A 144,179-nucleotide genomic window follows, 5' to 3' on the forward strand; every position below is an offset into this window, starting at 1 on the left:
AGGCAAAAATCTGGACATTCTGCGGAAATCTGTACAGTTGAGAGGTATGTCTGCTGCTCTCTCCTGGAGCTTTTCGGACAGGCAGTTCTTATCCATCGTCATTACCTACTTCTCCTAGAATTTCATAGTTGTAATCTTCCCCTTTCCTTGACTAAAATTTTGACATCTGGAAGGGTTGTGCTGTCCTCAGGCATCAAGCTGCTGTTTACTATCTAAGAACTGAAGATGGTGCTGACAGATGGCCCCTTATTCCCTGACATTCGGATGTTGGCCATCAGATATATGTCGGATAAGGATGGTGAAAAGACTCTGGGAGTCGGGCTGGTTGAAGGCTTCTGCATGTCAGGAAGACCCAAGAATCAGTGCTGCAATATTGATATACTCAAACATCTGTAATTATGGTAAGTGACACACAACCGTACTTGTTTCTAATTGTGTAGAATTTGACTAAGGCCTCCCAATTAGCTAATATGTCACTTCCTTTTACAAATCCATCTGACGTCTCTGTTATAATATAGGAAGGTATTCTTCCAGTCTGTATTTTGGTGAAAAAATTCATATCTACATTTATATAAGAGATTGGTATAAAGTCCACCCTGCATGCCATGGCATACATTTCATACTTTCTTGTGGTGCCTGTTTGAGTAGGCACATGGTATCAGGAATTTTCAAATTTGAGCTGTCTTGCTGAACCATACTCTGTTGATTCCAGGGATGTCCCCCGGACTGGGATGAGTAGACCCCTTTTGGATACCTCTCTGGCAGCTACTCTTCAGAAAGCATCCCCTGGTGGCTGAGTGAAACTTATTTGGTTATGCTGTCCCCCCCCCCCCCCCAAGATCTGGACAGGGTTGATCATAGACATCTGTGCCCCCTTGTCATTCAATTACATGTGTTATGTCTTTAACTTTATCCCTCCAATGGTAAAACCATAAACAACTATGTATTGACAGTTGTACATAAAAATCACTAGGAAAAATTAACACTAATCTTTTAATTTTGTTTAATAAATGAATCTTTATACAAATAAAATGTCCTTTGTGGCATAAAGTCTTACCTTGACTTTGACTTTCACTTTTCAGAGTTTAGTGCATCTTGTGTAACTTCCGTTGAGTCAGTTATCCCTGTGTAAACAACGCAGTATGGCAATCCATTATTAGTTGTATAAAACAAAAAAATTAAAATAGGGGGACAGACCCACCACTAGTACAGAAATCATTTTGCAGTCAACCATCTTCATTGCTTCTGTCTAATGATTCTAATCTTTTTGTCGACCATCAGTGCTCATCTGCTGAATCCAAGGATCCTGACCACAGTTTTCTATTGGATGTGCTCAACTTTTCTGGTGGTACCAGAAAATCTAATACCTTACAACTCTGTCTGGATGTTAACTGTCGCAATTTGGTGCTCCTTCTGGTCATGTTTTCCGCTTCCTGCTTCTTTCCAGTTCTTTCTCCTTTATCTTTGCCAGCCATAACTTTGGAGATGTTCTTCATTCCACATTGCTGCAGTCCTAACTATTGGGGTAGTCCGCTGTCCAGTCGGCCCGAATACCAAAGTATATGGCTGACGTCGGTCAGGGCGCATTAGACTGACGTCAGAACGTCAGGGTACTAATGCGCATGACCGACGTCATATCCTCAGTCTTTTTTGCCGCATGGTCCGATGCAGAAGCAATTTTGCGAGTGCAGGTTGGCGTTCTGAAAGTTTCTGAAGCCAGAGTTTCAGACCGAATCAAAGTTGGCTAAGTACCCCGTTGGGGAATATTTTGGTTTTTCTTGCCTCAGTATTTAACCGGATGTCAGAAAAGTGAATAACTGTATTTCTTGTGGGAAACAGATACCTCATAAGGATTACCATACTTTGTGTATACCTTGTTTAGGGCCTGAGCACGACGTTGTTGGATGCCGCTCTTGTGCTAGATTTAACAAACGCACTATTAAGAGAAGGTTAGACTGTGCCAGGTTAGTGTTTGGGAAGCGTTGTAATTATAAAATGCCGCCGGATGCTCCGGCCGCTTCGCTAAAAAACGCAAGGACAAAACAGCAAAGCCTAGAGTGGAAGAACCGACAGTCCCAGACGCCGGTTCTTTAGAGGGCTCAGTGGAGCCGGAGGTTTTGCCAGGTGTTTCTTTGGAGTCTCAGGGAGAGACTTTACTGTTACAGGATGTTTCCTCTCAGGAAGTAGGCCAGGCTGAGGGGCTTCTCAGGTGGCTGTTCTTCCCTGTCTTCCTAAGGTGGTCAGAGCCTCCCCTTCTGTTTCCAAGGCTTCTTTGAGGGGCAGGCCGAGTTTTGCTTCAGTGGGGTTTCTCCTAGTACTTCAGGGTCTTTGCCTAAGAAACATATGCTTAAAATGGCAGAGGATTTGATTACTATGATAAGGGGTTCTATGCCCCCTCCTGATAAGAGGCCTAGGGTGGAGTCTGAGTTTGAGAGTTTTGAGCAATGCTCGAGGCTTCTGAGTCTTGACTGAAGACTTGCAGGAGTACCTCCTTATTCTGATTCTGATGTGGATGATTCTACTCCTTCAGCTTCCCCTCCTGAGGATTTTTCATTTTCAGAGACTCTGCATTCCATGAGGGAGCATTTTAAATGGGAAGGTCAAGATTTCTCTGATTCCAGGAAAAGGCTTAGGGAATTCTTGTTTTACACCAGCACAGGCCTTTAGCTATACCTCCTGTTTTGAATGTAGTGGAAGATGTTTTTGCAGAGGCTTCCCTGAATCCTGATTCTTTGCCTCCTGCCCCAGTTAAACCGGATAGGTATTATAGGGTGCCTGAAGCTCATAAGTATCTTTTAAGAGTCCTAGGGCAGACCTGGAAACTGTCTCTCAGGGGCCTAAAGGTGTGAAGGCCTCAGTTGTTAAAAATCCTGTCCCTCCTGATAAAGAGGCAAGGGCTTTGGATAGATGGGGAAAGAAAGTGTATACTTCTTCCACTTTAGCCATGAGGGCTTGAATTGTCAGTTTCACATGTTAAAATATCAGAATTATCTTCTTTCACAGTTGAAATCTAAGGTGGATGCTCTGGCGGAAGGTATTGAGTGTAAAGAGTTGCAGGATTTAGTTCATGTGTCTGAACAAGTGGGTAAACATTCCTTGCAATGTGGTTTTGATGCTGTGCAGGCCTCCTCCAGGGTGGCTGCCACTGGTTCTGTTCTTCGTAGGCACGCCTGGTTGAGAGATCAGAACTTAGCTGAGCATGTTAAGACAAGGATTTTGGATGCTCCTTTACAGTCTGATGTGTTGTTTGGTTCGCCTGTGGAAGCAGTTTTAAAGAAGATGGAGGACAAGGCTAAGTCTATGCAAACTGTTAAGGATTTTTGCAGGTGCAGCCTCCAGTTTAGTAGAAATTGGCCTGCTAAGGGATGGACTTATCCTGCTTATGATTCCCAGTCTAGGGGTAGGTCTAGACGTGGTAGGGGCAGAGCTCAAGGTGCTTTTAGGCCTAGGGCAGGGAGTTCACCTGCTCAGACTTCTGGTGAGGGCAGGGGTCAGTCCTTTCGTAAGCAGACCCAATGACCTGCCTTTTCAGCTGCCAGTACCTTCTGCCTGGCGGCACCTCTAGGAGGAAGACTGTCTCTTTTCAAAGAAAATTGGGATTTAATTACCCAAGACAAATGGGTTCTGGATATCATTCACCACGGTTACAGGTTTTATTTCCATACCTTGCCTCCTTTCAAAGGCATGCCAGGCATTCCTCCTCTACAAAGACAAGAGGCTCGCAAGCAAATTTCTCAGTTACTCCAAATAGGGGCCATTCAGCCGGTTCCTGTGCCAGAAAGGGGCCTAGGATTTTATTCTCGCCTGTTCCTAGTACCGAAGAAGGGGAACACGTGGAGACCAATTTTGGATTTATCTATCCTCAACACTTATCTGGACATTCCCAAGTTCAAAATGTTGACGTTACAACAGCTTTTACCTCTGCTGGGCAAGGATCACTGGATGGTAACTTTAGATCTCAAGGAAGCTTACCTTCATGTGCCTATAAGACTGAGTTGCAGAAAGTATCTGCGTTTTCGAGCTGGAAATTCTCATTATCAGTTCTCTGCATTGCCCTTTGGCTTATCTACTGCCCAGAGTATTCACAAAGGTTCTGGCTCCAGTGATAGCTTACTTCAGGCTAAAAGGAATTCAAATCTATCCTTACTTGGACGATTGCCTGATTCTGGCTCAAGAAAAGGAAGACCTTCTACAGCATTTGGAATATGTCATAGCAGTGCTAAGATGCCTAGGGTATTCTGTGAACGAAATAAAGTCCAGTCTAGTACCCTCTCAAGACATGTGCTTTCTGGGTGTGAGACTGAATACAGCAGCCCAGATGGCCTTTTTAACCCCGGACAAACAAAAGAATCTTTCCAGTTACTTCCATCAACTATCTCTTCAGTCCGGGCTGACTGCAAGGACAGTCCTTCAAGCCTTAGGGTTCATGGCATCTTGTATTCTGGTGCTTCCCAATGCCAAACTGCATATGAGGAAGCTACAATGGTATCTCAAAAATGTATGGACACAGCACTGCCAGGATTTGGACACTGTCATTCAAATAATACCTTGCATTCAACTGGAATTTTTGTGGTGGGCTCAGGAATGTCACCTAAACAAGGGACTCTCTGTGACCCAGCCAGAGGCGAGTCAAATTCTAACGACAGATGCCTCAGACATTGCTTGGGGAGCTCATCTAAATGGAAAGTGGATACAAGACAAGTGGCCTGCCAGACTACAGCATCTACATATCAACATGAAGGAGATGTTAGCAGTCCAGTTTGCATTAATGGCTTTCAAGGAGTTACTTCTTCCAGGGCAGGTGTTGATTCTAACAGACAACACAACTGTCATGTGGTACATCAACAAACAAGGGGAACACATTCTTACCCATTGTGCAGGCAAGCAATGATTTTATGGGAGACTGCAGCTTGCAACTAACTCTTCAGGCAAGGTTTCTGCCGGGAGCACAGAACTCCTTAGCAGATGTGTTAAGCAGACAAATCATGGATCCCCACGAGTGGAAACTGGATCTTCATGTATTTCAAAAGTTGACAGTGTCCTGGGGAACTCCAGACATAGATCTGTTCGCTTCTCCACTAAACCACCAGCTGCCAAAGTTTTGCACAAAGAGGTTTCATCACACAGCTTGGAAAGTGGATGCTCTTTCTTTCAGTTGGAAAAATCTTCATGTGTATGCGTTTCCACCTCTGCCTCTTCTTCCAAAGGTGCTTCTAAAGGTCAGACAAGACAAGCCAAGGATGATTTTAATAGCTCCAGATTGGCCTCGGCAGCACTGGTACCCATTACTGAGGAGTCTGGTAAAGAAGCCTCCATGGCCTTTACCCTTGATTCCACATCTGTTGTCCCAGGAGGACGGTCGTCTGCTCAATGTCAAGCTTCACTCTCTTCATCTAACAGCCTGGCATATTCTGTTTTGAAAGACAGCAGGTCTCAACTTCCTCAACAAGTTTTAAATGTGATTATGGAAGCCAGAAGGCCTAGTACAAGGAAAGTGTACGCAGAAAAATGGAAGAGATTTTTATTTTGGACTGCAGCAAAGAATTTGGAGATTTCAGAGCCTAATTTGAGTGTGGCTCTTCAATATCTTACTGAGTTATTGGACAAAGGTTTGTCTTTCTCTTCCATTAAGATTCATGCTGCAGCAATTTCAGCTCACTATGATTGTGACCCACCATTGTTTTCACATCCTTTGTTCAAGCAATTTCTTAGAGGGGCAAAGAATATAAGATCCCCACGTAGAGCTCCTACTCCTGCTTGGGATCTCAATTTTGTGTTGGAGAAACTTACTCTACAACCTTTTGAGCCTGCAGCTACTGCTGAGCTGAAATACTTGTCATGGAAGACTGCTTTTTTGTTGGCCATTACTTCTGCAAGAAGGGTTTCTGAGTTACAGGCCCTTATGGCGGTTGAGCCTTTTGATTTTTCATAAGGATAGGTATCATTACGCACTAATCCTTCCTTTATGCCTAAAGTGGTTTCTAGTGTGGCTTTAAACCAAACTATTCATTTGCCTACGTTTTATGCAGATCCCCAAAATAAAGGGGAAAAGATTTTGCACACTTTAGATGTACACAGGCAATTGCTATTATTTGAGCAGGACTAAGGATTTTAGGCAGTCTCAGCAGTTTTGTTTCTTTTGCTTTGAGTTCTCAGGGCAAGCCTGTGTCAAAACAAACTATTTCTAGGTGGATTGGGTTTTGCATTGCATTTTGTTATTCCCATCATGGCAAGGAGATTCCAGCTGGGATTAGGCCTCATTCCACTAGGGCTACTGCCACTTCAACAGCTTTTACGGGGTGGCAACTAAGGATATTTTGGAGGCAGCTACTTGGAGTTCAGTGCATACTTTCTCTAAGCATTACCACCTTCCTCTCTACTCTAAGTCTAGGGCTGGTTTTGCCACAGCTATTTTGCAAGGCATGTTATCAGCTCCTGCTTCCTTATGATTTGCCAGCCTCCCTTACCTCTGCTTTGGGATTCTACCCAATAGTTAGGACTGCAGCAATGTGGAATGAAGAACATAGTACAGTTTTGTACCTACCATAAATGTAGATGTTCGAGGATCCACATTGCTGCAGTCCAATTTACCCTCCCTCCTTCCCCTCTGTGTTTAGGGGTGGTTGTGTAGGTGAGGTTATATTCTGCTAATTTTGTATATTTTGTATATATATATATATTTTGGTGCAGATATGTTGGGAGTTTTTGGTTTTTGGCCTTATCTTTTCGGGGTCTTCTGACATCTGGGGCAAGAAAAGACTGAGGATATGACGTCGGTCATGCGCATTAGTACCCTGACGTTCTGACGTCAGTCTAATGCGCCCTGACCGACGTCAGCCATATACTTTGGTATTCGGGCCGACTGGACAGCGGACTACCCCAATAGTTAGGACTGCAGCAATGTGGATCCTCGAACATCTACATTTATGGTAGGTACAAAACTGTACTTTTACTGTCTCCTTGTCAGCCCAAAAATTAATCTGGTGGTTCCCATTGCTTCCACAATTTCTCTGGCTTTTGCTTCCTGAATCTTCCAGTCTCATTAGTGAGGCCTTTCTTTTATTTTGCATTATGGGAGTGAAGGACAGTGTAGGTTTGTTGTGCTTGCTTCGCACCATTTCCCACGCTCTCTTTATGACCATCCATTATTCTCTTTATCCACTTCCAATACTTCTGATTGCTCCTTTACACTGTCAAAAGATCTACAAGCTCCTGCCATATCCTGTAGCAAATCCCTTGCTCCCTCCTTTTCCATCACCAAGAGAGCTGGATAAGTTATTGTGACCCAGTAGCCATAAACTTGCAGCTGTCTCTTATAAAGTAACATAGCCAGCCTCAAATAATGCAGTCTTTTGACTAGTCCGTTGCAATCAGCATTATGTGCTTCTCCCGTCTAATCACATTATTGTTCCTGCTACATTGCATAAAACAGTCTCTTGTTCTGACAGTGCATTGCCATCAGTGTGTGTCTTCTGAAGTGTTGGCTCTTTATACTGTTCAAGCTTGTACACACTTTCCACGTTCATATTTAAGTATTTAAGCATGCTTATTTACCTGACTGCTCAAAAAATGAATGGAAGCAGTCTCATGATTCTGGAGTGCCTTTTACTCTGACATTTATTCACCTGGAGCAATTCTCCATATTAAGTTTGGTCCCTTGATACATTAGTTTTTCCAGCACCTCTCAAATCTCCTATTTTGAGAGGTTCACTGATGTTCGTGTTTCACTGTTGCAGTCATTACTTTTGGGTTATCCTGCTGGTAGGCTACCTGCAGTCGGCCTGAATTCCAAAGTCTTGGTCCGGCATCGGTTGCTGTCGCCTCTTCCCTGACGTCGGTGCGCCAGGGGTATAAAAGATGCAGCCAACGCCATTTTCTTCAGTCTTTCTTGCCGCATGGTGTCCGAAGCAAAAGCAGTTCACAAGTGCCGGTCGGCCGACTCTTGAGATTTTCGAAATTGAATTTCAGATCCAAAGTCTTCAATAAAGCTAAGTACCCCATTGGGGAAACTTTTTTCTTGCTCCAGACCGATGTCAGAAAAAGTTAACAATTGTATTTCTTGTGGGAAGCAAATACCTCATAATGATTTTCATTCTTACTGTATTCCTTACCTAGGCCCTGACCACGACATTGCTAGTTGTCGGTTTTGTGCTAGATTTAACCAACGCACTATTAAGTGTCGGTACGATTTTGCATTTCATTACTTTGGCCGAAGGTTTAACTATATAATGCCGTCGGAACAGCCAATAACCGGAGTGCATAAAAAGCGCAAGGAAAAAGAAAAGGACAGGCATCTGAGGTCCAAAACCGACTACGAAGCCTCTTGGGCCAGTCGCCGGTTCTCAGTGAGGCGCTTTCGCAGCCCCTGACACCCGCTACCTCAGAGCAACAGGTCACCTCTGACTCCCACAACTAGGCCTCTGGATACTCAAGGTATTGGGCCTTCGGAAACTAATCCCTCAGATGGGTCCAGAGCCGCTGAGCAGGCATCTGCTTCTGAGGATGTTTTCAGACCTTACACAGCTTTATATCAAGCCAACTTCAGCATCCAAGACAAAGACTAAAACAGCTTTAAAGACAAGGAAACAAGTACAGCATTCTCCAAGACAAACTTCCACACCTAAGAAACAGATGCTCAAAATGGCCGAAGACCTAATTACTTTGATCAGGGGTTCCCATCCCCCTCCTGTTAAGAGGCCTAGGCAAGCCACTGAATATGATTCCTCTGATCAGGTTTCAATTTCCTCTGACTCCTCTTCAGAACAGGGATACTCTCTTCCTCCCTATGAGGATTCTGATGCTGAAGAATCTATTCCTTCAGCTTCTCCTCCTGAGGATTATTCCTTTGGGGAAACCTTGCATACCATGAGGGAGCATTTCCACTGGGAGAGCCAAGATTACTCAGAATCTAAGAAAAGGCTCAGAGACTTTCTTCTACTACCTCAGCACAGACCTCTTGCTATTCCACCTGTTCTAGACATTGTAGATGATGTATATTCAGAGTCCGGAATGTTTCCCGACTCTTTACCCTCCTGCACCTGTTAAGCCAGACAGATACTACAGGGTTCCAGATTCTCATAAATTTCTATATAAAAACCCTGCTGCTGACCCAGAAACTATATCTCAGGGTCCCAAAGGGGTCAAGGCCTCTACTGCAAAAAAACCTGTCGCCTCAGATAGGGATTCAAGGGCACTGGACAGATGGGGGGAAAAAGTTTACATTTCTGCTACCTTTGCTGTAAGGGCTTTAAATTGTCAGTTTCATATGCTTAAATATCAGCAATACTTAATGTCACTGCTAAAACAGAAAATGTTGACAAATTCTGAATGTTCTGAGAACAAGGAAATGCAAGATTTATTGCATGCAGCTGAACAAGTGGGAAAGCATACTTTGCAATGTGGTATTGATTCACTGGAGGCCTCTTGCAGGGCTGCTGTTACAGGTTCTGTCATTAGAAAGCATGCTTGGTTAAAGGAACATAATCTGCCTGATCATGTTAAAGCAAAATTATTGGATGCTCCATTACAGCATGATACTTTGGTGTTAAGGCAGAAGAGGTGTTGAAGAAAATAGAGGATAAAGCTAAATCTATGCAGACAGACAGTAAAGGATTTCTTACAGGTACAGCCACCCAGATTTAGCAGGAACTGGCCTTCTAAAAATTGGTCCTTTCCAGTGTCAGACAGGCCACAAAGAGGCAGATATAGACGCCCTAGAGGCAGACAACAGCCCCGGGGCTCATACAGGCCTAAACAATGGGGTGCTTCTACCTCCAAAAGCGGAGAAGACAAATCACAGCCATGTAGGAAACAGTCCCAATGACTTCCCTCTGCCAATGCCAAGCACTTATCTTTTGGCAGCACCCTTAGGGGGAAGCTAGCACTTTTTCACAAAATTGGCACATGATCATACAGGACAAATGGGTGTTAAACATAGTCTGTCAGGGCTACAGGTTCCACTTTCACACTCTTCCAAAGGAAAAAGGAATGCCAGACCTGCCACACAATCAATGGGCAGAGGCACAAACACAAGTTTCATCTCTCATGGACTTGAGGGCTATTCAGCCAGTACCACAACAAGAGCAGGGACAAGTATTTTACTCAAGACTTTTCTTAGTACCAAAAAATGACAAAGCCTGGAGACCAGTTCTGGACCTGTCTGTTCTAAATACTTTTCTGGACGTTCCAAAATTCAAAATGTTGACTCTGCAGCAGCTTCTGCCCATGCTGGGCAAGAAGGCTTGGCTTGTAACTTTGGACCTCAAAGAGGCATACCTGCATGTCCCAATCAGACAATATTGCAGAAGATACCTCAGATTCATAGCTGGCTCAATGCACTACCAATTCTCTGCACTTCCCTTTGGCTTATCTACTGCACCCAGGGTCTTCACGAAATGCCTGGCACCAGTAATTGCATTTTGCAGACAGAGGAATTCAAATATATCCCTACTTGGACGACTGTCTTATTCAAGCAGAGACCAAAGATATTCTACTAAAGCATCTGGCGTTTGTAAAAAGATTACTAATTTGCCTAGGGTACACAGTAAACAAAAAGAAATCAAAACTAGTACCCTCTCAAGAGATAATATTCTTGGGTGCAAGCTTAAATACCACTGCCCAGATGCCTTATCTCATGCCAGACAAAGGCAACTGACTTCTCACTTCAAAATGTTGGCAACAAAGACCCAATTATTTGCAAGAAAAATTCTGCAGGCTTGGGCTACATGGCATCCTGCATTCTGCTAATTCCATATGCAAGACTGCATATGAGGAAGCTACAATGGTATCTAGAAAGTGTTTGGACTCAACATTGCTACAGCCTGGAATCATTAATTTCACTCATTCCCTGTCTGCCACAGGAGTTTCGATGGTGGGCACAGGCCTGTCACCACAACAAGGGACAGCCTTTCACTTTACCCACAGTCAAGCAAACACGAACAACAGATGCATCAGATTATGCCTGGGGGGCCCACATGGCAGAAAAATGTATTCAGGGCACATGGCCTGCAAGCCAAAGGCATCTTCACATCAATCAAAAAGAGATGCTAGCTGTACAAAATGCCCTGACAGCCTTCAAGGACCTACTTCATCCAGGACAGCTGCTGATAAAGACAGACAATATTACAGTCATGTGGTACATAAACAAGCAGGGAGGCACACATTCTTACCCCTTCTGCAGACAAGCCATGATTTTGTGGAACACAGCATTGACTTACCAAGTACACCTGCAAGCACAATTCCTGCCAGGAAAAACAAATGCACTGGCAGACGAACTAAGCAGAAACCTCATGGATCCTCACGAGTGGAAACTAGATCCACAAATCTTCAACATGAGGTACTCCTAAAGGTCAGACAAGAGAAGCCACAAATGATACTGATTGCCCCGGATTGGCTACGCCAGCACTGGTACCCAATCCTAAGGAGCTTGTGTCAAGGCCCAGCCTGGACATTGCCTCAAATTCCTCATTTACTGATCCAACAAAACAATCAGATCCTGCACAGCCAACTCAGAACCATAAATCTGGCTGCATGGCGGATAGTGTAACCATTCAGAATACACCTCTCTCTAAAACTGTTATGGATGTTATTTTGGAGGCCAGGAGGCCCAGCACCAGAAAATCTTATGCAGAAAAATGGAAGAGATTCTGTGCTTGGAACCAGGCACAAGGAATTGACACGCTTGTACCAAATATTCCTCAGATTTTACAATACCTAACTGAGATGCTGGACAGAGGCCTATCCTTCTCATCAATTAAGATCCATGGCTCTGCCATTTCAGCTCATTACAATACGGACCCACCTATTTTTTCACATCCATTGCTTAGACAGTACCTCAGAGGGGCCAAAAACATAAGACCTCCAAGGAGAGCTCCAATACCTGCATGGGACCTCAATTTTGTCTTGGAAAAACTCACACTGCCTCCTTTTGAGCCAGCCAATACAGCTGAGATAAAATTCTTATCATGGAAAACAGCTCTGCTCCTAGCAATAAACTTCAGCAAGAAGAGTCTCAGAGTTACAGGCATTAATGGCTGTGGAACCTTTTATTATCTTCCATCCGGACAGGGTTTCTCTAAGGACAAACCCAACATTTATGCCTAAGGTGTAGTGTCCAGTGTGGCTCTTAACCAAACCATTCATTTGCCTACTTTTTATCCAAACCCACAGAATAAAGGGGAGAGACTTCTGCATTCTTTGGACATACACAGACAGCTGTGCTTCTACTTGGACAAAACTAAAGCTTTCAGAAAGACTGAGCAACTTATAGTGGCATATGCTGCAGGATCACAAGGAAAGGCTATCTCAAAGCAGACTATTTCAAAATGGATAGGACACTGCATTCATTTCTGCTGCTCACAACATGGCAAATCAGTGCCTAAGGGCATTAGACCACATTCGACTAGGGCAGCAGTCACCTCAGCAGCCTTCCTCAGAGGAGTACCAACCAAGGATATTTTGGAGGCTGCAACTTGGACTTCACTGCACACTTTTACTAAGCACCACCACTTACCTCTTTACTCTAAATCCAGAGCAGGCTTTGCCACTGCAGTTCTGCAAGGCCTCATAGCCACTCCTAATCCTATTTAGCCCAACCACCCATCAGTAATGACTGCAACAGTGAAACACGATGAACATAGTACAGTTGTGTACTTATCATAAATGTAGTTGATCAAGTGTATTCACTGTTGCAGTCCAGGTTACCCTCCCACCATCCCCCTTTCACTTGCTGGGTCTTATCTTTACTTCTCTATTCTATACAACCTATGTGGTGTATTTGCTTGTAGATGAAGGAAATGTTTACTTTAGTGCATGCATGTTTATTGGCATACTCTATTTAGCCTACCCTTTTGGGTGGCACCTGACATCTGGGGCAAGAAAAACTGAAGAAAATGGCATTGGCTGCATCTTTTATACCCCTGGCGCACTGACATCAGGGAAGAGGTGACAGCAACCGACGCCGGACCAAGACTTTGGAATTCAGGCAGACTGCGGGTAGCCTGCCAGCAGGATAACCCAAGAGTAATGACTGCAACAGTGAATACACTCTAACATCTACATTTGTGGTAGGTACACAACTTGTACTTTCCTTGTAGACTATGTAAGCCACTTTGTACTGACTCTAAATTCCTTCCCATTCTCTTCATTTGGTTTGTTGCTTGGTTGCAGAAGAATGGTAGGTAGGCATCCAACTCCTAGAATATTCATGAAAGCTGTTCAAACAGAATAACGTAGCGTTTGTCTGATGGGGCTGTCTTAAATTTCTCTAAGTGCACCCCTTTATCTTTATTTGTCATTGCTTTTTCTGCCATCTTAAGTTTGTATTAAGGGGATCAGTGTCACTGACCACTGGTTTTTATTTACCCTGATCTGCAGGAGAGATGAAATATACATCAGTCTTGTTTTGAGCCAACCTTGTGATCCCCACCCCCATGAACACAGCTTTTTAACACATCCACGCACTGTGGAGTTATGTTTTTATACTCAATAAAGCAGTTACATAGTTTACAAAATAAAGTGATCTCTCTCTCACTCCCTTGAATGTGATGAGTTTTACTTGGGGGGGTTAAAATAAGTGCAGCTGATGAATGAAATGCTAAAATGTTCAGGAGGACTTGTATACCTAGGCACTGAGGTGTGTGACAGTGAAGTATATCCAAAAGAATAATTTGATGTGTGTGCTTGAAAAACTAAAACACATTGACCACTGATGATAAAAATAAGTGTCACTTCAGCAACTTTGTAAAAAAAAAAAAATGTGAAATGGTTGATGTTGCAGTAGCCTAGGCTGTTTAGGTTATATCCTAAGGGGTATAACAAAACCAATCAACTTTTCAAGGTTTAGGGATACTTTTCATGCACCCTAATTGCCAGGAGCTCAGGTAGTGCTCCATAAGAAAAGGCAGTGAGTGTGCCCAAAAGCACAGGACCTTTTTGTCACAAAAGTGCACTGTCAGCTAGTGATGCTTAAAGGTTGGGCAGACAAGTTCCCTGCAGGTGAAAACCTTCCACTAATTTGTTTTTCTACGGAAAATTGTGCTTTTCTTGTATGAAATGTTTAAATTTATGCTAGAAAAATCATTTTCATTTGTGGATGATTTTGTACTTGTGAAGGCTTTTGTAAACAAACTTTGTGAAAATCTGTTTTTTGGAATGTGTTTCTTGTTTGCTATAGAATTTGTATGTCTTAGGAGCAGGTCTTTCTGCCTTTGGGGGATTGTCCATATTTTTTCTTACTGCAAAACCACATTTATGCTGTTGTAAGGTGCAATGACTGTTAGACTCTCCAACCCATCTTTTTTGGATGAACCCATGGAGCACTTACTAGTCTTCTCGTTTTTTTTTTCTTCCCCAGTCCAAAAGTTAGTAGGCAGTGTTTGGATATCAGACCAGTTCCTGTTTTGCCTCAGCTGCCAATGGACAACTATGCTGTGTCTGGACTTGGTTCTTGGACTAGTCATTGTTTTCTCCTGGTCCCTGTACTGAAGCATGAACAGCCACTAAGAACCAGGAGTTAGACATTTCATCTGCAGCTGTAGGGATGTCCCTAGTGGGCATGGGAGAAACCCTTGTCAGTCTTGGGGAGGGGGTGAGGGAAGTTCCCACATAGCTGGGAAAGGGTGCCTGATCCCCAGGTTAGTGTGCCTGTATTAGATCAGTCTTTTTCCAGGGACTTCCGTGGAAAAAAAAAATAAATAAAATATAAGAATATAGTTTCTCTTGTGTTAATGCCTATGGACAGAGAAGTTTTACTGAGTGTTCCAAATAAAGTAATTACTGTTTTTAATTCCACTAACTCCTCTGGCAGAAAAAGAGAAAGATTTACCTCTCTATCTCATCTTGACTTTCAGTTAGAAGACCGGGGATTGGAGAATGTTTTTCTTCAGTGTTTTCTTCAGAAGCTGAATATTCTGGTTCTGAGAAAAGTGGTGCTTCGGATTTCCCTCCAGAAGACCTATGCTTTTCCGAGACTTAAATGAAATTAAAGGTATTTTAGTGGCCACAAAATAAAATTCCTGTTTGTCAGTAAATGTATTATGTTTATCACAGATGGATATTCCACAACCCGCAGCAGTCCCTCCTGTTTTATCTGCCAGCTTGCAGTTTACCTGTCAGTCAACCTCTTGTCTGTAAAATGTTTGACAGGTTATATAAGGTACCTTAGACCTACAAGTACCTGTTTTAGTAACACTAAAGCAGACCCTTCAATAAGTCCAACAACAGCACCATGTATGAGGCGACCAGGCTCACTTAAATTATCCAGATTACTCAGTGTATAAAAGCAAAGATCTTTTATTCACATAAATCCAACAGGTTAGCATTCTCACATATTGCTTCCTCAGACCTTGAAAATTCAAATGCTACAGTTGCAATCTTTAAATACTGCAACAGTCAAGGGCAAGCCCTTCACTTAACCATTTAAAGGGAAACAACTTCATTTCCTACCTGCTGCCAGATAACCCAATATAAAACAACAAATATACATACTTTATCCCTGAACATTGATACTAAAAACTGTCATTATAACAGACATAACAATAAATAATCAAAACCTTAAATCAAACACTGCAAATGTTGTCATTGAGCATACATTCAGAATTAAAACTATTGTACCTAAAACATCCATAGTGAATCAGCTCACATATTAGCCATTCTACTTGTATATAAAAAATAAATGTAAAATTTCAGAGCAATCAAAGGATATATACATCCTACAAAACAAATTCTAGATGGAACATAAATGTACATATTTAACTATCCATAAATGTCATGGACACAAACTCATATCTCATCATATCTAAAAAACCAAGGCTGCATTCATTTCCAACCTCACTTCTGCATTAAAACATTATTATGTTGCCCTAATCATATATAATATCACAAATCTATATATATGACAAAGGTGAAAAAGGCAAGACACCCCCTCAGTGTATTTATAAGGCTAATGTTAGACAACCAAACTCCTAGATCTCAAAATAGGTTTGATAGAGGCTCTCTCATTAAGGCCATAGCCTTTATCAGCTCTCAGCCTTACTATCCCATTGGTTTCTTTCCTCTCCATATTTTCTGATGTTACCCTCCCTAATTATAGGCTGCACATAGTCTATGACCATAAATTTAAAGTGATGTTCTTGCCCAAATGCCAGAGCATGTTTTGCTAATGCATTTTGCATGTACTTAACCCTAATGGCATACAGATGCTCCCTCATCCTATGCCAGAACAGTCTATCTGTCTTACCGACATAGAATGAGGGGCAACCTTGGCACACTGCCAAATATACTACATGCGAACTATTGCAATTAGCTGACACCCTGAACCTATACATCTGTCCAGTGGCTGGTTGTATGAACCTGTCAGTACTCATAACATATTCACAAAAGTTAGTGGCCACAAGACATAGTCCCCATACAAACACCTAAACCTGGTCTATGATGATGTTGACATAACTGTTAAAGATTAGATTTATTCTTGAATCTAAACATCGGAGTGTCCTGTACAATTTCTCTGATGACTGAATCTGTAGTTAGGACAAGCCAATGACTATTGATAATATCTATGATGGCACCATTGTCCATTATGTAGTACATTGGTATCCTGATACCACACTTTTTCTCTATTGGTTCTAGCATTACTGCTATTACCAGAAAAGTATGGGGCAGCTCTCTTGTCTATAGATGTCCATGTCCTTAAGGCCTACCTTAATCTCTTTCTCCTTGTACCCACGTACTCGCAATCTGTCCCTGAACATATCCAACTCAGATTTAAAGCCATCACATGTGGCATTAAGGCAAGAGATCCTCATCCCTTGACCTTTTATGATAATTTTAAAAATATACTGTAACTATAGAGGAGTGTGTTCTTATAACATTCCTTCCTGAAGACACCAGTATTTATGAGTGCGCCCATAACCCTTTCTACGTAAGCATCCAAATATATCTAAAGAGAAGGTTGATAATATCAAGTATGGGGTTTACATGGCAGTAACTGGTTTAGTTAACAGTCATTTAATATCGCCAGATATGGATAAATTTCTGGAAGTTGAACATCCAATGATTCCAGTTATTCCAGGCCTGCCAAAAATTCACAAGAATTGTGTAAACCCCCCCATTTGACAAATAGTCTCTGGGAGAGGTTGGTCCACAGAACCATTTTCTCTATATGTAGAGAAGCATCTAAGACCAATAGTTAATTGTAGTAAAACTATACTTAAAGATATTAAGCAGTTATTGGCAGATCTTTATGAGTTTAATAGCATGTATGAGTTGAAACCTTATATGCTTTTTGTGACACTAGATGTTCAGTCGTTGTTCACCATTATTCCCAATAATGTAGGTATTGAATCAGTCAAGAAATATCTGGCAAAACATAGTGACTATGGAGAACATAAGATAGATCTTTTATGTCTGTTTCTAGAAGTCATCCTGGAAAATAATGTATTTGTATTTGAGGACAAGTTCTTCATACAGCGTGATGGCGTGGCTATGGGCACCTCGTGTGCCAGTAGCTACGCCAACATGTTTTTAGCTGCTTGGGAGGAAGACATGTTATTTGTTGAGAACTGGTTCAAGAGGTGGGTACCTTTTTATCGTTGTTTTGTGGGCGATGTGTTCCTTATTTGGGATGGACCCACAGATGAACTAAGTGTATAAGTTGGCTGAACAATATGACTGAATATTTAAGATTCACTTTGAAATACTCATCCCATAGGCTGGAATATTTGGATGTTTATGTAGAAAGGGTTATGGGCACACACATAAATACTGGTGTCTTCAGGAAGGAATGTTATAAGAACACACTCCTCCATAGACACAGTATGCACCCACAGTATATTTTTAAAATATCATAAAAGGTCAAGGGATGAGGATCTCTCACCTTAATGCCACAGATGATGGCTTTAAATCTGAGTTGGATATGTTTAGGGACAGATTGCGAGTACGTGGGTAGAAGGAGGAAGAGAATAAGGTAGGCCTTAAGGACATGGAAATCTATAGACAAGAGAGATCTGCCCCATACTTTTCTGGTAATAACAGTAATGCTAGAACCAATGGAGAAAAAAAGTCTGGTATCAGGATACTGATGTATTACACAATGGACAGAGGTGCCATCATAGATATTATCAGCCGTCATTGGCATGTCCTAACTACAGATTCCGTCATCAGAGAAATTGTACAGGACACTCCGATGTTTAGATTCAAGAATAAATCTAATCTTTAACAGTTATGTCAACATCATCATAGACCAGGTTTAGGTGTTTGTATGGGGAATACATCTTGTCGCCACTGTAACTTTTGTGAATATGTTATGAGTACTGACACATTCATACATCCAGACACTGGACAGATGTAAAGGTTCAGGGTGTCAGCTAATTGCAATAGTTCACATGTAGTATATTTGGCAGTGTGCCAAGGTTGCCCCTCATTCTATGTCGGTAAGACTGATAGATTCTTCCGACATAGGATGAGGGAGTATCTGTATGTCTTTAGGGTTAAGTACATGCAAAAATGCATTAGCAAAACATGCTCTAGCATTTGGGCAAGAACATCACTTTAAATTTATGGTCATAGACTATGTGCAGCCGATAATTAGGGAGGGTAACATCAGAAAGAATACGGAGAGGAAAGAAACCAACTGGATAGTAAGGCTGAGAGCTGATAAAGGCTATGGCCTTAATGAGAGAGCCTCTATCAAACCTATTTTGAGATCTAGGAGTTTGGTTGTCTCACATTAGCCTTATAAATACAGTGAGGAGGTGTCTTGCCTTTTTCACCTTTGTCATATATATAGATTTGTGATGTATATGATTAGGGCAACATAATGTTTTAATGCAGAAGTGAGGTTGGAAATGAATGCAGCTTTGGTTTTTTTTAGATAGGATGAGATATAATGAGTTTGTATCCATGTCTCCTTTTTGAGTCCATGACATTTATGGATAGTGAAATATGTACATTTGTGTTCCGTCTAGAATTTGTTTTGTAGGATGTATATATCCTTTGATTGCTCTGAAATTTTACATTTTTTTATACATAGGTAGAATGGCTAATATGTGAGCTGGTTCACTATGGATGTTTTAGGTAGAATAGTTTTAATTCTGAATGTATGCTCAACGACAACATTTGCAATGATTATTTATTGTTTTGTCTGTTATAATGACAGTTTTTTAGTGTCAATGTTCAGGGATAAAGTATGTATATTTGTTGTTTTATATTGGGTTATATGGCAGCAGGTAGAAAATTAAGTTGTTTCCCTTTAAATGGTTAAGTGAAGGGCTTGCCCTTGACTGTTGCAGTATTTAAAGATTGCAACTGTAGCATTTGAATTTTCAAGGTCTGAGGAAGCAATACGTGAAAGCGCCAACCTGTTGGATTTATGTGAATAAAATATCTTTGCTTTTATACACTTTCTGAGTAATCTGGATAATTTAAGTGAGCCTGGCCGCCTCATACATGGTGCTGTTGTTGGACTTACTTTCTTCATTTTCCTTGGTGAGGCGTTAACTCTTTTGGGAGTACTTTGTTGTTGTTAGACCCTTCAATAGTTTACTTATCTAAAACTCCATCTGCTAAAGAGATTGCTAATGCTAATCCCATTCATTCTGTCAAGGATGTGAAAGTTTTTGACAAATTTGGGAAGAAAGATTTAATGTTAATCATTCTCCCAGCTGCAGTAGCCTTTAGGCTATATGGGATGTATCCTGCCCAGGAAATAATAGTCTAGCTTCACAAAGCTGCATCTCCCTCCCACACCTTCATTCTGACTGCCAACTGTCAGCCCAGTGCAGGGAAATCAGCAGTAAGAGTGAAGATGTCCTCAGTACTTTCTTGCTCCCTTGAGGAGAAGCAGCACTGAGGCTTCACGGGAGCAGCATTCAGCTTCAGGCTTTGTTTCTGGCAGATAAGACCCCTTGGGGAGCCCTTCCACACTTTATTTGTTGCCTGTTTTAAAAATGTATTTTTAATTTCAGGCTTTAAGCAGTATTTTCCCTTTAAGAAATTTTCTTGTCAGGGGTAACTATTTTTAGCATTTTGTTAATGTATTTGGGGACTATTTTTGTGTGAATATGTACTACTAATGTAAACTTTATGAATTTCTTGTGAAAGTTTAACATTGACAAGTATTTTAAATGAGTAGGATACATTACTGCTTGTGGTACACCATGTCAACCTAGCTGCCATTTTTTTTCTGTCAGTGTGATTTTACTTGGTTTCTTACAGAATTTTAATGTGTTGCTTGTGCATTTCTTTAAACGAGGACTGTACATTTGTGTGCATGCTACTTGTGAACACTTTTGGACAGTTTAACTAAGACCCCTCTCCTTAGTTACAGCTTGTCCTGCTGTTTCTTCTGCTGCTGTACAGAAAAAGTAGCTTACCAAAGAGCCTTTACCAACACCTTGGGCTATGCCATCTCCTCAGCAGATGGCAGGCATACTTGCAATGGCTATTTGTTATTCCTCAGATCACTTTTTTCTCCAGCTTCCTCTGGTGTAGTCATTTCTGCCACCATGAGTATAGGGTCATCCATGTCATTTTCGCCTGTACAAGTGTCTTATCTGGGCATAAGACAATCATGTTCTCAGAGTCAGGGAGACACTGTGGGAGATGCTTCCCTGGTAACCTGGGAGAGAGACCCCATAGATAGGGCAGAAGTGCCTTATGAGTCAGTCCTCAGCCAAGGCTTTACATTTAAAGGAAAAAAAAAGTAAAAGGTTAAATATTGTCCATGTTGAAGTCATGGTGTCTGTTGGAAAAGATGACTTTTTTTTTTTTTTTTTTTACCTTAGCCAGGCAATTATTACAGGCTGTTAATCCTGGTGTTCCTAAATCTTTTCCTGGAGGCAATGTCAGTAAAGAAATTCATTAGGAAAATTTGTCCATGGATTCTGACAAACAGGGTGGCTTCTCCTACAGATTTCTAAACCCAAATCTCTGACTCTGATGAAACTTTGCCCTCGCCACCACCCTTGAAGGAATTTAACTTTTCTCACGCAATAGGCAAAATGAACTTTGAGAACAAGTGGATGCTGAGGAGATGATATGACATATTACAAGTGGATATACTTAATTTCACTCCCATTCCCCCTATTTTTACAGCTTTGGAGGATGTATTTAATGGTGCGTATAATCTATCTGAAGTAGTTTACTTTGTTCTTCAACCTGTGGGATACCGGATCCGTATTGATCCACAGTGGCAACTTTACTACCTTCCAACCCCCAGATCTCATTTGCAGCGAATAGCTTATGCATTGTGATCTCTAGAGCTCATTGTTTTTCAGTGGGTAAATCTTTAAAAAAAAAATCTCTCTTTTTTTTCTTTAAAAATACAGATAGTGCTAGAGTAGGTTCCCCTTTCTCCTCACCTCGCTTGGTGCATCAAGTTTTGTAGTTTTAGGGTAGTTAGCTTAGTTAGAGTGGTTGTGTGTATTTTTGCTTCCCCTCCCCCCCTCAGTGTGTTGTGTGTGGTGAGTGGGTGTTCTCAGCAAGAAAGAATAACATTTTCTTTTTTAGTTATTCTTTCTTCTGACCTTATGGCTGACAAGCCAATTTTCAAAAGATGCACCGAGTGTGGCCATAAGTTATCCCTTGCGGATGGCCACACACTGTGTGTTATGTGCTTGGGTGTGGCCCATCTGAGCACAGACTGCACTATATGCACGGGGTTCAACCCACGTGCCATTAAAGATAGGAAGGCCAAGTTGGCCCTGAAAAGCCCTCTTCCCCTTCTGAGACTGTTGCCTCGTCTTTGGCTTTGGTCACAGCGGCTGCCTCTCCTCCTCCAGCTTCCCCTCCCTCCCAGGCTGGAACTCAACCTTCTATGCAAAAGCCTGTGGAAGCGGAGCGGAAAAAGAGCAGAGAGAAGGAGAGAGAGTCGAAGTCGAGGGAAAAGTGCAAGAGGTCTCCAGACATCCCTTCACCAGTCAAAATGTTATGGATCCGTGACTCCCCTCAGCTCTGATCTCCGAGGTTCTTCCCAAAGCCGGAGGAGACACATTCAGCTTCTAGCTCCTCGGTACCCTGACCAACAAGGTCGGAGTCCGTGGCCTTGTCGAGGTCCACCCGGTCTTTGTCTGAGTTTGATGTGGATAAAATGATAAGAAGCTTCATCCATACTCAGATCCATATGGGGGTCTTGCCAGTCCCCTCTCCCTCAAGAGGGTTCCTTTTTTCCAGCCAATATCTCCTTCTCCAATCCATCTATCAGGTTCGGTTTATTCGGATTCGAGGATGGCTTTAGTCAGGGGGTCGACGCTGATGGTACCTACTTCCTCGATGCCAACAGCTGCCTGGAGCTTGTCTGATCTGACTAGCTCAGATCTAAGCCACTCTCAGAGCCGGAGCTTGGGTGTCAGATCCGAGGCAGTGGAACTTTTTTCATCGGCTCCACCTTTGTCGGGCCAAGTTTCCTCCCTCAGAGCTCCATACACTTCGGGCCCAGCTCTGATTCTGTCGGACCCAGGAAGACCAGCCTCCTTATTGGTTTCTCAGGAGGTTTGCTCTCCTTCAGCATTCAACATGGTAGAAAGGGTTCTCACCACTGGTTTGAGACCACTGACTGCCCCCTCAGCTCTTTCTACGGTCCCCATCATTTTACCAGAGGGACAGGCCATGCTCAAGGAGCCCCAGATGGTTCCCCCTGAGGAATAAGTGGCTTGCGAGTTCCCCTGGGAGAGCCCCACAGGAGAGGTGCCTCGCAAGCATACATGAAAGAGGAGGCACTTGGACTCCCCCGAGTTCCTCACTGAGGATACGGACATGGATGATTGAGAAGATTTCCCTAGATCACCTCCCAAGGAGGTCTCCTTTGGAGACATCATGGAAATCCTGCGCCAGTGGGAAGGTTGGTCTGCCTCCAAACCTCCTTCTGACGAGTCTGTGTTCCTGGTGGCTTTCGGCATGGGCCCATCTACTTCCTGGGTGTCCCCTCCCATGGATCCTTTGGTGGACCTGATCACCTCGTGGCCATGGAAGGAGCTGGACACCATGGAACCAATTCCAAAAAGACCCAACAAAATTTTGAGACCCTATCCCAGACAGACCAGCATGGAACAAGGGCTCCCCCGTAGACACTATGGTGGTAGCAGCAGCCACAAAGAAGGAATTTGCCCAGGAGAGTTCCTCGGTTCATCCTCCTGATGAGAGTTGTGGATGATGGACCGCCTAGGGAAGCGGGTGTACGCTTCAGCTACCTTTTCAGTTAGGGTGCTGAGCTACCTGGCCCATATCACTAGACTCCAATGCAACCTGGTAAAGGAGGAGTCTTCCCCTAAGTCTATGTCGCAGGAGGACAGGGTCTCATTCTCCGCGAGGATGGCCACTTTGAAAGTAGTCTCCAACACGTCCATGCGACTCCTTTCACATGCTACTGAAGGAGCAGCTAGGGCAGCTGGGTCTGGCATATCCATGAGGTGCAACGCCTTGCTCAGATTGTCAATTTTCGGAACCTTTCAAGGTGTCCTTTGCCAGTGCCCCTTATGACGGCTCTACTCTTTTTGGTGAGACCATCAAAGAGACATTAGTCCAGAGTGAGACACTGTCTGCCATCGGGATCTGCTTCTCGAACCCTCAAAGGTCCTTCTCCCAGAACCAGAGGGCAAAAGAAGATGTGGTTCCAGAAGTCACAGTATTCCTGGGACACTCAGGGCTTTTCATCCCCCAGAGGTGGAGGGGGACAGAATGGACGCTGGCCTAGAGGCAGAGGGGGTCCGAGGAATTTTGGGTCTCGAGAACCTTTCTCGGACAGACCCGGGTAGCAACCCTGAGGGTTGGCCTGACTGCTCTACTCTGGAGGCCATTGGGGAACGATTGTCCTTGCACTTAGCAGTATGGAAGTCCATAACATCAGACCGTTGGGTGCTTCAGATCATATCCAGAGGACACTCTAACCCCTTTGTGTGTCCCCCCAAGTCTCCCAAACACCTCTCGGATGTACCACCCACGCAAAGGGAGGCAGCAACACAGGAAATTTCCAGGCTGCTAGAAAAACAAGCCATCAAAACCATCCCCCCGGATCAGTCTGGATTGGGCTTCTACTCTAGGTTCTTTTTGGTGCCAAAGAAAATGGGAGACTTGTGACCCATTCTGGACCTTTCTACCCTGAGCCTGTCAGTTGCCAAAGAGAAGTTCTGGATGGTCACACTACAGTCCATCATGCCATACATGCAAGAGAGCGACTGGATGTGCTTGTTAGACCTCCAGGATGCTTACTATCACATAAAGATACACAGAAGCTCCAGGAGGTTCCTCCACTTCTGGCTTGGAGTCATTACCAATTTCGATCCCTACCCTTTGGTCTCACCACAGCCCCTAGAGTGATGGTGGTGGTAGCGGCTCACCTGAGGCTTCAGGGGATTTGGGTCTATCCGTACCCGGATGACTGGCTCCCACCAGGCGTCTACTCTCCCAAACCAGGGATTACTTCCTGATTCTTGCCCTGCATTTGGGGATCACAATCAGTGCATCCAAATCACTCCTAGATCCTGTACAAGTGATAGACGACATTGGTGCCAGGATAGATGCTCTACAGTGAAAAATTTCCTGACCTCGGAGAGAGTACAAAATCTGAGGATGCATGACTCCCTGATCTACCACTCTCATCTCCCAAAGGTGGAATTGGTGTTGAGGGCCTTAGTCTCGATGGCGGTGACTATATCACTTATCCTGTGTGCGCCCGGTTACACACTACCTGTACAATGGTCCCTGTTGGAACTGCCATTGGCATATCCAGTTCAACTCAGTTGAGTCTGTCTGTCGTCCTTCATATGGTTGATGTGTTCTCCGGACATTTTGGAGGGACAACCCTTTGTTCCAGGCCTGGCCTAAGCCACAGTGACTACGGACGCCTCCCAACTCTGGAGGGGAGGGCATTGTTCGGGCAGGACAGTCCAAAGCCTGTGGTCCCCTGTAGAGACCATCTTGCGCATAAATATCCTAGAGATGAGGGTGGTCCTTCTAGCGTTGCAGGCCCTTCATGCCTTTCTTCCTCTGGAAAGGATTGCAATTCAGTCAGACAATATGTCAGTGGTCTGGTATATCAACAAACTGGGCGGGACCAGATCTTACCCCCTTTGTCGTGAGGCCATGAGAGTGTGGGAATGGGTGATCTCCACCGGTCGCTTTCTCATTGCAATGCACATTCTTTCCTAGCGGACAGGCTAAGTTGGACTATTCTGATGCCTTACGAGTGGTCTCTGAATCTTTCAGTAGTGGAACAGATCTTCTGAGAGTGGGGTCAACCTTTCTACAACCTCTTCGCATCTTCTTCCAATGCGAAGTGCAGTGAGATTTTTGCTCTGAACCCCCTGCCGGGGGAGTCCCCCAGAGATGCTCTAGTTCATGCTTGGCCTCCCCGTCTTCTGGATGCTTACCCGCCAGTATCTCTTATTCTGAGGTTTCTACAGAAAGCTCGTCAACTGGGGAGCAAAGTGATCCTCATTGCACCATTTTGGCCTCACCAGGTGTGGTTTCCCTTCCTTTGGTCTCATCTTCTGGCTCTGCCTTGGATCCTGGATCCCGTTCAGGACCTGGTTTCACACCCTTCGGGGGTGCCTCATCCGAATCTGGACAGTTTGAAACTCACAGCTTGGCTGCTCCAGTTGCTCTGATTACTAGGACTCCTGGACTATTCTCCTCAGTTAGATCTATTTTGGTGGCTGCTCATAAGTCTTCGACCAGGAAGGTTTATCACAGCAAGTGGAAACTTTTTTCCTTTTGGGCCTCTCAAAGGAGTTTAGACCCCTTCATGGCTCCTATTTCCACCATTCTTGATTTTCTAGCTGATATTTTTCAACATGGAGCTAGTTCTTCTGCGGTCAAGGTTCAGTTGACTGCCATTTCTCATTTTCATGTGGGTGAGAATTCTGCCTCTCTAGCCTCCTCCAGACTGTGTAAAGCCTTTATTAAAGGCACCTTTTTGTTACGGCCCCCCCCGGTCAAGGATCCTGTTCCCCCTTGGGACCTTACTATGGTTCTTCAAGCTCTGGTCGCTCTGCCTTTTGAGCCTGCTGCAACAGTAGATCTGAAATTTTTATCTTGGAAAACAGCTTTTCTGGTGGCTATTACCTCTGCCAAAAGGGTCTCAGATCTGCAGGCCTTGTCCATCAAAGTTCCTTATAAGATTTTCCATAAAGATAGGATTTCCCTTCAGACTAATCCATCCTTTCTTCCTAAGGTGGCATCACCAGTCAGTATCAATCAGACCATCAATTTGCCTGTGTTCTTTCGTAATTGTACTAACAAGATGGAGTACAAACTTCACTTGCTGGATGTTCATAGACAGTTACAATTCTATTTACACAGGACAAAATTGTTTGTATCCTTCTATAAACCCTTTTTAGGGAAACCTGTCTCCAATGTGTCTATTGCTAGATGGATTTCTTCATGTATCCTTCAGGTCTATAAGGACAGAGACATGTCTCCTCCGGGTCAGGTGAGAGCTCATTCCACTAGATCGATGGCTACGTCTGCAGCTTTTTGGTCTAGAGTGTCTTTGGATGATATTTGTTCTGCAGCTATTTGGTCCTCATCTCATAAATTTATTTCTCACTACAAATTGGATATGATTTCCAGAAGGAGAGCATCCTTTGGTTTTGCGATGCTCCAGAATATCCTTCCATGAGGGCATCCCAGGAGTTGAGTAGCTGGGGACTTTGTCCCACAGGTTGAAGACCAAATGAAGTAAACTACTTCAGATAAAGAAGTTATGTATTCACCATAACATTCCATCTGAGTAGTTCTACTTCATTTGTCTTCAGCCGTCCCTCCCTCCTTCCTCCGGACCTTGGCATATGAACAGCCTACGGGCTGCAGTTGTAGGTCACAAGTATTTTTCAGGTCGGGTTGTCAGTATAAGGTTCAGCAAACTTGATCTGGGGGTTGGAATATCGTGAGGTGTATTATGGGTAAGGGGAGGAGCTTGGAGCAGATGCTAGTAAAGTTGCTGGCTCGGCTCCGATACAGATCCGGTATCCCACAGGTTGAAGACAAATGAAGTACTCAGATTGAACGTTATGGTGAGTACATAACTTCTTTTTATTCTCGGCCTTCAGTTGCCAAAAAGGCAGATAGACTTTAAAATTCCTCAAACTGACACATTTTTGTACGCTCACCTGTAAGATCCATCTGGGAGTAAACTAATAGTTTCCAACAATCCTTCCCCAGTGGACAAAGAAGTGAAGGAATTGGACAGATTTGGTAAGAGAATATTTTCATGTTTATCACTATGATCACTGCTGCATTAGCCTAAGCTGTATGAATTTTTATATCCTGCTAAGGATGTAACAGCCAGCCAGACAGCTTCCAAAGCTTCAGGGCAGATTCCATGCAACCTAAGCATTAGTCATCTTGAGCCTGGCTGACTAAATGGTTTGGGAACCAATCCCTTAGGAACTTTCCTGCTTCTGAGAAGAGTGTTCCACTGTGAACTTTTGAGGATTTAGTCTGCTAATGCTGTTCCATTGTTAGGCAGATAAGTTCCCTTCATGGGAAAAAAAACTTCTTTACTTTTTTTTCTTATTAACTAAAGAAATCATTTTCATAAAACAGCTATTTTTAAGCTAGGAAAAAGCATTTTGGATGACTGTTTCATGACTTTTATGTACTTTTAAATGGGATTGCAGTTTTTTTTCTCTTGTGGTTAAACGTTATTTACTAAAACTACTTTCTTTGAAGAAAATGTTATTTTACTTTTTGAGGTTGGGGAAATTTCTTACTTGTGTGTGTGTGTGTGTGTGTGTGTGTGTGTGTGTGTGTTTTCTGGGGAAAGTTACTTTTTGCTACTTTCTTTTTCTGATTATCACTCCTAAGTTTCCCAGAAAAACAAGCACCGTTTTGGCTTGATTATGAAACAAAGTAACAGTTCCTTGGTTGGACCTTCTTCCACCAACAGATTATTAAGCAGTCTTTGCCACCACAGCAAGCTAGTAATTTGCCTGTGCCACAGGTGGATGATGCTGCTGTGGCCAAAGCTGGTTCCTCAGACTACTCATCTTTTTCTTCGCATGCCTCTGGTGTACTTGACACAGACACCATGGAACAGGATTAGAAATGCCCTCTGCAGCTGTAGGGGTCTCATTAAGGGGGGCAAGGGAGAACCGTTCTTGTTAGTACTTGAAGGGGCAGGGAATCTACCTGTACTTAGCCAGAATTTTTGTCCATCCTTTGGGAAGTTGCTGGCATTAGTGGGTTTTTCCCCCCACATATTCTTGTCAAAGAGACACAGAAAGCTAAAACAAATATAGTCTGCGTAAGTTAGTCTGGATAGGAGTAATTTATTGAGCTTGGGTCAAGGTTTGTGCAGGCTCTTGACCCTTGTTATAAGGCTGTTTCTAGTAAAAGAAAATGGGAATTCCTCTTTCCCTGAAGAGGTTCAAGAATTGGAATCTGTAGGGGAATATGAAAGGACATGCATTTTTTTCCCTCTCAATTTCTGATTCTCCCTGTAAGGAATTCTATTTCTCTTGAGACTATTTCGAGGAGCAGTCAATCTTTTCAGTGGAAGAATACAGCGATGTCCTTCCATATCACTGTTGCAGTATTCATCACCTCCGAGAACTCTTGCCAAGGATAGCCCAATATCCAACCAGTATACCAAATTTTTTATTGGCTAGGGAGGGACTTGCTTCAAACATATGCTGCGAGTGCAGGGTAACATACGCACGCTCCCAACTCAGAACTTCCTTGCCGGCAGTCTGAACACCATTGTTATCAGTCACTTGGAACATCCTTCAATGTGCTGGTTTTACAGAGCCTACATTTTTCAGATAAGTACCCCATTGCAGTTCTTTTTTCTTTTCTTTTCTTTGTATAGTTTACTGGCTTATATGTCATTCAAAAAAGGGAAATATGTGGGTGGCAGATTTCCAATCAAGACTGCCACGATAGGTGCTTGTTTTGCTTAGGTGTGTCCCCACATCCACATGCAGTGTTCCATCTGTCAGGCTTTTGTTCCCAAAACTTTGAGTAATTGCCTTTCTTCCCTCATCTCAAGCTTTTGGCCCAAGGCACCATGGAAGAATCTGCTGTCCCCAAGGTCCGGCCACCACTTAAGAAGGCCAGGAAGTCTAGGCCTGAGTCTGCAGCTGTCCAGTCTCCACCAGCCATCTCTGAAGGTTAGTGAGTACCCAGAGAACAGTCCGGGCGCTACCTTCTCTTTCCTCTGCCTTGAACTTCTTGGAGGCCAGAATGGAACCTGCTTCTGTAACATCCTTGGTGGCCTTGCAAACTTCTGCTGCAGACATTGAGGGGGAACCATGGCTGGTTGTTTCTGAGGGCCTAAGGAGATTCCTTAAATCCGTATATGGGAGGAGGTGCAGGGTTTCTTGATTAAATCTAGGCAGAAGACTAAACATGTGGTGTAACTACTTCATGGGATCCACAAAACAAATAGCAAGACTTTACTCAAGGCTTGTTCAGTGCCTTGATGGCACTGAAGCCTTCTCAGGGGGTTTCAGTTCCTGCCCCTCCTTGGTCTTCTACCCCCTAAGAGGGCTAGGGACCCGGAGTCTTCGGGGAGGATTTCTGAGGCTGACTCCTTGCCCTATTCCTCTCAATTTCTCCACCTTTAGATTATGGTTCTGAGGAGGAATCTGTCAGTCCTGATCCTCCTTTGGAGAACCTTTCCTTTGGTGACACAGTCTTGCCCATGATTGAACATTTCAAATGGGTTTGTTCCCAGGTTTCACATGTGCAAAAGAGATATCAGTTGTTACAAATGAACACTCCTAAACATTTGTCTGTCCCTCCTCTGTTGGTTGCTGCATCTCTGACACCAGATTCTCATCCTTCAGCTTCTAAGAAACCTGATTGATTCTATAAGATACCAGATGCCTGCAAGTTCCTGTATGAATGCCCTTCCTCTGACCTTGCTGTGACTTTTGCTTCTACTGATACTGTTGCCTTCTTCCAAGCCCTTTCCTTCAGATAAAGACAGTAGCGCCATGGAGAGGATTGGTAACACAATACCCAATTCTGCTACCTTAGCCTTCAGGACCATCAATTACCAGTCTTACGACAAGGTACATATTGTCTCTTCTTTCCCCAGGTTGGGAAGCTTTTTTCTGATATGCCTGACTCTGAGGGTAAAGCCTTGACTCTCTCCTTGCTCAGTTCCACTTTTCAGGTGCCATTCACTGTATTACATGCAGCTATGATGCAACAGATGCATCTTCCAGGGGTGCTGCTTCTGGCTGTGTGATGAGGCACTACTCCTGGCTTTGCCAGATTATATCGAAGCGAAATGTTTGGATGATCCCTGGATAACTAGAATTTTTGTGCTGCTGTGGCTGACTTTTTCCAAGACCTTATGGGATCAAAGTAAGGTTATGAAAGTTTTGAAGCAGATCTTTTTCTTCCCTATTCCCAGGTTTCAGAGGAACTACTCTAGTAAGACATTTTTTTGGGGGGGGAGTAATCTACCTAGACAGTCTACCAAAGGTAAAAAGGCTCCTAGGCAAGTTTTCTCTGACAAACCTACTCAAATGCCCATGCCCTAAAAGCAGTTCCTTCCTGACAAGTCTACAGCTATTTGACTGTCTGTTTTCCCTTCCTCTTGCCCAGGTTGCTTTGTCCCTCAGGCTCGCTCTTTCACAGTTTGGCAGCTAATCACCACAGACTCCTGGGTTCTCTCCATTGTACAGCAGAGTTACTTTATGACCTAGAAGGCTGTAGCCTCCTTTTCTGACAATCCCTGACAAAACAGCTTCTATATTTTCATAGGTTCATAGGTTGGTACTAGGCTATCAGCCCTAGGGCCTATACAAGCCTAGCCATAATACAATTCCCTGGCTATTTCTTCCCACACTATTTACTTCCCTGGACCCCTGTCTAGCAGAGCGACTGACGTGATCCCCTGGGTGAATTTCCTTTCTCCCATCCAATCTCCAATCGTCAATGTTCTTTTTGAAAAGAGCCAAAGCCTGGGTCAGGAACCTATCCCTCCAGCATGTTTTGTTTATTGTGATGACAAGGTTTAGATGCCTGGAACGTGTGGCTCTGAGGAATTGAGATTTCTTTAAGTGAAGCATGTCCAACAGCCCTGGGTTTGACATGGCCTTGTATGTTAAGCAGAGATCGCCTCTGAGTAGACGATATGCGACAGAGTATAGCTGGAGTTTTTTAAGGTGGTCAGCATAGGGCATCTGCTTTAGGCCTGTGATTCTTTTAGTGAGGTATTTCTGCGGCCTTTCCAGTTGTTGCAGATGTCTTGAGAGGTACATGCCAAACAGGGCATTGTATTCTATAATGGGTCTAATGAGGGATGAGTACAGTGGGACAATGACCTCCTTTTTTCTGGATGAAAAGCCCTTAGTGATGTGTGCCACATAGAAGGATTTCCTGACTGTTGTGGCGATGTGGTTATCGAAGGTGAGACCACTGTCCACCTGTGTCCCTAAGTCTCTTATCACACTTTCGGTGTTTGGTGTACTGCCACCTATATGGTAATTCATAGATGCATGTTTTTTCCCAAAGGGGATAACTATACATTTCTTGGCATTGAGCTTGAGCCCATGGTTCTGGCACCAAGCATCTGTTTCTGTAAGGCCCTTTTGTAGAGTATCCACATAATTTGGGGATTCAGTAATGGCTCCCAGTTTGCAGTCATCTGCAAACTTTGTTAGCCAGAGTCCCTTAGTGTTGGCCTGTACTTCAGAGAAGTAGATGCCAAACGAGCGGTCCCAGGATTGAACCCTGAGGTACTCCACTTGTCACTTGTCTGGAGCTGGATATGGAGTTGGCTACTTTTACAGTGTGGGTTCTATCAGTAAGCCAGTTAGAAACCCATTGGGTGACGTAGGGATTAATGCCCAGCTTTGTAGGTTTATCTATGATTCCAGAGTGGGGGGATGGTGTCAAAGGCCTTGGCAAGGTCTAGATGGGCTGTGTGGACCACCTTATCCTTGTCCATGGCTCTGGAGACTGATTAGAAGAAGTCAATCAGGTTCAGGAGATAAGATCGGCCCTTCACGAAACCAAACTGGGTGGGGTCCAGTGTTTGAAGGTTGCCAATGTCTTTGTTTATAAGTTCCATGATAATATGCTCCATGGCCTTGCAGATAGGGCTTGTCAGACTGATGGGACGGTAGTTTTCGGGATCCAAGGTGGATCCCGCCTTGTGGAGTGGGATAACTGTAGCTCTGCGCCACTCAGTGGGCATGAAACCTGAGGTGAGGCTATGATTAAGCATGACACTTAGGTGAGGTGCGAGTTCATATTGTAGTTCATAGCCCGGGATGTCATCTGGTCCCATGGATGCTGTATTCTTAGCTTTGGAGAGTGCGTTTTTTACCTGTGTGACCGTTATTACCGGAATTTGGCAATCTTCCGGTATTGAGATAGGCCATTTAGGGGGTGAAGGGGGGTGAAGTTGGCACTGAATCGATCTGCCAGAATATTGGCAATATCCTTGGGATCAGTATATTTAATGCCATTCTGTTTTAGCTCAGAGCAGATCTGAGCATTGCCATTTAGATTCTTGACATAGTTATAGAATGCCTTGTGGTTGTCTTTGGAATCTTTGGCAATTTTATTTTCGTAACCAGCTTTGGAGAATTTTATGAGGGATCTCACTTTCTTACTAAGGTTGGTAAGGGAGTTTTTTGCATCCCGGAATTTTCCTCTTTTCTGCAACAGTTTCTTCCTTTTGTTGTAAAGTTTGTTTATGGCAGAGGACCACCAGATTGGCTTCCTTTTTTTGGATGAGAGCATCTTGGTTCTATCTGGGATGGCACGATTCATGCATGAGTGGATGTGCTTGTACAGTGCCTTAGTGTAGGATTCAGCATTTGAACTTTCAGTTCCCGTCTACATGGGTGTCATGAAGTTTGCCACTTCTGACTTGAGTAGCATGAAGTTGGCTTTGGAGAAGTTTTTTATGGAGGTTTCCTTACTGTGGGGTGGGGGTGGGATGTGGATGTTAAGGGTGATTAGCTTATGGTCAGACCTAACGAGGGGGTGACCATTGGTGTGGAGCATCGATTTCCCATGTTGGTAATGACCAGGTCTAGGATATTGGAGTCCCTGGTGAGACTATGGATTAGTTGATCTAGGGCATTGGAATTTATGAATTCCAAGAACCGTTGGGCAAAGGTGTTGGTACATGAGTAGTTTTCCCAGTTAATGGCAGGATAGTTAAAATCACTCAGTATTAGGGTGTTTGGTTCTATCTTAATATTTTCCAGTATGTTTAGAAAGGTGTAGTGAGAATCTTGGGGTATGGTGGGGGATCTATAGCAAGCTACAGTTTGGATTGCAGTCTTACCTAGTGTTAGTTGCACCTGGAGAATTTCCAATGCATTGTGTTGGGCAACTAGCCTGGTGGTATGAATATCCCTGGTGAATATTGACACTCCTCCACCTTTAGTGTTTCGCTCCTGGTTTGGTGGCTGAAAGGTGTGGTAAGAGTTGTAGCCTGGTATTGCAGGGGTGCTCTCTGGAGCCTAGAACCAGGTCTCAGTTACTGCACAGATATCGATGTTCTCCATTTTTAGGAGTGCCTCGAGAGAGTGCATTTTGAGGTTTAGACTTCTAGCATTGAGTAGCATTACCTTCAGATTTTGCATGCTTGTACCTGTTACGGTGGTGGTTTTGTCCTTTGAACTTTGCCTAAAAACGGCACTATAGGGGTGGCAAGCGCCTTAGCCAGTAACCTGAATCCCAGGGGCAACAGGTGCAGACCATCTCTGGCAAAGCATCATGGTCTGTCAATCATGTCATCCCAGGCAGACAGATACTGGATCCCCTTTGAATGACACCAGAAGCTTAGCCAATTGTTGAAGTCATTCATTTTGTCCTTATATTGTGGTATCATTCTGGGCAAAGGCAGGATGCTACTCAGGGCTAGGGTCATACCTGCATGGGCCACATGATCCGAGAGCTCTTCCATGTCTCTTTTCATGTAGTCCGGAGAGGTACATCTCAAGTCATTCACTCCAACATAGACAATGACAGAGTCATATTTGTACTTGTTGTGGAGTGACTTGAGTGAATGCATTATGTGGCAGATCCTGGCACCCGACAGGCAGCTGACTGTAATCTTCTCCTTGTTCAACCTGGTGAGAGGGACATCAGTGTGCCGGACTATAGTCACCTTTGACTAAAGTGTTAGGTACATTGTCTTGCCGTAGGGGCTGTTGCTGGGTAGCACACTGGTGTTGTGAACTATACGACACTTTGGTTGTGATTGGTGTTTGTTTGCTTTTTAGCTTCAGAGGTCCTTGTTGCTTGGGCAGGTTACAGTTAAGGGCCTCTGCATATGTGGATTTAGTGTTGCTATATGTGGGTGTTGGTGGTGTGGGTTTAGAAGGGCTGTATGTTGCTTGAGGTGTAGTGTGGGTGTTAACCTTCTCCTCTTGACTGTCTAGCACAATCTTGGATGGAGAGAGCTTTGCTTCCATTTTGGCTATGTAAGTGCGTCTCTCACAGGTTGTAGGGTTGGGATATTACAGGGTCTGCTGGAACAGAATGCCATTCAACCATTTCCACAGAGAAGAGGGGTTTGGGGTTTTACTCCAGGATGTTTCTAGTCCCTAGGAAAGAGACATCTTGGAGACCTGTCATGGATCTTTCCTTTCTGAACCCCTTTCTCATAGTGCCATCCTTCTGACTCTCTCCCCAAACCTTTCTGGTTTCTGTGGATCTGAAGGATGCTACCCTTTGCATTCCCATCCACCCTCTATTCAGAAGATATTTGTGTTTCTCTGTTTCTTCATCTCATTTTCAGTTCACTTCTTTGCCCTTTGGACTTTCTGCAACTCCAAGGGTGTTCAATAAATGTCTAGTCTTTGTAGCCACCTTTTGCAGGCTTTATCGGGAATTCATATTTTTCCTTATCAGGATGGCCTCTTGCTGCAGGATTCATGACTTCCAAGCTGTTGTGGGATCTTCATTTTACCCAGCTTCTTTTACGCAGCCTGGGTCCACTGTCAGCATGTTGACTCCATCTCAGGATCACGTTTTCTTAGGCTCCAGGTTCCAGACTGTTCCAATGCTGGCATTTCATCCTGCCTCCAAGGTTGTGTCCCTCACAAATTTTCGGTCTCTGCTTCCCCTGTCCTCTCTTCCAGCCAGGGAATTTCTCAGAGCTCTGAAATTCAGGACCTCCACTATCCTCACGCTTCCCTGGGCAAGGCTTCATGAGGAAGTTTCAGTGGTACCTAAAATCAGTGTGGTTTCAAAACCTCCATCCACTGTACCATCTCATTCTTCTAGTCCCCTGTCTCAAAGTGAAACTTCAGTGGTAGATTCAGCAGCTATCTTTCAATCTTGGCATTCCTTTACACCACCCTCAGCCATCTCAGGGACTATTTACAGATGCAGCAGAGCTGGGATGGGGAGCTGCATCAGGCACATTGATGGTGCAGGGCATTTGGTCCCATCAGCAGAGGATGTATCACATCAACATCAAGGAAATGCAGGTTCTCATTCTGGCCCTTCAGGCTTTCCATGTACTGTGGGTCCTGGGTCCCCTTGAAGACTTATACAGGCAATACCTTCTTTTATGCCCAAGAAACAAGGGGGCCTTCTGTGCAGGTTACCCCTTCAGGCATGGGAAATAGCCATCAATCTACAGGCAGCCTATATACTTTGAGTGCAATCTTGTGGCAGATTTTCTCAGCAGGTCCAAGACACAGTGTCATAAATGAATGTTTCACAGGGATGTGTTTCGGACATAGTGCATTGGTGGAGTACTCCTGAAGTCGATCTCTTTACATCCTCTCTGAACATGCAACTCCCTTAGTTCTGTACATCCTCTCTGAACATGCAACTCCCTCCGTTCTGTACAGAGTCCCAAGCCCTTTGATGCCATGTCTTTCATTTGCAAGGGAATGTTCTTGTATGCCATTCCTCCTCTTCCAAGGGTCCTTCACAAAATTGAGGAGACTCATAAAATCTTGTTGGTGACTCCCTTTTGGCCCAGACACTACTGGTTCCCCTTCTTATTCCATCAGGCCAGGAGCAGTCATCAAAAGTCACCTCACCACATGGATGTTCTCACACAGGACAAAGGAACTCTCCTTCATCCTCATCTGGCCAATCTTCAACTTACGCCTTGAGTGATAGGGTTTTGATTCCTTTCCAGCACCAGTTTTCTGAAGATGTGTTTAGGGGTCTGCAGGATGCCAGGAAACCCAATACCAGAAAATCATACATTTCCACATGGAAGAGATTTTCTATTTGGTGTCTTAAACATCACCAGGAACCCTTCGTACTTTCTTGCATGTGTGAACTGCTACATGCTGGCTTGGCATATTCTTCAGTGAAAGTTCACTTTTCCGTTTCTGCTAGTCTGCCACTTACCCCTCTTTTGGCCTCTAGGTTTAAGGTCAGACAGTTTCTTAAAGGAGTCCTTAATATTAGACCCTCATGAACACCCATTCCTCCTCGAGTTCTTAGTTTTGTCCTTGAAAAGCAGACTCAGGCTTCATTTGTGAGACTGCCTTTGGTGCTTCCTTGCAACATAGCACCAGGAAGACTGTTTTCTTGTTTACTTTAACCTCTGCCAGAAGGGAATCTGAACTACAGGCCCTGATGGCCCTTCCCTTTTTTTTTTCCATCCAAATAATTTTTTTATGCCCAAGTTGGTTAATAAGCTGTCCTTTAATCAGTCAATCCAGCTTTGATCTTTTTCCCTTCTCCACAATCTACTAGTGAGTAGGTTCTTCATACTTTGGATTTGCACAGACAGCTCAGATATTATTTAGACAAAACAAAGACCTATCATAAATCTGATCAACCTTTTTTTTCTTCTTTTCATACCAGGGCATTGTGTTTGTCAGTTTGTAAAAAAAAGTCATTTCCTCCAGGATTTCTAAGGCCATTTCTTTTTCTTGTTTTCATGGCAAGCAGTTGTTTGCTTTTGGGAGGGTTCATTCTGCTTAGAGCAGTAGGTTCCTCAGGGACTTTCTTCAAAGCCTTAGACACCAACTCATCCTTGAAGCTGCTACTTCATGTTTGATTCACAAATTTACAAAACATTACAAATTGGATTTCATTTCCAGGATCAGGGCAAGTTTTGCCAAGACTATTCTGCATGGGGCTGTGGAGGGCTGCTCTTTGCCTTCCTCCTCACTGCCTTCACTGTAGTTTTTGTACTCTCCCAGAGGTGAAGAATACTGTAACAGTGATATGGAAGGACATGGTACAGATGTGCAAAATCTTGCCATAACAGTAAATGTCCTTTTTACTGCTGCAGTATTCACTTCCTCCCCCCAACCCCTTGTCTTCCTTTTGCATGGGTAATATTTTTGTACTGGCCAAAAGGTTTCTCTCTTTCTCTACATTTGTTTTTCTGGGTGTACATGTCCTCCTTTCCACTGGGGGTCCTAGCTCTCCTGGGTTACTTCAGTTCTACGTTGGGAGCATACGCATATCACCTTTATGCCCAGAACCTTCACCTATCCCACCAGTTTTGTCAGCTTTGGAGGATGTTTTAGTCACAGCCTGCAATCTCCCTGGCAGTCGGCCTGCTGCCCCTAAAAAAGTACATAGAATGTATAAAACTCTTCAGTATTTCAAGTTTTTGTATACCAATCCCAGACCTGACCCAGCAGTTATAGTCTTAGTAAATCCAGTAAATGTAAATAGTAAATGCTGCTAAACATTTTGTTAATTCTAATCCCTCTCATTGTGAGAAAACTGTTGGACAAAGAGGTTCAGGCATCTGCAGCTTCTATTTTTGAATTCTTAACTGTCAGTCTCATATGTTGATGTTAATCCTGACTGATTGTAAAAGTATGAGGAATGTTTTGGCATCTGCACTATGTAATTTAGTTTTATCTGTTTCTTATTCATCATTTTACATGTGTTTTGGTTTCTTTCATTACTACTTCCAGGGCTGCTGCCACTGACATTCCTTTAGGGAGTTTAGCCTGGCTGCATTCTCGCAATCCCCCAAATTATGTCAAAAATGAAATTTTGAATTCTCCCTTGAATATAGATATAGTTTTTGGACCTTCTGCTGCAGCAGTTATCAAAAAGTGTGATTAGATTGAAAAGCGGATTTGGAGACTCAGTTTTCAGCCCCCTGATATTTTCCAAGGGAGTTTCTGATTCCTTGCCTAATTTCAGCAAAAAAAAAAATATATAGTCTCAGCAGGAGGAAGGTAAGCAGATGTTTAAAAAGCGATGGTAGGGTGGCAACAAAAAAGAAAACAGGAACAACCCAGAATAAAGGACAGTAAAATAAGCCAGAATTACTGTATGAGGAACCTTGGCCCTTTATCCTTCCAGAAAGTCTAAATATACATGTCTCTGTCTGAAAACAGATTGTTTCAATCATATGGTTCCTGAATATGATCCACCTAGGCTTCATCCCTTATCCACCACCATACTCTTCATGGATTCTTGCAGATCTTCATCTGAGATGGTGCTTTGCATCTGGTGTTGTATCAATGGGGAATCTGTTTGTAACTCCCCCTCCTTGAGCTTTGGTGGCCAAGAATGTGTTCTCCGGGGGGGGGGGGGCATTATGAATGGAGGCTAGTCCAAATTCAGTGGTCAGACTTAGTGGCTTCCATTCACATAAATGTTCTGGAATTGAAAGTGGACATCCTAGTGTTGTGGGAACGTGAAGCAGGTTCTATCCACTATGTCTGAAAGCAGTGAGGGTATGGCAATGGAAGATGGCCTCCAACCACTTTGTTTCTGCAACACACAAATCCCTGGAGTTAGTTGTCTAGCTGCAGGATCATCAGGTCTCTACTTACGCCTCAATGAGTAGTCCCACAGTCAGATGATAACCAGACAAATATTTCATCATTTGTCAGCTTTGGAGGATGTTTTAGTCACAGCCTGCAATCTCCCTGGCAGTCAGCCTGCTGCTCCTAAAAAAGTACATAGAATGTATAAAACTCTTCAGTATTTCAAGTTTTTGTATACCAATCCCAGACCTGACCCAGCAGTTATAGCCTAAGTAAATCCAGTTTGAACTTTTCTTGTCTATCCCCAGAATGCTAAACGAAATGTTTTTTTCTGTCTTGCTTACAAGGCTACTTTACACCTCTCTTTCTCCCTCTGACTCCAGGCTTCTTCCAGAAAGTAATAAGGTGCAAGGCAACTGTCATCCTCATAGCTCCCATCTGGCCAAAGATAAATCTGGTTCCCTCTTTTGAAGCCACCCAGGGTCTGGTCACTCACCTGGACTTCCAGTACAGATCCCATCCCTGACCAATCACTTGATTTCAAGTTCTAATGATGACCAGCGATCATAATCTCGTTGATGAAGTGGTTAAGATTCTTATGGATTCTCAGAAGGTTTCCACACAGAGAATCTGTCACAGTAAATGGAAGCACTTTGCTATCTAGCCAAATAGTCAAGATATTGATCCTTTTTGTGCATGCTACCTGACAGTCTTCGATTTTTAGCCTGTTTTCAGGCAGGTTCCAGTGTTTTCCACTGTAAAGTTACAACTAGTGGATGTTCTTCGTGTTTCACTGTTGCAGTCATTACATTTGGGTAATCTGCTGGCAGGTTGCCCTCAGTCAGCCTGAATTCCAAAGTCTTGGGCTGTTGCTGTCGGTTGCTGTCTTCTGTTCCATGACGTCAGGGGTATAAAGCATGCAGCCAACGCCATTTTCTTCAGTCTTTCTTGCCGCACGGTGCCTGAAGCAGAAGCATTTTGCAAGTGCCAGTTGGCCGACTACTGAAATATTCGTGTTTCAGTTTCAGAACCGAAGTCTTCAATAAAGCTAAATACCCCGTTGGGGAAACTTTTTTCTTGCTTTTTACCGATGTCAGAAAAAGTTAATAATTGTATTACTTGTGGGAAGCAAATACCTCATAAGGATTTCCATTTATACTGCATTTCTTGCCTAGGCCCTGATCACAACATGCCTGGCTGTCGGTTTTGTGCTAGATTTAACCAACGCACTATTAAGCGTCTGTATATTTTTGCATCTAAGTATTTTGGAAACAGATTTAACTACCCAGAGATGTCTGATACCAATCCGACTACCGGAGTACATAAAACATGCAAAGAAAAGGACAGAGAAAGGCAGTCGAGATCCAAAACCGACAAAGCTTCTAAGCCAGTCACCAGTTCACCGGTACTCAGTGAGGCGCTTTCGCAGCCCCTGATATCCGCTACCTTCGAGTTGCAGGCCTCTACCGCACCCATGTGGAGCCTGGCATGCCGCAAGATACTCAAGGTATTGGACCAACTGATGTATCTCCCTCGGATGGGTCCAGAGCCGCTGAGCAGGCACCGGCTTCTGAAGGTGTATTCAGATCTCAACATTTTTATATCAAACCGACGAAAGCTGCAAAACCAAAGGCAAAGACACCTTCTAAAACTAAAAACCGCCTGAGCCACATGCACAGACCTCTATGCCTAAAAAACAGATGATCAAAATGGCTGAAGTCCTTATTACCTTGATCAGGGATACCCATCCCCCTCCAGATAAGAGGCCTAGGCAAGACACTGACTATGAATCTTCAGATCAGGTTTCTATTTCTTCTGATTCCTCTTCTGATCAGGAATTATCTTTACCCTCCCTATGAGGATTCTGATGCTGAGGAGTCTATTCCATCTGCATCTCCTCCTGAGGATTATTCATTTGGAGAAATCTTGCTTACTTTGAGGGAGCATTTTCACTGCGAGAGTCAAGACTTCTCAGAATCAAAAAAGAGGCTCGGGGATTTCCTCCTTCTCCCTCAGCACAAGCCTTTAGCCATTTACCCTGTATTAGACATTGTGGATGATGTTTTTTCGGAGTCAAACCTGACTCTCTACCTCTAGCTCTCCCAGTAAGCCTGACAGGTATTACAGGGTCCCTGACTCTCATAAATTTTTATTTAGAAACCCTGCTGCTGATCCTGAAACTATTTCACAGGGTCCAAAGGGAGTTAAGGCCTCAACAGTACAAAAACCTACCCCCTCTGACAGAGATTAGAGGGTGCTGGACAGATGGGGAAAAAGGTTTATACATCTGCAACCTTGGCAATTAGGGCCTTAAACTGTCAATTTCATATGCTTAAGTACCAACAACATGTTATGGGATTGCTGAAACAGAAAATTATGTTGATTTCAGAATGTGCAGAAAATAAGGAATTGCAGGAATTATTGCATGCAGCTGAACAAGTTGGAAAGCATACTTTGCAATGTGGTTTTGATTCTTTAGAGGCCTCCTGCAGGTCCACAGTTACTGGATCTGTGATTAGGAGGCATGCCTGGTTAAAGGAACAAAATTTGCTTGATCATGTTAAAGCTAAATTGCTAGATGCACCTTTACTGCATGATTCTCTGTTTGGTATTAAGGCAGAAGAGGTTTTAAAGAAAATGGAAGACAAAGCTAAGTCTATGCAAACTGTTAAAGATTTCTTACAAGTACAGCCACCTAGATTCAGTAGAAACTGGCCTACAAAGAATTGGTCCTTTCCTGTATCAGACAGAGCTCAAAGGGGCAAATCCAGATGCCCTAAGGGTTCCAGGTACCAGGCTCAAGATCATACAGGTCAAAGCAATGAGGCGCATCCACCTTCAAATCTGGAGGAGATAAAGTGCAAACCTACAGAAAGCAATCCCAATGATTTCCCTCTGTCTACATCAAGCACTTATCTTTTGGCAGCACCCATAGGGGGAAAATTAGCACTTTTTGCTCAAAATTGGCTGTTAATAACCCAGGACAAGTGGGTACTGAACATCGTATCACAGGAATACAGATTCCATTTCCACACTCTGCCAATGACAAATGGGTGGCCAGACCTGCCAAAAAAACAATGGGCAGAGGCACAGAAACAGGTTACGTCCCTCATGAATATATGGGGCCATTCAGACGGTACCAGAACAGGAAAAAGGACAAGTTTTTACTCAACTGTTCTTGGTACCCAGAAAGGACAAGGCCTGGTGGCCAATACTGGATTTATCGATTTTGAACACATACCTGGACATTCCAAAATTCAAAATGCTCACTTTGCAACAGCTTCTGCCCATGCTGGGCAAGAATGCTTGGCTGGTGACTTTAGACTTAAAAGAGGCATACCTGCATGTCCCAATAAGACAGTCGTGCAGAAGATACCTCAGATTCAAGGCTGGCTTAATGCATTACCAATTCTCTGCACTGCCCTTTGGCTTATCTACTGCGCCCAGGGTCTTTACAAAGTGCCTGGCACCAGTAATTGCATTTTGCAGACAAAGACGTATTCAAATATATCCTTACTTGGACGACTGTCTCATTCAAGCAGAGAACAAGGACACTCTTCTACGACACCTGGTATTTGTGAAAAGGCTTCTAGCATGCCTAGGGTACACAATAAATGAAAAGGAATCACAACTGGTACCCTCTCAAAAGATAACATTCCTGGGTGCAAGCAACTGCCCAGACGGCTTACCTCATGCCAGAAAAACAAAGGCAATTAACTACTTACTTCAAACTGATGGCAATAAAAACCCAGTCTTCTTCAAGGCAAATTCTGCAGGCTCTGGGCTTCATGTTATCCTGCATCCTACTAATTCCATATGCAAGACTGCATATGAGGAAACTTCAGTGGTACCTAAAAAGTTTATGGAGTCAACATTCACACAGTCTGGAAACAATGATTCCTCTCATCCCCTGCCTGCAACAGGAGTTTCTATGATGGGCAAAGGCCTGTCATCAAAACATGGGACAGCCCTTCACTCTACCCCCTGCCAGCCAAACCTTAGCAACAGATGCATCAGATTATGCCTGGGGGGCCCACATGGCAGGAAGATGCATTCAGAGCATATGGGCACCAAATCAAATGCATCTACATATCAACCAGAAAGAGATGCTAGCTCTTCAAAATGCCCTAACAGCCTTCAAGGACTTACTTCATCCAGGACAACTACTGATAAAGATGGACAACACCACAGTCATGTGGTATATGAACAAGCAAGGGGGCACACACTCATAATCCCTTTGCAGATTAGCCATGGCACTGTGGGACACAGCTTTGACCTTCCTAATAAATCTTCAAGCTCAATTCCTGCCAAGAAAACAGAACACACTGGCAGACGATTTAAGCAGAAACCTTATGAATCCTCATGAGTGGAAACTAAATTCACAAGTATTCAGCATGATAACAGAGAAATGGGGGAGCCCAGACATAGATCTATTTGCCTCTCCTCAAAATTATCAATTGAAAAGATTCTGCACACGGACTTATCACAGACAAGCATGGAAAGTGGGCGCCCTATCCTTCAGTTGGAAAATCCTGTCAGTTTACGCCTTTCCTCCTCTGCCTCTTCTACCCAAAGTCCTCCTAAAAATCAGACAAGAGAAACCAAAGATTATATTAATTGCCTCGGACTGGCCCCGCCAATACTGGTACCCAATCCTAAGGAACGTGTCTCAATACCCAGCTTGGACCTTGCCTCAAAGACCACAACTACTGTCCCAGCAAAACAATCCGATCCTGCACAATCAACCACAGACTCTGAACCTGGCAGCACGGCTAATCATGTGAACGGCACCTCTCAGTAAAGCTGTGATGGATGTCATTTTGGAAGCCAGAAGGCCTAGTACTAGAAAATCTTATGCTGACAAATGGAAGAGATTCTGTGCTTGGAATCAAGCACAAGGAACTGATACAGCAGAACCACATATTCCTCAGATATTACAATACTTAACTGAGATGCTTGACAAAGGCCTATCTTTCTCATCAATCAAAATCCATGCCTCTGCCATTTCGGCTTATTACAGTACAGAGCCACCGATCTTTTCTTATCCTTTACTAAAGCAGTATCTTAGAGGAGCCAAAAACCTAAGGCCTCATAGAAGATCACCGTTACCTGCATGGGACCTCAATTATGTCTTGGAAAAGCTTACCCTGCCTCCATTTGAACTAGCCACTACCGCTGATATAAAGTTCTTATCATGGAAGACAGCTCTGCTACTAGCAATTACTTCAGCAAGAAGAGTTTCAGAGCTACAGGCCCTCATGGCTGTAGAGCCTTTTGTCATATTTTACCCAGACAGGGTGTCTCTGAGGACAAATCCTACTTTTATGCCTAAGGTGGTTTCCAGTGTGGCTCTTAACCAAACAATTCATCTGCCAACTTTTTATCCAAATCCACAGAACAAAGGGGAGAGAATTCTGCATTCCTTGGACGTACACAGACAGCTAAGATTCTACCTGAGCAGGACAAAAGCTCTAAGAAAAACTGAGCAATTACTAGTGTTATATGCTGCAGGATCAGAAGGAAATGCTATCTCAAAGCAGACAGTTTCAAAGTGGATAAGCCACTTCATCCATTTCTGCTACTTACACCATGGTAAACCTGTGCCCCAAGGGCATTAGGTCTCATTCCACCAGAGCTGCAGCTACTTTGGCAGCCTTTCTCAGAGGAGTACCAACCAAAGACATTCTAGAGGCTGCTACTTGGAGTTCTGTTCACACCTTTACAAAGCATTACCATTTGCCTCTCTACTCTAAGTCCAGGGCAGGCTTTGCCACTGCAGTGCTGCAGGACCTTATTGCCGCACCTAATGCCATTTAGCTCCAGCCTCCCAACCATAGCTTTGGGATTCTACCCAAATGTATTGACTGCAACAGTGAAACACGAAGAACATAGTACAGTTGTGTACACTTACCATAAATGTAGATGTTCGAGTGTATTCACTGTTGCAGTCCAGGTTACCCTCCCGCCATCCCCCTGTCATTCTTCAGTTTATCTTTCCTTCTCTATCTTCTACAACCTATGTGGTGTATTTGCTTGTAGATGAAGGTAAAGTTTATATTGATGCATGTATATATATATATATATATATATATATATATATATATATATATATATATATATATATATATATATATATATATATATATATATATATATAAAATATTGTACCTGACATTGGGGGCAAGAAAAACTAAAGAAAATGGCGTCGGCTGCATGCTTTATACCCCTGATGACCTGACGTCATGGAAGAGAAGACAGCAACCGACGCAGAGCCCAAGACTTTGGAATTCAGGCTGACTGAGGGCAACCTGCCAGCAGATTACCCAAATGTAATGACTGTAACAGTGAATACACTCGAACATCTACATTTATGGTAAGTGTACACAATTGTACTTTGTTTCAAGCTTTCATGTTGGGTCCAAGGACCATTCTTTATCTTGTCACAAATTATGTAAGGCATTCTGTAAAGGGATATTTCTCCTTAGGCCTCCTATCAAAAACCATGTGCCACTATGAGATCTGAATTTGGTATTGGAAGCTCTAACCAAAGCTCCTTTCAAACTGGCTTTCATGGCACAAGTAAAATTTCTGTCCTGGAAAAACCTGTTGGTGGCAATTACTGTAGCCACAATACTGGAGCTCCAGGCTTCCTCTTCCACTTCTCCCTGCATTATTTTTTGTAAAGGCAGAGTGATTGTTACTACAAACACTTCCTTTATGAGTTCATAAGTTAAGTACTAAGCTAGCTGCTCTTGCAGACCATTTTAAGCTTGGTCATTTTCCCTTATTGTGTTTGTAATAGCCTTTCCCATTTGGTTATAGATTGGCCTTACTCATCCCTTAGTCGATAATTATATATTAGCCCTAATGGGAATAACTAGGATCATATCATAAGTAACCTGCAGGGACTTATGCATTGGATAAAGCGTTTAGGAGCTGCATCTGTCCATTAGTAGTATAGAGGGCAGTCCTAGGGTAAAATTTCTCTCTTCCATCAATAGATCTAAGTTGCAGGCTGTTTTATTCTAAAAATAGCTACAGAGTCAAACTTGTGTCAACCTATTCATTTACTGTTTTCTTTACAAATCACTCAACTAAGGGTGAATACATTTTGTGTACCCCAGATGTGCATAGTTACTGTTACATTCACAGAAATAAAACATTTAGAAAAGATGCTCAGTTCTTCATTTCTTTTTCCTGTAGTAGATTAACTCAAAAGGTATCTAAGGTCTCCCTTTGAGGTGGTTATTGGATTGTGTTTCCTTCATCAATCTACCTTGCCAAGTAAACCCAAGGCCTACTCCACCAGGGCCGTAGCTACATCTATGGCCTTCTTAGATCCTCTTGGATTGCTGATATCTGGGATACTGCTGCTTGATCCTCCATGCTTGCTTTTATTAACCATTATAAGTTGGACTGCCTATCCAGAACCCAAGCTTCCTTTGGCTCTACCATTCTAAAAAGTCTCCTGTCATGAGGGCACTGAGGAAGACTTGTAGCTGGGGATTCTAACCCATAGGTCTGATCAGATAGGCTGAATGCATAAGTTACAGATGTTATGTACTTTACATAATGTTAGAGCCTTTCATTCATATCTACTTGATATGACTAACCCTCACACTAATCCCCCATGCTTCCCTTGCAAGAACTGAAGGATTGTCATTTTTCTGCAGAGGTATTCCTAAGTTAAATTGTTGTTACTCTAGCATTAATCGTGATCTGATGTAGCTTAGGAGACTGATGTTTTATCGGAGGGGAAAAGCTTGAGGCAGTAGCACTGAAGTTGCCAGATTGGATATGACCTGTGGCACTGAGGACCTATATGTCGTATCAGACATACATGAATGAAAGAATCATTTCTTATGGTAAGTGCTTACCTTCACAAGAAATGAAGTGGAAGTTAAAAAAGGACAACCTGTATGAAACCACACTATTTCCAAATCTTTGTCTCAGGCTATAACCTTTTGTTACTCCCACCACATAGGCAAGGCCAGCTCTACCAGGACCTTGGCTTCATCTATGGCTTTTTGGAAAGGATTGGACTTATGTTTTCTAAAAGCAGCAACTTGGTCCTCTATGCATACAAAGCACTATCAACTAAATTCCTTCTCCAGGTCTCAGGCCTTGCTAGGGTCATTCTCCTGGGGTTCATGGACTCTTCCTTCTACCAGTTATTTTAAAGTATGATAGATTAGGCTACTGCAACAGTGATCATAATGAACATACCACAGTTGTGTAAGTAAACTTATTGTAACAATAGCTGTACGAATGATCATGTCTACAGTAGCTGTTCCCTCCACCTCCCTTGTTTTGTGTCTTCATGCCAGGGATTGGATATGTATTTTCTTTTCTAGCCATACCCCCGTGGGGCTTAGCATTTTCTCCATTGGCATGAAAGCTTTGAAGGGCTTGGAGCCCAAACATGACTTTGTGAGCTCAACTTGAGATGACTAATGGTTATGTGGAAGGTGCACTAAAGCTTTGGAAACTATCTGGCTGTTGTATCCTAAGTAGGATATAAACTATATAGCTTAGGCTACTGCAGCAGTTATCAACATCTACTGTTAAGGTAAGTTCATTTACACAATGTACTTTCTTCCACTTATTCCTGTGGAAGCATGGAGGTGTTTAGGTGAAATGGCAGTGGAGTTTTTAACTAGATTGTTTAATGAAATCTTGGAAAGTGACAGGATGCCTGAGGAATGGAGAAAGTGTTTTGGTACCGATGTTTAAGAATAAGGGAGATGTGTAGAGCTGTAGTAACTACAGAGGAATTAAACTGATCAGTCCTAGCATGAAGTTATGAGAAAGAGTAGTGGAAGCTAGGTTAAGAAGGGAGGTGAAGATTAGTGATCAGCAGTATGGTTTCATGCCAGGAAAGAGCACTACAGATGAAATGTTTGCTCTGAGAGTGTTGATGGAGAAGTACAGAGAAGGTCAGAAGCAGTTGCATTTTGCCTTTGTGGATTTAGAGAAAGCATATGACAGGGTGCCTAGAGAGGAGTTGTGGTATTGTATGAGTAAGTCGGGAGTGTCAGAGAAGTATGTAAGAGTGGTACAGGATATGTACGAGGGTAGTGCAACAGTGGTGAGGTCTGCGGTGGGAGTGACGGATACGTTTAAGGTGGAGGTGGGATTACATCAAGGATCAGCTCTGAGCCCTTTTTTATTTGTAATGGTGATGGACATGTTGGCAGACGAGATCAGACAGGAGTCCCCGTGGACTATGTTGTTTGCAGATGACATTGTGATCTGTAGTGAGAGTAGGGAACAGGTGGAGGAGACCCTGGAGAGGTGGAGATGTGCTCTAGAGAAGATGAATGAAGGTCAGCAGGACTAAGACAGGATACATGTGTGTGAATGAGAGGGAGGATAGAGGAATGGTGAGGATGCAGGAAGTAGAGGTGGCAAAGGTGGATGAGTTTAAGTACTTGGGATCAACAGTTCAGAGTAATGGTGAGTGTGGAAGAGAGGTGAAGAGAGTACAAGCAGGATGGAGTGGTTGGAGAAGAGTGTCAGGAGTGATTTGTGACAGACGAGTACCAGTAAGAGTGAAAGGGAAGGTCTGCAAGAGGGTAGTGAGACCAGCTATGTTATATGGGTTAGAGACAGTGGCACTGACAAAAAGGCAGGAGTCAGAGTTTGACGTGGCAGAGTTGAAGATGTTAAGATTTGCACTGGGTCTGACGAGGATGGACAGGATTAGGAATAAGTATATTAGAGGGTCAGCCCAGGTTGGAAGGTTTGGAGACAAAGCCAGAGAGGCAAGATTACGTTGGTTTGGACATGTGCTGAGGGGGGATGCAGAGTATATTGGGAAAAAGATGCTAAGGATGAAGCTGCCAGGTAACAGGAAAAGAGGGAGGCCTAAGATAAGGTTTATGGATGTGGGTGAGAGAGGACATGCAGGTGTTTGGTGTGACAAAGCAAGATGCAGAGGACAGGAAGAAGTGGAAACAGTTGCTCTGCTGTGGCGACCCCTAATGGGAGCAGCCGAAAGAAGGTGGCTTTTTTCCACTTTGGTATACATAATTCTTAACTATCAGGCACATATGTGTTAGTATATTCTGTGTTGTACAGACATTTTAAGGAAATTACCCACCACACTTCCTTCAGCAGGTGGTTCAAAACATGCTTTGAAGAGTTTGTATGATTGTGCAGATACCGTGTTGCAGGCTACTGCTTCTGTGTTGAGGAGATGCGCCTGGGTACTTAACAAAAAATTTACTGATTAAGTATAAATTTTAAATTCAGCTTTTGGAGTGATTGCTACTCAGATCTGCAAATAATTTGATGAAAGAGGGAAGTTACCAAGTCCCTATTTGTAAATCTCCCAAATCCTCTTCTTTTAAAAAGCAGAAAAACAATGCCCGCCTTCTCCGTCCAAACAGGGAACTAAAGAGATGGTAGGCGAGGAATAACAAAAAAAGGTCCTTTTTTCAGAAAAGGGACAGTCTAATACTTCATATTTACCATGTCAGCATTCTATTCCCCTCCTGTCATCTTCCTGTCTCTCAAAATGTGTCCCATGACTGTTTACATCCTCCCTTGGAAACAGATTTTATAAGACTCTTTGGTGTTAAAAGAGGTGCAGGAGGGTTATATTTGACACTGGATACAAATGCCTCCTTCCAGTAGAATTCCTCCCCACCCATGGAAGCAAACAAAATTTTCATCCTAGGAGCCATAGAGCCAATCCCTTTAGATCAAAGGGGCAAATGTTTCTATTCTACAGTGCATCAGGTTCCAAAGAAAGAGCTTCTTTGGAGACCAGTTCTAGAGTTGTCCTTAATGTATTTGTGAAAGAACCAAGATTCAGTATGTTGACCCTTCAGATTCTGTTACCTCTCAACCCTTGCAAGTTTTGTGGTAACATTAGATTTAAAAGATGATTATCACATTCCTTATCTCCACAGGCTTCAGGAAATGTCTCAGATTCTGTGTCTGGGTGACATTATCAATTCTCTGCATTACACTTTGGATTTATCTACAGCTCCAATAGTGTTTACAAAGCATCCATCTCCAGTAATAGCTTATTACAAACTTAATTTGTTAGGCCAGAAAATAATTTTTGGTAATAGTTAAAAACAGATTTTGTGTGGGAAAATAAAAGATCCAGGGTACAATGAAAAAGAAGAGATGTTCTTTATGTTTCACTGTTGTAGTCATCACCTGTGGGTTATCCCTGCTGTGGTAGCCCTCGGCCGGCCCGAATACCATAGTCAATGTTTTTCTGCGTCGGCTGCAGTCACCTGTAGTCTGACATCAGGTCATCAGTGCTATAAAGCAAGGCAGCCGATGTCATTACATCAGTCTTTCTTGCTGTGGAGCCCGTAGCAGAAGCAGTTCGCATGAGTGCTAGTTGGTCGCTACCAGAGTTTGAATTTCAGCTGAAAACGTCTGAAACTAAGTAACCCATTGGGGACCCTTTTTTCTTGCACTAACCGATGTCTGAAAAAGTTAACAACTGTCATGAATGTGGAAAGCAGATCCCATGCAAAGACTCCCATTCTTACTGCATCACTTGTTTAGGCCCAGACCACGACGTCCCCCATTGTTGGTTCTGTTCCCTCTTTAATGTGAGAACCATTCACCGTAGAGATCTTTTTGTAGACGGTTATTTTTCATGTTCCGTCTTTGCATTCTGATATGGCGCCCGTTAGCCAACAATCCATGGACATTCCAAAAAATGCAGAGATAAAGATAGAAGACCACACAAGGCTAAGCCTTCCAATGATGCTACTGCTAAGCAGGTTGTCAGTTCTCTGGAATTTAGTGAGGTGCTTTCGCAGCCCCTGATGCCCGATTTGATATCTACACAGGCCTCTACTGAGACCCTTTCAGAGTCTGGTATGCCACAGAAATATACTTCGTCTTCCGAGCCTTTGCCTGTCTCTGCCTCAGTTGGATCCGGAGCTGCGACGCAGGCACCAGATTTTGAGGAGGCCTTTTGCACTACTGTATCTAGACAAAAAACGATGTCTTCTCATCCGACTACCATTTCTCTCAGACAAACGGATTCTCTCAGGCCTAGAAGCCAGGCCACTTCTAGAAAATCTGCTTCTAGCCACCATCTTGCTCCTGCTCCACCACCCCAAAGATAAATGCTTAAAATGGTGGGGGGTCTCATCTCCCTTATCCGAGGTAGTCAGGCCACAACTTTTAAAAGGAAAAGGCACCCTTCTCCAGAAATTGACAGAACAGGATTCTCAGGAATCTGATTATTCAGATTTTGAAGAGGAACAGCAACATCGGACTGCTTATGAGGATTCAGATGCAGAGGCATCCATCCCTTCCGCCTCCCATCCAGTTCCTTTGGAGAAACCCTTCACACCCTCAGGAAACATTTCCATTGGAAATTTCAGGACCCCCCCCCCCCCCCCCCAGTCTAAGAAAAGACTTGGAGAGTCTGTGGACCTGCCCCAGCACAGACCCCTGGCCACCCCGCCTATTTTAGAAGTGGTGGATGATGTTTTCCATGAATCCAGCTTAGCCCCTGATGCCCTCCCACCTGCTCACAGTAAACCTGACAGGTATTGCAGAGTACCAGATTCTCACAAATACCTGTACAGAAATCCTGCTGCAGACCCAGAGGTCATTACACAGGGACCTAAAGGAGCTAAGACTAGTTCTGCCAAGAATCCTATTCCTTCTGACAAAGGACTCCTGAGCTCTGGACAGATGGTGTAAAAAAATTATACACCTCTGCAACCTTAGCTATCAGAGCACTTAGTTGTCAGTTTCATATGTTAAAATATCAGTTTCATATGTTAAAATATCAGCAACACACTTTGAAACTATTAAAACAAAAGGTTTTTGCCTTTCTTGACTGTGCCAATTCAAAAGTGTTAGCAGATTTAATGCACTCTGCTTGTCAAGTGGCCAAACACTCATTACACTGTGGATATGATGCCATAGAAGCTTCTAGCAGGGCAGCAGTGACAGGATATGTTATTAGGAGACACGCATGGTTGAAGGAACAACCTCTCCCTGATCATGTCAACTCTAAACTTATTGATGCACCCCTAGATAAGGAGCGCTTGTTTGGAGTAAAAGCAGAAGAGGTGCTTAAAAAGATGGAAGACAAAGCAAAATCTATGCAAACAGTAAAATATTTCTTTCAGGTTCAATCGGAACTTTCCCTCTAAGCACTGGTCCTTGCCTGCACCTAGCAGACAGGGCCAAGGTAAGCCCCGCAGGGGAAGACCATCCAGGCTCCTGTCCCAGGGCCAGCAGAGAAGCAAACAGTGGATCACTTCAGTCCCAAAGGCAGGGGGTTCTAAGCAACCCTTCTATGGCAAAAACTCACAATGACTCCCCCTCCCCCCCTCTGCCTCCCTTCACTCATCAAAAACTAGGAGGAAGGCCCTCCCTCTTCAAAGAAAATTGGCTTTCTGTAACAAGGGACCAATGGGTCTTAAAGATAATTTTTCAGGGATACAAATTCTCTTTCAGCGAACTCCCAATTCCAATAGTGTACCCAGGCTTACCTCCAAATCAGTGGGCAGAGGCATTGATACAGGTCCAAACTCTCATATCTCAGGGGCAGTAGAACCTGTCCCCTCAGATCAAACAGGCAAAGGCTTTTATTCCAGACTATTCCATGTTCCCAGAAAAGAGGGCACTTGGCACCCCATCCTGGATCTATTGATTCTGAACACCTCCCTGGTGGTCCCCAGATTCAAAATGCCAGCTTTGCAGCAGCTGCTGCCTATGTTAACAAAAAATGCCTGGCTAGTGACCCTAGATCTAAAAGATGCCTACCTCCACATCCTCATAAGGGAATCCTGCAGGAAATTCCTGCGCTTCAGAGCAGAATCACAACACTTTCAGTTCTTTGCGCTGCCCTTTGGCTTATCTACTGCACCCAAAGTATTCACCAAATGCTCAGCCCTGGTCATAGCATTTTGCAGACAGAGAAATATACAGATTTACCCTTACCTGGATGACTGCCTCATACAGGCAGAGTGCAAAGAAAAGCTGCTCCAGGACCTTCTCTTTGTCAAATCCCTCCTGACCTCCCTAGGGTTCACCATCAACAAGAAGAGATCAAAGCAAACTCCCACCAGGAAGATCATTTTCTTGGGAGCTCTGCTAGACACAGCATCCCAAATCACGCAGAGCTTCCTGCCTCTCTAGTTTACCCAGCTGGCTTCCAGAAGTCACCTCACCACGAGGAAGATGTTCTTTGTGTCTCACTGTTGCAGTCTTCACATTTGGGTTATCCCTGCCAGGGTAGCCCTCGGCCAGCCCGAATACCAGAGACGCTTAGTATTTTTGCGTCGGTTGCTGTCGATCTTCCAAAAAAATGTAAAGATAAAGACAGACCGCACAGGTCCAAACCTACTGATGACGCTCCCGTTAAGCTAGTCAGCAGTTCTCTGGTCCTTAGTGAGGCATTTTTGCAGCCCCTGATGCCCGCTTCTGTGGATTCGCAGGCTGCTACCAAGACCCTTTCGGAGTCTGGTATGCCGCAAAACTCTTCTTCGACTAAGGATCCTGCTGTCATCTCTACCTTAGATGGGTCCGGAGCCACTGAGCAGGCACCGGCTTCCAAGGAAGTCCTTCGCACTACCAATTCTCAACACAAACTGTCTTCTTTCACGACTACCATTATTTCAAAAACGACCAAGTTTCTTAGGCCCAGGGTACAAACCACACCCAAGAAACTGACAACCCAATCTCAGGCACCTGCTTCCTTGCCTCAATCTCAAATGCTTAAAATGGTGGAAGGCCTTATCATTCTGATCAGGAGAAGCCAACTACCCTCTCCAAAAGGAAAATAGATCTGTTCCCTGTAGCTTTGAACAAGAGTCAGATAACACTGATGCTTCTGAATATGAAGACATGCAACCCCTCTCTACTTATGAGAATTCAGTCCTTTGGGGAAACCCTTCATACCTTAAGGGAGCATTTTCAATGGGAGAGTCAGGATTGCCCTCAGTCTAAAAAGAGGCTCAGGGAATTCTTACATCTTCCACAGCACAGACTTGTGGCCATCCCTGGATGTTGTGGAGGATGTTTTCCTGGAATACAGCTTAACTCCTGACACCCTCACTCCTGCACCCAGAAAACCAGACAGGTACTACAGAGTCCCTGACTCACACAAATGTATTTTTAAAAATCCTACAGCTGACCCTGAGGTAATTTCTCAAGGGCCTAAAGGAATCAAAGCAACCTCTACTAAGAATCCCACCCCCTCAGATAGGGATTCCCAAGCACTAGACAGATGGGGTAAAAAAAGTGTACACCTCAGCTACTCTTGCTATCAGAGCACTAAATTGTCAGTTCCATATTCTAAAATTTCAGCAACATACACTGGAACTCTTCAAACAAAAAATGTCTTCCCTTCCTGCTTGTGCAGTATCTAAAGAGTTAATGCATTCTGCATGTCAAGTAACTAAACACACCTTGAACTGTGGTTTTGATGCCCTAGAAGTTTCTTGCAGGGCAGAAGTCACCGGGTCTGCCCTTAGAAGACATGCATGATGGCATAAGGAACAGCCCTTGCCAGAGCATGTCAAATCTAAATTGTTGGATGCCCCCTTGCACAAAGACAACTTTTTTGGCACTAAGGCAGAAGAGGTCTTAAAAAAGATGGAAGAAAAAGCAAAATCTATGCAGACAGTTAAGGATTTCTTACAGGTCCAGCCACCCAGGTTCAGCAGGCATTGTCCCACAAAGCACTGGTCCTTTCCTGCTCCCACTAGGCCAGTTCAGCCCTGACCCCAGGGAATCAGAACCCCCAGACAGCAGTCACATGGAATGCAGAGATCTAAGCAGTGGACTATTTCCACTTCAAAACCAGGGAGTTCTAAGCCACCCACCTATGGTAAGAACTCACAATGACTCACCTCCTTCACCCCCTCCTTGTGCCCACTTTCACTTTCCCCAGGAGGAAAACTCCTTTCACTCAAGCACCTGGGCCACCATTACCAACAACTGCTGGGTTCTCAACATACTGTCCCAGGAATACAAATTTTCCTTCCACACACTTCCAACTCCAAAAGGGTTCCCAGATCTACCTTCAAACCAGTGGGCAGAGGTGCAAAAGCAAGTCCTTTCCCTGCTCTCTATGAGGGGAGTAGAGCACGTTCCTGCAGAACAGAAAGGACAGGGTTTCTTCTCCAGACTTTTTCTGGTGCCCCATCCTCAATCTATCCATTCTAAACTATTTCCTGGTGATCCTAAAATTCAAAAATGCTCACCCTCTAGCAGCTGCTACCCATGCTCTCCAAGGATATTTGGCTAGTGACCCTAGACCTAAAAGAGGCCAACCTCCATATTCCTATCTGGAAATCATGCAGAAAATATCTCCGTTTCAGGGCAGGATCTCAGCACTTTCAGTTTTCTGTGCTTCCCTTTGGCTTATCTGCTGCTCCCAGAGTTTTCACAAAATGTCTGGCTCTGGCCATTACCTTTTGTAGACAACGGAATATCCAGATTTACCCATACCTAGATGACTGCCTAATTCAGGCAGGCAACCAGGAAAAGCTGCTCTAGCACCTGGCCTTTGTAAAGTCCCTACTAACCTCCCTAGGGTACACAATCAATGAAAAGAAATCCAAACAGGTGCCCACCCAAAGGATTATATTCCTGTGAGCAAGCCTGGACACAGCATCCCAGATGGCATTCCTTACACCAACAAAGCAAACTTTCCTAACAGCCTACTTCTCTCAACTAGCCACCAGACCTCAGCTATCTGCAAGGAAAATCCTGCAAGCTCTGGGGTTCATGGCATCTTGCATACTACTCATTCCATATGCCAGACTGCATATGAGGAAACTTCAGTGGTACCCAAAATGCCTTTAGTGTAAACAGTCTCAAGACATGGAGACTCTTATACCTTGCCTCAGAAAATATTTTCTTTGGTGGGAAACAGCATGCTCCCACAACAAGGGACTACCTTTCTTACCACCCCTCGCTGCCCAGACCCTCACCACAGATGCATCAGACTATGCCTGGGGTGCACACCTGGATGGCAGGTGCATATAGGGCCAATGGAGCCCACAGCAAATCCATCTGCACATCAACCAAAAATAGATGATGGCTGTCCAGCATGCCTTGATAGCTTTCAAGCCCCTTCTCTCCTCAGGGGCTCTCCTGATGAAAACAGACACCACTGTGATGTGGTATATCAACAAGCAGGGAGGGACTCACTCCTACCCTCTATGCAGGCTGGCCATGACCCTTTGGCATACAGCCTCTGCCATGCAACTCCACCTGTTAGCACAATTCCTACCAGGTTCTCTCAACTCTCTGCAGACCACTTAAGCAGAAATCTTCTGGACTCACAGAAGTGACAGCTCAACAGAAGAACCTTCACCCTAATAACTCAGAAATGGGGCATCCTGAGGGTCGACCTCTCTGCCTCCCACACCAACCATCAGCTCAGCAAATGCTGCACCAGGAGGCATCACTGCATGGCTTGGAAAGTGGATGCCCTGTCCTTCCCCTGGGTCAATCTATCAGTCTATGCCTTTCCTCCACTACCTCTCATCCCCAGGGTACTGCTCAAAATAAAGAAGGAAAAACCAAGGACAATTCTTATAGCTCCAGACTGGCCTCGCCAGCACTGGTACCCCTTGCTGTGCAGCCTGTCCCCACTGCCACCATGGCAGCTTCCTCAGATTCCAAACCTCCTGACCCACAGGGGAAAGGGAATTCATGCATCCCCAATTGTAGACACTCAGTTTGGCAGCTTGGCTTATACCCTAACCCCCCAATTAATCTGCCAACCTCAGTAAACAGGTTCTAGATGTTATATGTGAGGCCAAACACACCCTAGCACTAGAAAGTCTTATGCTGACAAATGGCAAAGGTTCTGCACCTGGATTTAGGCTAAGGGAGCCAATACGGCATAGCCCTCCCTTCCTCTCATCCTGGATTACTTAGCTGACCTGCTACACAGTGGCCTCTCTTTTTTGTCTTAAAATTCATGCCCTTGCTATCTATGCTCATTTTCCTAGTGAGCAGCCCCTTTTCTCACTCCCTTTGATCAAACAGTTCCTAAGAGGAGCTAGCAACTTTAGGCCACACAGAAGAGCACCAACACCATCTTGGAACCTTAACTTTGTGTTGGAAAAGCTCACACTGCCCCCCTTTGAACCAGCTTCTTCGACAAAGCTAAAATTTCTATCCTGGAAGACAGCTTTCCTTCTGGCCATCACTTCAGCCAGAAGGGTCTCCGAGCTGCAAGCACTGGCTGTGGAACCCCTCATCATCTTCCATGCTGACAGGGTATCCCTCAGGACTAACCCATCCTTCATGTCCAGTGTGGCTCTCAACCTATCCATTCATTTGCCCACCTTTTTTCCTAATCCACAGAAAAAGGGGAGAAAGGATCCTGCACTTTCTAGATGTGCACAAACAGCTCAGATTCTGTCTAGACAGGACTAAATCCTTCAGAAAGTCTGATCAGTTGCTGGTTAGCTTTGCTACAGGGGCAGATGGCAAAGCCATCTCCAAACCATTTCCAAATGGGTAGCACACTGCATCCGTTTCTGCTACAAACAACATGGAAAGCCTCCCCCCAAGGAGGTCAGGACTCTCTCTCCACCAGAGCAGCCTTCCTCAGAGGAGTCCCCACCAGGGACATCCTGGAGGCTGCCAACTGGACATCTGTTCACACCTTTACCAAACATTGCCACCTGCCCCTCTCCTCCAAATCCAGGGTAGGGTTTGCCTCTGCAGTCTTAGAGTCCTAGCCAGCCCCTGGTTTCCTTGACTGCCTCCACCCATTTCCTCAGCTTTGGGAATCAACCCAAATGTGATGACTGCAGCAGTGAAACATGAAGAACATAGTACAGTTGTGTACACTTACCATAAATGTAGATGTTTGAGTGTATTCACTGTTGCAGTCCTGGTTTCCCTCCCTCCATCCCCCTTTTTTATCTTCTCTTTCCTTACAAGGGACATATTGGTATTTACTTTCTACTGGTGGGGTTCTTCCACCAGAACCTGGCTCCTACTTGGGGGTTCCTGACAGGTTAGGGCAAGAAAAACTGATGTAATGGTGTTGGCTGCCTTACTTTATATTACTAATGACCTGACATCAGTCCTGAAGCGACAGCAACTGATGCAGAAATACTAAGCCTCTGGTATTTAGGCCAGCCGAGGGCTACCCTGGCAGGGATAACCCAAATGTGATGACTGCAACAGTGAATACATTCGAACATCTACATTTATGGTAAGTGTATACAACTGTACTTTTCTGCAAGCCTTGGGATACATGGAATCTTGCATCCTTTTAATTCCTCTGGCCAGGCTTCACATGAGAAAACTTAATTGGTATCTAAAGAACCTTTGGTGCCAGCACTCTGTCTCTAGAGACCTCTCTCCCTCTGATCCCATGTATAAGGGCCGAATTTCTCAGGTGGGCAGAGGCCTGTGCCAAGAACAAGGGTCTTCCCTTCATTCTCCAACCTACCAGCCAGACCATCACCACCGGCTCCTCAGACATTGCTTGGGGCACTCACCTAGCAGGCAGGTGCACCCAAGGTCTTTGGGATGCCCAGCACCTTCACTTACACATCAATCAGAAATAATTGATGGCAGTACAAAAGGCTCTGGCAACCTTCAAACCCCATCTCAGGCCAGGGGTTCTCCTTATAAAAACAGGCAACACCACAGTAATGTGGTATATCAACAAACGGGGCAGGACCCTATCTTACTCCTCTGTGCAGGCTAGCCATGAGTCTCTGGCTGACAGCCACCTCCTTGGGTCTACACCTAATTGCCCAATACCTACCAGGAGTAAACAACACCCTGGCAGACCACTTAAGCAGAAACTTATTGGACCCCCACGAATGGCAGCTCCACAGGGAAATCTGTCTGAAAATCACTCGGGAGTGGGGGACTCCGGAGGTGGATCTTTTTGCCTCGCATCTCAACCATAAACTGCAAAAGTTGTGGGAGTATCACCTCCTAGCGTGGAAGGTGGATGTTTTGACCTTCCCCTGGAACTCCCTCTTTGTATACGCATTTCCTCCTCTTCCCCCTTATTCCCAAGGTACTAATAAAAATAAGGGAGGAGAGACCAAAGGCCATCCTCATTGCTCCAGATTGGCCCAGACAGCATTGGTACCCCTTACTGCACAGCCTGACCTTATAGCCCCCCAAGCAGCTTCCCCTGATCTCAGACCTCTTGACCCAGGTGAGGGGGAAGATACTGCACCCAGACTTGCAGACTCAATCTCTCAGCATGGCTTATACCTTAAAAGCTAACAAGGAGTCCCTGTTAAGCAAACGGGTCCTAGACATTCTCACAGAGGCCAGAAGGCCCAGCACCAGAAAATCTTACTCAGGGAATTGGAAAAGATTCTGTTGCTGGAGCCATTCCAGAGGGGCCAGTACCTCTAATCCTTCCATCCCTCTTATCTTGGATTACCTAGCCGAGTTGCTCAAAGTGGCCTATCTGTCTCCTATTAAAATCCATGCCTCAGCCACATCAGCCCATTATGATTCAGACCTACCCCTCTTCTCTCATCCTTTGATTAAACAATTCCTCAGAGGGGCTTCTAATATCAGACCTCCCAGAAGGCCACCCATGCCAGCCTGGGACCTGAATTATGTTTTAGAAAAACTAACCTTAACACTTTTTGAACCTGTTGCTTCAACAGAATTGAAATACCTCTCCTGGAAGACTGCCTTCCTACTAGCTATCACCTCAGCCAGAAGGGTTTCAGCACTTTAGGCACTCATGGCTGTTGAGCCCTTCATCATTTTCCATGCAGACAGGGTCTCCTTAAGGACTAACCCCTCCTTTATGCCCAAGATGGTATCTGATGTGACCCTCAACCAGGCCATACAACCTACCCACCTTCTTTCCTAACCCTCAAAACAAGGGTGAAATAATTCTGCACTCACTAGACATACACAGACAACTCAGACACTATCTGGACTGTACTAAATGCTTCAGAAAAACAGACCAGCTGCTTGTCAGCTTTGCGGCAGGGGCAGAGGGGAAGCCCATTTCCAAGAAAACCATTTCCAAATGGATATCACACTGTATCCATTTCTGCTACAGACTACATGGGAACACCCCCCCCCAAGTCTGTTTGTACCCATTCCACTAGGGCAGCCTCCACTTCCACAGCCTTCCTCAGAGGTGTCCCCACCAGGGACATCGTGGAAGTTGCCACCTGGACCTCTGTCCATACCTTTACAAAGCATTACCACCTACCTCTTTTTTCTAAGTCTAGGGCAGGGTTTGCCTCTGCAGTTTTGCAGGGCATGCTGACCCATGCCTAGGGCTCTAACCTATCCTTCCACCCCTCTCCTCAGCTTTGAGAATCCTCCCACAGGTGATGACTGCAACAGTGAAACATGAAGAACATAGTACAGTTGAGTACACTTACCAATAATGTAGATGTTTGAGTGTATTCACTGTTGAGTCATGGATGTTCTTCGTGTTTCACTGTTGCAGTCATCACATTTGGGTTATCTGCGTGCAGTAGCCCTCAGTCAGCCTGATTATCAAAGTCTTGGGTCCTGCGTCAGTTGCTGACTCATCTTCCATGATGTCAGGTAGTTAGGGGGATAAAGCATGCAGCCGACGCCATTACATCAGTCTTTCTTGCCATGCGGTGCCCAAAGCAGATGCAGTTCGCAAGTGCTGGTCGTTTTCGAGTTTCAGAACCGAAGTCTTCAACTAAAGCTAAGTACCTTGTTGGGAAAACGTTTTCTTGCTCTAAACCGATGTCAGTAAAAGTCAATAATTGTATTTCTTGTGGAAAGCAAATACCTCGTAAAGATTTTCATTCATACTGTATTCCTTACCTAGGCCCTGACCACGGCATACCTCGCTGTCAGTTTTGTGCCTTATTTAAACCACGAATTATTTGTCGTTGGTACATTTTCGCTTCTAAATATTTTGGTACTCAGTTCAATTATCCAGATATGTCTTCAGTAAGCCACCTGACTACCGACATTCCGAAAATACGCAAAGATAAAGACAGAGACATGCCGCCTAGGTCCAAAGCTGCCAACAATGCTTCTCCTAAGCTAGTCACCAGTTCCCCGATACTCAGTGAGGTGCTTTTGCAGCCCCTGATACCCGCTACTTCAGATTCGCAGGGCTCTACTGAGACCAATTCGGAGTCCGGTATGCTGCAAGATGCTTCAACTGTGGAACCTGCAGATGTCTCTACCTTGGATGGGTCCAGAGCCGCTGTGCAGGCACCGGCTTCTGAGGGTGTATTCAGGCCTACTGACTTACATATTAAACCGACACCATCTTCTTCTAGGTGTAAAACTCAAACCATGCCTAGGAAATCGATGCCCAGACCGCATGGTCAGGCGTCTATGCCTAAAAAACAAATGATAAGAATGGCTGAAGACCTTATTACTTTAATCAGGGGAAGCTAACCTTCCCCCTCTAAGAGACCTAGGACTGAATTTGCTTATGATACTTCTGACCAGGATTCTGAAATTTCTGTCTCCTCTGATGACCAGGATTTACCCTTATCTACCTATGTAGATTCTGATGCAGAGGACTCTATTCCCTCTGCTTCCCCCCAGAGGATTTTTCTTTTGGTGAAACCTTGCAAACTCTTAAGGAGCATTTTCACTGGGAAAGCCAGGATTACTCTGATTCTAAAAAGAGGCTTAGAGATTTCTTACTCCTGCCCCAACACAGGCCTTTAGCTATCCCTCCTGTGCTGGACATTGTTGATGATGCCTTTTCGGAATCTAGCTTGGCCCCTGACTCTTTACCTCCTGCTCCCAGAAAATATGATAGATATTACAGGGTTCCTGATTCTCACAAGTTCCTTTTTAAAAATCCTACTGCGGATCCTGAGACCATTTCACAGGGACCCAAAGGCATTAAGGCTACTACTGCCAAAAATCCTTCCCCCTCTGATAGAGATTCCAGGGCCCCGGATAGATGGGGTAAGAAGATATACACCTCTGCAACCTTGGCCACCAGGGCCTTAAATTGCCAGTTTCATATGTTAAAGTATCAGCAGCATATTGTTGGAGTGCTTAAACAGAAAATTATGTTGATTCCTGATTGTGCTGAAAATAAGGATTTACAGGATTTAATGCATTCTGCTGAACAGGTTGGAAAACATACTTTGCAATGTGGTTTTGATTCACTAGAGGCATCTTGCAGGGCTGCCGTCACTGGCTCTGTACTTAGAAGGCATGCTTGGCTTAAGGAGCAATCTTTGCCAGATCATGTTAAAAGTAAATGGCTGGATGCTCCCTTAAATCAGGACCGCCTGTTTGGTGGCAAAGCAGAAGTTCTTAAAAAGATGGAGGAAAAACCTAAATCTATACAAACTGTTAAAGATTTCTTACAAGTGCAGCCTCCTAGATTTAGTAGGCATTGGCCCTCAAAAAAATTGGTTCTTTCCTGCCTGTTCCAGGCCTTCTCAGTTCAAACCCAGAACCAGCAGAACACCCAGGCTTCAGTCCCAGGGTACGCACAGGACTAAGTAATGGGGGGCTCCCACTTCCAAATCAGGGAGTAGTAAGACACCCCCCCCCCCCATGGTAAGCTTTCTCAATTACTTAACTTTAAAACTTCCAAGCACTTCTCAACTGACTGCTCCTTTATGGGGAAAGATTGCTCTGCAAGCAAAAAAATGGGAACTCATTACCCAGGACAAATGGGTTTTAAAATATAGTTTCCCAAGGATACAGATTTCACTTATTGAATCAGTGGGCAGATACTCAAAAGCAAGTACTCTCTCTCAAGATTAAAGGCTATTCAGACTGTACCAGAAGAGGAAAAGGGACAAGGTTTCTACTCAAGACTTTTCCTGGTACCCAAAAAAGGCAACTCATGGTGCCCTATCCTGGACCTGTCTATCCTAAACACCTTTTTGGTGATTCCAAAATTCAAGATGCTAACTCTTCACCAGTTGCTTCCCATGATAGGCAAAGATGCCTGGTTGGCAACACTGGATTTAAAGGAAGCCTTACCTGCACATCCCAATCAGGGAATCTTGCAGAAAATACCTACGCTTCAAAGCAGGCTGCACGCACTATCAGTTCTCTGCATTGCCCTTTGGCTTATCTACTGTGCTCAGGGTATTCACAAAGTGCCTAGCTCCAGTCATTGCATTTTGCAGGCAAAGAAATATTCAAATATACCCATACCTGGACGATTGTCTAATTCAGGCAGAAAGCCAGTACATACTTCTGAGTCATCTGGCATTTGTACAAAAGGTGTTAACTTGTCTGGGGTACACCATAAATGAAAAGAAATCACATCTGGTACCCTGTCAACAAATTGTATTCCTGGGAGCAAGCTTGAACACAACTTCCCAGATGGCTTTCCTCACGCCAGAGAACCAAATTCATTTGACAACTTACTTCAAACTAGTGGCCACAAAAACCCTGCTATCTGCAAGGTAAATACTGCAAGCCTTGGGGTTCATGGCCTCGTGCATTCTACTAATTCCATATGCAAGACTGCATATGAGGAAACTACAATGGTATCTAAAAAGCCTATGATGTCAACATTCTCAGGATCTAGAAGCAATGATTCCTATCATACCATGCCTATGGTTAGAATTCCTTTGGTGGGCAGAGACCTGCCACCAAAACAAGGCACTACCATTCACTCTACCCCTGCCTCCCAAACCCTAACAACAGACGCATCAGACTATGCATGGGGGGCTCACCTGGCAGGGAAGTGCATTCAGAGCAAATGGAACCCAAGTCAAATGCACCTGCATATCAATCAAAAAGAAATGTTAGCTGTACAGAATGCTCTGACAGCCTTCAAGGACCACATTTTTCCAGGCCAATTAATGGTAAAGACGGACAACACCACTGTTGTGTGGTACATAAACAAGCAGGGGGGGTACCCATTCTTACCCCCTCTGCAGACTAGCCATGGCTCTGTGGAACACAGCCTTGAGCTATCAAGTGCATCTACAGGCTCAATTCCTGCCAGGAAAACTAAATACACTGGTAGATGAACTAAGCAGAAATCTCATGGACCCACACGAGTGGAAACTGGAACCAAAGATTTTCAACATGTTGATCAACAAATGGGGGATCCCAGATGTAGAACTGTTTGCCTCCCCCCAGAACTACCAATTGGACAAATTCTGCACAAGGACTCCCCACAAACAAGCTTGTAAAGTGGATGCTCTGTCCTTCAGCTGGAAAAATCTATCAGTTTATGCCTTTCCTCTTCTGCCTCTCCTCTCCAAAGTACTACTAAAGATCAAACAGGACAAACCAAGGATGATACTGATTGCACCAGACTAGCCACGTCAACACTGGTATCCCCTCTTGTGCAGTGCATCACAGCTGTCCCCATGGCACCCACCTCAAACCCCTACCCTGCTGTCTCAGCAGGAGAGCCAGATTCTGCACCCCCAGCTTCAAACCTTGAACCTGGCAGCCTGGCTAATTACCTAATCTCTCCGTTACCATACCTCAGTAAACAAGCGTTGGATGTCATTTTGGAGGCAAGTAAGCCTAGTACTAGAAAGCCTTATGCTGAAAGAGGGAAAATATTCTGTGTCTGGAACCAAATTCAAGGGATGGCCACTGCAGAGTCCAATTTACCTCAGATTCAATACTTAACTTGAGATGCTTCACAAGGGCCTTTCCTTTTCCTCCATCAAAATTCACGCCTCAGCCATTTCAGCTCATTACAAAACAGAACCACCCCTCTCTTCTCACCCACTGCTCAAGCAGTTCCTCAGAGGGGACAAAAAACTTAAGACCACCCAGAAGAGCCCCAACTCCAGTCTGGGACCTTAATTTTGTATTGGAAAAACTCACTCTTCCTCCTTTTGAGCCAGCTGCAGAGTTAAAATTCCTTTCTTAGAAAACAGCTTTCCTTTTAGCAATCACTTCAGCAAGAACGGTATCTGAATTACAGGCCCTTGTAGCAGTGGAGCCTTTCATCATCTTTCATACGGACAGGGTGTCTCTCAGGACCAATCCGTCTTTTATGCCTGAGGTGGTATCCAGTGTGGCTCTTAATCAGTCCATTCATTTGCCAACCTTCTTTTCTAATCCACAGAACAAAAGGGAACGGATACTGCACTCCTTAGATGTGCACAGACAACTTAGGTTTTACGTGGACGGACTAAACCTCAAAGGAAATCTGAACAACTGCTGGTGGCATTTGCTGCAGAGGCAGAGGGGAAGGCTATTTCAAAGCAAACCATTTCTAAATGGATAGGCCATTGCATTAATTTCTGCTATAAGCACCATGGAAAACCTATCCCACAGGGGATTAGACCCCATTCAACCAGGGCTGCATCTATCTCTACAGCCTTTTTCAGTGGTGTCCCTACCAGAGACATCCTAGAAGCTGCTACCTGGAGTTCTGTACATACTTTCACCAAGCATTACCATTTGCCAATTTTCTCTAAATCCAGAGCTGGCTTTGCCACTGCAGTCTTGCACGGCCTTATAGCTGGTCCTAATGCTATATAAATTCCTCCTCCCATCCTTAGGTTTGGGAATCTACCCAAATGTGATGACTGCAACAGTGAAACACGAAGAACATAGTACAGTTGTGTACACTTACCATAAATGTGGATGTTCGAGTGTATTCACTGTTGCAGTCCTGGTTACCCTCCCTCCAGCCCCCTGACTTCTTTTGGCTACACCTCTATTCTCCTTTACTATACTTAAAAGCTTTTTGGTGTATTTGCTTTTTTTGCTGGAGGTATAACCTTGTATGTATATGTATATATATATATATATATATATGATGCGTTTAAGGTGGAGGTGGGGTTACATCAAGGATCAGTTCTGAGCCCTTTCTTATTTGCAATGGTGACGGACAGGTTGACAGACGAGATCAGACAGGAGTCCCCGTGGACTATGATGTTTGCAGATGACATTGTGATCTGTAGTGAGAGTAGGGAACAGGTGGAGGAGACCCTGGAGAGATGGAGATATGTTCTAGAGAGAAGAGGAATGGAGGTCAGCAGGACTAAGACAGAATATATGTGTGTGAATGAGAGGGAGGATAGAGGAATGGTGAGGATGCAAGGTGTAGAGGTGGCAAAGGTGGATGAGTTTAAATACTTGGGGTCAATAGTTCAGAGTAACAGTGAGTGTGGAAGAGAGGTGAAGAAGAGAGTACAGGCAGGGTGGAGAAGAGTGTCAGGAGTGATTTGTGACAGACGAGTACCTGTAAGAGTGAAAGGGAAGGTCTACAAGAGGGCAGTGAGACCAGCTATATGGGTTGGAGACAGTGGCATTGACAAAAGGCAGAGGTTTGAGCTGGATGTGGCAGAATTAAAGATGTTAAGATTTGCACTGGGTGTGACGAGGGTGGACAGGATTAGGAATAAGTATATTAGAGGGTCAGCCCAGGTTGGAAGGTTTGGAGACAAAGCCAGAGAGGCACGATTACATTGGTTTGGACATTTGCTGAGGAGGGATGCTGAGTATATTGGGAAAAAGATGCTAAGAATAAAGCTACCACGTAACAGGAAAAGAGGAAGGCCTAAGATCAGGTTTATGGATGTGGTGAGAGAGGACATAGGTGGTTGGTGTGACAGAGCAAGATGCAAAGGACAGAAAGAAATGGAAACAGGTGATCTGCTGTGGTGACCCCTAACGGGAACAGCCAAAAGAAGATGATGATGATGATGATATATTTAATTGCTTCCCATTAAGGGGGGCACCTGACATCTGGGGCAAGAAAAACTGATGTAATGGCGTCGGCTGCATGCTTTATACCCCTGACTACCTGACGTCATGGAAGATGAGACAGCAACCGACGCAGGACCCAAGACTTTGATAATCAGGCCGACTGAGGGCTATTGCAAGCAGATAACCCAAATGTGATGACTGCAACAGTGAATACACTCGAACATCTACATTTATGGTAAGTGTACACAACTGTACTTTTTCCTCCCTCCATCCCCCTTATATCCTCTTCCTCTAGGGGGAGCTTCCCATGGTGGCTTTTAGCCACCAGGACCTCTTTACCTTATTTCCTTGTGCTTCTGATGAGTTAGGGCAAGAAAAACTGATGTAATGTTGTTGGCTGCCTTGTTTTATAGCACTGATGACCTGACGTCAGACTACAGGCGACTGCAGCCGACTCAGAAAAACATTGCCTCTGGTATTCAGGCTGGCTATGGGCTACCACAGCAGGTATTACCCACAGGTGAATACACTCGAACATCTACATTTATGGTAAGTGTACACAACTGTACTTTCTCCCAGAATATTAGAGGGTTAAGATTGCCAGAACTTGACATTTATTTTATAGCTAATCAAATAACACTAGTCTGTGGGATGCAAAATAAGAAGTCCAACCCAAAATGGAAACAAATGATATTAAGACAAGGGGAAAGACAGGAAAAGGATAAGTTTTTGGATGCAAGAAGAGGAAGGGGAAACAAACATACATGGAACACTTTATATAGACTTGATAATGACCATCATGAAAAGCTGAAGGATGCAAAAATAGATAAAAGAATTATCCCCAGTAGGTCTAAAGTAAATACAAATGGGGAGAGGATAAAGAGAAAGTGGCAAGAGATGGTGAATAATAAAAGGACCCAGATTTTAGGAACAGGTTAGCATCAGAGGGGGAACTGGTGGAATGGGCTAAAGATAAGGATGAGTTTGGTTTACCAGTATGTAGAGTTGTATCTATATGTGAGAAGAAAATATAAGCAAGAATAAATGAGAATAGGAGAGAAGAAAGTGAGATTAGGGCAGACTGAGCTATTGTTGACAGCCAAGACATCAGTTACTTCAAACAATAAATTGCCAAGTACAACCTACAAAGCATTCTTAGGCAATTATAAAGTGTAATCTGAGAAACTAAGACAGGGTTGGAGTGAGAGATTAGAAAAACAGATTGCATTGGAACAATGGAGGGATATATGTTTGGCTCCTTGATATGCAACTGAATTCAGTAGATTCATATTTCATGTGGAAGAGTCTTAAAGATACTTTTATACACCTAATCTGCTACTGAGAAAGTTTCTGTAAGTAGAAGGGACATTTTGAAGATGTAGCATAGGGGAGAGAGAGCTGATAACACTTGCAGAACTAAAAAAAAGACTTGCAAGAGATATTCAAACAAGTTTTTTTTTGTTTTTTTTTAGGGAATTAGTATTATTGAGCTGGGTTTCAGAAGTAGAACTAGAACATGGCAGGATATTGGTAACACTTATAATGACAGTAGTCAAAAATCTATCAGAAAATGGACAGAAGACAAAAAAATGAAAATAGGTAATAGAAATTGTACAGAATATACAGAGAACAGTGCAAATAATGAATAGAAACATTAATAACATGCTTTTAAGAAAGTGGGAACTATAAACATATGTCAAAGTTGGGATTAACAGCATTATGCAATAATGATGACTTTCTGTTATCAGCAAGTTGAGCTGATCCAGATTATATTAGATAAAAAGCAAATAAATTAGAAAGATACTGTATGGTGAAAGCATAAAAAATGCACCATGCATGTGGCTTTCATAATCTGTATGAACTATTTATGCCACTGAAGTAAAAAAGGCTTCTTGGATTAAAAAATACCTATGTGAAGACTAACAGGGAGGGCTCTGCAGTTAAAAATACTCTAAAGGACATGCAAATAGAAACTGGGAAAGTGATAGATGAATCTCACCCTGAAGAGAAAGGAGAACTTAAGCTTCTCTTTATTACAGAAAAGCACAACACCAAACAGAAACAGAAGCAGGACTCTCTAAGGGTAAAGAAAGTAAGATAATTGCAGAAGAAGAGAGAGAGAGAAATTGCCAGTATCCCGATGGAAGAAAATTATTTTAATGAATTAACCTTGTCAAAGCTATTTATTTATTTTACATTTGTTAACTGGATTAGTCTGACTGAGCCTTTGGCTCATTTTCAGCAGAGACCTGGGGAGAAAAGCTCCTCAGTGAATAACATTTAACAAAGTTCCATTACAGTCAGCAAAAAAGTTACTATCAGGTTACAATAGGACAAGAAATTATTAAAGAGCAACACAATTGGTTTTAGGTATAGACAACATATATGCAATAGTTGGTTGGAGAGAGTCTTTGTAGTTCAATAAAATTTAACAAAGAATCAGTTACAGTCAGCAAAATTTACAGTTGGATTATAATGGCATAGGAAATTAACATACCTGAGTTATTGTTGATAGGTTTAGAGAAGTTGTATACAGAAGTAGGAATGTAGATATAGGGTAGTAAAGAGGTGATGTCCAAGATGACAGACCGGTGGAAGTAGAAGATTTAATGGGAAACAGTGTGAATATAGTTTAGATGAGGTAGACAGGGAAGAAATGTAGGAGAGGGAGGGAAAAAAGAGTAGACAGAAGGAAGGAAGTGGAGGGAGCACAGTGTTAGAAGTAAACTTGGGGAGAGAAGGAGTATAGGTGTAAGGGTAGTAATTTTAGGGGGATGACAAAATTGACAGGACCATTTTATTGTTAGGTATTTTTGGGTGGCTAATTTTAATTGCTTGATATGGTCTAGGGACTTTATTTCAAGGGGTAGTTGGTTCCAGGAAGTGGCTGGGTTGTAGTTATAGAGTAGACATCCTATTTTAGTTTTGGGTTTATAAATCTGTAATAGTCCTTGATCTAAGCTACGGAGTGACCTAGCTGGGGAGTATTTAGATATAATAGTAGAGAGGCTGGGGTAGATACAGGATGGAGTGGATAATTTGCAGCTAATAAAGTAGTAGAAGGTGAGGAAATTCAAGCCAGTCCAGTTGTTTAAGTGATAAGCAGTTATGATACTTGTAGGATTGCTTGGATGTGAATATGGCCACCTTATTATAGGTAGATAATGTTTTAGCAAAAGTCAAAACACCACACCACCTTCAGGTGCACTTTCAGCAGATTCACCAAGAGTTAAATATTTTCAAATTCAATACGCCAAACCCACCCTACAATTAAAAATGTTTTAGTGATTGATGACGTTATAGTGACATGCACTTGATTCACCAGTCTCTAGACTGCCTAAAGACAAGGGTGATGGTAAGTTGTCTTTCAGGTGCCAGGAACTCTAATGTCTCAAGAGCCCTTCACCTAGCAAATATGATTATGATGTGGTGGTCCTTGTGGGGATAAACAATGTGGGGGCACAAAACTCTCACCATGCATGTCAAAAATTCAAGCAAGACTCATGATTCCCTGGTGCAAAGAAACCATAATTGTATTCAGTAATTGCCTAAGTTGTTGGTGCCATTGCAGGGGGGAAGATCCAGCATGGAGCAAGATGCTCGACAGTCTTACTTGATTTGCAAAGGATGGCCTGCACCTCTTGTTCCAAGGCTTCCGTATACTGGCTGAAGCTTTTGCTGCTCATTTTAGTGCCTTTTATTTGGCAGAGTCTGGCTAATGGGGATTACAGTATGACTAATATCAAATCCCAAACACGATCACATTAAGGCAGCTCTGCTCAGTTCCATAAGTCTCAAAACTGCCTGTCCTTGCAGGCATTCCAATGTAACTAACATCAAATCTCAAACAGGATCATATAAAGGTGGCTCCACTCAGTTATAGAAGTGTGAAAACCAAACTGCCTGCCCCTGAGACACTTATCTTCAGACCCAATGACAACTGTGAAGGTGTCTTCATGTTTGTTGAGGACCACATCACCTCTAGACAGATTCCCAGAAGCCAAAATATTGAACTCATTGAGTCCCAAATCATACAAAATAGCAGCAGCTATTAGTTTATAGCCTGTTACAGGGCACCTTCTATGTCTCCTAAAGTCATATAAGGTTCCTAAGTGTAGTTGATCCCTAAAAACAAAAACTCCAGTAATTTGGTAGATTTCAATTACCCATCAAATAATTAGAGCACATATATGTCCAATGTAGTATATGCCCAAAATTTCTTAGATCAGTTTGTTAGCAAATCCACTGGAGGCTGTAATCTCAATTCACTTCCAAAATATCTTAATATCTCAGGATTTCAAATGTACTAATCTCATCAAATTCTATGATGAAGTTCCAAAATTCACATATAGCAGCATAACAGCATCACCCCAGATATTGCTGTGACAAAAGGAGATACTGCCAGCCCAGCTAGTTGGAATTTTGTAAATAATTATGTCATTGGTGAATATTGAAATAATTTGTGTAAGATGATTGTGTTACACCTGCATCAGAACTGTATGTTATGTGTATATCAAACTGCTGGTACAGAAGTGTGTGTTGAAAAGGGTTTGTAAAGTACTGAGCTTAAAAATGTAACCACAGTGTGCCCGACTGAAAAAGAACAGAAATGTACATAAACTATTGCAACTGTTTAAATGTATATATTTTAACAGGACAAACTAAATACGAGATGTTAACTTCAGAAAACTAACAGAAATAACTGAATTTAAATTACTTTATGGCTACACAATAAAACTATGGTATCTTTCAGTTTCAGTGCAGCAACAAACACAATGTCTGTGCTTAGAAGTTTTCTGTATTGTCAGAAGTGTTTTGTTTTATAACTTCCAGGATCTGCAAAGATCTGAGGGAAAGCCCTTGTGTATGCATTTTCACAGGTATATGCTAAATATTGCTAGCTTTCAGCAGTGGTAGTTTTACCTGGGATAGAGTCAGATGACAAGAAATTATGTCATTCTGGAAGCTATCCCAGGACTACTATTTGAGATATTAATTTAAGAAGACACAGAGAGACTGAGCATTCTGTATTCTGTCTTTGACCTGACAACTTCAGCTAGAGGATCTATTCACCACATCTGCCTTGCTGCTCTAATTAATTGCACTAGGGTACAGTATAATTGTTTTAGATATAGTTAGGAATATAGCAAAGCTTAATTTAGATTTTTTATTTGAGACTGTCCTGCAGTGTTTAAATGTTTCCTGTGATTTTGAACTCTGTTACTGCAAATGCATGTTTAGTATTGTTTTGTTCTTTTATTATTAATTATATTTAAAACTTTCATTGTGGCTGGTCTGTCTAGACATATTTAAGCTCCAAGAGTACATGCATATTTATTTGGTGACACACTGTAAGCCACTCCTAATAGCCTTGCACTTGGTCAAACTACCATTTGTATTGATAGCAATATTACACAGTAAGATTGGACACCCTTTGTTAAGAGCCTTAAAGTAGCTGATAAGGAGCTGGTTGGTGGCAGTAATACCTACCTTATAGTCTGGACAGAAGGGGGCTTAGCTAGTAAACCTGTGCCAGCCTTTCCCGTGTATGTGTGTGTGTGTGTGTGTGTGTGTATGTGTGTGTGTGTGTGTGTAAAACAAATCTCCAAGACTGTGTGCATGTCAGCTACTTGGCTAAGGACAAGATGCACTGGTTGGGCAGAGAGAGTGTTGGAGGTCTTGGCTTGGCCATTCAGCTGAGATCTCAAATCTATAGCTGTGCCAGCTGGGAGTCTTATTGAGGATCTGGAGAAAGAGGGAGGAACCAGCCCCAGACTGACTGTGGTCTCTGTGTGCTCTTAAGGGAAATTGCACTTGATGCAGAGAGCTGCATCTGGAAATAATGTGTTGATTACTGGACCAGTGGTGGGGTGTCACAGTTGCCATAGCAGATAAATTCACCAAGGTGTTATATTCTACTTAAATGTATAGAACTATCAGTTCCAGTCAGATCTAAATGTAAAGGGAAGTGTAAAAACAAACCACCTTGGTGGTCCATCAGCATAAACTCTGCAGTAAAAGGGAAGAAAACTTAAAGTATACAACATATCAAAAGACCTACGTATCAAGGATAACATCAGGAATTTGACTAAAATGTGTACTATTAGATCTATGAAAGCAGCTTATGAACTTAGGTTAGCAACAGGACAACTATAAATCAATCTTTAGCTACATTAGAAAACTAAGAAATAACACCCAACATTGTTCGGAACTTACTCATAATGGCACCACGTACTGTGACCCAATAGTTATTGTCAACATACAAAGAAATATATTGCAGAAATTATCCCAAAGCTGAACATCCACAGCCTACCTACACCTGAATCTCTCACGACACCTCAGTCATGTACTGATGATACTCTCCAATATTAAAAATACTTCCTCCATGTTACTTAGTAAGTTACCTTGGTTATTTAATAAATGGTACCAAATAAATCCAGACAGAACCATGCTTGAAACTGTTCAACTCAAGTTTAACCACTGGTTTTGTCCCAGTGGTTTGGCATGTGGCAGAAGTGATGCAACTCTACAAGAGTGGCCCCACCACTGACCCTGTGAATTATATGGCCTTCATCCTGTTGATTTTTGTTTGAAAAGCAATGGAACATATTGCAACTAGCCATATAAACTGTTATATTAAAACTCTCATCAGGTTAGGCATGCAGCAGTTTCACTTTGTCAAGGGTAGATCCTGTCTAATTAATCTTATTAACTTCTTTGAAAGGGTAACGCAAGCTGTTAACAGCAGTCATACTGTCCACATGATATAACTTGACCAAGCCAAGGCATTTGACATCATCCCCATTACTACTATAGTTAGTAAACTTAATGCATTCCAGATAGATATCATGTGGTAAGACGGATAGCAAATTAGCAAAAAGAGCTCAAACACTGAACTTAGCAGATGCCTCATCAGAAAGTATGAAAGTGACTGTTGGTGTCCTGAAGGGCTCAATGCTGGGACCTCTGTTGTCAGCATTCACTTTTCTTCTTTCTATAACACAAGCCAAGACTTCTGGCTAACCATGTTTGCAGATGACTGCAAGCAGGGTGTCATTGGAAAGTCTCCATCTAATGCCAAAGCCCTTCTGCATGATCTTACACTTGCAAATATCTGGTGTACTAGTAATGGTCTCAGAAGAAATGTTATAAAATATATTTCTGTCACATGTGGTAGACAACCCCTCCCCCCAAGCTTACAGCATAGATAACACCCTACTCCAAAATAAGGATAATGATAAAAACCTTGCAATTTAGGTCAGAAATTCCCTGTCCTTCTACATAGCCTAGCTAATTGCCTAAGGAATATCATCCAGATCTGAAGAGATTATTGTCCTCTTACTATCATCATTGAATAGGCCTATTATTGAATATTATGCCCCAGCTGAGCTATACCTCACTAGACACCTAAAACTAAAAAGATTTGGAGGTTCCTAACTAAAAAGATTACTGGCTTAAAAACGCTAAACTTCCAGAAAAGATTAGAAGCATTTCCCTTTATTCAGTATCTTAGAATCCTGACTGGAGGTCTCTACCTTCTTGCCTTCTGTGCCTTCCTCCACTCCGGCACCTCCTCAACTCTAAGTTAAGGAGCAGCAAAAAAAACAAAAAACAAAAAAAAACTCCCCTTCTCGGACATTTTGTCCAGCATTTCAGAAAAAAATATTCTACTTTTAAACAGCTTCTGTACTTTATACTCCATATTGAGCACTACAGTGCTTCAGTGCTGAATGCAAATGCAGTACCAGCACTTAAATACTGGTATGCACTGAAGATCAATCAGAATCTGCCAATTGTGCCCCTAACACCTTGTGCCTGGGGGGAGGGGGGCTGTTTGCCCCATCCTAGCTTATAAGAGAACTGAATGATTGGAATGGGTATTCACAAGGAGGTACTGTTTTAGGAACTCGCAAGGGGTAAATGGTCAGTTGACTCCATTGCCTTGTATTTCCTATTAACCTGTTTTTTAGAAGAGCAGCTAGAAGAGGGGAAACTTACTTGTATTTATAGCAGAAGAGGCCACAGTCTACTTCAGTCCAGAACATTGATAAAAATGCACGGTCTTTACTGACCTTTAGATTAAGACATTGTTAATTTAAAAAAAGGAGCAGTGGGAAGATGAAGTAGAGCTAGAAAGATTCTAGCAAGAGTAGACGAGGAAATGGAGAACAACATCCTCACTTCATGCTCATGCTTTGAGCTAAGATGCAGCCTACTGTACAGGTCAGCACAGACAGAAACAGGTACTGAACCAGTTATTAATGTCATGGCATTTTACAGCACTCGTGATGAAGTTATTACATAGCCATATTTGGGTGGCCACTTAGATTTCAAGCTAGATTTTATTGGTCTGCTGCTATGAAGGACTTTGAAAGTTAATGCACCTTTGCTGCCTATAGCACAATAAACATAGGAGGAAGAAAATGCACTCTTTAAAAGCAAGATAGAGCATTTTACATACCTGCAGGATTGGTTAAGAACTATATTGCCTATGTTAAGAGTACATAATGGAGAGAGAGAGAGAGAGCACAAGACATTAACAAAAGATGCTTATCTCAGAGAACTAAAACCAGGATAAAAAGTGCTTTTTAGTAATTCCAGCCTATGTCCCAAAGACATGCAGTAGGTGGATTGGACACTCTAAATTGACCCTAGGTGTGAGTGTGTGCGTGTGTGTGCCTTCTGTGGAAGGTTGGGCGCCGGGCTGGCAACTCGACACCGTAAAACTCAACTGCCAATCATGAGCGGACAGATGATCCGCTGTGGCGACCCCTAACCTGGAAAAGCTGAAAGAAGATTTTAGTAATTCCAGCCTGAAAAAGTTCCTCACAAAGTGGCAAAGATATTTTGAAAATGAAAAAAGCAAACAAACAATTTATAGGATAAGACAGTTGGGAAGAAGGAAAGCAGAGCATTTATACCTTGTAGATGTTATGAAGCCTTGGAAGGAAGCTATGCCTTCTGCACTAAGTAGGTTTGCAAAGGACATTAAGGCAAATACAGCATGTCTTGAAAGAATAGATGAGGTATTTTCAGTTTCTCAGAAACAAGAAGTAGAGAATTTGTACTTGAGGATAAGGACATATTTTTTTTAGAGTTGCCTGGCAGAGTCAGTTTGATCCAGCACAACATAGAAATCATGCATGATGAGAAAGTAAATTTAAAACTGTGCTGAATCCCAGAATCCTAATCCCATGCAGTGAAGAAAGATATACAGCAAATACTCAATCATGGGGTTATAGAAGAATTGCAAATTGAGTGGAATAGCCTGATTGTCCTGGCCCAGGGCCTCAACAGTTTAAACTATTTTGTAACAACTTGAGACAGTTAAATAGCATATCTTACATTTCATTCATATATCATGCCCTAAGTGGATGAACTGATTGGGCAAGGTCAGGTTTTTTGTCTACTTTGAACCTATCCCAAGGCTATTGGCATGTTCCAGTATCCCAATAAACTAAGGAAAAATAGCATTTCCCTCTGTACAGAGGATTATCTGAATTTTGTATATCGTATCTGTCATAACTACGAGTGGGCAGTGTGTGGGATCCTTTATCAGGTCTTCCTTGCCATATTATTATTGTGCAATGCTGAGGATGCCAGTGTTTGAAAGTTAATTTGGTTTATCACGTGTTTAATTTTGTGTTGCTGAATGCTGATAAAGAATTAATATAAATGGGTGTAAAGAGAAATTACGGAAATAAACCTGGACAGAAGTTGTTCTGTTTCATGATGCATTGCAGCAAATACATTGCTTGCTACAGCTGGCAGGTGTTTCTTCCCATGACAAGGCACATCAGCTAAAAGAACCTTAAAACTTTCCTAACATAAAAGAGCCAAAATGGTAGCCACTCTTAGACAGCTAATCCCCATTGCAGAGCCTTGTTATTATTCTGGACCTTGTATTGTTGGGAGTTATCTTCCTTTAAATTCCATAATGGAAAACTTTGTTCTCTGGGAACCTTTTGCTTTGACTTGTTGGGAAGCTATGGAACAACAGCTTCCACTGCTGGCAGGAGTACCTTTTCACATGAAGCTAAAGTTTTTCTGTCTCCCTATAAGAGCAGTCTCCCACCCACAATAATGGACATAGCATCTCTCCTTTTGGTAAACCAGAGTAGACAAGTCCTTTGCCTGTATTCCATCCTAATGCCCAAGTCCTCTTTCTTACATCTAATTAAGTTCCCTTCTTGTGCCCTATTCTCAGTCCATAGCAGGTGCATCCTTTATGTGCTTCATTCCAGTCTCAGAACAAGTAATCCTTCTGTCTGTGTCCCATTCTTATTCCAGACCAGGTAGGCCCTTTGTGTCCCATTCTCACACCAGAGCAAACAAGTCCACTGCCTGTGTCCCTTTCCCTTTCAGAGCAAGTAGGTCCTCTCCCTGTCCCAAAGTCCCACTCCCTAAAAGTGAGAGACAATAAGAGTTCTTTACAGGCAGCAGCAGCAGAGTGGACTTGCAAACATCAGCAGCCCACATACCCCTGTTTCTGGATCTCAGACTAGAGCAAAGGCTGGTCATGAAGTATTGTAGATTAAGTAATGATGTCTTCAGTTTTGATACTTTCCTCAATGTTCTACATTTCACATTTTAAGCTCAGTTCTTCTCAGGCTAGGTTTCTACTTCCTTCTTCCTAAACAGGTGAAGACAGCTTTCATTTGACTATCAGTTTTCCATGTAGTCAGGCTCTTGGGCCAGTCACTGGGTCTATTGCTATGTTCTTGTAGCTCTACTGTCTCCACTATACTTTTTTCATCCAGTTTCCTCCATGTCCACTTTCACAGACATGTATCCTGTAATCAAAAGATAAGTCAATTTCTGTTCAGAATCAAGAAGCTAGAGTAATGCTTCCCTTTTGTTTCAAAAGTATCAGGCTGACAAGTCAATTTGCTTTCCTATGTTATCTCACCAAAGAAAACTGTTTACAGATGCACTATTCTGTGTGCTAAAAGTAGATCTGATGATGTCAATTTTCATTCTATCCTCAACTGTTGGGTTCAGATCCGACTCTGCCATTACTAAAGCTTGTGGTAACCAAAAAAAGCTCTCAAGCTTCTCCCTTACTCATAATGCACCAACCCCTAACATACCTCAGATCTCATTTGCCATGTTTTATGAAAGGACATTGTCAGCCATAGCTCTTGAGCTTCATTGTTTTTTTCAGATAAGCTAGCATTTGCCTTCATATATTGTATATAAAAATATATATTTTTTTTGCTTTATCTTCTAAATTTTTTTTAGTTTACTGTTTTTTTCCCCTACCTTTGTACTCCTTGTTCTTTAAATACCATCGTTGGTATCTATCCCTTACTAGTTCTTACATGATAGTGTATTTTTAATTACCATTGTTGGTGATGCCTTTCCTTTCTTTCTATATAAAAAAGCCCTCTCCATGCTGCTTTATTTCTTTTGTAAGAATGGCTGAGAAGGCACTTCTGACTTTAAGAAGATGTTCTTCATTCCACATTGCTGCAGTCCTAACTATTGGGTAGTCCGCTGTCCAGTCGGCCCGAATACCAAAGTATATGGCTGACGTCGGTCAGGGCGCATTAGACTGGCGTCACGTCAGGGTACTAATGCGCATGACCGACGTCATATCCTCAGTCTTTTTTGCCGCATGGTCCGATGCAGAAGCAATTTTGCGAGTGCAGGTTGGCGTTCTGAAAGTTTCTGAAGTCAGAGTTTCAGACCGAATCAAAGTTGGCTAAGTACCCGTTGGGGAATATTTTGGTTTTCTTGCCTCAGTATTTAACCGGATGTCAGAAAAAGTGAATAACTGTATTTCTTGTGGGAAACAGATACCTCATAGGGATTACCATACTTTGTGTATACCTTGTTTAGGGCCTGAGCACGGCGTTGTTGGATGCCGCTCTTGTGCTAGATTTAACAAACGCACTATTAAGAGAAGGTTAGACTGTGCCAGGTTAATTTTTGGGAAGCGTTGTAATTATAAAATGCCGTCGGAGGCTCCGGCGCCAGCCCAAAAGCAAGGACAAAGCAGCAAAGCCTAGAGTGGAAGAACCGACAGTCCCAGATGGATCTTTAGAAAGGCTCAGTGGAGCCGGAGGTTTTGCCAGGTGTTTCTTTGGAGTCTCAGGGAGAGACTTTACTGTTACAGGATGTATCCTCAAGGGAAGTAGGCCAGGCTGAGGGGCTTCTCAGGTGGCTGTTCTTCCCTCTCTTCCTAAGGTGGTTAGAGCCTCCCTTCTGTTTCCAAGGCTTCTCTGAGAGGCAGGCCAAGTTTAACTTCAGTGGGGTTTCTCCTAGTGCTTCAGGGTCTTTGCCTAAGAAACATATGCTTAAAATGGCAGAGGATTTGATTACTATGATTAGAGGTTCTATGCCCCTCCTGATAAGAGGCCTAGGGTGGAACCTGAGTTTGAGAGTTTTGAGCAATGTTAGGCTTCTGGAGTCTTGACTGAAGACTTGCAGGAGTATCCTCCTTATTCTGATTCTGATGTGGATGATTCTACTCCTTCAGCTTCTCCTCCTGAGGATTTTTCATTTTCAGAGACTCTGCATTCCATGAGGGAGCATTTTAAATGGGAAGGTCAAGATTTCTCTGATTCCAGGAAGAGGCTTAGGGAATTCTTGTTTTTACCCCAGCATAGGCCTTTAGCTATACCTCCTGTTCTGAATGTGGTGGAAGATGTTTTTGCAGAGGCTTCCCTCAATCCTGATTCTTTGCCTCCTGCCCCAGTTAAACCGGATAGGTACTATAGGGTGCCTGAAGCTCATAAGTATCTTTTAAGAGTCCTAGGGCAGACCCGAAACTGTCTCTCAGGGGCCTAAAGGTGTGAAGGCCTCTGTTGTTAAAAATCCTGTTCCTCCTGATAAAGAGGCAAGGGCTTTGGATAGATGGGGAAAGAAAGTGTATACTTCTTCCACTTTAGCCATGAGGGCGTTGAATTGTCAGTTTCACATGTTAAAATATCAGAATTATCTCCTTTCTCAATTGAAATCTAAGGTGGATGCTCTGGCAGAAGGTATTGAGTGTAAAGAGTTGCAGGATTTAGTTCATGTGTCTGAACAGGTGGGTAAACATTCCTTGCAATGTGGTTTTGATGCTGTGCAGGCCTCCTCGAGGGTGGCTGCCACTGGTTCTGTTCTTCGTAGGCATGCCTGGTTGAGAGATCAGAATTTAGCTGAGCATGTTAAAACAAGGATTTTGGATGCTCCTTTGCAGTCTGATGTGTTGTTTGGTTCGCCTGTGGAAGCAGTCTTAAAGAAAATGGAGGACAAGGCTAAGTCTATGCAAACTGTTAAGGATTTTTGCAGGTGCAGCCTCCAAGTTTAGTAGAAATTGGCCTACTAAGGGATGGACTTATCCTGCTTATGATTCCCAGTCTAGGGGTAGGTCTAGACGTGGTAGGGGCAGAGCTCAAGGTTCTTTTAGGCCTAGGACAGGGAGTTCCCCTGCTCAGACTTCTGGTGAGGGCAGGGGTCAGTCCTTTCGTAAGCAGACCCAATGACCTGCCTTTTCAGCTGCCAGTACATTCTCGCCTGGCAGCACCTTTGGGAGGAAGGCTGTCTCTTTTCAAAGAAAATTGGGATTTAATTACCCAAGACAGATGGGTTCTGGATATCATTCACCACGGTTACAGGTTTTATTTCCATACCATGCCTCCTTTCAAAGGCATGCCAGACATTCCTCCTCTACAAAGACAAGAGGCTCACAAGCAAATTTCTCTGTTGCTCCACATAGGGGCCATTCAGCCAGTTCCTGTGCCAGAAAGGGGCCTAGGATTTTATTCTCGCCTGTTCCTAGTACCGAAGAAGGGGAACACGTGGAGGCCAATTTTGGATTTATCTATCCTCAACACTTATCTGGACATTCCCAAGTTCAAAATGTTGGCGTTACAACAGCTTTTACCTCTGCTGGGCAAGGATCACTGGATGGTAACTTTAGATCTCAAGGAAGCTTACCTTCATGTGCCTATAAGACTAAGTTGCAGGAAGTATCTGCGTTTTCGAGCTGGAAATTCTCATTATCAATTCTCTGCATTGCCCTTTGGCTTATCCACTGCGCCCAAGCTATTCACAAAGGTTCTGGCTCCAGTGATAGCTTACTTCAGGCTAAAAGGAATTCAAATCTATCCTTACTTGGACGACTGCCTGATTCTAGCTCAAGAAAAGGAAGACCTTCTACAGCATTTGGATTATGTCATAGCAGTGCTAAGATGCCTAGGGTATTCTCTGAACCAAATAAAGTCCAGTCTAGTAACCTCTCAAGACATGTGCTTTCTGGGTGTGATACTGAATACAGCATCCCAGATGGCCTTTTAACCCCGGACAAACAAAAGAATCTTTCCAGTTACTTCCATCAACTATCTCTTCAGTCCGGGCTGACTGCAAGGACAGTCCTTCAAGCCTTAGGGTTCATGGCATCTTGTATTCTGGTGCTTCCCAATGCCAAACTGCATATGAGGAAGCTGCAATGGTATCTCAAAATGTATGGACACAGCACTGCCAGGATTTGGACACTGTCATTCAAATAATACCTTGCATTCAAAAGGAATTTTTGTGGTGGGCTCAGGAATGTCACCTAAACAAGGGACTCTCTGTGACCCGGCCAGAGGCGAGTCAGATTCTAACGACAGATGCCTCAGACATTGCTTGGGAGCTCATCTAAATGGAAAGTGGATACAAGACAAGTGGCCTGCCAGACTACAGCATCTACATATCAACATGAAAGAGATGTTAGCAGTCCAGTTTGCATTAATGGCTTTCAAGGAGTTACTTCTTCCAGGGCAGGTGTTGATTCTAACAGACAACACAACTGTCATGTGGTACATCAACAAACAAGGGGAACACATTCTTACCCATTGTGCAGGCAAGCAATGATTTTATGGGAGACTGCGCTCAGCTTGCAACTAACTCTTCAGGCAAGGTTTCTGCCGGGAGCACAGAACTCCTTAGCAGATGTGTTAAGCAGACAAATCATGGATCCCCACGTGGAAACTGGATCTTCATGTATTTCAAAAATTGACCGTGTCATGGGGAACTCCAGACATAGATCTGTTCGCTTCTCCACTAAACCACCAGCTGCCAAAGTTTTGCACAAAGAGGTTTCATCACACAGCTTGGAAAGTGGATGCTCTTTCTTTCAGTTGGAAAAATCTTCATGTGTATGCTTTTCCACCTCTGCCTCTTCTCCCAAAGGTGCTTCTAAAGGTTAGACAAGACAAGCCAAGGATGATTTTAATAGCTCCAGATTGGCCTCGCCAGCACTGGTACCCATTACTGAGGAGTCTGGTAAGGAAGCCTCCATGGCCTTTACCCTTGATTCCACACCTGTTGTCTCAGAGGGACGGTCACCTGCTCAATGTCAAGCTTCAATCTCTTCATCTAACAGCCTGGCATATTCTGTTTTGAAAGACAGCAGGTCTCAACTTCCTCAACAAGTTTTAAATGTGATTATGGAAGCCAGAAGACCTAGTACAAGGAAAGTGTGCATGAAAAATGGAAGAGATTTTTATTTTGGAGTGCAGCAAACAATTTGGAGATTTCTGAGCCTAATTTGAGTGTGGCTCTTCAATATCTTACTGAGTTATTGGACAAAGGTTTGTCTTTCTCTTCCATTAAGATTCATGCTGCAGCAATTTCAGCTCACTATGATTGTGACCCACCATTGTTTTCGCATCCTTTGTTCAAGCAATTTCTTAGAGGGGCAAAGAATATAAGACCCCCACGTAGAGCTCCTACTCCTGCTTGGGTTCTCAATTTTGTGTTGGAGAAACTTACTCTACAACCTTTTGAGCCTGCGGCTACTGCTGAATTGAAATATTTGTCATGGAAGACTGCTTTTTTGTTGGCCATTACTTCTGCAAGAAGGGTTTCTGAGTTGCAGGCCCTTATGGCGGTAGAGCTTTTTTTGATTTTTCATAAGGATAGGGTATCTTTACGTACTAATCCTTCCTTTATGCCTAAGGTGGTTTCTAGTGTGGCTTTAAACCAAACTATTCATTTGCCTACTTTTATGCAGATCCCCAAAATAAATGGGAAAAAATTTTGCACACTTTAGATGTACACAGGCAATTGCGTTATTATTTGAGCAGGACTAAGGATTTTAGGCAGTCTCAGCAGTTGTTTGTTTCTTTTGCTTTGGGTTCGCAGGGCAAGCCTGTGTCAAAACAAACTATTTCTAGGTGGATTGGGTTTTGCATTGCATTTTGTTATTCCCATCATGGCAATGAGATTCCAGCTGGAATTAGGCCTCATTCCACTAGGGCTACTGCCACTTCTACAGCATTTCTAAGGGGGGTGGCCACTAAGGATATTTTGGAGGCAGCTACTTGGAGTTCAGTGCATACTTTCTCTAAGCATTATCACCTTCCTCTCTACTCTAAGTCTAGGGCTGGTTTTGCCACAGCTATTTTGCAAGGCATGTTGTCAGTTCCTGCTTCCTTATGATTTGCCAGCCTCCCTTACCTCTGCTTTGGGATTCTACCCAATAGTTAGGACTGCAGCAATGTGGAATGAAGAACATAGTACAGTTTTGTACCTACCATAAATGTAGATGTTCGAGGATCCACATTGCTGCAGTCAATTTACCTCCCTCCTTCCCCTCTGTGTTTAAGGGTGGTTGTGTAGGTGAGGTTATATTCTGGTAATTTTGTATATATTGTACATATTTTTGGTGCAGGTATGTTTGGAATTTTTGGTTTGGGCCTTAGCTTTTCAGGGTCTTCTGACATCTGGGGCAAGAAAAGACTGAGGATATGACGTCGGTCATGCGCATTAGTACCCTGACGTCAGTCTAATGCGCCCTGACCGGCGTCAGCCATATACTTTGGTATTCGGGCCGACTGGACAGCGGACTACCCAATAGTTAGGACTGCAGCAATGTGGATCCTCGAACATCTACATTTATGGTAGGTACAAAACTGTACTTTTTCGAAGTGTGGACACAAGTTGCCTATTTTGGACACCCATAATCTATGCGTTTATTGTTTAGGTCTGCAGCACCTACAGGAAGACTGTTCGATCTGCCACAACTTTAATCCCTGTGCTTTATTGAACAGGAAGAAAAAATATTGAAAGACTTGCTGCCTTCTTCTTTTGGAGAAGCAATTTCAGGGTCTCAGTCCCCCAAACTTAAGGCCAAGGAGTTGAAATCTCCTGTTCCTTCTTCCTCAACTCCATCCTCGGAGTTGTCTAGGAAGAGGAGTAAGTCAAATTCGAGGAGATCTCAAACCTCTTCCCCCTTGGATCAGATCTGAAGAAAAAGAGGCTTACGAATCTGATATCATCAGATCTGACCAAAAAATATTTGGAGCCAACAGGGTTGGATCCTATTGTTATACCTAGGACCCATTATTCTCCCTCTGTGGATCCAGTTCCTTCCAGGGTCCCATCTCCCTTTTTAGAAAGATGCCATGTTAAGTCACCTCCCCTGGCCTCATCTCCATACTCCAGAAGTTTGACTAGAGATAATGTGGATAAGATGATGAAGTAGATGGTCTTTGTGTTTCACTGTTGCAGTCATCACATTTGGGTTATCTGCTTGCTTGTAGCCCTCAGCCAGCCTGAATACCAGATTCTTGGGATTTCTCCATCAGATGCTATCACTTCTTCCATGATATCAGGTCGTCAGTGGTATAAAACATGCAGCCGACACCATTACATCAGTCTTTCTTGTCGTGCGGTGCCCGAAGCAGCAGCAGTTTGCAAGTGCCGGTCGGCCAACTCCTGAAATTTTCGTTTTCGAGTTTCAGACCCGAAGTCTTCTAAAAGATAAGTACCCCGTTGGGGATCCTTTTTTCTTGCTCTAACCGATGTCAGAAAAAATTAATAATTGTCTTGCTTGTGGAAAGCAAATACCTCATAGAGATTTTCATTCTTACTGCGTCACCTGTTTAGGCCCAGATGACGACGTCCCTCGCTGACATTTTTTTCCATGTTCAACACCCGAAGTATCCATTGTCAGGCAATTTTTGTAGCTAAATACTTTTGCTCTCGATCTCCGTACTCCAAAATGGCGTCGGTAAGCCTTCCGACTACCGATCTTCTGAAAAAAACATAAAGATAAATACAGAGACCGCATAGGTCCAAAACTGCCGAAGACGCTACCGTAAAGCTAGTCGCCAGTCTGCCGGTACTCAGTGAGGCGCTTTCACAGCCCCTGATACCCACTTCTACAGATTTGCAGGCCTCTACTGAGACCCATTTGAAGTCCGGTATGCCGGGAGATGCTTCTTCAACTATGGAACCTGCAGATGTCTCTACCTTGGATGGGTCTGGAGCCGCTGTGCAGGCACTGGCTTCTGAGGATGTATTCAGGCCTACCGATTTTCATATTAAACCGACGACTTCATTTCAAGCCAAAAACACCGAATTTCTCAGGCCTAAAGTTCGCACTACGCCTAGGAAACTAAAGACCAAAGCGCATTCTCAGGCCCACTGGCCTCAAAAACAAATGATTAGAATGGCTGAAGACTTTATTACCTTGATTAGGGGAAGCTAGCCTTCCCCCTCAAAGAGACTTAGAACTGATTTTCCTTCTGATCAAGAATCTGATATCTCTGTTCCTTCTGACTACCAGGACATACCCTTATCTGCCTATGAGGATTCTGATGCAGAGGACTCCATTCCCTCTGCTTCCCCTCTGGAAGAGTTTTCTTTTGATGAAACCCTGCATACCCTTAGGGAGCATTTCCCAGTCCAAAAAGAGACTCAGGGAATTTTTAAACCTGCCTCAGCACAGTACTCTAGCTATCCCTCCTGTTCTGAATATTGTAGATGATGTCTTCTTGGAATCCAGCCTTACCCCGGATACTTTGCCCCCAGCTCCCAGTAAACCTGACAGGTACTATAAAGTACCTGACTCTCTCAAATTCCTTTTCAAAAATCCTGTTGTGGATCCAGAAACCATTTCTCAAGGACATAAAGGCATTAAAGCTACTTCTGCCAAGAATCCTACTCCTTCTGACAGGTATTCTAGGGCTTTGGATAGATGGGGTAAGAAGGTATACAACTCTGCTTCTCTGGCCATTAGGGCTTTAAATTGCCAGTTTCATATGTTAAAGTATCAACAGCATATTATGGGGCTAATTAAACAGAAAATGATGTTGATTCCTGACTCTGCAGAACAGAAAGACTTACAAAAGTTAATGCATTCTGCTGACCAAGTTGGTAAATATACTTTGCAGTGTGGTTTTGATGCTTTAGAAGCATCTTGTAGGGATGCTGTCACTGGGTCTGTTCTTAAAAGGCATGCTTGGCTTAAGGAACAAAACCTGCCAAATCATGTCAAAGCAAAATTACTAGATGCACCCTTAAACCAAGAGTGCCTTTTTGGCAATAAAGCAGAAGTTGTTCTCAAAAGGATGGAGAAGAAAGCGAAATCTATGCAAACTGTTAAATATTTCTTACAAGTACAGCCACCTAGATTCAGTAGGCACTGGCCTTCAAAGAACTGGCCCTTTCCAGTCCAAACCCAGGGGTAGCAGACACCAAAGACTTCAGCCTCAGGTTATGCACAGATCTAAGCAGTGGGGTGCACCCACGTCCAAAACAGGGAGTAGTAAGCCAATCCCCTATGGTAAATTTTCACAATGACTTATCCTTAACTCCCCCAAGCCTTGCTCAAGTACTTGCACCTTTAGGAGGAAAACTCGCCCTGCATGCAAAAAAACTGGGAATACATTACCCAAGACAAATGGGTTTTAAACATTGTCTCCCTAGGATACAGATTCCACTTCCACTCACTCCCAACCCTAAGTGGATGGCCAGACCTCCCCCCAAACCAGTGGACGAAGGCCCAAAAGCAAGTACTTTCTCTCCTCAGCATCAAGGCTATTCAACCTGTCCTGGCAGAACAAAGGGGACAAGGCTTTTATTCAGGAATGTTCCTAGTTCCCAGAAAAGAAAACTCCTAGCGTCCTATCCTGGATTTATCTATCCTCAACACCTTTCTGGTGGTTCCAAAATTCAACATGCTAACTCTCCAACAGCTGCTTCCTGTGCTAGCCAAGGATGCCTGCTGGCAACCCTGGACTTAAAAGAAGCTTACCTGCACATCCCCATAAGGGAATCTTGCAGGAAATACCTTCACTTCAGGGCAGGCTCTATGCACTATCAGTTCTCTGCTCTTCCCTTTGGCTTATCTACTGCGCCCAGGGTGTTCACAAATTGCCTTGCTCCAGCCATTACTTTTTGCAGGCAGAGAAGTATTCAGATTTACCCATACCTGGACTATTGCCTGATTCAGGCGGAAGGTCAGGATTTGCTACTACAGCACCTGGCATTTGTAAGGAGACTTCTAACTTCACTGGGGTACACCATCAACGAAAAGAAATCACACCTAGTACCTCGTCAAGAGATTGTATTCCTGGGAGCAAGCATGAAAACAGCTTCTCAGATGGCATTCCTCACTCCAGAGAATTTTATTTGACAACTTACTTCAACCTTCTGGCCACAAAAACCAAGCTATCTGCAAGGAAAATACTACAAGCTCTGGGGTTCATGGCCTCTTGCATTCTGTTAATTCCATATGCAAGATTGCATATGAGGAAACTGCAATGGTATCTAAAAAAGTCTATAGTGTCAACATTCTCAGGACCTGGAAACAATTTCTATCATTCCGTGTCTAAGGGCAGAGTTCCTTTGGTGGGCAGAGGCCTGCAACCACAACAAGGGACTCCCTTTCACTCTACCCTCTACTGCCCAAACATTAACAACAGACGCATCAGATTATGCATGGGGGGCTCATATGGCAGGACAGTGTATTCAGGGCAAATGCAACCCAAAGCAGATGCACCTGCATATCAATAAAAAAGAAATGTTAACTGCACAGAATGCTCTGACAGCCTTCAAAGGCCTTATTCTTCCAGGACAACTATTGGTAAAGACAGACAACACCACAGTTATGTGGTACATAAACAAGCGGGGGGGGCACATTCCTACCCACTCTGCAGACTAGCCATGGCTCTGTGGAACACAGCCTTGAGCAATCAAGTACACCTACAAGCTCAATTCCTGCCAGGCAAACTAAATTCACTGGTAGATGACCTAAGCAGAAATCTCATGGACCCACATGAATGGAAACTGGAACCCAAAATATTCAAGCTTTTAGGGAAGAGATGGGGGACACCAGAGGTGGACCTGTTTGCTTCCCCTCAGAACTATCAATTGAACAAGTACTGCACCAGGACTCCCCACAGCCAAGCTTGGAAGGTGGATGCTCTGTCCTTTTCCTGGGAAAGCCTCACAGTCTATGCCTTTCCCCCTCTGCCTCTCCTCTCGAAGGTTCTACTAAAGATCAAACAGGACAAGCCAAGGACAATCTTGATTGCACCAGACTGGCCATGCCAGCACTGGTATCCTCTTTTGCGCAGTTTGACAGTGCTACAACCATGGCACCTGCCTCAGACCCCTTCCCTGTTGTCCCAGCAAGGGGGGGCCAAATTCTGCACCCTCATCTTCAAACCCTGGACCTTGCAGCCTGGCTAATCCCCTGAACTCGCCTCTAGCAATCATCAGTAAGCAGGTGCTGGATGTCATTCTCGAGGCAAGGAGGCCTAGTAGTAGAAAATCCTATTCAGAAAAATGGAAAATATACTGTTCCTGGAGCCAGTCTCAAGGGATAGGCACAACTGTGCCCAACTTACCTCATATACTAGATTACTTAACAGAAATGCTCCACACAGGTCTATCCTTCTCTTCAATTAAGATTCATGCCTCTGCCATTTCAGCTCATTATAATACTGAGCCCACCCCTCTTCTCTCATCCTCTGGTAAAACAGTTCCTTAGAGGGGCCAAAAAATTTAAGACCCCCCAGGAGAGTTCCCACTCCAGCCTGGGACCTTAACTTTGTATTGGAAAAACGTACACTTCCCCCTTTGAGCCGGCTGCTACAACAGAGTTGAAATTTCTCTCATGGAAAACAGCTTTACTTCTAGCCATCACTTCAGCAAGGAGAGTGTCTGAACTGCAGGCCCTTATGGCAGTGGAACCCTTCATTATCTTCCATGCAGACAGGGTTTCCCTCAGGACTAACCTATCTTTTATGCCCAAGGTGGTGTCTAGTGTGGCTTTAAACCAGTCCATTCACTTTCCTACTTTTTTCCCTAATCCTCAAAATAAAGGTGAAAGGATACTGCATTCTCTAGATGTGCACAGACAGCTTACATTCTACATTGTTAAAACCTTGAATAAATGCAATGTTTTTAAAGTAATTTAGTTTTTGTATGCATTGGTTTTAGGGAAAAGCACTGGACTGATTTTAATATACTGAAGTTAATAAATGTATTTATTCAAGGTTTTAATAATGCAGGAGATAATATCTTAATAGAAGGAAAAAAGTGGTTAGGTTCATTATTGGTTAATTAACTTTTCCTTTTGGGTGATTGGTTAATTAATGAAATTTGAATGGGAGGGGAACTATAAAAATGTTTTGTTTAAACTCAGTCCGCATCTGATGAAGTCTATATGAAACGAAAATGTATGTGTGTTTTGAATTGCGTTACTGTTGGATTTATGGTTTAACATAAAATTGGTGGAAAAAGCATTTCTGAGTTGTGTGGCCGTTTCTATGAGGTTACATTTTGGATTTATTAGTGACTGCTGGTGCCTTTGAGCAACTTTTGTGTGTTATTGGATAGCTTGGCTCTGACTTCCTCCTCGGGGAAATTGCTTTTGTGGTGGGAGGAAACTACAGTCCAGAAGCCTCCCTTCTTGGCGCTGACCTCTTCTCTTTCCCTGGAGTGGTTTGCTTTTGAGATTGTGAAGAGGGAGTTTTCTGCTCAGACAGAATTGACAGTCCCAACTCGCTTGGATTTGCACTCCAGCAAGCAGATGTGTCTGCACTTGGATCCTCATTATTCCACTCCAGAGATACAGCCAGCTCGAGACCTCTAGTCTACTCAGCAGGGTCTTATAATTTCTTCTGACACGTCCCTGTAACATCCCACCAAGGAAGTACCTAAGAAGAGAAAGTGCAAGATGAGGCACTTGGACTCTCCACAAGAGTCAGTCAGTTGAAAATACAGACTTCAGTGATCATGAAGTGTCCCCACAATCACCTCCAGAAGATGTTTCATTTGGAGACATCCTTGAGATTCTAAAACAGAGAGGTGATTGGACCTCCTGCAGCCCTTCACCAGAGAAATTGGTATTTCTGGAGGCCTCTGGAGCTGGCTTATCTACTTCCTGGGTTACTCCACCCACCAATGAACCATTGATTTGGTCTCTCAATGAGTGTGGAAGGAGTTTGATGCAGTGGAACCAATTCCCAAAAGGCTAGACAGGATTCTAGCTCCACCTGCGGGGAAAAAATTTTGGGCTAAGAAGGACTCCTTTCATGGACAGTTTTTGAAAGCAGGTCTATACTTCAGCGACATTTGTCCTTAGATCACTGAACTATTTGGCACATTTTACTAGATTGCAAAGGGATTGGATCAAAGAACTTTCAACTTCCCTTTCAGAGACCATTTCTGCTGATGCCCAATCATCTGTGGCTTCTCAGTTGTCTACCCTCCAATCTCTCTCGAATTCATCCATGATGCTCATTTCACATGCAGCTGAAGCTGCCTCAAGAGCAGCGGGTTCAGGCATATCTATTAGGAGGCTTGCCTGGATGCACTTATGTGATTTTGCAGACCCCTTCAAGTCTTTGTTTGTCAATGTTCATTTTGACGGCACTTCTTTATTTTTTTCCAAATTGAAGGACACATTATCTAGGTGCAAGAAGGATGGAAAGACCCTCTCTGCAGTGGGCATATGTTTGTTGACCCCTCAAAGATCCTTTTCTAGGAATCGGCGAAATGGTCAGATGTGGTTCAGGAAGTCCCATGGTCCTTTCCAGGACACGTGGAGAAAGTTCCCCTAGGGGCAGAGGGGGGAACTCTAATGGTCGATGCCACCACCATGGCAGAGGAGGCCCACAAAACCAGGGGTCCAGAGACTTTCTCTGACAGACCCTATGAGTACTCCTGAAAGGAGGCCTGAGTGTCCACCTCTGGAGGCAATTGAGGTTCGACTATCCCTGCAACAGAGAACCTGGCTAGACATAACAAAAGATACTTGGGTTCAGGGAATTATTTCCAGAGGCTATACAATACCCTTTTCCCTTCCACCCCCAACTCTATGAAAAACTCCTGATGTTCCACCCAGTCAGAGGAAAGAAGCAGCAATGCAAAAGCTGCTAGAGAAGAGTCATCCAAGAGGTCCCACTAGACCAGATAGAATCTGGCACTTACCCAAGATTCTTTTTAGCGTCAAAGAAAACAGGGACTGGAGACCATTTTTGGAACTCTGGAACCTGAACAAGTCAATTCGACACGTAAAGTTTCAGATGGTAACGGTTCAGTCCATTTTTACTTTTCTGGACAAGAATGATTAGATGTGCTCAATAGATCTTCAAGATGTGTACTGTCACATAAAGATGAACACACATTCCAGAAGGTATTTGCACTTCTGACTGGGAGCAAGTCATTACCAGTTCAGAGTTCTGCCCTTTGTCCTTACCATAGCCCCCAGGATGCTTATCAAATGTATGGCAGTAGTGACAGCTCACTTGAGACTCCAAAGATTCCGAGTGTTTCCATATCTAGATGGCTGGCTTATTACCGCCCCGACCAGGCATCTGTTACTAAGGGCAAGAAATCAGGTACTCCAGATTTGTTCTCATCTGGGGATAACCATAAATCACAAATGTCATCTACAACCAACTCAAAACTTGGAATTCATAGGAGCAATTTTCAACACAAAGTCAGTCATAGCTTCTCTTTCTCTATCAAGAGTACAGACTATCAGATTGCAGGTCAGGAAAATAATTTGCAGTACCAAAATTTCAGCCCACTTGGTCCTTCAAGTTCTAGGGTCAATGCCAGCAGCAATAACCCTAGTGCCTCTATCCAGATTTTATATAAGAATTCTTCAATGGATGTTATCAACACAGTGGTCTATTCTTTATCAGTGCATGTCAGCACAAATAATGATCAGTTAGGTATGCAAGAGGGATCTGAGGTGGTGGATTCAATCAGACCAGGTTCTACCAAGCTGTCCATTTCTTTTCCCTCAGCTTAAGGCCACAGTGACCACAGGTGCTTCCCAGTTGAGGTGGCAGGGGGGCACTTCCTGGAGAAAACAGTCAATGTTCTCAAGTGTGAGCATTGCTTTTAGCATTGCAGGCCTTCCAAGATGCTCTCCCTTCAGAGACAATTGTGATTCAAATGGACAATATGTCAGTAGTTTGGTACATCAACAAACAAGGAGGGGCTAGATTAATACCCCTTGTGTCATGAAGTATTCAGAGTGTGGCAATGGGCAATTTCATCCAACCACTTTTTCATGGAGATGCACATTCTAGGAAAGTCCATTGTGAAAGCAGACAAATTGAGCCAGTCCATTCTTCTACCTCAGGAGTGGTCCCTCAACAGGAAAGTGGGAAAAATGATCTTTCGTCGATGGGGTCAGCTTTGCTCTAACTTTTTTTGCTTCTCTCCTAAACAACAAATACAGCAGCTACTTTTCCCTAATCCCCCCCCCCCCCATGGGAGAATCACTGAGGGATTCTCTACTTCATGATTGGCCTCCCCGTTTGCTTTATGCCTATCTGCCAATTCCATTAATTCCAAAATTTCTACAGAAAGCTTTCAGGTTGAAGAGCAAAGTCATCCTCATTGCACCTTACTGGCCTCGACGCATTTGGTTCCTCTTCCTATGGCCTCATCTACTTTACAAACCTTGGATTCTGGATCCGGTTCCAGTCCTTCTGTCTCACCTGACAGACATGATTCACTCAGACATCTCAAACCTCAAGCTTATAGCCTGGTTTCTCCAATTCTGTTAATAGCCAGACAACCTATGCTCTCTTCACCAGTCCACTGTATACTTTTATCTTTCCATAAACCCTCAAAATGGAAAAGATTTGTTTCCTGGGCACAAAAAAATCATGTTGATCCTTTCTCAGCTCTGGGACATAACATACTTGAATTTTTAGCTTTCCTTTTCAAAGAAGGAGCAAACTCCTATACCATTAAGGTTCAATTAGCAACAATATCTAATTTTCATATTGGGTTTAAATGTTCTTCTGTAGCCTCTGCTAAACTGTGCAAAGTATTTTTGAGACCAGTCTTTAAGGACCCTCCTCCACTATGGGATCTGAACCTTGTACTGCAAGCTTTAAAACATTCCTCCTTTGAACCAGCAGCAAAATGTAACCTTTAGTTTCTTGCTTGGATAATGGTCTTTTTAACAATCTTTACCTCAGTGAGAAGAGTTTCAGAAATTTAAGCTTTGTCTTCAAAACCTCCCTTCTTGATTTTTCATAAAGATAGTTACATTATGAACCAATGCATCCTTTCTTCCCAGATGGTGTCAGAAACCAATATCAATCAGTCCATTAATTTACCAGTATTCTTTTCTAAATTTACAAACAAAGGTGAATATATGTTGCATTTATTGGATGATCACAGACAATTACATTTTTATCTACATAAGACAAAAGATATCAGAAAGACAGACCAATTGTTTGTTTCCTTTACAGATTTGAAATTGGGTAAACCAGTCACAAAAGTAACTTTAGCCATATGGCTGGCTGACTGTATTTCATTTATCTATAACAAATTGGGTTCTTACCTTAACTAAACCAGTAAGAGCATATTCAACTAGGTCCATAGCAACTTCTTCAGTGTTTCTATCCAGGTTTTCCATGGACATTTGTGCAGCAGCAACTTGGTCATGTCCTCATACATTTATCACTCATTACAAATTAGATCTGGACTCGAGGGGTAGAGTATCTTTTGGTTCTACTGTGCTCAGGAATATCCCTCCCTAGAGTCCACTTGGAGTTTTAGGTAGCCAAGGACTCTGTCCCAACAGTTGAGGATAGAATGAAAATTGACATCATCAGATAAAGAAGTTATGTACTTACCATAACTTTCTTCTGTGTTGTCCATTTTCATTCTTCCTCAACGTCCTGCCCACCATCCCCCATCCTTTAATTCTACAAACTTCTGGAGGAGTGAGGTATTATAAGGACACCACTGTCCTTTTGACTGTGCTCCTTTTCTGGTAAAATCAGCAATCAAGATCTGAGGTATGTCAGAGATTGGTGCGTTATGGGTAAGGGAGAAGCTAGAAAGCATTTTTGGTTACCACGAGCTTCAGTAATGGCCTAGTCAGATTCGAGGATCTGATCCGAACCCAACAGTTGAGGAAGAATGAAAATGGACAATGCAGATGGAATGTTATAGTAAGTGCATAACATTTTGAATATACATGAATGCAGCTAGGTAAGTAAATTTCATTGAAATCATATAAATTAGGCAAGGTACTGTACCCCATTTCTGAAATGATTTCTGGGTATCATTGTCAAGCTTAACATTCCTCTATCATCCTTGCATGTAATTACCACTTCATTTTAAGAAATAGTGGAACTGGGAATCCTAGATGAAGGCTTTTGATTTTGTTGAGTAGCTATGTACAGGTCACTTTCCACAGTATTATTCATGGGAATGATGATAGGGCCAAATTTGTTGTTGCAGTGGGTAAGCTAAACAAGGGTATCTTTAACAGTTTTGCATGCATTTTCTTCCTCCCTGTGTGCCCATGTTATTAAAAAGTTCAAAGGTATTTTATTAGCTATTTAGGACTGATCACAACAAACCACCTTTGTTTTTTCTTGGAGATTTGGCTATTGCTTTGCTCAGTAAATCCATCTCACAGCATCTTAGTCTCCTTTACTCACTGTCAGCTAACCCTCCTGTAAGACCAATTACAAGCATTGACTGCTGAACTGCATTCAGACAGATTATAAATATGTCAGAGTAGCAGATTTTGCCTCATCTAAGAATTTCTGTATGTTACAAGTCAAATTCTGATCAGAGTGCTGTTTTTTCAGAAAAACTCAGTTTTGTGACAAAAATAGAATTATAAAAATATATAAACTTCATAAAACATAAAAACAGCACTTAAACATGCAGTCACAGCATTGTTACTTAGTTGTAAGGCTCATTTATTAATCAGACTTGAGTACATTTGTTTCCATGATTTGGGGTCAAAGTCATGTCTATAGTTTGCATTTGGTACAAGCAGAAGGATCAAGAAATAGTGAATTAGTTGCATCTAGGTTATTAATTGTGTTGTGAGTATATATTTAAACTGAAGACTGTACTAAAAATGCAGATATGCAGCTGAGAAAGTAGATGATGGAACATTTTGCTAAGCTGAAGAAACTTTGAGTCTCCATGGACAGAATGAGTGCCATTTTAAGTGACATATCCTCCTCCTCTTAGTCTGTCATTTAACAATAAATGTCACCCAAGAAGTGATTATATATATCAAAATATTGTTACCTAAAATAATAATTTACAGCTATACAAATACATTTATACCATTCTTCAAAATTTGTGATCAGATGAAGCAATAAGGTTTAAACTCTTATGCAGCCACCAAATGTGAAGAACATCTTCAGAAATATTGTTGCTACAAACAGAACAGATAGGTAAATCAATTTTCCAAAGAGGAGCAAGTTTATATAGTCAGGTAGGCATAATTTATTAACATGAATTGCTAGGAGATAAATTTGGCGAGTGGTATGTCTTTATGTGCTGTGGTCAGTATCCCCACAATTAAGTTTATTATTAACACCCTTCAGTACCAACCAGTAATTGGTGGAGCGTACAATGAAAAATGAATCAAATTCAAAACTGAATTATTAGAGAGATAGAGAATTCGTATTTTTAAGTTATGAACATTTTGAGGACATTAATGGAAATTTGTAATCATTCTCCTTACCTAGAGGGAAAATGTCAACTAAAAGCTTAACTAAATACACTTCAGTGGCTCAAGTGTAAGGTTCCAAAGACAGCTGGAGGTGTAACTAACCTTGTAGCAGTTAGCAGGTGAATAATAAGCATGTCTTTCAATGCATGAGAATTTGAAAACTGAAAAGGTGTGTTATACTAAGATTGCTTGCTAGAGTTTGGTATAACATACATTATTTAATACTTCCTATTTGTGAGACTACTTTCTGAGCATCTAATGTTAAAAGTTTGATAAAAGAAGAGCATTTTGAAAATGTCCTGAAGTTTTATTGAGAACAAGTAAAGCTTTAAGACTAATTCCAGCATCAAGAACATAACCTTAGTTTTCCATAGAAAATTGTTATTCTGAAATGAAAATAGGTGCCCTAAATGGTTGAGAGCTTCTTGAATACTGTAAAAAAAGTAAATTTTTATGACCAATATACTTGTTAGTAAATTAAATTTCAACTTGTTACAATTTTAATGATCTAACCAGAGTTAAAACCTTTCCTATATAAGGGAGCACACACTGGAAACTGACACCTAAGTACCTGAGTTTATCCAGTGAGATATTTACACGCTTGACCAGAGACAAATTCAAAATATTATTATGAGCACTCAGTGGAAAGACAATCCACTTAGATTAAGGTTATAATTCAAAACATTACTATATTCTTCAACTACTTGTAAAATATGTGGAATAGTGCTTGAAGTATTCTAGAAGTATAAAACAAAATGTCATCTGTGAGTGGATTAATATTTATATAGGTATTTGCAAATGTATTCTTTTCATGAAAAACTATGAAGACTTTTAATGAGTAATGGTTCTAGTGACAAAATAAAATATATGATGGCAAATGGCACCCCTGTAAAGATATTTTTTTATTGATGGTGACATTTTACCGTTAATTGCAATGCAGATGGAGACTGAATCATACCTAAGTTTAATAGATTGCACAAAGCCCTTTGGAAGTAAATATTTAGTACTTTAGGTAGGATACATAAATGCACTCAAATGCCTTGCTCACATCTGACCTATTGGCCCACTGTCTGGGAATATTGTATAATATCAGTTCAACATAATGATATTATACCTGAATCTGTCATAACTCAGTGAAATCCTAGTGCAACTTGGATATGGCACAGCATCTAAACAAATCTTCTGGATAACACCATTGAGAAAATGTTTATCTCACACCTGGTTAATGAAATAGGATAATCGTTAATTAGCAAAAGGGACAAAGATGGATTTGAGAATAAAAATTGTCTTTTATTTATCCCTAATATCATTATGTTTGAGATAATTTTATAAATTAAGGAGGAGTGAAGATATTTCTTGTTGGACTGTTATATAGAAAGCTGCATCAAACCTATCTGGGCCAAGAGCCTTGTCAGTTTTAGTATACGAAGATGTATAAACTTCTGAGGAAAATATGTAATGCAGTTTTAAAATTTTCAGGAACTGTATTTGGGTAAAAAATATGAAAGCTACTGAGCAGTGTCTTCCAAATTTATATTGGGATTGGTGGAATAAAGATCCTAGAGCCATAGTTAGGCTCACTAGGGGTACAGAAGGAGCTGAAGCCCATTTTGAATACACTGTTTGCATTTTTACTCAAATTTAGATAAACTTGAAGCATGAAGATATTTTAGTTAACATTGTTTATTGTCCAGAACTGAAACATTTCCAAGATGAAGTTGAGTTTAAGATTGTTGTCTTATGTTGTTGTTTGATTCTCAATATGCTATTTTTTTCTGTAATTTTATTGAAGAGGCATAAATAGCCACTTTAAAGTGGATTTGAAAGCCACCCATCTACTACAATATCATAATTCTTTCTTTGCAACACAATAATATTTAGATCGTCAGTGATTCAAGTTGACCCATGACTTCATTGTTCCTGGAAAAAAGGTTTGGATGTAATCTACAGTTTAACCATGTCTGTAGAGCCTTCTGAATGCTAATTTTTAATATGTCAGAGTGATCTCATGAGTATCTAGGCTCAGCACTATGTGACAACTAAAATCTTAACAGTCTCATTAATAAAACATCAGTTCTTGACCATGTTTTATGAAAGTAAAATGTCCTACCTTCTGGATGAAGAAATTGTTAGGATTTAAACAAGTTAGAAGACTGCATAGTGTCTTTCAGTAAAATAAAACATCTATGACTTGAAGCAATAATTCCTTATTCATCTAAACTAGAGCTTCACATCAGATTTCAATGATGACTCATGATAATTGCATGATTGTTGATGCCAGCCAACATCTTTGAGAGCTTAAGGAAAATTTTTGACTTATTCTGATAGGGTGCATATGCTGAAAACAAATACAGAGGATGTAATTTATATATGCACAAATGCATTCCTTGAGGACATACTTGCCTTGAGGATCATTTTTGGACCTGCTTAACTTGTAAAAGATCACATTTCTTAAGCAAATTTGCCACTTCACAACAATTACTTGAGCTACCCAAGGTGAAAATATGAAGGAACAATTCTGTTGATATGCATCAAGTTCTGAGTTTCACTAGTACATTGAATCAAAATAGGTTTCTGACTGTGCAAAAGATGCAAAAATCATTTTCTGTTACAGTCAGCTGGAATGCTATGTTAATTCTATGACCAAAGTTTTACTCCTGTGGTATCTTCTTGAGCATCTTTTGTTTAAGTGTTGCATACCCAGCTACTCATTTAATGCATTCCTACAGATATTGGTAATGTAACAAGGCATAATTATTAATCTAATAAAGACAGTATTTCCTTTAACATAAAGATTATTGGAACTTTAAATGCTACTATTAAATTTACAAGTACAAGTTACTGGGGATGTAATATTGAACTACACAAATATTGAACAGCAAAACATCAATCTTAGATGATCAAAATTCTACACATCAAACTCCCCCATAAAATTCATTTTTTGAAGGGGGCAATCCCCCAACCCCACATCATGTGCTAATTAAAGAAACTAACTCCTATATCATACAACATTGGGGAAAGGGCAAATTTCCACTCCCAACTTTTCTGATATCTCCCACAAAGTACTGCCAGCAGAACCAATCAAATAAATATTCAAACACTTCTGCCATCAGAAAAGCAACTCAGTGTTATGAACGTTTAATAATATTGAGTGTTTCCATTACAAGTAACCCATCTCCAGGGCTTGATCCTGTTCATTCCTAAACTGCCTGACTAACCCAACTGAAATGTTTATGCAAGTACAACTTAAACTTGTTAATTCAGAAACCTTAAAGGAAGTACTACATAGCACTCTTGGTTTACATGAAAACAATCAAAAGTATTCACAAGTTGTAGGTTGCTCTGTTATAACCAAATCTTTCAGACAAAGCATGGGTTAAATGATTACACTTTACACAGCATTAGATAATTTGGTCAACAGAAAGAACAATTATCATTTTTTGAAGATTAGTAGAATTTGTTATTGATGGGAAATTCAAGACTGCTAATTGCATAAGTGTTTACACATCAGGTCCCTTTATTTATAAAATTATCACTAACTTATACATTGATATACTACATTGTAAATGCAGTGAAAATTATATTAAGTTGGTATATGCATGTAACATCCTTTGAATTACAAAATATTTGGTATTTAGACAGTTTAAATAACTAGCAACATTAAACAAAAAGTTGACCTACAGCAATATATTATTGAAAATTGTTCAGAAACAATTATAGCAGTAGTTATATTATCCAGTCAGTCCACATGAAGGAATGGTGGGCTGGTCAAGATCAGATATTACATTTTAGGGACTAACAAAAATCTACACTAAAATGGATCAACTCTTCACAGCAGATAGTCCTGAGTCTGTAGACTTTTTCAGAATACTCCATTACAGTATGTTAATACCATTCAGATATATAATGTTTGAATATAATAGATATATAATATTTCCAATCACTGACAGAACAGTAAAGAGACATTCTTTAACACATTTAATAGTAATATCTAAATTTTATAACATTCAACTAAAATTTAGGGCAGGTTATATATATGTGTGGGTGAAAGAAGATATGTAGTAGACTATATAGTGTTATCCTATGGCACACCCCCTACAACACCTGGCTTAGTGGTCTAACAAGGTTTAAATGAACAAAGCAACCTGGTATCCCTTTTAGATATACTGATATGAAGATAATGGCCAGTTACACAGTACTGGAATGATTCTAGTGTGTGTCCATAACCTTGGTCATTCATAAGTCACCAATGACAATATCACAGTATGGTAGCAATGTGTTCTTGACACCAAGACAATACCGCATTACTATAGTAGTAAATAGGGCTTTGTTTCTGTATATTATATAGATTAGCTATTATAATTCAGGAGCTGGCTCTATCTGTGATGATAATGTTACAAGCCATTTACATTTTCTCTCCTCTTATTTGATCAGTAGATGGATTCCACTGTCCTATAATGTAAAACTTTGTGTGTCCTGTGAGATAAAACTACACACCTTGCTGTTTTAACAGACTGTAATAGATTACTTCATACAAAGGTAGATTTGTCAGCATTCAAGCACAACTGTTACTTTTCTGCACTATATATCCTTGCAATAGAATGATAGTTATAAATGTTCTGTCCATAAAGAATTGTTAAAAAGCAAAAAGAGAAGCACAAGTCTTGTTCTTACAGTTCATTTCTATCCAATATAGTCTTGGTTCTTATTATGCATGGCTCACACCTAGAGTTTTGTCTATATGTGGTCTACTTTTTTTCTGGTGATGTAACAGCAGTGTAGAATTATGCAGTTTCTCTTGAAATCTTTGAAACTCATCTGATTCTTTACTAGCTGTTCAGCCCATCCCAGAAGTCTTGTGTGAAGCAGAAGTATACAGTTAGTTGAAAACTCTACTTGGACAAGTGGATAACATGCTTGTCGGTGAGAATATTGGTTTACCCAGCATATTGTTCGAATGTCAGTGAGTGTTCACCTCTTCATGTTGTTGGCACTGCTTGATTTATGATCATGTTGCATTTGTCGTACATGCTGTTTGCTTTGCTTGCTGTGTCTTTAATTTTGCAACAATAAGCAGGTTAGATCATTTGTTTCCTAGAGATCCATCATACATGCATGTGTTATATGAAATCATTCATCACATGTTGTTGTTCCCTGGTGTCAGGATGCTTGTAATTGTCTTTTTAGCCTAACTAAGCTTAGAACACACCCACACACAAGCTTTTCCTGACCCTGCATAATACTTCAGTATGGCAGTTGTATTGTACTAGGGGCTTTACATGCAGGCTTTAGCTGTGTGTTTCTACTCCAAGTGCTTGAAGTCTCTAAGGTTTTGATATACTTAGTTGGGCTTTGAATAAATAGATCTTGAGAACCTCAGGATATGGTAGAAAATATTTTCTTCAGTTTTACGTATATGGAGCTTTTTGGGTCTATATTACGTCTTCAAAAAACCTCTTCAGCGAATGCTTGTCTGCCGACCAATAAACAGCAAAATCTAACTCCCACGAATGGCTGTTTCAGCAAATGTTTTCCTAGAGGAAAAAAAAACGCTTGGCCATCTTCGGGAATTTTCCCTTTTCCCCACTGTAGTGCGATCTTGGAGTTGGTATATTTAGTTAGGGAGGCATGTGTGGCACAGACCCCCACATTCGGGAGTGTGGGAGCAAAGTCCCCCACTTTGAAGGGTTTGAAAGTTTGTCTGTTTTTTGGTTGGCCAAGCGATTTTTTTCCCCCCTAGGAAAAAATTTGTAGAATCGGCTGTTCGAAGAAGTTGGATTTCTTTGTTTGTTGGTTGGCGAACAGATGTTTGCTGAAGAGATTTTTCGAGGATGTAATATAGACCTAAGCTTTTCTTCCCAAGCTTCCACTGAAAAAAGCCTTGTGTCCAGCTGGACTTTCCTGGTAAGCAAAACAAAAATAATAAATAGTAAAGTGATAATACATAATGTTTTTGTAGGAGTGCCTACCGAGTCTGTATGGTATTTTGTTGTGATATCAGAGTTACCCTCAACTTCTAGGATTACTCTACCACTCTTTCAAATATGGATGATAAGGGACAACACAGACCTGTGCAGTCCAGTGTTCTCTGTTATCCCCCAATTATGAAGACAAATGTCAGAGAAGAGTATTCTCATTGAAAACATTGCAGCTGTTATGATGATTAAGATAACTCTGAGGTCTTTAAATTCATGTTCATATAGGGAGTGCATGCTACTATTTATTCTCAGACTGGTATAGGAGAAAATTACGTGACCCCCTTTTTTCCAGCTTCTGTTAGTATTATGTAGAGTATATGTTCAGTGTAAAGATGACTGATGTAGTACAATTCCTTATACATGGTAAGAAACCACGGGGCATTCATACTTCAGCAGTCAGAAGTTCCTGAGCTGGGCTTCTCACCATGTGGAGGATGTCATAAGTATCACACTGATGATATCTTCATCATGCTGATAATGTCACTGGCATGATGCTTGAGCTGCAAAAGAAGAGCAGCCCACACCATTTCATTTTCTTTTTTCTGCAAAAAGTATATAGTTACTTGTCCACTGGAGTCTGTCAGTTCCTTCCACAATACCATCCTGAGCATTTAGTGTGTCACCTTTACTTCTTAAAGTATTATTTGCTACTCATTTTTTGGTAGAAGTTTGGTGACCCGTGATGGCCCTAAAAAATTAAAAATGATCAACAATCATGCACATAGACAAAATATCTGATGACTCCCACATAGAATGACTTTTCTTATTTGGACCTTGACCTTCAAGCCTCCCCCTGTGAGTACTACAAGATTTGTTTGTTTTCTCACACCTGGAATTTTAGAGACCTCCTGAAGCACAAAAATCTTTTTGAGCTGGGCCACATAATGCTTGTCCCCAGGCTTGACAGACATCCCTGTGTGAGGGCAGAAGCCCCCCCCCAGATAAACAGATACAAAGAAGCATAGAAAGCTGATAATTATAGAATCTGTGTTCAGGAAGTTTGTAATCTTTGAAAACTAACCAGCTCTTTACAGGCCTGAGGGTGTCCGTCTCTATGAAGCAAAGACTTGTCCGGATCAAACACCTGTTGTTTACAGTACCCACTGTGTTAACCCTTTGGTGGCAAACAGCAGGCTTCCAGCATTTCGAGCAAGCCAGATCTGATTGTTTTCTATAATTGTGCTGCAAATGGACACCGATTCACGGGCATCCATGGGGGCCTCAGCTGTACACAGATATGTCTCATTCAAAGAATTAATTTAGCTGTTGAGTCTGCAGAAAGTAATGTTGTTTTGCTTCCCCAGAAGCGAATGAGGCTTCTACTGTTTTTGGCAGTGCACACATCTAAAGTCATTTCATTGATGCTGACATCTACCCCCATAACTCCACTCCTGTGCCACTTCAATACATACGTTCATAAGGGTGCACTCCCATGAAACATAGATAGAAAAATAGAGGAGAAAGAAAAGAAGGGAGAAGAAACAGTTCCTTATTATTAATAATTGGAAAGTTTTAATGCTGAGCATGTAGAAATAATAGAAAGAAAACCAGTTTTAACTTATAAAATAGTTTATTGCAGAATAATAATACAAAGATATAATGCTTATAGTAACAGCTAAAGGGAGTGGACTATATAAATGGGGGAATTGTGGAACTTCTAATTATATTTATGAGGGACCTTATATTAATTTATAACATCTTGACAAAACTTTGTGCACCTGGACACTTTCTATGTAATTTAGTTGTGGTGGTCTCTTTTATGAAATGCTCAAGATGTGTTTGTTTCTATATATGAATGACCACCATGAACTTTTCAAACAGTTAAAGAGCATTTATATGCCATTAAACAAAGAAATGAAAATAATGCATTATTTAGACAAGCCAAAGAACGCATATGCTATGAAAAGTTCTATTTTGTGGTTCTTGATTATGGACCACTAGATTTCAGAGAAGACAATTATAAAAATAAGTTAGAGAGCAGGGATAGTAGCTGGCAGGTTTGTTTAGAAGCTGATAAAGCTCTGGACATGAACAAAGTTATAAATATAATATAGTTTTATTGGGAATGAGATTATAGAAACATTTTTTTAAAGAAACTAAATGAGAATGTTTTATAGTGTGTAAATTTACATTTCAGTGTATTATTTAATGTTTTATGTTGTGTGGGTCATGTGATTTTGTCTTAATATAAATTTGAATGACTGAAGAACTGCTTTTATTCTGATGAATTCTGTTTTTTTAATTATATGTGGATGAAAATTAATAATTTATTTGGGGTTTTCCAGCTTCAGAATTAACCAAGAATAATTTATAGCCAGAGAACAGGCTAACCCCCTCACCCTCAAATGTTTGAACCTCCTGTCTTGGTGTGGTCCCCACAACAGGAAGGGGAAAAAATTAAGTTTGTTGAAAGAAAAATCTGACACCAAAATGGATGACAAAGATCTGGCCTTTTCAGACCAGATGAACTCCCAGCTGGGTTGTGACGTGGATGGTGAGGACACCATTACTTCAGGATTTCCACCAAATGATGTCCCATTCTAGGAGGCTATGATCCTCATGAGAGAATAATTTTGGTGTTGAAGTCAAGAACATGTCAGATTTTCTGAAGAGGTGACTACATATTTTTTGGAGATGCAGGTGCTGAGGCCTCTTGCTATCTTAACAAGCTTCTAGGTATTTGGATGTAATGAAGCATTTAAAAAAAATCTTTAGACTTTCTGCTGCCTGCCCAAAAGAAACCAAACTGTTTTCATAGGGTAGATAAATAAAATAACCTATACAGAAATCTGAAAGCATCTATCATAGTGGTATCAATGCATGCAATCAGCTGATCAAAGTCAACACCAGGATTCAAAACTTTCCCCAGTAATAAGGAAATATTACATTTTTCCAGTTATGACATTAAGGCTATTAATTCCCACACCCATAAGATTCAATATCAAGGGCTGTTCTCAGATTGAGAATATAAGCAAAAATATACATGTGATACAGGTTTATTAACTGACCAGGCAGTCATAAACGCGGAGGAAGGATGTTATAAACGTGAATATGATATTGTAGATGCTTCAGTCAGGGGCAGTGTTTTCAGGAGTCCTCTCTCATCAGAAATCCAAGTCATTCGTAAGGGCGTAAAGGTCAAATACTTGCTGTAGCCTTAGATAAAAAATATTGCTGCTCATTTTTCCTTCTCAGAATATCCTTTAAATGTGTAAGAAAATGCTAAATCCATGCTGTCCATGCATTGTTTTTTTCACTGTTCTGCTCCAAGGTACAACAGACGTTATCCCACAAGTCAGTGACCCTCCTACAGAAAGCAGTTTAGGACAATGCAGTACAAACAACATAACATTTGAAAAGGGACAAGAAGTTTGAAAGAGAAATTGATCATTTCCTCATAATGATGGTAATAAATAATGCTAAATATTAAACTCTTCTCACTTCCTTCCATTTACACTTTCACCTACCCTACCTCTCATATCCTGGTTGGGAGGCTATCCTGCTTTAAAAAATGGTTTGACTTGATATCATAATACCTTGAGTGACAGGGAAAAGGGTGACTGCATTTGAAGACTGTAAAACAAAGTTCAGAAGTTCCCACAATTCCTATAGATGCCCCTTCTTTTCCTCACAACAAGATGAAGTAAGCTATTGAATAGTGGGATCATAGTAGGAGTCCACAGACAGGAGCAGGTCAACTGACTTTTACTCAAGGTTAAATCTTATTTCTGGTACCCATAGAGTTCCTGTAGGTCAAGAAGTTCAAAATACTTACATTGTGGGCCACACATCCTTTGCTTCTATGGAGTGCACTCTATGTGATCCTGGATGTGATTACTTGCACATCCCTATTAAGAAAGGCTTGTACTGGGTCTTCAGTGATCTAAGATACCATTGGATTTTCCTCATGCCTGGCATGAGGATATGAGAAACCATGAACTAAGCCCCATGGCTTTTAGAATTTCTCTGGCTGAGGTAGTCTTCTGATTTGTCAGATGTAGAAAGTAGCTTTTGTATGACATTGTTTTGTCTGGTGGTAGGAAGGCCATTTGTAAAGTGGTATCTATTAAGCAATGTATTAAGCAATGTAGATGATCACTCTAGAGGAAGGGATTAGAGAAGAATTCTTTAAACTGAGTGAGTTCTAGATTCTGAAGAAGCTTCATGGAGAACTCCAAAGCTTTTAGTACATCTGGAAGTAGTTTGAATCAGACAATCATCCAGGTGAGGATAAATGTGAATTTCTTGGAGCCTGCAAAGGCTACAACTAGAGCCAGGCACGTTGTGAATACTTGTGTTAATGCAGAAAGCCCAAAGGGCAAAGAAGTAAACTGACAGTGTGAGCCCAAGACAGTGAATCTTAAATATTTTCTATGATTCTTTGGATAGGAATATGTAACCTAGCTTCTTTTAAGTCAAGAGCAATCAAAAGAGCATTTGGGTATAGAAGAGGTCAAAGCGTTTAAGGGTGACTATTTTGAATCGAGCCCTTAAAAATGTGTTGAGTCTGGATAGTCTAGAATTGGTTTCAAGTCCACTTCCTTCCATCCCAGAGACTAGAAATAGTCTTGAGTAAAAACCTCTTTCCCTTAAGTGTGGAGGCACTTCTGTCACTCCTAACAAGGGCATAAGATGGACCTGATCTTTGGGAACCCACAATATGCCTGAAATGGTTGGTCTGGAATACCACTGGAGCGTGTAACCTTTCTTATAAATTCCCTGGAATCTGAAGTGGTTGTTTTTATATTGTGAAGCAAAGAGAAAGTTTGCATGCAATTCTCAGGGAATGGAATGATTGGCTGGGGTGGAGAAAAGGAAAGGGAATGGTGGCTGGAGAGGTGTAGTCAGAAATTATCTTTATTTTTGTTGGGCCCACTCAGCTTGCTGTTAATGTACCCTTGTATTTCTTCTTAAATCGTCCTTGGCCTGATTTCTGTTGCTTTGATATGGATTGCTTTTTAAATAAAGGGCCTGTTTTTTCTGGGTACATTCTGGAGTTAAAAAGTTGTATTACCCCTTGCATCACTTTACCATTCTCCTCCACTAAAGATTTCAGCTGTGGGACCCCAACAGCAAATATTTATTCATAGAAACATTCAATAGCTGAGCCTTGCTGCCAGTGGTAAAGGTCAGAACCTTAAGCAAGCATGGCTATGGATGACAGAGCCATTGTCAGCTACATCACTGGCATTACATTAACATTTTATGGAATGGTTAGCAACTTGAGTGATAGAATGAAGCATTTCTTGATGTTTTGATCTCAAATCTAGGTTAGGAATTTCAGAAGTCACCTGACCCATATTCTCTAACATAGCTAAAAGGAACACGTGCTTGCGTGCGTGTGTGTGTGTGTCAACTACTAGCCCTAAATGATAGAGGTGCAGATGTATAAAGTCTTTTACTAAATGTGCCAATAGCCCTGCTCTTTATCTTTTGGTGGACCATATAGAAAAATAAATAATTCCTGCATTAGTTTTTATAGTTTCATAGGGAGTTACTAGGCATTCAGTCTTGATCATCCTTGAGGAACCTAGCCCGATTTTTCACTTCCTCACAGCACTGTCTGGTTAAGTGACTTGATCAAAGGTATCAGTAGGTAAAAGGAGAATAAGAGAACAATCATGGAGTACAGGAAGCAAGTCATTAACAACTCATAAACAAAATCCTGTATAACTGTATAGCTTGACAGCCAAGATCTTCGTGGAAGCTGCAGGCCACATGGCTGTCTCAATCATAGTGGTCCCACTGTCCAGGATGTAAATCATGATGCTTCAGTAGTACCTTTGCAGTCGTTTGGGGCTAACATTGCAAAGCTCTGAAGCAGCAATTTCAATTTCCTTGTGGCCACAAATGAATTTCTCAGCTGAGACAAGTTAAAGTTAGTCCAGGGCTTCTCTTTTTCAATCTACGCACATTCGATCCCTGATTACAGACAGCTGTAATCATGTTTAGGGTACACACAGAGGACATAAAGGTGCATAGGCATGGTCCAGCATGCTCAAATCAAATGGAAATAAAGTATGGCAATAATGTGTGCACTACAGAGTTTCAAACCATTGTTTTACCAAAGAACCCTGTAAATGGTGACATACAGTATCATGATAATGTGCTGTATCAACAAAGAGATACCCACTCTTATTCACTTTGCAAATTAATCATACTCACAAGTGTTTGGGGCAGAAAATGATGCCTACAGCTTCAAGATACCTAGATTACCAAGTAAGAACTCAGTCATTGACAGACCACCTAAGCAGGTCCTTCAGCAGCCATTAACCATTTGAAATGACGGGACCCATTAGATCAGGTCCCAAAATATGGAGACTGAATGGCCTAAAGATTGGACTTCGATATACTAAGTCTGAACTGCCATTTCTTGGAATATTCCCCTTTCTGCAAGCTATGGTGATCTTGGAGTTTTAAGGAGAAGAGTGATTTTTGAAATTCACTTTTCTCCAGTGTTTTCTGTCTTTGTGGTGTTTCCCCATTTGGCATTAAAAGTGCAGACATTTCAGTAGGGACCCTCAACAGCCTGCACAAGTAAAGTTGAACATTAGAAGTTTTTTTGTAGTGCAATAAATAAGTAGGTGGTCCCCAAGAATAGGCCTACTTGTCTCTCATGAAAAACATCTGGTTAAGGAAGTTCTGCTCTGGGGGTTTACTATAGAGGAGAATAGGCAGAGAATCCGTTCCTCATCTCATTTAATCAGAATTTTCTTTATGTATTTCTTTCTAGATCATTCCTTCCAAAAGTGCTATTGAAACCAAGAAGAGGCTCATCTAAGCAAAGCAGTCAGGGTTCTCTTAGCTAGTCCAAATCAGCACAAAGGGGCCTTTGTATCGTCCATCCCACTGTACTTTTCCAATACTGCAGAGGGGGACCTTAGTGCATCCAACATCTCAGGTGGTGGTGGTGTGGTTTATTTCAGTCTAATTTCCCCAGTGGTGATGTTCATACTGCAAGAGGTGAGGAAACCTAACAGATGGAAGTTCCTACCTGTTTAGGTGTAAGATGTTCTTAATTTCCAGGCATGGAGGTCATACAGCTGCCTCTACGGCTGTCATTCTAGGCTGCTTTAGGCAGCATTTTGGCAGAGTCCTAACCCATGGCTCTACTAAAGTTCACTTGTTAGCCATTTCATTTTGTCTTTCTATTGACTCCCCATCTTCTCCCATTTAGCATTCAAACTTTCCTGAAAGGTGTCCATCATCTTCCTCCTGAAGATCCACCCCACCACATGGGGCTTGAACTTTGTTACAGGAATACTTAATATTCCACATTTTTGAGGTAGTGAATTCAGTTGCCATGAAATCCCTGTTTTTATCCCTATATCTAGAACAGAAATGAAAGACTCTCATATATGGTTAATATGCCCAGGCATCTAAGATATTACACTAACAGCACCAGATGTTTTAGGCACACTGACCAGTTTTTGACTCTTTTATGCCAAGAGGGTAAGGCAGACCTGTATATTCCACCAGATCTGCCGCTACTCTTCTATAAAAACATAACTCAGAGCATCTGTTAGCATGATTAGTTATACATGAAATGATACCCTAGGAGATGGATTTACTGGTACCCACTACATTTCCTTTCCTGTGGCATCCTCTCCCATTCTCTACAGGCCTCATTCCCCACTGTCTAGTGCCATGCTGACTTTTTCAAACTTCTGCATCCAATATTTTCATTAGTCATGTTTTTCCCTGCACCCACTTTAATGCCAGGTACAGTGAGGCTAACTTTTCCACACAGTCACCACTCACTCACTCAGAGTTTTGATGGGTGGCATTGTAGTAGCACTCCACTATGTGCTAAGCTATACAGGTTGTAAAATACCTTGCATTATATTTCTAAACAAAATGGCGCTCAGGCTATCATGAAGAGCATTACTCAGATGGCAAAAGCCCCTTTAAGCTTTCACTTGGTATCAGAAAATTATTTGGGATATTTCCATACAGAGAAACACATGCATTGTGCAGGAGTAGACTTCCTCTATCCCCAAACATATATGTTAAATATTCAGGATTTGGCTTAATATATACTTTTGATTTGCAATCAAATACATGTTCATCTACATAACACTAAATAGTTAAACTATAAATATATATTACTTTTGAATCTGCTTGGGACTTCCTTGAAACTGAATTAGTTAGCTGCAAAACCACTTTATTCCCCTTTGTTAGTTAGTGACTTTATAAGCACGCTGTACTTGTGGCTGTCAGTAGCTCAGTAACATGAAATGTACCAATATAAAATTTAAACTGCATTTATCTGCATGTGGGCAGCACAATATTACATCTGTTAGCATTGCTGCCTGACAGGACTTAGTTCTCTGATTCACATCTCTGCTAGGATTCCTTTTGTGTAGCATCTGCATATGCTTCCTTTGTCCACGTGGGTTTTTATCAGGTGGTCCAGTTTCTTCCTACATTCCAAAGATGGTTGTTTGCTTGCATTTGTTAACCGGGACAGTCTGACTGGATAAAAAGTCCGGAGAGAAAAAGCTGCATTCAAAAAGACATATAAATTCACACAATGCAGAAAGGTTATTCAATTTATACAAATTCCATTACTCATCATATAGTTACTATAGGCAGTTGGTACAATATCCGATACAAACTGAGAATACAGCCCAGCTTAAGGTACTGTTGAGACATAATTTAAACATATACTAAAGATTTGCAGGGTAGCCATAGCCCAGTAGTAAGGAGGGAAGAAAGACTGGAGACTAGAAGAAAAATAAGAACCCCATGAAAGATGACATGGAAAGTTATGAAAAGTAAAAGAAAAAGGTGATAAGTTAGTAAGAGGACAGCTGAAGGAAGGGACACAACTATGAGGAGAATCAATAAGAGAGAGAATCACAGAGAAGAGGAAGTGGGTACGAGTTAAAAGAATGAAAACTGTCTACAGATTAAACATGTTTGTAATAGGTACAGTGGAGATGACAGGAAGTAGATAAGACAGATAAGGGATGAGTTAAAGGTGTCTATAGGTTTAGTATATTTTAATTATATTAACTGAGCTAAGGAGTGTGTGATTTTATTATTCCAACGTAGAAAGGCGTGTGTGCAGGCAAATGTAGTAATTAGCTTTTTTTTTTTTGAGTAGATTCTGAAACTGTTTGGCAGAGCCATGGGTTGCTCTTCTATCCAGTGCTGTTCCCAGAAGTGGTGCACCTGCAAATCTAAGTTGACAAGCATAAAAAAAGTTCAAACCCAATCTGGGTCCTCTCATACTTCTTTAAACTGTAGCAGACCACTGGCTACAAATATAACAAGTGACTTGCTACAGCTAAATTCAACATTGATACCTTTGCCAACATTATTTTCTGAATGTCAGTACTACAGTAGATGACACATGGAGTGTTGAAACATTTCAGCAGATGCAGTACTTCTGTTCAGAAACTAAATGATGGTACTGAGGATCATACTCCCTGACATCATGATGGTACTGAGGATCATAATCCCTGACATCATGATGGTACTGAGGATCATACTCCCTGACATCATGATGGTACTGAGGATCATAATCCCTGACATCATGATGGTACTGAGGATCTTACTCCCTGACATCATGATGATAGAGAATCATACTCCCTTACATAGTGACGGTGTTGAGCATCATAACCCCTGACATCATGATGATACTGAAGATCATACCCCTTGACATCATGATAGTACAGAGGATTATACCTCCTGACATCATGATGGTACTGAGGATCATATCATCTGACATCATGATGATATTGAGGATCATACCCTCTGACATCATGATGGTACTGAGGATCATACCATCTGACATTATGATAGTACTGAGGATCATATCCCCTGATATCATGGTGATACTGAGAATCATACTCTCTGACATCATGATGGTATGGAGGATCATACCCCCTGACATCATGATGGTACGGAGGATCATACCCCCTGACATCATGATGGCACTGAGGATCATACCCCCTGACATCATGATAGTACAGAGGATCATACCCCCTGACATCATGATAGTACAGAGGATCATACCCATTGACATCATATGCCCAGGGAGCCTGCACTCTTTGTTCTTTAATGTTGCATTCAAGTTAAATTTCAGAGGGGAATGTGTTTCAGTTTTTGCAACATAAACAGTATAATGAATCTCCATGCTGATTATTAGATTTTAGGGTAACTAAAAAAATTCTGACTTGGTGATATTTTTGAAGCAGCTTGCTAGCTACATGAGTTACATTTATGTGATTTGTGTAGAAAAAAGGTGAATTGCTCATAGGTATGGAGGCATGCTGTGTGTGTGTGTGCGTGTGTACTTTGCAGTAGGATGGTACCTCATCCAAGACTAGTTCCTCTGTTTTGCATGCACTGAGTGCTAGAATAGGCTCTGGCTTCTAGGTGACCTAAACTGAATTCAGCAAGTAGTCAGAAATTGAATGGATGGAATTTATCTGTGTGTTTAAAAGAAAAACAGCTCACAGATAGCTCCACAAACTGTACACAGCTTGAACAGGAACACAAAAAGATTTTATTGATGTACAACCATAGGTTAAGTGCTTTCATCTGTTGTAACATACTTCATCAGAACGCCTTGTTAGCCATGAAGGAGAGTAAATGGCAGATTTTGACTGATGCCACACGATTCCCAGGTATTAATGAATTTGTCAGTATTAAACCTTTTCTTATTCTCTCTTAATAGAGAGATCTATTTAAGTAGTTTAAGTTATTTATTATAATAGTTCGTTATAGTTTTTTGTAAGTAATTCATGTATTTTTGTAATTAATTTATACTATCTATACATACATTATTTTTATATATTTCATTTGTTTTAACAAGTTTTTAAATTAATTATTTAAATTAATTATTTGACTGTTTTTGGTAGATGAACTTAAGGGATGTTTAGATAGATTTTTTAAAAAATTTTTTGAGGAAATAGTTGTATGTTTGTTTAAATGAGATTAAGTTTTGGCACCTTTTTAGAGTATTTAAATGGTTTTAATTGGGTATACCTCATTCTGATGAAGTCTGTTACAACAGATGAAAGTGCTTAACCTATGGTTGTACATCAATAAAATCTTTTTGTGTTCCTGTTCGAGCCGTGTACAGTTTGTGGTGCTATCTGTGAGCTGTGTTTCTTTTGGATACTATTTGTCATTTTAATTCAAGATTATCTATGTGTTTGTTATAAGATGAGCATGCAATGGTGCACATGCGCGCGCACGCATATATATATATATATATATATATATATATATATATATATATATAAAGGTGTGTGTATATGTGTGTGCATATAACTTAATTATAGTAAATGCTGTTAAAAAGGTATAAATAGCAGTATTGTTAATTAAAAATGATTATCTGTAATAATAGTCAATACATTCACAGTACTTTAATCAACCCAGTAATTCATTACAATGCAAATTAAGACATTTTTTTCTGTATATTTTCATAAATAACTTAACATGTCTTGAAAATAGCCTATAAATGCTGGGAGCTATTTGTAAACAATTAATATATAATGTTGCACAAAATACTGTACAGAGTGGTGACCATATCTCTCAGCATCGTATTGCAATAAATCTGGACAAAGCCATAAATAATGAAGTGTCAAAAGGCCCAAAATAGGAACATTTTTTTAAATATTGCACTGATAAACTTAGAAAGTTGGTAGAATAACAGGTTTTGCACTAGCATGATTTTTTTCAAGAGTGTGAAGTCTGAAATTCAAATGACTTTGTTCATTTCTCTCTTGAATCCTCAATGATTTGCCAGAAAGCCAGACATTTTATGAGGAACACACAAAAATATTAGGCAAAAATCTGAACTTTCTCTAAAAATCTGAACAGTTGAGAGATATGGTGGTAACATTCAGGGAGGGAGAGATTCAAAGGCAGTTAACATGACAGCTCTACAGCAAAAATGTTGAGGTGTTCATGTCCTGCATATGACTGCATAGTGGCATGTAAATCAGTAGTGTCATGCTAATATGACTCATCGTGTATGCATGTGATGAACTCAAACACAGTAGTACCTCATAGATGTATAAATTGAGTATAAACAGCCGCATCACTCATTTGTTCTGAATGCTAAGATTTCTCAGTGTAAGGGAGTTTCACACAGGCTATTATGCTAGGACTAGCAGCAATCTTAACTAAACAGCCAGTCTTCGTAGCTGCTCTGAGAGCGATTGCCCATGATGTTGTATGGTATTCCATTTGTGTCACAAATGGCTCCACCAGTGGCTGATGCACCATCACCTCCGTGGCCAGGACACTTGTCGACCATAACTGTTTGGACAGAGGTACAATACAGGAATTAAAAGACATGTGTTACCCATACATGGAATAAAGGAGGGCACATGGAGTGCCTATCTCAGTGGACAGGAAGGTATTTGAAGCATTAACCATTCTTGCTATGAGAACCTTTCAATGTCTGAAGGGGAGACACTTTTAGATTTGCAAGCAGCAAACTCGCAGATCTTAACCCAGCTTCTGGGCATGATGTTACAGCATGTGAGAAAGCCACAACCTCTTAGTGCAAGAAATTTGGACAAAGTATAAAATAATGAGAGGACAAAGGCATATCGGGACATATTTTACATATTTCTTTTATAAACTTTAAAGTTGCCAGAATAACAGAATTTGTGTTAGCATACATTTTCTGAATGACATGAAGTCTGAAAGTCACATTTATGTCATTATTTAGTGACCTCAATCCTCAGTAACTTGCTAGAAAAGCACAAATATAAGGCAAATATCTGGGTACTCTGTGAAAATTTGGACAGTTAAGAGATAAGTGAGGAGCATATATGGTTTCCACAGGCAGTAGTAAAGAGAACCATCACTGTACAGGCCTTATACAACACAACCTTTTTCCCTAAGGTCCTGGGGGCCACTGATTGCACCCACATTGCAGTCAAGGACCCACCTGCTCCACACGGCATCTGGTAAATTAACTGGAAGGGCTTCTAAGCCATCAGCCATCTCTGCTAGGTAGTGTGCAATGCACAGGGTATTATATATAATGTGTCTGTGTGGCATCCAGGCATGATTCCTTCATCTGGAATGTGTGACCTCTACTGGTGTTTTATGCATGCTGATTTCTCACTGGGTCATCTAGTTTGGATGTGCATACATTGTTAGCTACATATGGCAAGATATACTGTTCCCATTTATATAAGGAGTAGGTCACTCATAATGGTGACAACTAATGTGTGTTGCAAATCTTGCAGGATATGTCTTGGAAGTGAGGATGATGACTTCCACGTGAAACCTTCAGACAATGGCAGAAATGGTGTACAATAGGATGCATTTACAGACCCAGAGTGTTGTAGGATAAGTATTCAGAATCCTGAAGGCATAAACTGCCATTGCTTAGATACATCTGGTAGTGACCTGCAATATGCACCTAAGATCTGCAGTCAGCTATTTGTGGTGTGGGGCATGCTGCACAATATTGGTAGTATGGAAGCAATAACTTGGGAACATTACAGATCATCTGTTGCAGCATTAGAGGAGAAATTGGGCACAAAGTTATTGGAGGAACCAGCTGCAGCAAAACCTCAAACAAAGCAGAGGTAGATGAAATGAATTGGAATACAGGCAGAAATATGGTACTTGGTCCACAGTCATGTGCCATGATATGGATAACAGATGACAACACTGATGCATACATTAACACAACAAGGCTATGCATTACAGTGCACAGACTGTCCATTCTACGCATCAGACATTATGTTATCCATAAAGGCCAGAAGGGTGGGCAGAGCACAATCATCCACATGTGAGTTGGGGGACGGAGACAGGTGACAGCTGTGCTCCTTTAAGTCAAGGCTGTGGATGTGGGAGACGCGCATGCCATCCCATGTCCCTATATCACTTTGCAAGCACTGTAGGTCACCTCTGCAGTGGATGGATGTCCTCATTCAGGACACACAGCACTCTCACCATCTCTACCTTAGTGTTTGTACTTGTTGTCTGTGCTTTGATCACTGACCTGCAGAACCACATCTTGATGCCAAGTGTGAAGCCTAAGTCAGGGAAAACCCTGGAGTCATGATAGTGATTGTCACCAACATTCCCATATATTAGATGTATGCATATTGGAGGTCATGTGGCTAACCAGTGACACCTGTAGTGATGACTTCCGTGTTACCTGGTGAGGTTTACACTGATGTGCTATCTAATGCTAAACACAGATGATGCCAGAAACCTTGCTTACCCCCTCACCATTACCTCATATGGGAGATGAGTGAATGCCAACCAATGTTAGCACTGCTGATAAACTTTGCCCAACCTGCATGGAGCTTTTATTATATCCCCTATCACAAAACTCATTGACCATTTGATACTCACACAAAAAGCAAATGTAAGTAAACCAGTATTGTCTGACTCTCTGTTACTGCATAATTCTAATGCTGAACAATATATGCAAATCATATTAATGCAACATGGACATACAAAATATGTTAAAGATACAATTTGGAAGCTTTGGCACATACTAAATTTGATAGAAACCCTAAATTACATAGTCCCAGAATACCCCAGATTTGGCTATAAGAAAGCATGCACCCTTAAACATATACAGTACTGTACAATCAGTTCAAACTCCACCTCATGTCCCCTGTACAAGTCGCAGTGTCACTTACTGTCAGATGCACTGTCACAGGCTATTAAGCTCGGCAGCATTTACAATAAGCACTTGTTCGTGTTGAAATTCTCAGGACCTCAACCCCAATCCTCACAATAGTGAGAATGAAAGTGCAATACTGGAGAATATATAGAAAATCCATTGTTGTAATATTTTGGATTATTCACCTTACTCAGAGGTACCCTTAGGCTTTCGTATACTGGCCAAGGCTCTTGCCACCCCCATAGTGCCTTTTTTAGGCAAGGCTCAAAGGACAAACCCACCTCCATAGACAACCTAAAGATAAAAAACTAAAGGTAATGCTACTCAATGCCAGAAGTCTAAACCTCAAGATGCACGCACTCGAGACTCTCCTCAGTATGGAGAAAATCGATGTCTGTGCAGTAACAGAAACCTGGTTCAAGGCTCCTGAGAGCACCCCAGCACTACCAGGTTATAACTCATACCATGCGTTTCGGCCCCAAAACTCGGACGAAGCACAAAAGGAGGGGAGTATCTATATTCATCAAAGATACCTACACCTCCAGGTTAGTGGCACTGCACGAAGCATCGGAAACCATCCATGTGCAACTAACAGTGGGCAAAACTGCCTTTCAGTTTGTAGCCTGCTACAGAACACCCTCCCTATTACAGGAACCCCACTTGGCATTCCTGAGAACACTGGAGAATATGAAGGTCTCTCCAAACACTATGTTATTGGGTGACTTCAACTACCCAAACATTGACTGGGAAAACTACTCAAGCCCAAACACCCTCGCCCAACGGTTCCTTGAATTTATAAACTCTAACGCAATGGAACAACTGGTCACCACTCCCACAAGAGGGAACAACATATTGGACCTGGTCATCACCAACATGGGGACTCTATGTTCCACACCAGAGGTAAACCCCTCATTGGTACAATCAGACCATAAACAAATTTCCCTGGACATCCATATCCCGCCCCCACCCCCAGCCAAGGAAATCACTGTAAAGAATTTCTCAAAAGCCAACTTTGCACTTCTCAAGACTGAGGTGGAATCCTTCAAAGCCCCTGGGCCAGAGGATAATACAGCCCAATCTGCAGAATCCTTTACAAATGCATTCTATGAGCACCTGCAGGAATGCATGGATCATGTTATCCCAAATAAAACCAAGACTCACTCCTCCAAAAACAGGAGACCGGTCTGGTGGACCCTGGTCATAAATGAGCTATACAACAGAAGGAGGAAGCTACTACATGACAGAGCAAAATCCCAAAAAGGGAAGGCATCTTTGATCAGTATTAGCAAGAAACTTCGATCCCTCATAAAATCATCAAAGGCCAGTTTCGAAAGAAAAATTGCCCTAGACACTAAAGATAATCACAAGGCCTTCTTTAGTTATGTCAGAAACATGGGCAAAAACTCCCAGATATGCTCTGAATTGTTGCATAACGGTACAAAATATACTGAACCTACAGATATAGCCAACACCCTGGCAGACAGATTCAGCTCAAACTTCTCTCCCCCCTTCCCCCCCAAAGGAGCAAATGCCTATCCCAACTGAATGTAACCTCCCTGACATCACAGATGCACAGGTGAAAGCTGCCCTCTCCAAAGCAAAAAACACAGCATCTATGGGACCGGACAGTGTCCCAGGCTGTCTTACATGAGCTCCAAGAAGAACTGAACCCTCACATTAAGTCACTGTTCAAACTTAGCCTTACTACAGGATATGTACCCAAAGAATGGCGTACAGCTACAGTGGTCCCACTCCACAAAGGTGGTGCCACAACGGACCCCGGAAACTATCGCCCCATAAGCCTGACTAGTCTGGTCTGTAAAGCTATGGAGCGTATTATCATGGAACTCATAAACAAAGACATTGGGAGCCTCCAGACACTGGACCCTACCCAATTTGGCTTTGTTAAGGGCAGATCTTGCCTCTTAAACCTAGTTGATTTATTTGAAACAGTTACCAAAACCATAGATGAGGGCAAGGTAGTCCACACAGCCTACCTGGACCTCGCAAAAGCCTTCGACACAATACCCCACTCGGGCATCATAAATAAGCTTACCAGCTTAAATATCAACCCCTATATCACAAGATGGGTTGCAAACTGGCTCAGAGATAGAACCCACATGGTCAGAATCACAGGTGCCATGTCCGAATCCAAACCAGTTACAAGTGGCTTCCCACAGGGCTCAGTTCTGGGACCTCTCTTGTTCGGTATATACTTCTCTGAGGTTCAGGTTAACACGGGGGGATTATGGCTGACAAAGTTCGCAGATGACTGCAAACTGGGGGCCATAATCGAATCTCCAGCTGACACAAGCATCCTCCAAAAGGGTCTCACAGAGATGGATGCTTGGTGCCAGAGCCACGGCCTCAGGCTAACTGCTAAAAAGTGCATAGTCATCCCCTTTGGGAAAAACAAGGTGCCCACAAATTACCACATAGGTGGTAATCCATTAAGTACGGAAGAAATAATTAGAGATTTGGGGACCAACGTAGATAGTAATCTCTCCTTTGATAATCACGTTGCCAAAGTGGTTAGAAAGGCCTTCTATATAGCCCACCTTATCATGAAAGGGTTCGCATCTAGATCAAGAGAGGTCATTGTGCCCCTCTATTCGTCACTCATCAGGCCCATAATTGAATACAATGCCCCTTTTGGGATGTACCTTACCTGACACCTGCAGCAACTGGAGAGACCCCAAAAGTACCTCAGCAAGAGGATCATGGGCTACAAACAGATGTCCTATGCAGCTCGACTAAAGAAACTCCAGCTCTACTCAGTTGCTTACCGCCTACTCAGAGGCGATCTATGCCTGACATACAAAGCCATGTCAAACCCAGAATTAATGGACATGCTCCACCTCAAAAAAATCCAAGTCCCTTAGAGCTACACACTCCAGGGACCTAAACCTCAGCACAAAAATAAATAGGACATGCTGGAGGGACAGATTCATTTCCCAGAGGCTCCCCTCACTCTGGAATAGAATCCCAATTCATGTTAGACATAGCCCCTCGCTGACCCTCTTCAAGCGAAATTTGGATGCGTGGATGGGAAATCGCAAATTCACCCCTGGGATCTCTCCTGTGTCCCTGCTAGACAGAGGCACAGTAAACTAATCTTAAAAGGGTACCTTCTGTGACCTACTTTACAGAGGCACAGTAGGCTAATCTAATAGGGAGGCGGAAGCCAAATACACTCTGGCTAGGCTTATAAATGCCCTAGGGCAGATAGCCTAGTATCTACCTATGAACCTATGAACCTACAGTAATCTCAGAGTTGGTATATATAATTAGCAGTAATTTAAGGAAGGAATGTTTTTACAGCATGACTTGAGATTTACTGTAGCTTTGCTTCACTTATATTTTATGTTTCTTGGTTGTGGAACTTCAATTAGAGGTCTCCCCTTCTGACAGGTAGGCAATAGGCACATTAAACGGTGACCCCTTATTCACCTCCAGGTATGCTGCTTGGCCCTCATACCATGGAAAAAAGCATCAGCAAAAGAAGTACCAATTCCCACCATCACCCCTGAAAGTGGCAGGTGTTGGTTCGACATCTGAAAAGATCCTCCCACATACTAGGCCACACATTTCAGATTCCTTGGCTCTTGTCATTTAAAAGCAATGTGATGATTTCTAACACACACAGTGTACAACCCTTTGCCCTCCCTTGTTCCACCTATAAGTCCTGGTCACCGCACAACTAATAACCTCAACATGCAGGCTATAGAAGAAGGCCATTTTTATAGCCTTTTTAAAATACTGGTGGTGAGAACAGATAGGGAACACCATTTGCTGACTTTTAAAAAATATTCACTTGTCAAGAGCTTTGACAAATAAGAGAGAGAGAGAGAAAGAGTGGTGTAGTGGTGGAAGCTGCATGAAGTCTACATTGCAACTGAATTCTCTGGAACCTCTGTGTAACATATGGCATGCTAATCACTATAAATAGCGCATTACCATTTACAACTTTATATCACACATTCAACAGCCCTCTTTTTTTAAATTAAAAGAACGTATTTCCAAACACCCTTACTGATTTTTTAGACCTAAACCCTTGGTATTAAGAGAATATTGCCTACATTTGTGGCAGATGTAAGCATTGTACTGCTGGTCTACATTATACCCATGCCTTTTAATCCTAGTACATGCCAGATCATTATCAGATGGACAGGCAGTGGCTAAGTCTTTTCTTACAAATTGCCCATGAGCCCGTGTCTTTGCTGGCCTTCTAAGCATAGTTTCCTCAACACAAAGTGACATTTCATATTCTTTTCCCCATTTTTTCTGCATTTTTCTTGACAGCACGGCTGCAACACTGAACAAGGTTAAGAATGTATATCTTATACATTCATATTTTCAAATGTGTCTACAATGTGCCATTAGTTTTCAAATCATATAAAATTCTTTACGTCCGGCATTATACTTGGAATCAGACTTCATGTGTAAACCATACTCTTCACCTGCTCCAATCCATTCCACAGGAAACCAAGGAATTTATGTTACAGGCCCTTGTCTTCATCACTTCAATGCCAGAATCAATTTGCAATGATATTTACACTTTTCCTTTTATTATATCTACACATAATGAAATGTTCATGGCTGATTCTACTAAACTGCCTCAGTGTGTTGACTAATAGAAGGAGAAAAGCACTCTAAAGCAGTGGATTATTACTGGTGTGCTACATGTTTTAGGACTACATTTGTATCATTATGGCGTTAGTGTAATGATTAGATTATTGAATTTCCATTTGGATTTCATCATAGCATGAAATAAGTTGCCCCTGGAATTCTCTTCCACCAGTTTGTACTGTAATATAACTTTGTCAAAATAGTAGTACAGTTTTGTTAAGTTTCCAAAATACAAAATGATAGGGGGATTTCAAATAAAAAAATGCAAATATTGGAATGATATTGTGAGAGACACTTCTAAAAATTGTAAAAAGAAATAGCAGCTCTTTATTTAAGACATATTTCAAAGCTGTATTGGAAGTGGAAATTATTACTCTTTGATAACATTGGATTTTAAACTTATGTATTTCATTGACAATGCAAATTGAGGTCTGAAAACCAAATATAAGAGCTATTGCATAGATGTATGTACTTCCATTTTCTCAACTTTTGAACTTCCTTGTCTCTAGCATTTCACTGCATGTTAGCTGAAATACCCAGAATGCATTATTACTCATTCTCTGTAACACTGGTTTCTCGTTGTGTAATAAAACACACAGGATATATCTAAATGTGTAATAGTATCACTCCTGTTATAGAACACGTGAGAAGGAAAACACAGATACTATAACCTCCTAAGGGTGATGTTATTACACAACAACACACACCCATGTGTACATTGCTTTTTTGCTGTTATGTAATCACTAATTTCTAGCACTACTACTCTTTTTCCCCTTAGAGTGCTTTAAACACAGTATTTTTCTTATGCAATATCATCTCTGCATTTCTTCCACAGGTATCATTTAACACACTTTGTCAAACACACTATTGAATAAATAAATAACAGACAGGCTGCTGGACCGGATCCTTATCTTTTACTAACACAAACCTTTCTCTACCTTTGCATTTCCCTGTCACTACCAACAACTGTGGTGCAAAAGGTAGGTTTCTCATGGCAAAACCAGTACCGACTGGTGCATATTCTTCCCACTATCTCCTTTTTCTAATTACTGAACTTGATTTCCAGTAGGGGTTATTGACACTGTAGAACATTTTGCAAATATTTTTTTCCTTCTTCAGGATAAATACTCTCCTCTATTTATAGAAAACATTTAGAGTAGCTCCTCTGCCTGGATCACTAGCTACACTCACACACTGCATGAGGTGAAGTAGCCTGTCTTGTTCATTCTTCATGCAAATCAGTGACCTTATTGAATGGACTTTCTTTGTCACTGTATGCAGTTAATGTTAGTCTCTCTCAACGTCAGCCTTTTCTAAAATCCTAATTCAATGCAATTCTGCTGTGAAGAACCGTCCTTTCATCCCCACCTATGTGCTGCACATCTTAGCATTTCATTTGCTCTAAACATCTCCACTGATCTTTGTAAAGATGTTCACATATCATTATTTCTTTCTTGTACAAAATTCCTCAGTTGTAAACAATTACAAATTTAGTATTATTGGATTCTGTCAATACTTAACACTTAATCTCTTTTTCTCTCTTCTTGTAATCCCATTCCCACTCCTCTACAACTGTTTTACCCTTACTACTTCCTGCTTCACTGCAATCCCACTCTTTATTCGATTTTTCCTACTTTGATAATTGCTGCTTGTCACATATTCCTAGATACTTAGCCTATGTTGGATCTGTAATCACCTGACTTTAAATATTGCTCGTGTCCACAAAGGGTCTTCTATAATTTCTTTGTATATTTTTCCTCCCACTAAAAATGTTTTTGGAGCTGCTCTTCCTGGGCCTCCTGCGAAAAGGATCCTTTTATCACCTGGTTGGACCTGCCCATTAATCAAATGTAAATAAATAAACAAGCAAACACATAAACAGTTACCACCCATTTGCATATTCTTTCGAGCTTTCCAAACTGTTTGTTTCTGTTGTTACTCCACAGATGAAAGCAACATCCTCACCTGTGGTGTACTGTGCTTTGAGCCTGTTATGAGACAGCAAGCCTCACTAAATGGAGACTTGTCACATCTCAGCTGAGACATGATCTCACAAAAATGCTAACTCAAAATGTTGGCAACCAAACACTCACTCAAAACTAAAATAATACCTCTGATGTGGGGGGGGGGGGTCTGTGCTTCCTGCATACCTGAATCCGGGGACTCTAGCACCACACCCTCAGATTGTAGATATACTACCATAAAGGTTACACAAATTCAGAGACAAAAAGGAAAAGTAAGAAAAATAAATCTATATTTTTCCTCCAAGCCTTTCAACGTTGAGATAGTGTTAAAATACAAGATACAAAGATACTCACAATGCATGAAATGTCAGTAGCAGAAGTATGTGCTTAAAGATATATGATAGGTTAATTGTTGAAGTAATGTTACACAAGAAACCATAGTGTTCTCTTGCAATGAACATCTTGGTGTCTGATCAGGTATTAGCACCACAACAGCCTTCCTATTTCTAACCAATTCCTTAAGCTACATTTAGCAGCAATTTTGTTTCTTTGCCCTGTTCCTACCTGCTAAGTCAACTGCTCACAACAGGGGCATCTATATCCAACACCTATGGCTCACAATCTACATTTCAAAGCATTGCTGCACATTTTTCATATGCTCAGCAGTGTGTTACTATTTCCAGAATTAATGCTCCTGAAGGTTTAGGTCCTGGGTCACTGTTCTTCACCAGAATGATCAGTAAACTTAGTTTAGACATCCCAGGGTTCCAACCTGTCTCATGTGTGGGTATCTGCTCCTTCACTGGAGTAGATATTTCTGCTTATTCTCTTCTTAACCTCAAATATATACATACAAATATATATATATATATATATATATATGTGTATATATATCATCAACTTCTCAAATTAAAGCTATAATATTCAGATTGTGTATCAGTGTATCAAGCATGCCACCTTCTCACCAAACTGGCATATTTCCTATCAAGGCTGGTCCCTTACTGTCATTCCACACTTCCTGGAACTTTAACTAGGCCCCCTCCATATCCATTTCTCAATATATCAACCGACTTTAAAACAAGGATGTCATCCCATTTGATATATGCCTTTGGCTCAGTTCAATTCCTCACTAAGCATACCAGAATATCACTTGGCAAAGATGCCCCTCTACCCTAAGTGCACTCCCTACCTATCCTTATGGTGGTTTTCATTATTACCTTATTCAGTTTACAAGTACTAATGAAAAAAATCTTTGAATTCAATCAGCTATTCCTACAACTACCCCTGTGAAGGCCCTACTTGAACCTTCCCTACTCTGTCTCCTCTCCCCCTCTTTCTTTAACCCTGCCTACTCCCCTTTCTGCCACTTTTTGTCATTGATACCTATTTCCCATCTATATTCTAGACTCTCCTGTTCTTTGACCTTTCCATTCCACTATACTCTAATCTTCACTGTATACTTCTACCTCCTATCTTTCCCTCCTCTTTCATTCTATACCCCTCCTCTTCTTTCACTTTGTGCCTGGATCTCATTCTTTGACACCTGTATGCCTCACTACACTTACGCATAAGTTAGTAATTTCCCATCCAGTGTATAATTTTCATTGTTCATTCTGTGCTTATAAGGCACACAATATTATAGTTCTAGGTTTAATTTTTCTTCTCTTTATACACTGTAAAAAAGATCTCTTTTTTGTTGTATGTATCTCCCCATGATTGTATGTTTAACTGTATTATTGATTGCATGTGTAACTTTATTGATTGTAAAAATTATTTGCTGTAATGGAGCTTTTCTCCTTGGGTCTCTGCTGAAAAAGGCCACCTGCCCAGCCAGACCAACCTGGTTAACAAATGACAAATAAATATGAAGATCTCTGCCCTTTCATTCCTAATGTCATTGTACTTCTCATATTCAAGAGAGTAATTTTTTCATAAAATCATAATTTTTCATACTCTGCCTTTCCCTTCCTACACACTCTCCTTCCATATTCATTTTTGGAATGTATGGTTATTCTTCAGTTTCTTTGCTCCACTTACTCAGTCACAAACTGATTACTTCCAGCAAATCATTGGGCAGGATTCACGATGGCTTGCATGGACTCTAAGAGTAGTGTAAGACTCCATGCAGCCATCACGATCCAGGAACAGCCTGTATGTGCATGTAAGAGAGCACCTAAAACGGCTCTTACACGGACAGGGCGTGGATATGCTAATTACCTCACTTGCAGCCGAAAGGCATGCAAATGAGGTAATTTCGCGATCCAGGAAGCAGAAACCTGCCCGTGTAAGAGCCGTGTTATCTGCAGAAATGTACTCAGTTGATAATTGAGTACCATTCTGCAAATAACAGAATGGAGTCTTGTCAGCTCCAAATAGAGTTTGCAAATGTCCCAGGCAGCATGCCAATGGCAAAATATGTAGCCACTGGCAATGTACCCCGATGCAAACATGAAATAAAAATGTTTATTTTTTTTCCGGCGATCGCCGATGTTTAAACGTAGCACAGTGCCGTGCAAACGGGCTGCGCTATAAAAAAACAGAAAAATAAAAAAATTAAACCCACAAACGTGGGTTTATGCAAAGCATGAATTTACAATGGAAGGGAATAGCAGGCTAAAACAACATGGCCACTGAGTGTAAGACATGTAACTAAGCATTAGTAGGCAATCCTATGTAAATGAGTGGTAGGATAGTGAATCGTACTGTTACATAGGAAATTAGCACATTCCGTGCAGTGTAGGAGTAGGATAAGGGGGAGTAACAGAGTAGGAGATAGGTGACATCACAGGGGGAAATGTATGAAAGAAAAGCAGATCATTGGAGCACAGTGGCATGTGAAAGATGTCAGTCACACATTATGGAAAGAGGAGTATCAACAAGTAGGCATGGGAAAGCCAAGAAATGGAAGGTGTACACTATGGATAACACCAAAGTTTCTTGTAAGGCGTGCATGCGTGCGCTGGTAGGCACGAGTAAGCTAGAGTGCACGCGTGTAAGTGTGAGTGCGCACGTTTAAGGCAGAATACACACGTAGGAGCCTGTTTAAACACCTGTAAGCTTGTTTGCGCTAGTGTGCGCGCGTTTTAACCTGAATAAGCAGATTCTAGTCTGTCTAAGCATGTGTGCGCGCGTGTTAGCCGCTGTGAGCATGTTTTTGCTGGTATGCGTGTCGCTCCCCCCTGAGGAAACAGAAGGGAAAAAGGAAGCATGAGAAATAGTAGGAAGCTAGCAGGGATTACTGGCAGAGCTAGCAGGTGAAAACAATCAGAAGAAGGCAATTACACAGGCAGAACAGTAGCCCAGCCCAGCAATTAAAACTCTGCAAACAACAGTGCAGAATGTTTCTCTCAAGAGACACTGCAACAGAGGAGTAAGCTATTAGAAGTGAAAACTGAAAAAGCTTCACTCAGACCAAAAATGCTAGGGGTTGCCATAGCTGTTATAAGGAGACATATGCAACTTGCTGAGGGTGGTGACTATGCAAATGCTGCTGGACAACCCACAGTGAGGAGACGGAGAAGAGTGTACAGGCCCAGGGTCACCTATCAGGGGTTACATGAGCTGGAGATAGTGGAGCGCTATAGAGTGGACAGAGACCTCCTGCAGCAAATTGTTGAGCTGTGCAGGCCACGCCTCACACACAGAACCAACAGAGGGGAACCCATCCCAGTGGAAACCAAGGTATGTGTTGGCCTAAGAATACTAGCAACAGGTACCTTCCAGAGACCAACTGGTGATATGATGGGGATATCACAGGCATCAGCATCCAGGGCACTGCACCAGTTCCTGGATGCCATGTCAGCACATGTCGGTGATCATGTATATTTCCCCAATTCCCGTGAGGTATTGGCCAGCAATATGCGTCTCTTCCAGCAAATAGCGGAATACCCTGAGGTACTGGGTGCAATAGACTGCACGCATATATGCATCAAAGCACCAGCTGGTGAGCGGGGTAGGGCCTACATTAACCGCAAGGGCTTCCCCTCCATCAACTGCCAGGTCGTGTGTGATGCCCAGGGCATAATAATGAATGTGTGTGCTGGCTGCCCTGGAAGCTACCATGATTCCCATATCTGGCATCTGACGCAGCTGTACCAGACATTTGCCAATGGGGAACATCCCACATGGTCACTTAGTGGGGGATGCTGGCTACGCACTGGAGCAGTGGCTGATGACACCCATCAGAAATGCACACACACCTGAACAAGAATGCCATAATGAGGCACACGCACAAACACAAAATGTAATCAAGAGTGTGTTTGGGCTGCTCAAGTCACGGTTCCAGTGTCTGGACACATCTGGTGGAGCCTTGCAGTACTCACCAACTATATGTACCCAAATTGTCATGGTATGTGCTATGCTACATAATATGATTCTGCAAAAACAGCTGCAGCAGGACCAGCATAGGGCTGGGCCAAACAGCCCCCCACCATTGCCAAGCCAATCACAGGCAGAGCATGACTCAGAGGAGGAGCAACCTGAGCCTGCCCCAGTAGGCAGAAGGAGGCGTGCCCAGTATGCCTTGGCCTTGGCAAAGCGGCAACGCATAGCACATACACTGGCTCAGTAGGAACTCTGGAAATGATACCTCTCTCTGACTCACACATATAGTAAAAGGGATGCCTAAGTTGACACAACCTGCTTTCAAACATGTACAGGGAGTGTAGTATGTGCATCCAACATAGACAGCCCTGCAGCACCACCTGAGGCATGATTGCCATGTGTTAAGCAATGTAACACCATGTAGTATATGCAAACTTGATGACCCTGACTAACATCCTACCCTCACCAAGCATGATGCCACAATATGAAAATGAGATGATCAATTACAATAATTGGCTTAAGTATTGCTGTTAGTCAAAGGGGATCCAATGCGTGCCAGCCTGGGATGACATGCTGAGCAAGACACGATGCTCCACCTGCTAGGGATGGCATGCACCTATCAGTCCTGGCCTTTTGGATACTGGCAAAGGCTGTTGTCACCCCCACCGTGCCTTGAATAGGTAAGGCTCAAAACACAAACCCACCTCCATAGGTATCACAAGGGATAAGAACCTAGATGTAATGTTACCCAATGCCAGAAGTCTAAACTGCAAGATGCATGCAGTCTAAACTCCCCTCAGCATGGATAATGTTAATATCTGTTCTGTAACAGAAAACTGGGTCAAGGCTCACAACAGCACCCTAACACTACCAGGTTACACCTCATACCGTGCTTTACAGCTCCAAAACATGGAACAAACTACAAAAGGAGGGTGACTAGCAATAATTGTCAAGGATAATCACACCCCCATGTCGGTACCACAACAAGAAGCAGCATGGACTATCCATGGTCAAGTAACAGTGGCTAAAACTGCCTCCCAGTTTGTAGCCTGCTGCAGACTACCCACCTAACGCCAGGAACTGCACTTGGCCTACGTTGGAACACATGAAAATATCAAGCTCTCCAAACAACATTATATTGGGTGACTGAAAATATTCAAACATAGACTGGGAGCATTATTCTAGCTCCAACACCCTAGGGCAAAGGTTCCTAGAATTCATAAACCAAAATGCTCAGGAACAACTTACCACTCCCACAAGAGGGGTAAGCATACTGGATGTGATAATCAGCAACATGGGTACTCTATGGCCAGATGAGAAGTGTATCCCTCACTGGTAAGATCAGACAATAGAGTAATCACACTGGATATTCACATCCTGACCACAGTCCCTGGTCAGAAAACCACAGTGAAAAACATGTGTAAAGCAAGTGTTGCACTCCTCCAAACTGATGTGGAATCCATTAAAGGCCCTGTGCCTGTGGAAAATATGGGCCACACCTCAGAACCCTTTATAAATGCATTCTATGAACACTTTCAGGAATGCATGGATTATGCAATCCCAAATAAAACCAAGACCCAATTCCATACATGCAGGCATCTGGCATGGTGGACCCCAGCCATTACCAAACCATGCAAGAGAATGAGGAAGCTACTACATGATAGAGCAAACCCAAAAAGGGAAGTAATCTCTGATCAGTATTATGGCAATAAAATATGGCCACTCATAAAATCCACTAAGGCCAGCTACGACATGTTGAATCTGTGAATCTTGAGGCAATGTTACACCTGCCCCATGTACACAGACAACCCCCTCCTCCCCCCAAGAAATACAAATATATGTGAGAGATGCAACCATTTATTCAAATTGGAGGCTGAGCTCTCTCAACTCAGTACTGTCAAAACTAGTCAGGAGGAGAAGGTAACCACACACACACCAAACCCAGTCTCACATAGACCTATCACAACTGCAAACCAAAGACATAAACACACAAAAACATTCCCGGAGGCTCTAATTAAAAATCCACCAAATCAACAGAGGCCTCCAAAGCAGACACCCAAGCAACCACTACCTCCAAACATAGCACATGCAACACATAGTACACAAAGTCGGTGTGCCAAACAGTCACAGCCCTTAAGGACAAACAACATGCCTGATACACTTGTAATAGGTGACTCCATAGTCAGACACACTGATGTCCCGCTCACCAGACTGAACAAGGAAAAGGGTACAGTAAGCTGCCTGTAGGCTGCTACAATCCGCCACATAACACAAGCACGCAGGTCACTCCAAAGCAAGTACAAATATGACTCAGTCATTGTCCATGCTGGTGTGAATGACCTGAGACGTACCTCCCTGGACTACATGAAAAGAGACATAGAGGAGCTCTCCAATTATGTAGCCCAGGCCGGTATGACTCTGACCCTGAGCAGCATCCTACCCTCACCAAGAATGATGCCACAGTACAAACACAGAATGATCAGCTTTAACAACTGGCTCAATTACTGGTGTCATTCCAAGGGATCCAATGTCTGTCTGCTTGGGATGACATGCTTGACAAGCCACGCTGCTTTGTCAGAGATGGCTTGCACCTGTCACCCCGGGGCGTCTGGATATTGGCTAAGGCTCTTGCCACCTCCATAGTGCCTTTTGTAGGCAAGGCTGAAAAGACAAACCCACCTTCCTAGAAAACATAACTGGAAAAAACATAAGGGTAATGCTGCTCAATGCCAGAAGTCTAAACCTCAAGATGCACGCTCTCGAGGCCCTCCCCAGTATGGAGACCATCGATGTCTGTGCAGTGATGGAAACCTGCATCAAGGCTCCTGAGAGCACCCCAGCACTACCAGGTTATACCTCATATCATGCTTTTCGGTCCCAAAACCTGGACCAAACCACAAAAGGAAGGGGAGTATCCATATTCAGCAAAGATACCCACACGTCCAGGTTACTAACAATGCACGAAGCATTGGAGACCATCCATGTGCAACTAACCTTAGGCAAAACTGCTGTACAGTTTGTAGCATGCTACAGACCACACTCTCAAACCCAGGAACCTCACTCAGTCTTCCTGAAGACACTGGAGAGTATGAATGTCTCTCCAAATACCAAACAAGGTACTCACAAATTACCACATAGGTGGTAATCCATTCCGTATGGAAGAAGTAATCAGGGACCTAGGGACACAAGTGGACAGCAACCTCTCATGTGACTCACATTGCCAACGTGGCTAGGAAGACCTTCTATATTGGCCACCTTATCATGAAAGGATTCACATCTACATCAAGAGAGGTCATTGTGCCCCTATACTCTTCTCTTATTGAGTACACCTTACCCGACACCTGCAGCAGTTAGAAAGACCTCAAAAGTACCTCACCAAGAGGATAAAGGGTCTCAAACATATGTCATATGCTGCCTGGCTGAAGACACCCCAGCTGTATGCAGTCACATACTGCCTACTCAGAGGCGATGTATGCCCGATGTACAATGCCATGTCCAATACAGAATTAATGGGCATGCTTCACCTCAGAAAATCCAAATCCATCAGAGCTGCGAGAGCGAGAGATGTCAACCTCAACACATAAATAAATAGGATGTGCTGGAGAGACAGATTCATAACCCAGAGGCTCCCTACACTCTGGAACAGAATCCCAGTCCATGTTAGGCAGAGCCCCTCACTGACTCTCTTCAACAGGAATCTTGTCAAGTGGATGGGAGATCGTAGATTTACACTGGGGGTAATCACTGTGTCACGTCTAGACAGAGGCACAGTAAAGTAAACCCTAATGGGCATAATATTCACATAGCAAGGGGTGGCGAAAGCCACACACACTCTGGCTAGGCTTATAAATGCCCTAGGGCAGATAGCCTAGTATGAACCTATGAAGATATAAATTGTACAGGATATTAAGGATAATCACAAGGCTTTCTTAACTGATGGTAGGAACCTTGGTGGGAATTCACAGATATGCTCTGAATTACTCAAATATTACAAACAATACACCAAACCCGCACACATTGCCAACATCCAACCTGACCATTTCAGTGCAAACCCCCCCCCCAACCAAAATGCCAAATATCTATCCCAGCAGAGTGCTGGCCCCCTGACATTGCAGATGCTGAGGTAACAGCCAGCATCTTCAAAGCAAAACACACAGCATCAATGGCACGAGATGGTGTCCTGGGCTGTGTCCAACATGAACTCCAAGAAGAATGGAACGTCAAATAACACTACTGCTCAATTTCAGCCTTACCACAGGATATGTACCCAAAGAGCAGTGTACAGCAACAGTGGTCCCTCTCCACAAAGGTGGTGCCTGAATGGATACTGCAAACTATCACCCCAGAATCCTGACAAGCTTGGTCTGCAAAGCTATGGAAAGGATCATCATGGACCTCAGAAGTAAAGATATTGGGGACCTACAGACACTGGACCCTACCCAGCATGGCTTTCTTAAGGGAAGATCCTGCCCCTTAAACATGTTTGACTCATTTGAATCAGTCATCAAGGCCATTGATGAGGGGAATGTGGTCCACACAGCCTATCTGGACCTTGCAAAAGCCTTCCATACAATACCCCATGTGTTCATTATAGATAAGCTCACCAGCTTAAATATAAACCCGTATGTCAGTAGATGGGTTGCAAACCAGCCCAAGGACAGAACTGACATGGTCAGAAATGCTGCAGCCATGTCATACTACAAACCAGCTACAACTGGCATCCCACAAGGCTTGGTCCTGGGACCTCCCTTGTTTGGTATATATTTCCCATAGGTACAGGCCAACATGAAGGACTGTGTCTGAACAAGTTTGCAGAGGACTACAAACTGGGCACCATATCTGACCCTCCAGCTGACACAAGCATCCTACAAAAGGGCCACATAGAAACAGACAACTGGTGCCAGAGCCATGTCATCAAGCTAATTGCAGAAAAGTGTATAGTCATCCCCTGTTTATAAACAGTAAGTGCCCACCAATTACCACATAGGTGTTAACCCATTAAGTACTTTAGAAGTAATAAGAGACCTGGGGACACAAGTTGACAGATATCTTGCATTTGACAACCATGTGGCTGTAGTGGTTACAGAAACATACCATATACCCACCTAATCATGAAGGTAGTCAGCTCTAGATCAGGGGAGGTCATCGTGCCTCTTCAGTCATCCGTCATCAGCCTCACAATTGAGTACAATGGCCCCTGTGGGATGTACCTCAGCAGACACCTCCATCAACTGGAAAGACCCCAAAAGTACCTCACCAGGAGGATCAAAGAGCTCGAACAGATGCCATGTGTTGCCTGATTAAACAAACTGCAGCTCCACACAGTGCCATACTGCCTGCCCAGAGGCAATCTGTGCCTGATGTATAAAGCCATGTCCAAGCTGGAATCAATGAACATGCTGCACCTTGTAAAATCTGAATGCCAGTGAGCTATGCACATGAGAGACCTGAACCCCAGCACTGACATACATAGGACATGCTGTAGTGATTGATCCATAACCCAGAAGCTCCCTCCACTCTTGAGTAAACTCCCAGTACAGGTTAGCCAGAGAGTCCCTCATTGACTCTCCTCAAGAGGAATCTTGATGAGTGGATGAGAGATGGTAGGTTTACCCTGGGTATCACTGTTATGTCACGGGTAGACAGAGGCACAGTATACTAACCTTGAAATATGTCATGGTAAAATCCAGTTACAATGTGTGTTGAAGGACAAACACACTCTCTGACTAGCATTAGAAATGGCCTAGGGCACATAGCTAGTGTTTGTCAATGTCCACCTAAGTTGCGGAATACACTACCAATGTTGGACAAGCCTGGTTTAAGTAGTCCATATCTGAACAAAATGCAACATGGTCATATGTGCACAACTGGCCCTTAACCAGTCTGGTGTGCTCACTATGAATATTTAAAGCAGTGATAGGACTGAAACCCAGGATACTGTCCACCACAGTGAAAGTACTGAACCAGTACACTATACGATATTACAGTGTTTGGTCAGTATGAAAGGATGTTGAAAACTGTATGCAAACTATCCCATGGAAACCCTGCAGGCACAGTATAATCCCTGTTGGGTTCAGACACAAAGCAGTTGGGCAGTAAGTACACAACATGACTCCCAACACACAACTATAAATGTGAAATATTGTTGAAGTTCACACACAACCACAAATGTGGTGGACTGCAGATTTCAACATATGGAAAGCTCACACTGGGCATGCTCGCACACTTTGATAAATGAGACATATGTCAGGCAACAAGCCATGGAAAGTCTGAACTGGGCATGCTCACACACTTAGGCCATGTCTCAGTTTAGCAGTTGGCCACACATATCTGATATTTGTATGTGTTAATCCAGGAACCTCCCACAATACAGCAATCTGCCCAGTGCACACAGTTAAATGACTACAGAGACATAAGTTAAATAGTGGATCCCTCTCATATTCAAACATCTTCCACAGATACACAAGTTGTTCATAGAAACAGGGAAAGCTATGGCAATAAAGGCCTGCAAACAGTTTATCAGCAACAAATATTGTGCATCTGAAAATTAAACATATGGGTGTAGAGGTCAATACTAGGCTGTTTGCCCTAGAGAATACAAGCTTAGCCAGAGTGTGCTTGGCATCTGCCTCCCCAGTACAGTAGGCTACTGTGCCTCTGTAAAGTAGGTCACAGAAGGCACCGTTTAAGGCTAGTGTGCTGTGCCTCCATCAAGCAGGGACACAGTGGAGATCCCAGGGGTTGAATTTGCAATGTCACATTCATGTGGCTGGTGTTTGCTGGAAGAGGGTTGGCGAGGACTTATAACAGTAATTGGGCATCAATTACAGACTGAGGGGAGCCTTATCTGCAGTGTCTGGACAATTTCACTGTCAACACTTTGAAGTGATGATTTTGAGGGATTGAAGTGTCGTGCCAATACTGTTCAGAGACGTCCTCCCTCTGTGGGATATTGCTCTGTAATGTATTAGCTCCCTCCTTCTGTTGTACAGCTTATATATGGCTGGTGTACACCAGACAGGTCTCCTGTTGTGGAGGAGTCTTGGGTTTATTTGGGATAGCATGATCAATGCAAACCTTCCAGATGCTCATAGAATGCAATTGTCAAGGATTATGCAGAGTGGCCTGTATAATCCCCCAGCATGGGTCCTTTGAAGTCTTCCACCCCAGTCTTCACAAGTGCAAAGTCTGCTTTTGATAAATACTTTGTTTGCAGTGATTTCCTTGCCTGGGGGTGGGGATGGGATATGGATGTCCAGGGAAAGTTGGGTATGGTCAGATATTAACAATGGTGGTCTACCTCTGGTGTGGAACATAGAGTCCCCATGTTGCAGATGGTCAGGTCCGATATGTATTCCCCCTTGTGGCTGTGGTGAGTGGTCCTGCCATAGCACATGGATTCACAAATTGTAGTGGCTGTTGGGTGATGTTGTTGAGGCCTGAGTAGTTCCCCCACACAATATACCTGTACCTGAAGTTAACCACTGTAATGGTGTATATGAACACCTTCATATCCTACACTGTTCCCAGGGAAGCAAAGTGTGTTTCCTGGATATGGGAGGAGTGGTCTGAACTGGTTGTGTTGTGTGTTACAGGTCCTGTGGTCACGAAGCATGGTATAAAACATAACCTGGCAGTGCTGATGTGCATATTTGACCCTGAAGTAGGCGGATGTTAATGCATATATATGCTATCCCCCTAACTGACAGATAGTAATAGATGTACATACCTTTTTATAAATAATGATGTCAGCACCCTATAAATACTGCAGGAGAAGAACAAATACCCAGTAATTTGAATAGCATGCTCCGCTAATGTGTCTCTCTCAAGTGTCATAACATAGTTAGGTAGGGGTTTGAATCCTGCAAATGCTCAGTGTCTGTATGTGTGTGTTTGGGTGAGGGGGGTTAGTGTGTGTGCAATTCTGTGTGAAAGAAATGTCCCTTTTGGCAATTAGAAGTACACACTACATGAAGCACATTCCTCTTTCTAAACACTGATGATGTCAGCACCCTATAAGTATAGCAGGAGAAGGGAAACCTCCCAGTAATGCGAATAGCGCGCTCTGCTAATGTGTCTCTCTCAAGTGTCATAACATAGTTAGTTAGGGGTTTGAATCCTGCAAATGCTCAGTGTGTGTGTTTGGGTGAGGGGGGTTAGTGTGTGTGCAATTCTGTGTGAAAGAAATGTCCCTTTTGGCAATTAGAAGAACACACTACATGATGCACATTCCTCTTTCTAAACACTGATGATGTCAGCACCCTATAAGTATAGCAGGAGAAGGGAAACCTCCCAGTAATGTGAATAGCGTACTCTGCTAATGCGTCTCTCTCATGTGTCATAACATAGTTAGGTAGGGTTTTGAATCCTACAAATGCCATGTGTGTTTTTGTCACACAGTTTGTCCATGTGTGTGGGGTGCTACTCTTAATATTGTATGGCATAGATTATATCAGTAATGTCAATGCACACATGAGGTATGTGTGTGCCACATAGACATATGTACCTGTGACCTTAAATAGTTCCCATGTCTGAAGCCTGCCTCATGTGAATACATGGAATTTGCATTACACAACTTTTTGACTGTGGTTTTCTGTGCAGGGGCTGCATTTGGTATGTGAATATACAGTGAGAGTAGTCTATGGTGTCATCTTACCAGCGAGGGATACACTTCTGGTCTGGAGCATATAGTCCACATGTCGGTGATGATCAGGTGCAGCATGTTTTCCCCTCTTGTGGGAGTGGTAACAAGTTGTTCCATAGCAATTGAGTGTATGGATTCTAGGAACCTTTTACCTAGGGTGTTGGAGCTACAGTAATGCTCCCAGTCTATGTGTGGGTAAATGAAGCTGCCCGATATATTGCTGTTTGGAGACACCTGCAGATATTCATGTATTCTTAAGTAGGCCAAGTGGGTTACCTGGGTTTAGGAGGGTGGTCCGTAGCAGGCTATGAACTGGAAGTCAGTTTAACCCACTGTTAGTTGCATGTGGATAGTCTGTGATGCGTCACACTGTGGCAACAACCTGGGGGTGTGGGTATAAGTGCATAGGTTCATAGGTTCATACTAGGCTATCTGCCCTGTGGCATTTATAAGCCAAGCCAGAGTGTGTTTGGCTTTTGCCACCCATTTTAGATTAATGTTGCTATGTCCTTTTCTGAGGTTAGTATACTGTGCCTCTGTCTAACATTGACACAGAAGTGATACCCGGGATACACCTACGATCCCCCATCCACTCATCATGATTCCTCTTGAAGAGAGTCAATGAGGGACTCTGCCTAACCTGGACTGCGATTTTATTCCAGAGTGAAGGGACCCTCTGGGTTATGAATCTGTCCCTCCAGCATGTCCTATTGATGTCAGTGCTGAGGTTCAAGTCTCTCGAGCGCAAAGCTCGATGGGAGTTGGATTTTCTGAGGTGCAGCATGTCCATTACTTCCAGGTTGGACATGGCATTATACGTCTAGCACAGATCGCCTCTGAGCAGGCGGTATGCCACTGGGTATGGAGTTATGTTAACCGGGCAGCATATGGCATCTGTTTGAGCCCTTTGATCCTCTTGGTGAGGTACTTTTGTGGTCTTTCCAGTTGCTGCAGGTGTCTGGTAAGGTAGATACCAAAAGGGGCATTGTACTCAATTATGGTCCTGATGAGGGATGTGTAAAGAGGCACGATGACCTCCCCTGATCTAGATGTGAATCCTGTCATGATTAGGTGGGCTATATAAAATGTTTTTCTAACCACTTTGGCCACGTGGTCGTCAAATGAGAGATTGCTATCAACTTCAGTCCCCATGTCCCTAATTACTTCTTCCGTACATAATGGATTGCCACCTATGTGGTCATTTGTGGCCACTTTGTTTTTGCCAAAGGGGATGACTATACACTTTGTGGCATTTAGCTTGAGGTCATGGCTCTAGCACCAGTTGTCTGTTTCTATGAGGCCCTTTTGGAGGATGGTTGTGTCGGCTGGAGAGTCAGTTATAGCGCCCAGTTTACAGTCATCCACGAACTAGGTCAGCCACAGTCCTTCCGTGTTGGCCTGTACCTCCGAGACATATATACCGAACAGGAGAGGTCCCAGGACTGAGCCTTGTGGGATGCCACTTGTAACTGGTTTGGAGTCTGACATGGCTCCAGCAATTCTAACCATGTGGGTTCTGTCCTTGAGCCAGTTTGCAACCTATCTAGTGACATAGGGGTGTATATTTAAGCTGGTGAGCTTATCTATAATGCCCGTGTGGGGTATTGTATCGAAGCCTTTTGCGAGGTCCAGGTAGGCTGTGTGGACCACCTTCCCCTTGTCAATGGCCTTGGTGACTGTTTCAAAGAAATCAACCAGGTTTAAGAGGCAGGATCTGCCCTTAAAGTCAAACTGGGTAGGATCCAGTGTCTGTAGGTCCCCAATATCTTTATGTATGAGGTCCATAATGATCCTTTCCATAGCTTTGCAGACCAAGCTAGTCAGGCTTATGGGGCGATAGTTTCCAGGATCTGTTGAGGCACCACCTTTGTGGAGAGGGACCACTGTTGCTGTACGCCATTCTTTGGGTACATAACCTGTGGTAAGGCTGAGGTTGAACAGTAGTTTTATGTTTGGGTTTAGCTCATCTTGGAGTTCATGTAGGATGCAGCCCTGGACACCGTCTGGTCCCACTGATGCTGTGTTATTTGCTTTGGAGAGGGCGGCTCTTACCTGAGCATCTGAGATGTCAGGGGGACAGCACTCTGCTGGGATAGATATTTGCCCTTCTGGTGGGGAGGGGGGGGAGTTTGCACTGAACCTGTCAGCTAGGATGTTGGCAATGTCTGTGGGTTTGGTGTAGTTTTTTGTCATTTTGGACTAATTCAGAGCATATCTGGGAATTCCCACCCAGGTTCCTAACATAACTAAAGAAAGCCTTGTGATTATCCTTAGTGTCCTGTGCATTTAATCTCTCGAAGCTGGCCTCAGACGATTTTATGAGTGCCCGTAGTATTTTGCTAAGACTGAACAGTGATGCCTCCCCTTTTTGGGATTTTCCTCTATCATGTAGTAGCTTCCTCCTTCTATTGTATAGTTTGTTTATGGCTGTGGTCCACCAGACAGGACGTCTGCCTTTGTAGGATTGGGTCTTGTTTTTATTTGGGATTGCATGATCCATGCATTCCTGAAGGTGTTCATAGAATGCGTTTATAAAGGATTCTGTGATCTGGGCCGTATTTTCCACAGGCCCGGGGGCTTTGAAGGATTTCACCTCGGTTTTGAGGGGTGTGGAATTTGCTGTACAGAAGTTTTACACTGTGGTTTTGTGGGCAGGGGGTGGGGTTGGGATGTGAATATCCAGTGAGATTAGTTTATGGTCTGATCTTACCAGTGAGGGGTACACTTCTGGTCTGGAGCATAGAGTCCCCATGTTGGTGATGAACAGGTCCTGTATGTTTCCCCCTCTTGTGGGAGTGGTAACAAGTTGTTCCATAGCATTTGATTGTATAAATGCTAAGAACCTTTGAGCTAGGGTGTTGGAGCTAGAGTAATGCTCCCAGTCTATGTTTGGGTAGTTGCAGTCCACCAATATAATGGTGTTTGGAGAGACCTTCATATTTCCAGTGTTCTCAGGAAGGCCAAGTGGGGTTCCTGGGTTTGGGAGGGTGGTGTGTGCCAGGCTATGAACTGGAAGGCAGTTTTACCCACTGTTAGTTTCACATGGATAGTCTCTGATGCTTCGTGCTGTGCCACCAACCTGGAGGTGTGTGTATCTTTGACGAATATTGATACTCCCTCCCCCTCCTGTTCTGGTTCGGTGCAGGTTTTGGGGCCGACAAGCATGGTATGAGGTATAACCTGGCAGTGCTGGGGTGCTCTCAGGAGCCTTGAACCAGGATTCTGTTACTGCACAGATATTGATGTTTTCCATGCTAAGGACAGTTTCCAGTGCATGCATCTTGAGGTTTACACTGCTGGCGTTGAGTAGCATTACTATTAGTTTCCTATCCCTTGTGATACCTATGGAGGTGGTTTTGTCTTTTGAGCCTTGCCTAAAAAAGGCACTATGGGGGTTGCAAGAGCCTTTGCCAATATCCAAAAGCCCAGGGGTGACAGGTGCAAGTCGTTCCTAGCAAAGCATCGTGGCTTGTCGAGCATGCCATCCCAGGCTGACAGGCATTGGATCCCCTTTGAATGACACCAAAACTTAAGCCAATTGTTGAAATTGATTATCTTGTCTTCATATTGTGGAATCATTCTTGGTGAGGGTAAACTACTAATCAAGGTCAGGGTCATACCAGCCTGGGCCACATGCTCAGAGAGCTCCTCTATGTCTCTTATCATGTAGTCCAGGGAGGTACGTCTCAGGTCATTCACACTGGCATGGACAATGACTGAGTCATATTTGTACATGCCTTGGAGTGACCCATGTGCTTGTGTTATGTGGTGGATCATAGCGCCCAACAGGCATCTCACCATGACCTTCTCCTTGTTCAGCCTGGTAAGCGGGACGTCAGTGTGCCTGACGATAGAGGCACCTATTACAAGTGTATCAGGTGTGTTGTTTAGCCTTAAGGGCTGTGACTGTTCGGCACACTGGCTTTGTGAGCTATGTATTGCATGTGTTCTGTTCTGGGGTAGCGGTTGCTTGTGTGTCTGCTTTGGAGGTGTCTGCTGCTTAGGCAGATTTTTATTTAGAGACTCTGAGTATGTTTTCGTGTGTTTATGTGTTTGGATTGCTGTCGTGGTAGGTCTATGTGAGACTGGAATTGTAGTGACTGTGGTTTCCTTGGCCTCCTGACAGGTTTCGCCAGTACTGAGTTGAGAGAGCTTAGCCTCCAGTTTGGCTATATAGTTGCATCTCTCACATGTGTTGGAATTTGTTGGGAGGAGGAGAGAGTTGTCTGTGTACATGAGGCAGTTGTAACATTGCCTCAAGATTCCCAGATTCACCAGCTGGACTGGAGAGGAGATTGACAACTGACCTTTGGACATGCTAGAATAGTATTGGGAATTCCTTTATAATTAACAACAAAAAGGGCCAATGGGGAACAAGGTACTCAAGGTGAGTTTGTGCTTTTAATTTGTTAGTACTGGCATATATAAATGCTTTAGTGAGCAAGTGCCAGGTAACTCAAATGCAATGTGTTACAGGTAACTTAAATGCAAAAATGACAAACAGTAACTTTCTTTCAAGTGAAACAAGGAAATAAGTACAGTACACAATGCAGATGTCACTAGGGATCCACAGAGGTGCTGTAAAGCTGCGTTTCAGGTGGAATTAGTGTTTCAGGGAAAAAACAAGCATACAAACAAAGCTACATTCAGCAGGCCTGGATCTAGTCTATGCTACAGCAAACAAGGTGTACCAATTTCAGTAAGAAACAGTTCAAATATGCAGGCACTATAAGCCTTGAGCCAGAAATTCCCAGCTCAGACGGGCAGAGTCCAGCCTCTCCTCCCACAAGAGTGCAGACCATGAACCTTCGTAATGTAAAATAACTGGCCTGAAGCCCAAGTGCTTAAACCAGAACTAATACACATTTAGAATAACAGACACTGAGCCCTCAATCAGCAGTCACCAACTTAGTAGGATGTAAGCTACCTGTCCTGCCACCACAGTATCCTTGACATTTAATGAGACTCACCCTCCTGTCATAGTTAGTTCTGTGTTTTGGGGCTGTCAAGCATGGTATGAGGTGTAACCTGGTAGTGCTAGGGTGCTCTTGGGAGTCTTGAACCTGTTGTCTATTACTGCACAGATATCAACATTCTCCATGCAGAGTAGAGTTTGGACTGCACGCATCTTGCGGTTTACATGTCCATCATTGAGTATCATTACTTCCATTTTCTTATCCCCTGTGCTACCTATGTAGGTGGCCTTCTGTTTTCAGCCTTACCACCAGAATGCAAAAATGTGCAGACATTACACCATGGTAATTTATAGTGGTGTACCAAACAATACAATGACAATCATACTGTTAATGCATCAGGCATGCTAGGATATACCCACAATGATATCATTACACTGTACTGTTGACAACATGATACTATTACTACACTTCTATGTAGTCACCCTGTGCATCAGCACCATGTTAACCTGTTCCTGCATCAATGTTACAGATTGCAGGAGGTGGCACAGTTTCATCATATGCACAGGGTGTGTACTTGGTATGCCTGAGTCTGCCACTGATACAACCAATCGACATGTATGTGTGTGTGTGTGTGTGTGTGTTAGTGAGGGACAACAGTACAAGATGGGGCAATGTTGATGCGGTGTGTGCATGTATGTGTTAGCCCTAGGTGTTAGCATTATGCATGTGTGTATGCATGCACACAGTTCCACATCATAGCTGCCATATATGGGTGTTTGTGGACAGCCACAGACTGTACCTGCCAGGTCATACAGATCACTGTCTCTGGCCACGGACATGGTACCTGTGCCTGGCAGGGGTGCTACGGACAGTATCAGGTACTAAGCCAGACTGGGTACTGTCATCAGAAGCAGTTGGTTGATGACTGGAGACATGTCCCTGCTGGGACTGTCCAGAGCCACGTGCACGTGGTCTCCTAGGGTGGTCTGATGACAGCACAGACCCAGCATTGCTGAGGCTGTTACTGGCACTATGGGAGTGGCCGCGGGTTTGTTGTCATCCGTGATGACTGCCAGCTGCTGCTGTTGCTGGCATACGTCCATGTCGACACCTCAACCGTCCTGCATTGCCCTGGCTCATGGACATGTAGTTGTGGAACAGATCTAATGTGTCCCCCCAACGTCTGTCAATGACCTTGGTGAAATTATGGATGGCAGCCGCAACATCATGCATAGTGTCATTCATAGCCGTGCGATGTGCTCTCAGCTCCCTCAGACCCTGTCTGGTGTACCGTTCCATACGTGACTGTGCCTGCATTACAGCCCGGAACATAGCTGAGGTTGAAAGACCTCTGTGGGCACGTCTGACAGGGGCAGTTCGACCACGGATGCTCCCACGAGAACCCCTGGACATCTGCCTGTGTGTTACCATGTCAGGACTCTGGCCATGGCTGCATTGAGGGAATGCATGTGCCACTGATACCACATTACCCTGGTCAATGCCCACTGTATGCTGTCCATCACCTAGGGACATTGGTGACAATGGATGTATTGGCAGGATGACTGTGCGCATTGATGGGGTTGACTGCTGTATACTGTCGATTAGCTGACCAACAATGGACCCTGGCACACCTCCCTGTGCCATTACACAGGTATCATCATTATCACTATCCCCAGCAGTAGATTCAGGTTCCCTGCTGCACACCACCAGAGCAACACCAGAACCTGTGAGAGGAAGACAGGAAACACAGTTTACAATGTGTACACAATGTTACCACAGATGCACACGGCACATGCACACATGGGCACATGCACACATGCGCACATGCACACATGGGCACATGCACACATGCACACATGGGCACATGGGCACATGGGCACATGGGCACATGCACACATGGGCACATGCACACATGCACACTCCTCAGTATATGAGATACAAACACACAGACACAAACACACCTGCAATCAAACACATAGCAATACTGTTTGAGGGAATTATTACTATTATTATCATTAGTATTAAAGGTATTGTTATTACACACTCACCAGCATGGATTGGCTGCCTTGCTGTTACACCAGAGGGACCTGCACAAATAAGACATTTGTCAGTGGGCACAACTGTGCCATTGATACTGTGATTATGATACAGTTCAGTAGTACAACAGTTGGCTTTCACAGGTCTACTGCTGATATTGAGAATATCACTCTTGCACAATAATTACAAGGATAACAGCTACAAACACAGTACACACCTCACACATGCATAAACTACCAGTGTAGAGAACAGTCAACTATAGATATGGCATGTTACCTGCACACTCCAAGTCCACATGCTGGGTGGCTCCAGCCTCCATCATTACACATGTCTGTGGATGTTGTTGTTGTTGGGCTGGAGCCACAACACTTAGGAGGAGCCCCTCCAGTCTGGTGAGGGGGGTGTATAGCTGCCCCACCACCTGTGGCAAGCTGTTGCCTGTGGATATCAGACGCATGCTGACAGACATTTCTAATTAAATCACTGCAGTGATGGCGTACCTGCTCATATGTCCAGTTATGCATGCCTATGTCATTTACCCAACGGACAAGGCCTTGCCACAGTGCAGCCCTCTCCTGCTGGTTCTGGCTGGTGTGGGAAAAGAGTGTGGCAAAATCCCGCACCAGGCTCTGGTGTAGCTCCTCTTCCTCTGCAGCAGAGTACATGGGGTTGCACTGGTGCACCATTGCCCTGGAAGGAAAAGAAAAATATGTGAGCAAGTGATATGGCACACATAATACTCTACTGTAGTGATATCACTGAACTGACATATATAGCATCTGTCTGTCTATTGGGGGATACACATGTAAATGACCACATATCAGTGCTTAGCCAACAACTGTGTGACAGTGCCTGGCACACACCATACAACAAACTAGTATACTCCAGCAGTCGGCACACTGTTTGAGGTCCAATGCACAACCTCACACTGGGGGTTTGTATCAAGGTAATGGATGGGGAACATTGTCAACCCATGCAATGCATGCAATGCACAGTAAAACTTTCACTGGTAATGCACCCTAGTCTTTGTTGCCATAACCCTACCTACACCGCAGTCACATACAGGGAACCACAGCACAACATATGGCAATGTAGTATGTTTGTATCCCAATACCTGACACATCTTTCTCTGGCCTCACATCAAGGACACACACTACCATGACAGACACAAAGTCATGCTGAGCAATCACACCATTACAGAACTTGCACACAGTCAGTGGCACACTCATTCCACCTCACATAGTTGGTATTGCAATGAGTACATGTGTGTGTGCATTGTATCATAGGTAGGTAGTATGCTATTGGCCCTGGGCCTACAGCAGCATACTGTTATGCTACCCTGCCCCTTGGGACACATGTAATGTGATTGTACTTGCTCCTGTCAAACAGTTACACAGGGCGACTCATATGGCATATTACCTATCTGCATAACATTCAACAGGGGTATGTCTGACATCTACTAATGGGGAGCCTTGCTTCTTAATGCTGGGTGGTTTGCTCCAGGGTATGGCTTTTTTGTGGGTAGGAACCTGTACCTCCACCATGTGCTCTTTACTGCAGTGCCAAGGATGACAGACATAGGTCATTTAGGCTGGGGATATTGTGAGGTGTTACCATGGTTGTTGGACAACTGTTATGGGTGTGACTTAACTATGTATATCCAGCAGTAGTAACCTCTGTGTAGGTAGTATGAAAGGCACTCTATCTGTGGTTTTGTATACACACACTAACATACTGCTAAACATCCATTACTGTACAACCTACATTGTACGTTCCACTACATCCTACATTTAAATGTGCACATAGCAACCTTCAAATACATATGTATGTCCAGCCTTCACTAACAGTTGCAGTATGTCCCCTGCCCTATGCACATCTTCATATATATATATATATATATATATATATATATATATATATATTTATATAGATACAGACTGCTAACATATATGGAGGGTTCACAGTATGTAGACTATTAGATTATTAGTTTACATTACCTTTGTTTGTCACTGCTGTTTGTGATGGCTTGCTGCTTGGTGGCCTGCTGCTGGTTAGCTTGCTGGTTTTTATTGTTTTTTTTGTGCCTCTCTCTCTCTGTCTCTTTTTCTCTTTTTC

Source organism: Protopterus annectens, chromosome 12.part0 (genome assembly GCF_019279795.1).
Source record: "Protopterus annectens isolate FY-2018-M chromosome 12.part0, PAN1.0, whole genome shotgun sequence".
In the NCBI taxonomy this organism is placed as follows: Eukaryota; Metazoa; Chordata; order Ceratodontiformes; family Protopteridae; genus Protopterus; species Protopterus annectens.